A 135,613-nucleotide genomic window follows, 5' to 3' on the forward strand; every position below is an offset into this window, starting at 1 on the left:
ATTTCTCAATTTATTAAATAGAGGAATATTAGATATTAAATATATATAGAATAGAGGAACATTATTAAAATAGAGGAATATTATTAAAATAGAGGAATAAATAGAAATCGCGGCACTCTGGAAATTTGCGCAGTTATCACGTGATGAAAGAAAAGACCAATTGCACCTGAACGATTTGCATATACATTCCGCACAGTCATGGCTATACCAAATTAATGGAAAGGGGTGAACCATCCATCAATACAAAAATAAGGGAACTCGGTTCACAATAAAAAAAAAATCTAAGCAAACTATTGAAGACAATCTTTTCTTACACATCTCCAACATGTTTTACAAAAATTGTGAGAATTTAAAAAGATGATAAACAAAAATTGTGAATTAGAAAGGAAAAAAAACGACTTTTACCCCCAAGCTCAAAGAAACTGAAAACTAACCCACAAAAACAATGCCGGGTAATCTTCATTGATAAATAAGGCGCGGCACAAATAACTGGTTTGCGTCTCCCAATGCCTTTGAAATCATTGCAATAGTACAGGGACCATGGGATTTGTTCACCAACTAATCTCACGTGGTTCGTTGCGCGTTCGTAAATGGCGGGGCACGTATGGTGGAGGACTTTCGAGAAAACGTCACAACAGTTAAAGTAAGTTTGCCAATTTTGGCCTGAAAAGTGAACCATTTGGCCTTTGAAAGTTAGGTGGAAGTGACTGAACTACTGTAGATTCTTCTGAAGTTGATGCAGTGGAAAACACGGTTCGAAATCCTAAGTTTTTAAAGAAAGAATTCCGGCAGCTATTTTCTGCATTTTCTGAGAATCTGGACATGGGCGTGGTTTCAGATATTGTGCGGGGGGGGGGACACTTTACATGGACGGAGGGCAGGAGGGGCAAAAGGATAAAATAAACATTTTTGTGACAGTTTGTAATGCATGCTGGGCATGGATAAAAACAGGAATTTTAATGCACAAACTTGTCATATATTCAAGTTCAAATTTGGCAGTGTATATTTAGCCGGCGCCGGCCCAGACTGGGACCGTGAGTGCATAAAAACGTGCAAAATTACTACTGACGTTTTTTTACTCACCATTTGGCTAATTAATTCCCACACAACACATACATCAAAATGCTATAGTTGCAAGCATGTCACTTGCGAAATTTGAGACCTTAAATCCAATTTTAAGGCAAGTTTTTGGCAGTTCAAAAACTAGCCCCATAAATGTGGCCTATTTACGGAAAAAATTCCGTACTCGGACGTCACTTTTTTCAATTAATTTTCTAGCGCCAAAATCTGTTATGGTTATTCCTCCACTTTCCCTCCTCTACTCTCACCCTCTCCTTTCCTTAATTTCTATTTATTAATCAGTCAGTTACTTCATCGGGATTTGAACCTCTGACGCTTGCTTGATACACGAGACTCTTAACCGCTAGGCCGCGCACGAAGTATCCATTAAAATAAACAAAATATTCATGAGAAAATAAATATTCATAATGACGTATTGCACTATCATTGGCAGGCTCATGCGACGTCATGGTTGTTGATGTCACGTGTATAACGTACCGCTGTCCTTCAGCCACTACAATCAGTTTTGACCGGCTGCTTCAAGTTAGTTCTGCACGACGTATGCATCCAAAATGTGCTCTAAAAACACATTTTGAGTAAATTTTTTTCACCTTAACACAGCTTCCTTGATTTCTCTTGGTTCGAATGACAAGGTGAGGAGTAGGGGAGAAGGGCGGATACCAGACTTTGCCATAGGTCTGGGGGTAGTACAGGGCCAATGGGGAGAAGGGCAGGTACCAGACTTTACCCCTCTCCCTTTCCCCCACCCACTGGCCACGCCCCCACCCCCTTATCCCTCCCAATAATCTCCCTCTCCCAATGATCTCCCTCCCAAATATCTCTCTCAATATCTCAGTCTCGAAATAAGGCCAGGCCCTCTATATTTATATTTTTCATTTTTGAGCTTGTGTTAAATACGACTCGTACAAGTCTACTCCAACCCTGACTTGCAAAATATGAAGTGACTCAGGGTGACCATAGAGCTAGGACCCAGCTCTATGGGGTGACACACTTTTGCAGTTGGGGGTAAACATCTATTGAAATTCAATGGACCGTGATGAATTGCTTTTGTTAGTTGGGGCAGCCAGGATATGACTCATCGCAACGTCAGAAGCAAACAATGGTTGCTATTTTTAGTTCCTATATAAGCCAGATACCCTCACAGCGGATGGCCAGTCGGATTTATAAGGCAGAGTTCAGTGGTATCTAATCATATCCAGACTCGACAGCACTGTACAACTGTATAGCTTCATTTCCGAATACGAGCAGCTTAACTACCAACAGACCAACTTTCAAAGGTAATTATAATACGCTTATAACGTGTATTTTTTATACATCAGGTGTCCAATATGTCAGGGTGATTTGTGTGTAAAAGGCGAAAACCATAGGCGTCTTTACTTGTCAGCGGCCCCGAACACGTTGTAGTTGCGTCTTTTGCAATTTAGCATGCCAGATGCGAGTAAGGATGATTAGGCCCCAAATTATTATTACTGTATGTTTGTGTGTAACAAAATTTACTTATTAAGGCCTATTTCTCCTTTTTTTCAGATGAACTGTCCATCTAGTGTTGTAGATGTTACATACGGGCAAGATTTCGTCACATTGGCAAACAGCATGGTCAACACGGTGGGTGAATGGATCGTGGTCAAAATAGGAGATTTGACTCAGCAGTTAAAGAATGCAAAAACCTTTTGATATATGACAAACCAAAAAGCTATTTAAATGAGCTAATTTGAATGACAACGAAAAAGCCACTCGGAGTGGCTTTTTACTGTATATATTAAGATGTCAAAAAAGCTATTTAAATGAGCTTATTTGAATAACAACGAAAAAGCCACTCCGAGTGGCTTTTTACTGTATATATTAAGATGTCAGAAAAGCTATTTAAATGAGCTAATTTGAATGACAACGAAAAAGCCACTCGGAGTGGCCTTTTACTGTATATCTTAAGATGTCAGAAAAGCTATTTAAATGAGCTAATTTGAATGACAACAAAAAAGCCACTCGGAGTGGCTTTTTACTGTATATATTAAGATGTAATAAAAGTTATTTAAATGAGCTAATTTGAATGACAACGAAAAAGCCACTCCGAGTGGCTTTTTACTGTATATATTAAGATGTAATAAAAGCTATTTAAATGAGCTAATTTGAATGACAACAAAAAAGCCACTCAGAGTGGCTTTTTACTGTATAAATTATAATATATGAATATCAAATAAAGAGAACGTATGAATGATAGTTTTATCGAGTCCAAGTTCAATTATAATACAAAATCAATAGAGGGCGCTATTTCTGTGTGGTGATGGATATCAAAATAATATAAACAGATGGCGGTATAATAAATGATCGATTTATCGAGTCCAAGTGCAATTATAATAAAAGAAATCAACAGAGGGCGCCATTCATTGGTGGTGAGGTATTATAAACAGAGGGCGGTATTTAATTTTATGATAAGGGTTATTGTACCGATAAAAAACAGAGGGCGCTATTAACGGGCACTAAGAGATCTGATTTCAATTATATAAAGAAACAGAGGGCGATATTTAATTCATTATTTAAAAATGCAATCATTTTTATTTAAAGTTTATTAAATAGATGGAACCGCAACTTGGGGACAAGTGCGATCATCATATAATCATCGAGAATGGTTTTTTAATTTGTGAAACGTGTGGTGAAATAGTTTCACGTTATTTTGATTTTTCGGCAGAAAATGCGCAAGAAGATCGTATCAATTGGTCAATTTTAAAAAGAAACAAAAGAAAAACTGTGGAGAAACTTATTTTGTCGGTGTGTCCAGAGCAAGACTCAGAAGATGTCCAAGAAACAATCAATAAATATAACGAGCTCGTTAATTACAAAACATTGAGGGGAAACGGATGTGTCAAACGCTCGTTAATAGCCGCGAGTTTTCATAACGTCATTGGATTAGACAAAGAACGAGTTAGAGATTTATTTAAAGTGACTCAAAATCAATTTAATAAGGCACTAAAAAGATACGATGACCACTACAATAAAGGCGGGGCCGAGGGTGTAACCCTAAGAGGTAAAATAGAGGTATAACTCGGCGGATCGCTTTCATAATGTTTATTTACCGAGAATTTGAACTTGTAAGTTTTTCGATAAGAGATTTTTTTTCTTTTGCCAGCCGTTCGTCTACCCGTTTTTTAACTTCTTTTTCAAAGTCTGTATCGTTTTTAATTTTTTGAAGCTTTGTGCTGGTCTTTGCTCTAATTTTTTGCTTCAGCTCGTTAAATTTTGCGAGCTCTCTTGTAATCAATATAAACTCTTCGTGCGATATATCTCCGTCGTTGATGGCTTGAGACACGTATTCTTCAATCGTGTTAAGTTTGGAGTCTGCTAATATCTTAATCTGGTCGTGCTTTTTTAGCTTGGCGGATAATCGCTTAGACGCGATTCTAAGCAGAATATCTACACCAAAAGCGCCTATAAACGTTCCTTCTAGCACCAATCCAACGGGGGCTGATATAACACCCAAGAGAGCGGGAATACTGACAGCCCCCGCTATAGCCCCCAATCCTTCTAATCCTATCTCTACGTAATTAATAGTGTCGATCATTCTCTTTATTTTTTTATAAGTGCGCTCTCGGTGGTCTCTCTCTTTCAAGATTAAAGATCGAATCTCTTCAATCTTTTTAAGTCTGTACACTTTTGTTTCTTCGTTAACGTTACTATTTAATTGGATTACATCTCCAGAAATATCGGGGTATAGCGCCTTACCATCTAAACTCATGTTTTTAATATAAAAAGATTTTAAAATTAAACGATCTCCAACTCTATAATGATACCCTCACCCTTGTTGTTGATGATCTGTCCTTTTTCACCACTGATTGAAAATGTCAGTTTGTCGATTATACCGTTTTTAAGTTTTTTGTAATCCTCGACTCTATCAGGCTCGGGTTTGCGCGTTCCCACGGGTACGATTTTTAAGATGTCAGACGGTCGACCATCAAAAAAGTTTTCACTGGTACTTAATTGCGGGCAGTGAATAAACAAAAATTTAAACGGATTAACGTCGTAAGACCCCGTATACACCACTTTGGGTACCAGTCTTCCTTTGGGTAAATTGAGTAATCGAGATACTTCTCTGTTCAAGCGCAATTTGAGATTTACGTCGGTTATCACCAATGTCACCTTTTTAGATTCTCTAAATATTCGAAAACTTACCCCGGGTATAGAATTTAAAATGAAATCGAACCAATCGACGTCGTACCACCCCGGTGCTATGATGACCGAACCGGTGACTCCGAGTGGCAACGGCTCTAAATGACTCGGAGGAATAAAATCTAAATCATCACCCGTCACGATAAGACTTCCCCTTATAATTACCCCTGCTTCTCTACTATCTCTCAACTCGCTCAACTCGCTCGCACCCATTTCTCCTTCAATAAACTTTGAAGCCAATTCGTCACCTTCAAAGATTTTTCTTTCTCTAACATATAATAATCTTACTAAAGATTGAAGCGTATTAAGTTCTAATTCAGTTTTTGGTATTTCTGAATTCATGGCGGCTAAAATCAACCCTCGCCGTTCAGTTATAATAGCTCTTTTTCTTTTGTTTGATTCTAAAACGGATTCTAGTCTATCGTCTTCGTACGCTTTTATAAGATCGTTTATAGTTTTTTGTAAAACATTTTCATCGTTAATTAAAAAGTGGTATGGTATATCGGGTAACAATCGCTCTATAAAATCTCTATCCGGCGTTGTTATGTGTACATCTGAAAGAAACTCCGCGGGTATGGGGGGAGGTTTATCTGTGGTAAACGCGGGTCTCCCATCTATTTGCGTAAACCAATCAATCTCCGTGGCGCTGGAAATATTAAAATATCCGGCGTTAAACAACACCCTTTTTACGCGTATAGATTTTTGACCGTTTAAATTATCTACGACGTCTTCTAATTTAAACGTCTGCTCATTTTGAAACAAGTGAAACGAATGCATTTATTTTAAAGTCTTTTTATATTAAAACTGAAACTAAAATAATGAGTGATTTTAAGTCGTTAAAAAAGCAGATACAATCGATAGCCGATCAGGTAACGAAACAAGTAAATCAAAATGTAGCCAAGGCAACCGAGCTAAAGCATCAAGTTGCATCCCAAACAAAGTTTTTAAACAGCACTAAACCCAGTGAACTGGAAGTTATAGTTAATAATACCAACGGGTTTTTAACCTTGTTTCCCGACTTAACCTCAGACTATAAATTGCCTCGCATCACAACGGATGAGGATGTAGATCGTTGGAAATCACACCCCATGTCTTATGTTTTATCAAAATCAGTTAAATTTTGCGATCTACTGCGCTACTACGGGCTGCGGTGTTGGATTCGATCTTTTAAACGAGAGCAACCGTTACGTTTGGGCCATCTTTAACTTTCATTTATATTTTACGGTTAGAAAGATCCTGTACGACTTTGCCGCTCCTTTACCGGGAGATGACGCATTTAAAGCTCTAGACAACAGTTATAATCTCAGAGCTTTTACCGATACCTGTTTGTTGTTTGGCATAGATCAAAACAAGTCTTTTAAACAGACGAGAGACACAAACTCTAACGGTTTAGGTATAGCTTATTACTGGGACACGTCTTACGTACCCGTACCCGGAAACGATTATGATACAACCGACCTTAATCTCGAGTATAGTCAATATCGTAAAGATATGATGAGTGGAACTAAAATGGGGTTTGGTTTGGACGATCCACCCAAGGGTTCGGGGCGTTACAGCGATTATACCGTAGCCTTTATCGAACAAAATGAATCGGTACAAAAGGCTTGGTTAGATTTTATACCCGACACGAGTTTGTTTACCCCCACGGGAATCATAAAGATCAACGAATCGATCAGATCTTACGTGTACGCTTTACTCGGTGCGCAGGCTCAAACAAAAACGAGCGTATTATCACCGGGCACCGGATTAGACGCTCAGAGACAATTTAACGTCATCGTTGAAGATATCATCAATGCAGTCGACGACATGGAAACGAGTATCGATCAATTTCAAGACTCTTTGCAGTATGCCAGAACGCCTTTAAATTTTGTCGTGAAACCGGGGTTGTATTTAATTCCATCGGATATGAACTTGAGGGTTGGAACGCACGACGGCTATAACAACAATCTTCAAATCGCTACCCAGAGTATGAAAACTGGTTTGGTGTTAGATTTAAACTCACAACCTCAGCCGGACGACTCTTTTGATGACACCGATGATGTCGCGCCACCAACACCCCTAGAGCCTATGACGAACGATGTTGTTGCACCAGCACCAACACCAGCACCTACACCCTCACCAACACCAGCACCTACACCCTCACCTACACCAACACCAACAGTTTTAACCCAAGAACCCACGAAACTACAAACTCACCAAGACGAAAAATTATCGTTGACGGTAGGAATATTAGCTATCGTTGGCATGGGTATTTTAGCTTACGAGGCAACGCGATAAGTCACACTCTAATCTCACAAAAAAATAAGCCTTACCAACTTTGTGCTGGTAAGGCTTATTTTTTGTGTTTAAACTTGATTACAACTATTACTACCATCGTTTTTGCAGGTACGCAAACACCAAGGCTCCCACACCCAAAAACAAAGCCCACACGTGTTCGGCCAACCACGATACGGACTTACTCAGCGCGTTAAATATCCAACTTAGTACGCTGCCTATGATACCCGGCAGAGCACCCAACGCGCTCACTCCGAGTTTTTGAAGAGCAGATGCAAAATTAGCGAGTTGTTTTGAAATCCACTCTTTGATACCGCCTTTTGGTGTTGGTGTTGGTGTTGGTGCAGGTGTTGGCGATGGCGCGGGTGGGGCACCCGCGCCTCTCACGCTAGCGACGATACTACTCACTATGGTGCTGATGGCTAAACTCAAAGCGGCTAAAATACTCACTACGGTCACACCTTGTTCTCTAAACAGAGTTCTAATCTTTTCCGCCAGAGTCGTGTCGCCGCCTAATATTTTATTAATGGTTTCTTTGATTCTAGCGATCTGACTTTTGAGCCCTCGTTCGTTGGCTTTTGCGGCTTCTAATCTGGCGGATCTTTCAACGTTCAAGTCGCTCAATTTATCGTTTAACTCTCGTCGTCCCTCTTCGCTGTGAGATTCGTCGAGTTCTTGCCTCGTGGCTGCAATCTCTCTGTCTAGTTCTGTGAGACGCGATAAATTAAGTTCTAGGTTACCTCTCAACGTCTGAAGAGTTTTGTCTAAACCCTGGAGTTCTCTGTAATTCAGTCCTTCTGTTTGAGCGCCGGTGTCGCGTTCTAAATCGTCTATAATCTCGATTACCTCATCGGTGACTCTGGGTAGTTCTGTCATGGGGATACTCTCGGGTTGTATCGATCGCAGTTGTTGGCTTTGATCGTCACTGAGTGTCTTACGTTCGTAATGCGTAAAGCCTAATTCCTTTCTAATAAAATCTCTACCGTTTAAACTCATCTTTCTAACATTTAACTCTATAGTCCTCAGAGTCAAGAATCTGTCTGGTTTTCTTTGATCCGTTAACCTTAGTAAGACTTTACCAGTGTCATAAAATAAACCGTCTTTTTTGAGAATAAATTTTTCGTATCTCGGAGATATTGGTTTTTCGTATATGTTATAGGTATCGTAAAACTCATCAACGCGCCCATTAGTGACCATGCTTCTTCCTTGATCTAAAACGTCATCTATGTCGGTAGTGAGGATTGGTGGTGCAGGAGTATCAAAGTTGTCGTCCAGATTGGTCTCTGCTACATCATCATCGTTATCATCTTCATCGTAATCGTAATCATCAACGGGGTCAAAGTCAAATCCTCCCTCGGCCATTTATTTAATAAACCTATTTAAATTATACCGTTTTCATTATACTGCCCGGTAGTATACCCTGGGCCACCAACCAATTTTGCGTGGCCAGAGCTCCACTTATAATACCCGTCAATTTACCCGCATCTTCTACGCTTAGTTTGCTTATATCCGGCGCTTTCATTTTGAGTAGTTTATTTCCTACCATGGCGTATCCCATCGAAAGACCCGATATGACGGCTCCGTGATAAATCGTATTAGCTATTCCGTTGGTGTCAAAGTTACTCATCGTTTTTAATATAACAATTTTTAAATTGCTGGTTTATTCCATGTCTAGCGTTTTGGGGGCGCTGGGTGTAGTGGGTTGCGTGACTACCGGCACTGGCTGTACTACCTGCGCAGTTGCCTTACTTTTTAGAACCAGCAGCCCCACTCCTATTATAGACGCTATAGCTCCCCACATCGCCCAAGAGTTGTAGTCTGGTGAGCTCGTAGCTTCGTCCGATGTTACATCCATTTTTGCTAATTTTAATTTCATCTGTCTATTGTGCTCGGCTAAAGCTTTACCCTGCTGAATTCGTTTAGGATTTTTAGTCTTGGTCACTCTCGTTACCGTCGGTGATGACGTTGTTTTTATCGGTTGGGGCGTCTCTGTTTCTGCTGGTTGAGCTGCAGGCGTTGCTGTCGCTGCTTTCTGATCTTCCATTTATTATATTAGGTTTATTAAATTTTAAATGTTTTGTTGTGATTATCGTAGCAACTAGGGGTGATATAAAAGTTCCGTACTTGTAACAAACGTCGCTCAACATACCAGCCATACTCGCGCTTATAATAGGATCGGAACTCAAGTCGTTGGTGAGTTCTTCTTCAGAATCTATAGTGACGTTATATCCTAAAACTTGTACGGGTGTAACCACAGCTAACACTCTCGAAAATAGACTTAAAGTGTATTTACCAACAGTTTGAACAATTTCATTTCCAAATTTAGTTTCGTACAGATGATACAGCTTTTCGAGTTCTTTACTGTCAAGAGCTTCGATATGTTTAACGGTGTATTCCTTTCCCAAGTACTTTCTAGAGTTTCCGGCTGCTACGACACCGCACAAACGATCTTTATGTTCTGCGTTGTGATCTTGTTCGTTCGTTAAAGTCAGTTTTAGGTCCTCCATTTAATTAGAAACGAATTTAATTTTGTTGTAGCTTTTGCAACTTTGTTACAAAGGCAAAGATATTCGTAGGTGTAAAACGATAGATTAAGCGATATGACGATAATAGCCAAAAACTGCAAATACTCAAATATTGCTATCATTTATTAACAACAAAATATAATTTTGTTGACGTTTGTTGATTAACAAATTGTAATGCTTGTGTAGTTTGTTGAATAGGTTGCTACTCACCTAGTTATTAATTGTTACTCACCTAGTTATTAATTGTTACTCACCTAGTTATTAATTGTTACTCACCTAGTTATTAATTGTTACCCACCTAGTTATTAATTGTTACCCACCTAGCTATTAATTGCTACTCACCTAGCTACTCAAGTAGCTCGTAACTAACTGGAGGTTCGGTGTATACGACCAATTTACTATATTTCACATCTCTCAAACGTCGTTTTATATAATCTCGTTCTTCAATGGGTACGACGTCATTTTCGTCTAACGCTTGATCAAACGATGTTTTATCTTTGCAGTAAAATAAAGCCAACCAGGCCGTGTTTTCTCTATAATCTTTTAAAACGCCGTTGTACTTTTGGGTCAGTAACCAACAGCTGTGATTGACGTGTCTTCCGCTAAACGCCATCTTGCTTAGCGCGCACGTCTTTTTACGATATTTAATCTCTTGATCCGAAGAGCAATCGTCCACGATAAACAGCGTGGCAACACCTTCGAATATTTTACTGTAAAAATCGATCGCTTCGTTGAGCGTCATCTTGTACAATTCCGGATCGCAGAGGTATACCTCGAGATCTGCTTGAATCCACTTTCTTTCGATGTACGTTTTGTTTTTAAATATGGTAGGGCAAATGATGACTATCGCTTCAAATGTATTTTTATAGTCTGACTCTAACAGATCCAAAATCCATTTGGTTTTACCCGAATTTGTTTTGCCGACGATTAAAGCGCAATGCGGTTGTGTCATTTTAACTTAACAGAGATTTAAAATTTCCGTCTTCCAAGTTCAATTGAGCATCCATGACCAAAAATACGTACATCGTGAGGTCACCTTGACTTTCGGCTTCTCTGTTAAATTGAATGTTGATGCCTCCTCCGTCTCCGAGTTTCCTACCGGATCCGTGAGCGGAATTGTCGTCATTACTTCTAAAATCGAGCCACAGACCGTACTTGTCTTTTAGGTAGTCTCCGAGGTCAAAACCCGTCAAATTTAAGTCTTTAGCTACTCCGCGCCCGCTTTCGGTATCGCTGTCTCCAAAGAACTTGTTGATTTCATTCCAGTGTTGATACTGAAACATGCCTTGACTGTAGAGTTGATTGGGTTTACCTTCTACGGTCACCGATGTTTTGGTTATTTTTGGATTGTAAAATCGCTGCGGATTTTTGACCGCGGGATCTTTAAACAAAAACAAAATACCCTTGAGACTCCTGATGGGTTGATTGACGCTGACGTTCCAAAGCGTGTCCGATTTGTTGACGGATCTAACTTCTAGCGAGTGGATTTTATCAAACAGATATTGCATTAACCCCTTGTGTTTATTCCTGATGGTGATAGCTAGGTCTCTGTTGGTCACCACTTCGTATTCGAGAGACAAGTCTGAGATAGAATACATCGCCGCCGTATCTGAACTGTTGACTACTTTTTCGTGATCGTTAAACTTTATCTCGTACGTCAGAGGTTGGTTTAAACCATTGGGGTAAAAAGGGTGATGCGAAGTCAGTATGTCAATGTCTAGGGGAATACAATATCTGTTACCATAGGCATCCGCGATAGCCTGATCTTTACCGCTGTTGGCACCCGCGTTAGCATCTCCAGCCCCCGTTCTTATTTTAGACACGTTTTCTTTTTCTATGCCCGAGTACGCCATGTTTCGAGTTGCCGAGCTGTTGAGCCAATTGTCTTTAAAGTTGTGATACACGTCGGCGTGACGATAACTCACGATTTCGTGACCTTGAAGCCTGACGCTGATTTCGCTGACTAAATTTCTGGCCAAATTGCTAAAAATGGTTCTATTGTCGTCGCTTCCACCTTCGAGTTCTAAACTAAAAGCTAGTTTACAAGTGCCGGGTACGATCACGTCGTCTACGCCCAATTGAGGAAACTTAACTCTCAGCGTTTGCCCCGCCGATATACTACTGGGATTGTGGGTAATGACCACCTCTTTTCTCTCACCCTTGATAGATCTGGGTATTTTTAATAGCCTACTGGGATTGAGCTTTTTTCCATACGCATTCATTTTATTTATACGAGTTTTAAATTTAAAGGTATCTGTAAGCCAAGAAGCCCACCAAAAGCGTTCCTCCCGCGATAAACACCAGTTCTCTTTCAAATTAGGTCGCTAGGCTCGTAAAAATCTTCGAGTTTGGGTTCGCGTTGCAGTCCTACGGGTAGTTCGGTAGATTGTCCACTCACCTCGTTGTAGTAACGCAACGCTCGGTCTATGTTGGAAAATGTTTCTTTAGAGGCATTTTGTTTTCTGATACGTTCGTTGAGAAAATCTAGATATTTCGTTCGTTCTCGTTGCCATTTATCTTTGGCGGCCGAGAGTTGTTCTATCGCTAAATCGTGTCTCTTACGCTCCTCGTCGACATCCCTCTGTTTCAGATTTGAAAAGAAAAAGTTTGAACCCGTAAAAGCTAAAGCGTTGACGATCGCGCCTCCTAACATCATAGCAACGCTAGCCATATTATTATAAACGTCTTTTATATTAAATAATATGCAAACATTAGCTAAACTGTATTATAGCCCGAGTGGTTATTGGAGAGGTGAAAGCGCCGTCGACCATTTACACGATAAAACCAAATTCGATAAAAAGGTAATCAGAGATTGGCTTAAAAAACAAGCGATCTGGCAAATTTATCTACCGGGTCCCGCGTATGTACCCAGACCTACGAGTACATCGCAAGAGTTTGAAACACCAAACGATTTTCACCAAATGGATGTGCTATACCTACCCTGGGATAAAGTAAAACGCAAGACTTATAAATACGCTTTGACGGTTGTCGACGTAGCGAGTCGATACCACGAAGCAGAACCTTTGGTTTCTAAAACGGCAGATTCCACCCAAGATGCTATCGTCAAGATTTACGCGAGATCTCCTTTGAGTTACCCTAAAACGTTGAGAGTAGACGCCGGTACCGAATTTAAAGGCGCATTTAAAAAATGGATGACCTCAAAAAACGTCGAGATTATCGTAGGTGAACCAGGAAACCACCGATCGCAGGGTATCGTAGAAAGATTTAATCGAACGCTAGCCGAGAGACTGTTTGGTCATCAGTACGCTCAAGAAATGTTAAATCCCGAGAGTAGAAACACGCAATGGGTCGAGCGACTACCCAGCGTGATCAAAGCTATAAACGATGAAACGACGAGATTAATAGCTAAAGCACCGTCAGAGGCGGTTAAACTAGAACAGGTCCGGCAATCGCCGGCTAACCCCGTTAAAACAAAGGAGCAACAATTACCGCAAGATGCCATGGTTAGATATTTATATTACCCGGGCGAGCAAGAGGGTGGAACCTCGAGAAGAGCTACGGACCCCATTTGGAGCGTAGATATCTTCAACGTGGAAAAAAGAACGAGTCAATTTAAAATGATTAACGGTAAAAAAGTCACGACGGGTCCTACTCTTTATTACCTTCAAAACGGCCCAAAAAGGAGTTTTGTGAGACAAGAGCTTCAAGTCGTACCCGAGGACACGCAATTACCGCCTAATTAATATCTAGATTACGGTGACCATAAGCGAGCGTGTGTATTCCATCCGGTAAAATGTACCTCTTTGTGTCCAACGGACTCAACGATAGTTTATTTAGCGATACGGTGTAAAGGATGTGTTTTTCCGATCTAATGTGAGTCATGGTTTCATAATGAGATTTCTTGTTTAAGATGCAGTCGTAATAGTGTCGGTGTTTTAATTTCTTAGAGGTGACCGATTTTGTGACACCCTTGGCTTTTTTCAAGTTGATGTCAGCGGTTAAAATCGAGTACATTTTAGGTCTTATACAAACGACTTCTTTGATTATTTTACCTCCAAACTCGTCTTTAAATTTACCGATCACTTTCTTATTGGTTGGATCGTACAAAGGATGATCCGTCGGATAATTCGAAAGGTCGTAGTGTTGCCCGTTTTGCTGCATATCTTTGTATACGTCGTCAGTGTGCACTACGAGTACCAAACTGTCTGTATCTGTGTACATCAACCTGATTTTATCTTTGTACTTGTCTTTCAAATGGTTGTAATAAAAATCGTACATTAGCGTCTTTGAGAGATCCAAGATACTCACTCCGCAATAGATCGGTTTGTTTAACACGGTTTTAGTCTTGTACATTTCGACAAATGACAATTTGCATTCTGAAAATGACGTCGTCGTTTTGTAGCTCGGTTTCTGTATAATTTTTTCGTATTTATCTCGATCGTCATCGTTATTGTCTCTGAGCAGGTAACCGTCAATCCTGTTTCTGACGTTTTCCATCGTCTTACCAAACACGCTGTTATTCATCAGTTTAAAAAAGTCTTTCTCAAAATCAGAGGTCGCGTTTGTTCGGAGTTGCGTGTTTTTGTCTATGTAAGATGCCATCCAAGGCGCTTGTTTAAATTGCAGCACTCGATGTACCTTTTTAAGTTTCAAGCCGAGTTTGAGATACAACTGCAACGTGACGTAGTGCAAAACATATTTTTGTTTAGGATTAAGGGTACACGTTAATTTTTGCACGTTGCTACTAGGTTCGGTATCTAATAACTCGTTTTGATAATCAGACATCCATTCTTTTGGTATGACGATATTTTCTGGCGCTAGGGGATAATCGTTGTGCAGGTCGTGGAGATTGTCCGGGTAATCGAGGTCTACTTCAAAGCAGTAACCGGTGTTTGACGTTTTCCTGAGAGATAATATCTTGGGCTCAGTAAACGTTTTTGTAGACGCCCATTTAAAGTCTTTGTACGGCAGGTATTGACTCATGGCCCAGCCGTACAGATTGTTTGCATCGAGGTAGGTGATGTAACTCGACGGCTCGTTTGGATTATGGTCGGGTAGGTATTTGTTATTGGCTTTGTGGTATCTCATACCACCCACGCTCGAGATACCACCTCTTTTTGCCTTTTCAAAAAATAAATGTTTATCTACGTCTTGCAATAGTTCGAGTTTAATTTCCGAGTGTTTTAACAAGGCATCCCACGACAATCCTGGTGCTGTATAGTAATTAGCCGGATCTAACGCGTAGTTTGTAATGCACGTTTTCCTAAAGTTTTCAAATACGCATGCCAGTAATAACGTATCGGTAGTGACGTACAAATCGTGATATTCCCCCATGTTTTTAACTTTAAACTCGTTCCACGTCAGTTTAGCTCTGTCGTAGTCTTCTCGCGATATATTTTCGTCTTTTAGGCTGCTGTAAAATTGTTCGATGGGGGGTAGGCTGGTCTCTTGAAATCTATCAAACGAGTCCATGTATTCATACGGATAAACTCCTTTTTGTAACAACGAGTCGATGTTTTGACGATTAAAATGTTCTTTGAGTAGTTTAAACGACTCTCTCGGACAAGCTTTAGATAATCTATCCAACGAAGACGCCATAAAATTAAACGAGTCTATAAATCGCATATTTCCGATCGAAAATGAAATATACTTTTCTGAATTTCTAGCGATAACTTGTATTTCCTTTTCATCGTACTCTGAAATACTCTGCATGATCAAGTGAGCGTCGTAATTTTGCAGATTGTGAAAGACGACCGGTATGGGGGTAAAACCTGGTTTAACTTGTAATTTTAGATTGCAGTAGGCGTGCGCGGCACCTCTATATCTACCCGTGACGTGGCAGTGATCTCTCACCTTTCTAAATTTGTTGATTTTCTTTTTGCAGTCGAGACATTTAGACTCGGTAAATCCATTTTTGTTTTCGTACTGATGTTCTTTTATTTGTTTTTCTGTTTTTGGTTTTTTGGGTTTCTGGCACTGACAGTTGCTCGAGTAATTGGGATAAATTGGTTTCTCGCAAATCCAACACGTGTTTGTTTGATCATGATGTTCCTTAGCTCGCTCGTTAAATTTCATGGGTTGGGGTTTTTTAAATATGCAATTTATGTCGCTTTGTATTTTTAACATTTTATGTACAAACGTTGATGCGGCATCTTTACCTCTATAAGTCTCTTGATACGCATTGGTGCCGTCGCATCTAACTACTACCAACGAGTAACCGCTAGCTTTGTGAATGTTTGTCTTTTGCGTGTTGTTTTTATCGTCCGAGTTTTTTTCTAATATTGATTCAAAGTCGGCGTAAACTACAAACGGTGCTTTTTGTTTAAACCTGTAGTTTTTAAATTCTAATATTGGCACATCTTTTTCGTCGACTATCCACTCGTTATTCACATATTTTCGCTTAGCGGTAGGAAATACAATCTTTGACGGATGTGTATCTATACCGTTACAATCGATCATGTGTCTATCTAATTTTACTTGCGTTCTATAATGACACAGGCACCTTCGACAAAAATATTTCTTACTTTTATCTTTTGTAACGTTGTGAATCAATCTCGAAAAGTTATTTATCCAGCAGTAGTGATGCTTGTCGCCCTCAGAAAACAAAAACAGATTGATAGGTCGTGACTCTGGTTTGTAGTTTTTAGACACGTATAACGGATATATTTCCCCCTCATAACCGTATACGTTTATCGTTAAATTATTTTGTCTTTCTATCTTTGGTATCTGGTCGATCGGTGTTGGAAAGTCTACGCCTTTAAATTTGAGTCCGTCGTCTTTGGTGTATACAACAGGTTCTTCTTTATGAATTTTATATTTAGGATCGTTTTTTATGTTATTTTTTACTTTATCCGTATACAACCCAAGAGCAGCTCTCAAACACCATCTCAAACACTCGTCGTCTTTGTTTTTAATGTTAATCATCGCCGTTTTCTGTTTGATACATTTTGGTAGGTCAATATAAGAACTACCTCTCACAGGGTTAAACCTGTTGATGTTGATATACAACGCCATTATCTTTTTTAAAACCCAACCCGATCCTTGATTCGTATACCTTTCATCCTTTCTAAATATCTGGTCGATGTCTTCTTTTAAAACCTGTTTTATTTGACTTTGATTTAAAACGACTCTCTGATCGGTAAAATGTGTAGCTTCGATCGTTTCGATCGTACCATCCGGTTTGGTTTTTTCGTATTTTATTTTGATTGTGAGCTCCATTTTTAAACCTCTCAGCTCTCTCAATTCTGACTTGATTTTATTTACAATTTGATCTTTGTGCGTATCAAAAAACTTGACTAAATCGTCGTTAAAAAGTCTAGGAATCAGTTCCCAGTTTCTAAAGTTGTTTCTAAATCTCCTCGTCGCTCTAAACTCAGCCTCTTGAAAATACTCGGGTTGCCTAGAGTTTTGAATCGCCGAGAGTAAATCTTTTTTCAAAAATCGACCTTTATAACCCGACGGGTTATATTCTAGATCATAATCGTCTACAATCTGTTTGAGCTCATGTAGCTTCTTTTTCCTCAAGTTTCTAAATTGAGCTTCGTATTTTTTTATCCCGTTGATGTAGACTTTACGCGTAAGAGCAACATTTTGATCGTACGGTACATTATATCGCTGGACGTAATCGCGCAGCGTGGCTTTATTCCATCTAGAAAATCCCTTAACAATTGGCTTAATCATATCCATCATTTATATATATCAATATAATTTTTTAAAAATTTTTTAAGAGGTCAGACTTTTATATTTATAAGCAATCAGACTCACCGGCTGGTGAGAGAGATCTTCAAGACGAGAGATATTAGTCCCCGGTTTTGGTTTGGGGCTGAGACTGAGACATTGGGAGGGGCGGGTGGGGGTAAAGTCTGGTACCTGCCCTTCTCCCCATTGGCCCTGTACTACCCCAAGACCTATGGCAAAGTCTGGTATCCGCCCTTCTCCCCTACTTGAGGTGACAATTAATATGTTTGGCAGCAGATAAATTGACGTCCGAGTATGGATCTTTTCCCCTATTTACTGGACTGCCTCCGTAAACATAGGCCACACATCCACATGTACAAAAACGTGTTGACTTTGCCAAATTTTGATTTTCACATTTAGGCTTACTTTGTAGGTTTTTTTTGCTTTAGAAGCATACTCACCCTCTTTATAGGCTAATCAGAAAGTGCTGCCTTTTTCAGATGTATATTTTTCGTGAAATTTCCAGATTCATTTTTACACGTTTGCGTATCAAAATTTCAACATGAAATTTCACAAAAATTAGACATTTGTGTACAATGAATGGCGGTCGATTATCAGGCACAGAGCGCTGTCAACTACTCGTTTTTGCCGGCTGCACTGGCTGTTAGCGCATGACGTCACGCGGAAGCGTAACACCCAATGACTGTTTCATGCACAATCGGTTGCGGTTCCAGTACCAAAGCTGTGATGCGAGTGGTAAACCTCATATTAGTGCATGAAACAGTCATTGGGTGTTACGCTTCCGCGTGACGTCATGCGCCAACAGCCAGCGCAGCCGGCAAAAACGAGTAGTTGACAGCGATCGCTCTCTGTGCCTGTTAATCGACCGCCATTCATTGTACACAATTTTTTTTTGTGCACAAACCAATTGCGGTCCTGGCCATGCCAGCAAGGTTGTCAGGTTAGCGGTTATTCCTCCTGTTTTCACTGCAATTGTAGGCTGAATCTTCATCGTGGATCATTTTTTACTTCAAGGACCTGTGTAATGGTTATTCCAGGCAAGTTTGGGGTGAGTTGCAGTTGCAATTAGCTGATTAGTGTGTAACGGGGACAAAATTGAACATTTTCCAAATTTTTTTGCCTATACTATCGTTTACGAGAAAAACTAGCTCCAGCCCTAATAGACAACCCAATGATAAAACTCAGGGCTGGGTAACTCCAGCTAGTCATTCTCCATGCTCTAGAAATGTATGTCTGATTACCAAGGTATTCTGGGTAGGTGTAGGAAGAGCCTTGCAGCTTACTTGTTTTTTAATCGATGGCCAAATGAACATAGCGCCCTCTGTTAAAATATGAAACATTTTGCATTCACTCAGACCAACAAGAGGGCGCTGTTTTACTTACACGATGAAAATGTTATAGCTGAGGAGTCTTTTTGCACAATGCATTGCAGTACACATCAACGTGATGTCTCACGTTTGGATTTCGATATCTCTGCAAAATTAGAATTAAAAGCTGAATTTTTGGTGATGCAATGCTCACAACAGCAACTTTGCTAAGCAGAAGTTTCAGGGATTATTGAAGAAACTGTAGTGAGTAAGAAGCTTGCAAATTTGATTCACACTGGTTTTATCATGCAGCACAAACTTTTGCATGATATGGATACCTTAAGTTTTGGGACTCTCATACACAGTATTGAGAGTCCCAAATTTTCGGGACTAGCGCCGGCCATGATATTTTGCAGGATAGGCATTGAACATGCGCAATGATATTTTTCGGGATGAGCTATTTTTACGCTCATTAACCCTTACTCTCTGAGGGTAGTTTACTGCATGTCAGTTGGTTATGCCAATGCCCTCCAGCTGCAGTTTTTTGGCAGATAAACTATCTTGACAGTGAAGGCTCCAATTGGCAGGAGTTGGAGGCCCTGGAGGGTGCCTGATACTGACCAGCTGGGGGCACTCACTTTGTTATCAGAGGACTCTCATTGTTCTCTGTGGCATGTATTGGAGTGCCTGTCCAGTTACCCTTGACATGACATGGCAGATATTGGAGGGCCATGCAAAAAACATAGGAGATTTTCTTGAGGCACACATTGGCATGCGTTGGAGGGTCTAGTAGGGTAAGGGTTAAAGTTTGTCACCTCGCCTTTACGTACTTGTTGTAATGAGTCTGCCATTGAAAACTGATATTAAGTTGCACTCTTGTTATTTACAGGTGGTTATCATGACAGTCAGACTCAGAGCCAATGAAGTGGATGCTGTCAAGAATGCTTATGTGAACCACACAAAGCTGATCTTCAACTGAAGGAATGCCCAACTTTCAAAGTCCTTGCCATTCGGTTTGTCATGGTTCAACTCTGTTCATTGAACTAATATGCTCTAGAACAAAGCTCCAGTAAAGTCTATAGGGCCAACCTCTTAGGGCATGGAAATAATCGGCTATCCGATCACCACTTTTTTCAATTAATTTTCTAGCGCCAAAAGTTACCTCTTTTATGGTTATTCCCTCCACTTTCCCTCCTCTACTCTCACCCCCTCCCCTCCTTAATTTCTATTTATCAATCAGTCACTCACTTCATCGAGATTCGAACCTCGGACGCTTGCTTGATACACGAGTCTCTTAACCGCTAGGCCGCGCACGATCGCTGTTGCAATGATCAATCTTTGGACATATTTGAAGTATCCATTGAAATAAAATAAATATTCATGAGAAAATAAATATTCATAATGACGTATTGCACTATCATTGGCCGGCTCATGCGACGTCTCATGCGACGTCATGGTTATCGATGTCATGCGTATAACGTACTGCTGTTCCAGACACTTCAATCAGTTTTAACCGGCTGCTTCAACCTCAGATCTGCACTACATGTGCATGCAAAATGTGCTCCAAAAACACATTTTTACCAATTTGTTTTCACATGTCCACTCTTTCCTGGATTCCTCTTGGTTGAAATCACAAGGTGAGGTGAAAATTTTTATGTTTGGCGGCAGGTAAGTGGTGATTGGTTGGCCGAATTTTCCCAAATAATCTTATGAGTTTCGTAGTTAAACTGAAATCTGAAATGAGTGATTTAAATCCAAATACATTAACAAATGGACTTAATCTTCATGATGTTTAGACCTTGAGCACATAGATGCTTAGAACTAAGTCCAGTTTTAAAATAACTTGAAAATAAGTTGCACAGTAAACCTAACCTAAACATTAGGTCAGTGCTCATAAAAGTAAATTTAAACTTCAAATAAGTTTAACAATTCACTTTTAATGAAATTAATATTTGGTTAGACTTCAGAATATTCAGTGCCTACAACTAAGTTTTCCACTTGATTTAATGAAATTAGAAAGCATCAGCAGAACCGTAAATGTAACAAAACCTAAGGACAAAGCTCATAAAAGTCAAATTTAGCTTTAGATGTGAGGCAGCTCACTTGGGATGGCAATCCAGTTTTGACTACAATGTGGTAGCATTCAAGTATGCCAAAGTCATTTTTGTTTCCACTGTTCTGTGTAAAACTGTGGACCCTTGCAGCATTTGTTAGGCCATTCAATCATCTGCATGCATCCATTGACAGACAGTCATATTAACCACTTGCACTGACGACATAAACCACCTAATTAAACACTAACCAGACCTGTCAAAATGTTGCAAGGACTGGGGAAATATTCCACGCTTCTTGGGAACTTGAGTTCACTTGCGCATTTTCTTCTCAGTTTTTCAAAGCTGTATTGCTAGTAAAAACAGTTCTTGGCATTTGCAAAATTTATTGAAAACAAACAATTCGAGTCAACTTTTACATTTGGCTGAAATAATGAGCACAAGCAAGAAAGGAAATGAAATGCTTTCAACAAATTCTTTCAGAGCATAATCCAAAAAAGGACAATCTTTCAAAAACAATCTTAAAGTTAAAAATGGACAAAAATCAAATGAAATAAATTATATTCTATATGAAAATGATATAAATGATAAATAGCCAAACATGATGTGTTTAATCTAAAAATACAATTTAAATACTACCTTCATAAAAAGAAATGTTTGAAAGGATTAGTTATGGCTGAAAGAATTTTATTTTGAAACTATAATTACAAACAAGGTAGCTCTTGTGTGCCATAACCACATGATTTAAAAATTGAGGTATGACATTTATTCAAGTTGGCCCTTGACATACTTGGGACAATGTTCAGTACGGAGCAGTAAAATGTTAGTCATGATGAAGAAACTCTGAAAATCGCCTCCAATTATAAGTTGCCTCTGGATAACTTTGAACATTAACAGTACAGGCAATACTACTGCACATCTGACCAGTTTGGAACAAAGGATGGACATGACTGTTCTGTTAAGTATTGCAATTCTCCAGTGCGGACTCGGTGCAAACTGCAACATAACTTGATACAATCGTCTTGGAAGCACAACTGAAGAACATGCCTACCTTGAACTCCATGCAATATTGGAAGTTTGTTTGGACACTTGTTTGGAAGGACGATGCTTGTTTGGAAGGACGATGCTTGTTTGGAAGGACGATGCTTGTTTGGAAGGACGATGCTTGTTTGGAAGGACGATGCGTGTTTGGAAGGACGATGCGTGTTTGGAAGGAGGATGCTTGTTTGGAGGGACGATGCGTGTTTGGAAGGACGATGCTTGTTTGGAAGGACCAACTGGAACTTTGAGGAACACTGCCTATTCTGATGTGGGAGACGTGGAATTCTGGTGACTTTCTGCTGTTGGGACAAGTGGAATGATTCTGGTGACTTTCTGGTGACTTTCTGATGTTGGGAGAAGTGGAATTCGCCATCCTCGCTACCTGTGGATGCCTGTATCACTCGGAAACCTCGGAGGTAACCCCCCCCCCCCAAAAAAAATCATTGTCAATTGTCAGACACTTAAAAAGGATTTTGCTGATGCTATAGCAATGCATCATTTAACTGGGTTTGGGTTTGTTTCACAAATTGACACATTTGTTATGGGGCATGACACTATAGGTCATTCTAAAAACAGATTGGTTAAATAACCAATGTTGGTTAAAATGTATCCAACCAACCCGATTAGGTCCACACATATTAAAAAATTGTTGGTTAATTCAACCAATGATTGGTTATGTTACCAATCTGTTTTTAGAGTGTAAAAATGGCAGATATAATGAATCTGGTATTTAATAATTTCAGATTTTCATTATTTGACCAAAGGCAATTCAAGGAAAATACTTCAAATTAAATGAACATTAATTTATTTGCATGGATTTTCTGCAGACGTGAACATGCACAAGAGACCCCCTGATTGTGAAAGTGTACAGTTTACAAGTGGAGTCGTTCTGTAGATTGCTCGGAATCGTCGGCATAGGGGGACAAGTTTGCATGTTAACTGAGGTCGGGTAACCATTTTTTTTGCAGGGCCACATGCATTTGTCCCCCCCCCCCCCTGGATTGTGACAGTTTGCAAGTGGAGTCGTTCGTTGGATTGTTCGGAATCATCGGCGTAGGGGGAACAAGGTTGCATGTTAACTGAGGTGAGGTAACCATTTCCTTTGCAGCTCAAGGCCACATGCACTTGTTCCCCCGGATTGTGACAGTGGAGTCGTTCGTTTTGTTCAGAGTAAGTCAAACCATGATTCTTGTATTTTTCATGTGCAAGCAAATTTGAATCTATCCTGATTCTATAAGTCGAAGCAACTGCTAATTATTATATTATGTTAACCAATTTGCACAGCAGTTTTGAGCAATTCTGTAATAAAATTTCTCTCAGGAAAAAAACGTTAAATTTGCTTGTACATATATATGTAACTTGAACCATCCTGGAAAAATTTCAGTGAAAACAAAGTTTTAGAAATAAGCACAAAAGTCAATTTGTTTGTCAGGATTTTGTTGAAATAAAGGAAAATTGGGAGAAAAACATTCCCAACAGCCCAAATTCTTTTTAATTTTTTTTGTTTTTTTTTGTTAAGATTACATTTTGATTATGTTTTACTTAAACAATAAGAATGTCCAGGGTGGTTGAAATATGTGTTTGTTATGTACTGGTTGGTGGTGGGTGTGTGCTTGTTATTGTGTGGGGTGTAGGTGGTGGCTTGTGTGGGGTGTAGGTGGTGATTTCTCCACAGGTCATCGGAGTTGGACTGGTGCCCCGTTTGCGGTGCGGGGTAAACCCAGTTAATCGGAGTTGGACTGGTTCTTCAGTTGAGGTGCGGGGTAAACCCAGTTAATCGGAGTTGGACTGGTTCTTCGGTTGAGGTGCGGGGTAAACCCAGTTAATCGGGGTTGGACTGGTGCCTCGGTTGGTGCGAGGCAAACCCAGTTTCAAGGGACGGGTTGCGTCCGCGGGAATGCTCCGGCATCCACGTGGGGCGTGGGTCCTACGCAGCGGCCTGGAAACCCTAGGATGCCGTGCCATAAAGGAGCAGGTAGTGCGTCCCTCTTTATAGGGGCGTGGCCCTGTATTCACAGCCGACAAACGCTGCTACTTCCTCAGAACGCATGAACCTGTAATGGGGGATGAACTGAGGGGGGCACGCATATAGGTTAGGGTACTCTCCTGGTCCTTCGGGGTTGGGGGGGCGTACCGGACAGTCGGCAACTGTGCATGGCCCTCCGGGGCCGGCCTTTTGCCCAGCAATGGACCTGACGATACTGAAAGCGTGTTTGGGGCTGGTATCCTGGGACCTTCACGTGGTGGCCCTGTTTAAACCAATCTTACCAGGATGTGCTTCCAGAAGGGTTACATCTAAAAACAAGGTAAGATTTTAAGAAGGAATGACTTTTTGAAGAAATTTGAAATTTAATTAGCAACTTTTGAAAAATAAATTCTCAACAAACATCATAATTATTGCCGATCAGTCAAAATGGACTTCAATTTTAGACCCCAAAGAGCATTCCATTTGTTTCTTGGATTATTATTTTTTTCCATCAAGTAAACCAAAGCATTCCGTTGGAGAAAGATTTTAAAACCTTTTCTTACAATGGTAAACAATCTTCAGAGTGGGTCAACAAAGGCCTTTTTCTTTTAATTGAAATTGATTCCACCTCAAAATTTCAATCCAGTTTTAACTCGGCATTCTGATTCTATAGCTTAAAAATTCTGGGCGCGCTAAATAAAGAGAACAAATAAGTAAAACAACACAAATAAAATTGTTTTTGTGTTTATAATTGGAAATACAAAATTTGTGGACAAGATTTGTGTGCAAAATATACTTTGAAAACTTGACCATTGGAATGATTACTTTGTTTTGTTTTTGATAACACAGCAAGGTACAAGCTACCACGGATGAGAAGCTTACTGAAGAGAAGAGGGAAAGTAGCGATGAACCAACGACTTCAGGGGAATCCGATCATCCAATCCAAGGTGAGCATCTGATTGCAACTGATCCATTATAGACAGCAAAAGGAATGGAGAAACATCTTCAAAACGGCTGAAATTACGATTGGACATTTGTCTGTGAACAAATCAAATTCTGTACTTTGAAGTGCATTCTAAATTAATGGCTTTTGATGCTCTGCATGAGACGATTTAAAATATATTTTGTCGGGTCAGTTTGATTCAAAATGCATCAGTAAATTAAACAGTTTCAAAACTGCACACTTTCCAGTTTAATTGATTAATTTAAAGAAGAAATTCCACAATTTGCCGCTGGATAATGTTGTTTTGCAAGTTATTTTGTTATTGCAGTTTAACCCTCCCCCTCCCCACTGGAGATGAGAGGCTGTAGAGGAATTTGTTGTGTTGACAATGAATCATTCTAATCAAAGGTGAGCAAAACATCTGATTGAAGATGATCAATTCAAGACAGCAAAGGGAACGGATAAACCTAAGAAAAGGCTGAAATTATGATTGCACATTTGCCAATTCAGAGGTCCTTGTCAGAGCAAAAAATACATGCTCAAGTCAGATTGTGTATTTTTGATATGCTTGTCAATTCGACATGATTGCTGGCTCGAAATTGGTTTTCGCAGTGCATTTTGGCAAATTTATTTCAATTTCACAGTTTGTCAAGAATTATGCTTTCTAATCATTCTCAGCCCTGATCATTTATTTCCTTCAGATATCAAACATTAATTTCTTGTTTTTCTTTCCTTCCTTTCCTGATAGTCAGTATGGGCTCTGAGAAACACGCAGGAGACAAGATCTGCCGCAGTCATTGTTAGCAAGAACTACCAGTTTAATAAGGTCTCTGATTTTGCACTTGTGCTTGGAAATCAAGGAGCAATTGTAGTTGACTTCCAAGGTAGAGAGTAGACTCCTGCTGTTGACACAAAGATTTACACATGTGTATTTGAAGGACAGTTTTGCAAGTTGTAAACATATTTTTCAAACTACGAATGGTTCGCTAATTGTGCATATGCCCTGAAAGTGCCCACTGGTTCCACCTCAGAAATTGCTTTCAAATGTGGTCATCCGATTATAGTCTCCATAATCTCTTGAGATCAATTCAAGTCTGCATGTCCTCTTGATAGTTACTACAACATTGATGTCTTATTTTTGATGAATGCAAAATCTTCTTTGTAGTTGAGATGTTCTCAAATTCTGAAATTGTCTGATGATCCACTATGTGCCCTGTCTGGTAAACACTATTCTAAGACCCCACTGTTCTCAATCCAATTCAAGTTGACTTGACTCTGATATGCCTTTTTGTTTCTATCTCGCATCTTCCTCTGCAGGTGGACCACACAGACAGTACGATAGCCTTGCAGAGGAGAGCGTTTCTCATGAGTGGATTTACAACTGACTGACCAATCAACCTTCATTGGAACTTTTTGAAGTAGTGGTGGTGGGAAAGCTAGGTTTTCAGGTTTGAAATGGAATGTTTTTCTAGGTTATGACTGGTTAAATATTTGGTATTTTGTAAATATTTTAATTTTTTTAACTGTATGCAAACACATAAAATTGTGACATTTTCTCCAAGATGTTTGATACTTGTGTAATGGCAAAAAATGGCTCGCTAAGAAAAAATCCTGGTTGAAATTATTATGTCACGATATATTTTTAGAAACTGGGAGAAAGAAGAAAAGGAATCAAGGAAACCAAATATACTTCTCAAATTTTGAATTTAGTCTGATAAAAAAGAAGATCTTTCACACAAAAACAATTTGTATCCTTAAATAAAAAAAATCTTCCTAAATACATGAAAGCAATCTCAATCTGGATCAAACAACGAATTAAAAAGTTAAAATGAATTTGCCAAAGAGAAAAATAAAACTTTCAAGGATAAAAATAATAAACAATTGGATACAATTTTTGGAGAATATTGAGAAAAACTAAGGTTTAGATAAATGGACAGCAAGAAAAAAGTAAAAAGCCACACGGCATTATTGGAAAATGACTGTAAAAAGCACAGCAATGATCTACAAACCAATGACTCCACAAGCAGACAAACCCAAGCAGGAAACAACTCCAGTTAGGAGCAACTTATAATGAAATACTGTGAACTATAAACTGCTGGTCTGCTGGCTACAACTAAAGTGTGGCTTGTAGGGCTGTCCATTTTCAAATAATTAAGTATTCGATTATTTCAAAACTGCACTTAACCGAATGTTTGAATATTAGAAACTTGCCGATCAAGTGTGACACACGCAAGCTGCAGCTGCCTTCCTAGCTGGTCAACAATTGCATATAAAGCATGCTGGTTACAAATGACATGCGTTGATGGTATTGTCTCCTTTTCTTTGTCTGTGGCATCCATAGGGAGGTTGCTGACAGCCAGGTGATGACCAGCATCTTTCACCAGTAGTCTCCTGGTCTTCCACTGCATCTCAAATTTCTTGCCACCACAGACGGATGTTTCAGTGAAGTAGTTTTGCTCCAACCTCTCTGCCATCTGCCATGCGATGGGCGCTAGAGCACATCCCGTTGAGGAAGTCGGTAGCTAGGGGTGGAGGAGCACAGTTCAAGTTAACAACGCTGATGTTTGATGGTAGCTACTAGAGATCCTGGATGCTGACTCTGCCTTGGTAGGTGATGTTGAATACGGTAGAAATCACTAGGGAAAAGTTCTATATGAACAGCATGTGAAGTGACAGTCTCTAAAAAGAGAAGTGGTTCTGAAGATTTGAAGATTTAGTCCGTGATCTGTGACTGTCATCAGGAGAATGCCTGAACCTAAAGACAGGTGGTCATTTAACAGGTGTGGGACAGATCCAGTGTGGATCAATAAAACATGATGCGATAATACAGCCAGCTTAGGGTTGAATTATATTAGGAATAAATGACCCACAAGTCTTGGAACTATTGATAATCAATAACATGTGGAAATCACCCTGTAATACCTTTTGATCAGCACAAACCAGAAGAGCGATCACGCAGCAAATTGGAAAAAAAATTCACTGTTGCGTGACTGCTGCACAGATCGATGCGTGCCGGTTTTTGTACGGTCCCTACATACCTTGATGTTTAATTTCAATTTTGCTTTTTATTTTCAATTCAAGGTTTTCACAATGCCTGGACCTCAAAGTGCTGAAATGCCCTGAAACTGCACATCAAACATCAGGTAGGTCAACACCATTGTCACAAACTCACAGCCACGTGCTGTGTTGTGTCAATTCCTGAAAAACTACATAGTCAATAATTTCGGTTTCATGAGCGCACTTCGTACACTGACGCGTAATACAATAATTTTGGTTTTCACTAACTGAAGTGCAACCATGTACATGTAGCAGAAATACAATTAGGACAAAAATGCTTTGAAAGGTTTGACATGAATTTACTCCATCCGTATATTTTTGGGCTTAAACAAAAATTTATTTAAAAACCATTTTACTTGTGAAATTAAAATACACTCGCGTGCTGGGCACTCACGCACAACTGAATGTCGATTCATGGTGTCTGTGACAACATTTTTGTAAGATATGGAGGTTCAATGTTTTCAGAGCTTAATTACTAGTAAATTAACAGAATAAAATCAATGGTTGATTTTTACATCCCTGCCTGCATCAGTGATCAATTGCATAAACTTTATTCAAAGTGGTTGTTACATCAACTATTTACTTGAAATGGATCAGTAGAGGTTTTACGCACCATTTTTGGATCAGATCCTTGCTTGAACATTGTAGTAACCAAGTTCTTGTTAGTGCACCTTCTTCAGACAGCTCTGTGAACAAGTTCACTCATTATGTAACTTTCCATTCTGTGCATGTGTGCAATTATCTTGTTTGTTTACAATTTCACTTGCTTCATAAAGTCAGGTATTTGTTCCGGATAATAAAACTAAAAACTCAGTGTATACTCAGTGACTTGCAACCAACCCAGTTACTGGAGATCGCTTGAAGTAGATTGCATGCAAGTTGTTTCTTCAGTCAAAATGTCCTACTGGTGATAGCATCAAAATTGAACAGTTGGCTGAACTTGCAGACAGAATAATGGATGTTGCTGCTCCACAGCAGCCAGCCAAGGTCAACTCAGTCACATCTACATGCACCCCTGCATCACTGACAGAAGTGCAACTTCTTCACACAGAAAAGCCAGCTGTCACTGCAAATACAAACATTGTCTGCAGGACGTCATCGTTCTTGCAGTCATTCAAGCAATTGACCACGCTCCCTGTGATGCTAAAACATCCGAGGGTCTTGGACCTGGATGACAGAAACAACTCTGGAGACAAGCTGCTGGAGAAGAATCACTACATGGCCAATCTCCAACACTCTGCGAAGGAACACTCATCAGATGCCCCTTTGGGCAGCAGTAAGGTGGATAAGGGGAGGATTCTGGCTCTGGCCCAACACTCTGTGGATGCATGCTTGAGAACCCCTCAGGGTAACCGTATCACAGATGAGGGTTCGGGGAAGTGACCGGGAAAGTGCCCGGGAAAGTGCCCAACACTCCGTGTAGGAATGCTCAGGAACCCAAGGGCGACCATAACATGGACAAGGGCCAGGCCAACGCCTGTACGTGGTACTGGAGATCATTCCCACAGCTTTTGAACCCCATCGTTACAGGCACGGGTCCATTTCAAATCCACAGCCTTCAAGATCTTCAGACAATGAGACCAATCTTTTCCTATCCTGTCACTGGAATTGTGTCATGTGTCGGGAGAGCTACACTTGCAGCAGACGCTGACACAACACCAGCAGTACATTCTCTAGTTTCCTTTCACCTTGTACGTTTATCAGTGGGAGTTTGACTCAGACAGGCTAGCTGTTTCCAACCACTACCAAACTCACAAGTGCAGTGGGTCCGTTTCACCGATTGTCCGAGCTCTCCTGCGGCCTCATGACACACCTTCCAAGCCTGTGGATATAACGCTCCCAGCCCATGGCTTGGTTGGTCAATTAATAACGAGTGTACTGACATCAGCCTAACACTCTGTCTCCCAGGAGCACGAATCAGGGACTTCCCAGCCGGGACTGGGATCAAGTGAGATCTGGCCATATCCCAACACTCCACGGATGAATGCTGGAGTTCCCTGCGGGGTTCTTCTAGCGTGGATGAGAGAGTTGTTCTGGTGCTCCAACACTCTGTTTGGGGCCCTTTGGTGTTTCATAACACAGATGAGGGTCTGTACATGTATGTGCTGGGGGAGCAGCCGAATCCATGTGACTGATGTGCGGCGCTGGAATTCCATCACAGCTAGGTGAGGGAGCAGGCCGGGTTGCTTTTGGACATGGCCAGCAAGCTGCGGCTTACCTTCGGACCAATGAAGTGTGTCACTCTGTCCCTGGAGTGTCGCAGAGGTCGGTGAGTGCTTCCCTCAGACTACAAAGTGCAAGGCAGCGATATTCCAGCACTGACTGAGGAATTATATCGTTACTGTCACGTCCGTATCGGGTCGTAGAAGTAACAAGAACCTTGAGGCAGTGGTGGCCAAGATGACAGAAGATCTGGGCAAGGTGGAATCCTCTCTCCTGGCCCCCTGGCAAACGCTGGACGCACTACAAACTGCCATTGAATAGTGCACCTTGTATGTGTTGCTTGCCAGCAATTGCCAGAAGAAAAGTCTAAAGTGGCTTTGGGATGAGGTGGTGAGGTTGGTGCGGAAAGTTTGCATCCTTCCGACGAGGACCGCCACCTATGACATCTTTGCAGACAGAATGGTGAGCGGTCTGGGTCTGACGGATCCCATCCAGGATGCTGCAGTCAAACAGTCACGCAAGCTGTATGAATTTCCTCTTCACCTGGCAATACCGGTTGCAGTGTCTCCACCATGCAGCTGACTTCTGTCGTCTGCCGCACCATTCAGTTCATGAGCGAGTCTAGGGAGGGGGACCTGGCCAACTTCAGCTTGAGCGGGCAGATCTGTACCCTCTGGTCCCAGGCTATTATGGTGGTTGGCCTTTTGCGTATCTCTTGCAGTGGCTGCTGTTAGCTCAGTAGTCGCACGTACGAACAAGGGGAAGGAGATACTCTCCAAGACCATTACCACGGTTCTGCAGGCCGCCGCCCGAGAGTTTTACTCTGGTAAATTTCTCTTGTTGACAACCGACCGCAGCTGGTAATTTGAATCAGCCCTCTTTGGCATCCTCACTTACTTAGCAGCAAACATGTACACACCACTACCTGTCATTCAGAGCATGGTCCAACGATTACAATGCCAACTCAAGCTCTGTGATGAACACTCAAATTGCTCTGTAACTTTCCATTCTGTGTGCTCACGTGTATGAAATGTGTATCGTTTTGCTTGCATCTAAAAGTCAATTATTTGTTTTGGATAATAATAACCCATGTCTACAGCCTCGCAAGTAATTTACTCTATCAAGTAATCTATATTTCATTTTTTGCACAGTCTTTGATTAGACAGGACCTGAGTAACCTGAGTAAGTCCTCAGACGCCTGTTATCAGAACCACAAGAAGAGGAATGCATGTGTTTCAGGTAAGCTAAGAACTTGTTCAATATACTTGAGTACTTGCTTTTGCAACAATGTTTATGTGAATTATGGGTTGATGAAAAATTCATGCTAAAATATTGCTGTAGATGTGAACGCAAAGGAAGCTAAAATTTTAAATTCTATCTTGAAAACACCTCCCTACATATAGTTGTTCTCCCAAATTAGTGGAGTCTCAAAAGCTACAAAAGCCTGCAAAAAAGTACGTTATTTATATTCAATTTCCTTTTATTTTTTTCAACTTGAATTTCAGGTTTTCCTGCTCTTACCAAGAAGACGTTGCTCTTGATGCTGGAATGCCCTGAAACTGCCCCACTTTGTGATGACATCAAACATCAGAGAAACTACATCCAAGGTGCCTTGGGCCTATTTAGAATGTACTAGGCTGTTAAATGAGAAAAAAAGGTTATATGGGCAATTCCATGCTGGTGGAGACACAAGACCAAACAATTATTTTACGGTTTGCTCAAGTTTGATTTGCTGAAGTGACACAATATATCTTGACGTTTTAAAACTGAAATAGTTTCGTCCCATGCGCGCACTATTTTGTGAGTAACGGTACACCATCACATCAAAGTCTGCAATGACGTCATGATGACTTATGGATGCACTGGTAAGGAATTTTGAATGAGTCTTTTGCTATCTATTCAGTAATATTTTCTCTCCATTTGTTATGTCACCATTTTGAGGGCATTTCTGTGAAAATGGATATTTCTTTTAAGCTGTCAATTTTTAGTCAGATTGTGCTTGTAAGATGAGATGCAAATATTATTATTTATAAGTCACCAAAACATTTTTTTTCTTTGTAAATACATGTACCTTTATTTTCTGACCAATGAATTATTCTGTTAAAAGTTATTTAGCTTGAGTTCTGAGAAGTATATTTAAAAAATAGAATGTTGTTTACATTTTTGTTTTATGCTCAGGCCAGCCATGGAATATTGTAATGTCGGCACATGTAATGTCATGCAGTCACAATCTCTTAGCGTAACGTAATGCCAGTCACATTATTGCACAGTCCGTAGTTGAGTAAAAATGCAAGTACACATGTTATTTAAGTCCATACACATACAAGTAGTCAACTCTTTGAACCAAAATGCAACTGAGTGCCAAGCCACTGTCTGAGCAACTTATATATTTTTCACAAACCAAGTATTTTTAAAATTTAATTTGGACATCTGTAACCCTTTGATAAAATGAAAAATATATATTTGTTTTGTTTTTGGGCACAAGTAGTCTATCATTGTCCATTCTGATGGGGTGGGGTGGGGGGAAGTCTTCCCTGTGAGAACTGAATTATTGTTTGGCACCAAATAGTTTGGTATTCATAATTCCCTTTTACTAAACATCGGCTGATCTAAATTCTTCATTTTGTTGTTGGTTCATTGGATAACTTTGGTATTGCTGCAAAAATAGCAATTAAAATTGTGTCAATATAAACATGTACAAAATATGAATAAGTCTGTTGAATATTTTATATTTTTCAGGAAAGATGTACAGCCAAGTTGCAACTGACAGCAGCAGAGAGAAAGACACAGCAGAAACAAAACTTGGAAGAAAAGGATTGTATGAAGACCACAAGAGGAACAAATGAAAGAGGAATAGACAGAAAAGAACAGAACATGAGGAGTTTCATAAGTGAGCAAGAATAAAACTATGAGAAAAGTAGTTAGAATTGAGCATGGAATTTGTTAAACATGTTGAGACCTCAAAATTGTTAGTAACACAGAAAATATGATGCAAGTCTATTTACACAGTTTTGATTGGAGACAACTGTAATATTATTAGGGTCGCTTTGCAAAGTTTCTTACTTAATTAGCTTTATGATCAGTTACTTTTTGGTGTTGACGGTATATACATGTAGGTTTTTTATTATGTTTTTGTTTTTCATAAATTTTAAAACTCTGAGTTTGGATATTGAAAAAATATTTTGTTCTTGCATACAGTCACTGTTGGAAATTATAAAGACAATAAAACCTGAATCTGAACAGAAACTATTCAATACACAGTGTCTCATTTCTCAATTATCATGATTATAAAAACTTTCATTTTACATCTTTGTACATGTATAAAGTGTTACACTGGCTATAAATTATATGAAAAATAAAATATGACATCCATTGGCCTTAAACATGAAGAGAAATTTCAAATTTGCTCTATCATTTGTTTCCTGTGTTGCTTTTTATGTAATGCCAGTCACAATAAAGAAAGAATTCTGTAAGCGAAGGACAGAAAAGATCAATGCGTCTACAGGTTGAAAATGTAAAGACACTTCATCCCGAAAAAAATGATGCGTATTGGAATTTATATGATACGGCTGATCAGTGTATGCAAACATAATAGCGTGTCCAAATTTCAGTTTTCGGCATAGCATCTCTGCGTATACCTATTGAGAAAATGGCGTTACAATTTCTTGTCACAAAAATGCTCCAAATTCACCATACACCTTCAAAAGTTCACTCTTTAACTCCAAACCGACATATGTCTTATATGTCATAAAATTAAGAATGAGAGGTGGTTATCATTTCACTTTATCGATTCTTGTACGAGAAGAATTGAAGTGATGGTGTCACACGTAAAATTGTTCTGAATCGTGATAATGATGCGAATTTGAAACCTGCCGAAACTCTCTAATGTCTGTCACCATGGAATTGCTCATATTCTTGCTCAAACTGTAGATTTTCTGCTTTTGCCCAATACTTGGCATTATTGTTTTTCTGTTCATTTGCATTTTGAGATGTCCTTGAATTTATGGAAAGAAAAGGGAAATGGAAAGTGTTTTTGAAATAATTTGAGCATTCTAAAATGAATTGGCATAAAAATCTAGCCAGATAGACACAGTTAAAATATTTGGTCTATAGAGGGCAGTATGCATATATTATCTGTAACATGTTTGTAAATCAATGTTTAACTTATTTAAATTTAGTTGTACAAGCAATTATTCCTGAAATAAGGCGTTACTGTATTGGAACTGGTATTGTTTTTCTTTTTGAAGTGGTTAAAACATTTCAGAATTTGAAAAAAATAGTTGTATAAGATTTGAGGCAAAAATCACTGACAATTTTAAGTAAAATCGAGATTACCAAATTTAAAAACTCCATTTCCACATTCAAACAAAAGTTTGGCCTTTTATAGTTAAAAACAACTTTGTGCCCCCCCCCCCCCGAAGAATAAAATTAGTGAACAAATTTAACGTAGGACTTGCTTTTAAAATATTGAGCATTGACAAATTTAGAATCTTGTAAAGGGAAGTAAATTAACGTCTACATTTATTAAAACAGAATTGTGTTTCTTGTTAAATACATGTATGTGAAGTTTAAAAAACTGTAATATTAACTTTAAAAAAAGTGTGAGATAGGTTTGTAAAAAGTGTAAATAAAGGGCAACAATAGAAAGAATATGGAAATAAATGTCTTAATTGAGAACCAGAATTTTGGGTCTCTTGTGGTCTTCTGAATATTCATTTTTCTGCTTTTTATTATTCAATTATTGAAATTAGCCCAGGCGGCCATTTTTTTTCTTTTTTTATATTGCGCAATCTAACCTTTAAATATAAGTTCCGAGAACAAATTTTCGAAGAGGCCAGTGGCCTGGGGGTCCAGCTCGCTGACCGCCAGGCGCTGGGTCCCTGGTTCAAAACCAAGCCGGGGACCCGGGAGGAGAATTTTTCCTCACAGCAGTAATAAATTTTAAAAATAAATAAAATAGTAGCATGGAGCAGGGTTGAACCGTGTACCTTCTGCATGCCAGCTCTACTCTTTTCCGCTCTGCCATGGCAATTTCTTGAAAAAATCTCCGGTTATCGTAATTAAAACCCTTAGGTTGTTGGACTTGGACAATTTTTCAGCTTTGGCCAGAATTTCAGAAATCAAGGGGTACCCCTTGATTTTTTTTCAGATCTGAGGGTCTGAGGCTGGGAGGTTGAGAAGTTGGGAGCTGGAGGGTAGGCTTTGGGACTTTGGGCTGACTGGTTGATGGTTGAGAGGGAAATAGAATATTAGTTGAAGGGCTTCCTGACTGATAGGTCTGCAAGTTGATAGGACTAGGGAGGGTCTTGGGGATTTTTGGACTTAGAGTTTATTTGGCTGGACTTAGATTTGGGAACATAATTTCCTCATATTAGTTGGCCTAAATTTTTGACTGAATTTTCAGACTTCTTTTTTGAAGCCCTACCCTGTCTTGTAAGTTCAGATCTGTCTTCGCAGCCAATCATCAGTCAGACTGGTAGTTAGCCTTTTCCTTTTTTTGAGATTGCTGAACTTGTTGAAGCCTGCTAGAGACCACATAAGACTGCTGGAATGCTGGTTACCAGTGGTGTGTGAGGTGGAGGTAGACTTCTTAGCCTGAGGGTCTCGATGCAACCTGGTTGAAGGGCCTTCCTCACTTGACCATGTAGTGCGCCGTCAAAATGGGTTTTCATGCTTCAATGATTTTGTATGGCTTATCGCCCTCTCCTGTCAAGGTGTTTAGAGGTCACATGATAGTCTGGTGCCGGTGAAAATTTCAAGATTTTTAAACAGGAGTAATTTTTACACTTAATTTTTAGAGGTATGCCTAAATGTTTGCAAATCTTAGATTTGTTTCTCAGTGCAACAGTATAATGCAAAGTTTCTACGGCTTTGATTATATTTTACATTAGTACTTTTCTAAATGTTTAATCATTTTTTAATTGTTACACGATTCCTCTTGAAATTTTATGGAGTTCTTAATTGAAGACTTTACTTTATGAACAATCGATGGACACATTTTTAATTAAGCTCAGCATATATTTCCAGAATTGTTGTCCAGACAAATTTGTTGTTCTTGTTGCGTATTACGAATATTTTTCATTCCGATTTAAACTTTCACGCAGAACACACTTCGTTGTTTTTGTTATATTAATTGAATTAATTTGCTGTTGAAATTAAATAGACATCGTCTCAAAAACCAGTGTGTGGGTTTTTTTGGACTTTTTTTTGCATTATTTTGCATTGCCATTTTCTCGCTAAAAACAGTTTGTTTTAGTTACATTAACTGTATTGTTTGATATTCCTGTTAAAATTTTTCAGGCTTCACAAAAACGTCATGATCAGTTTATAGCGGAGGAAATTTCACTTTAATACAATGGGTATTTCTCATGATATCCTCCAGACAACGAGTATGTTCTGTTTCATTAGGTCGAGTAAAAAAAAAACATGTTCCTCGTCCGGGTTTTTGAAAAAAAAGAGGAAGCGGGGCTTTTTATTTTTTTATTTGTTTCAAGATGGCCGCCATATTAAAATTTCCTGAACTGTTGGTGTTTCCACTGTTCAAAAACACTTTTAAAATGAAAGATAAGTTGGACAAGAGAAATGTACATATTTACAGTGTCATTTAGACTTGTATTGTCTACAATTTATTTTCCGATGAATTTGTGGATTTTTTCGGTGTTTTTTTACTGCACTTTTCTTTTCATAATAAAAAAAATTATAAAAAAATCCAGGCGGCCTCCAAAAAGGAAGCAGGCGGGAACAAGATTTATTTTTTTAATTTGCCTTAATGGTTGATTTAATTCGCATTGTACTTGTTTTCCTGCTGAATTAACACAATCTACAATATTAAATTTGACAATTCCTCTTCAAATTTGGGTTGTTTAAGACGTCAAATTTTCGTGACGCGCATCGGCTGCGCCGTATTTTGGAAACATTCCAAGCAACAGGAGCGCATGTTTAGAACATTTTGCACACTACGTGTACATGGTGTTGAACACGCAGTCTTAATTTTCCTAAAAAGATGGCGTCCTATGAGAGAGATCTATTGGAGAATCCGGGCCTCGTCATCACAACCAACCAACAAACACAATTTCAATTGACTTGCATTCTGATTGTACTTCTTCCACTGAACACACTCCATTGTGTTTTGTTTTATTGTTGCAAGAAAAACTATTGCAATAAATTGTTACGCACTTCCTGTTATTCTAGATTTGTATCTGCACATGTGCACTTAATCAGGCCATAGAGCTATAGTAAATTATTAAAGAGCTTATTCATATATGAATAGGATGAAGCTTGCTGGGCGCATGCATCCATGTTTGTGCTTAAGTCATCAGAAATTAGCTCAAATGTTGTAAGTTTATACATTTCAAAGCTGTTATTACAACTTTCATTTAATTCTGTGCTTTCACACTAATGCGCTGCATAGATTTTTGCATTTTTTTCATTGTAGATCACGTGCCTGCTCAGCCATATATCTGTTATATTTTGGCAACACATTAAGCGCACAAAACTCACAAAAATTGATGTCATATTGGCGATGTGACTTGCACATTGATCTCGCTACATGTACATTCTTCAAGCACTGTGTTGAGCTCAGACAACTTTGAAGTGTGCAAGGGAATGAGGAGTAAATGCTCTCATAATTTACTACAGCTCTATGGAATGGACATTTTAACTGATAAACTACTATTGAGACAACAGAGGTCAAAGGTCACCCAGGTTCACAGACCTTTAATGTTGTAATGTACATGTCAACAAAACATATCTTCAACTGACAGTTTCCAAGATTGGTTTCAATAAACTTCAAATTTAACATTAGTAGCCTATCATCTTTTTACATACAAAATTAAGCCAACAAAGAAGCAAAGGATTTTTCAATTGTTTTACAGTAAGGCCAAAAAAAATACTCGGTCTCTGGTCAGACCAAAGTTTCGGAATTGATGTGGCGACGCGGCTTTTTTTTTTTTTTGCTTTTTTTTCAAGCTTTGATTGTACAGACAAGGTGGGGTACTATTTTGCTTTTTTTTTTGTGTCCTCATGTACATTGGTGTCCTCCATAATTTGCCTTGGTGCCCTCGATCATTTGCCTTGTTGCAATTTCCCATTCCTTGGTGCTCTTTGGTAAAAAAATCTGAGGTGCGGCAATAGAGGGCACTGTTGGAGCTACCGCAGAACATTTTGGAAAAAAAAAATTGACGTGCATGATTAAAATCGACCAGAGACCCTTTTTTTGGCCCAACATAAATAAAGTTAAAAACAAACTACTCGCAGTTTACAATCATGTTCAATTTCACAGAATTGATACAATTTTTTTATTCCAAGGCCTAATTATTTTGTTTTCATTCTTTTCTCTGAATTATGCCATCAGCAAATTTTTTGGTAGGTAAGGCAACAAACCAACAGACATATAAGTGCATAGACCGCCAGGTCCTATTCAAACTAAATGAGGATTTCGTGATTTGCCTAGCGCCCGACTAAAATCAAAACTATGGGCAAATTCACCTCTCGGTATATAGGGTTTTTACACACAGTTGACGAATTCCAGTCAAACAATGTAAAAAAAAAATTGTGAAGTTAGTTTTTGATTGTAAACCAATCCCTTGTGAACTAAATATGATTTCCGTAGATTAAAAACAATACGGTACCCAAAAGTTTCTTGCAAAGTTTGAGTAATACAGCCTTTACCAAAATAATTTATGAACTGTATTTCAATGTATGTACTGAGTGGCATTGCAGTTATGCACGCTGTCAACAAACATTTTGCCCAATTATCAAATCACGGTTTCAAGCGCACGACTATGTGTTTATATGTCTGTGATCAAACCAGAAAGCATTATGGCGCCCTCTATGGCTGATGGACATCTAAGAAAAATTAATTAACTTAACTATTGCTTGTGAATGCTGGGGCTGTGACGAACAGCGCCCTCTAAAGGAATGGATGGATAGGTGTTCTCATGTCACATGACTGACTGGCTCCGTGATGCTCCCCACACCTGGGAAAATAGAAGACAAAATAGCAAATGTAATACATTTATCAAATTTAAATTTGAAAAAAAAAAACCATTAAAAGTCAAAAAATGAGGATTGCTTTGTTGGGTGACTGAGGGTTGTTGATCCCAACTACACGCAATGTTGTTGTGCATATTTTATTTTAGAATGTGTAGTTCATATCAACAAACTTTTTAGGGCCCCTCCCTGCAAAATAAAGAAAGTGGTATTTATGGGAATATTTAATTCTTTCGTTTCTGAATCAACGCGCCTTAACACTTCTGTTTCTCTGGGAATATTTGAGTTTTCTGAACAGCCACTTTAGACCTTTAACGTTTAACAACTTCAAAGATTGGGCATTCACTACATCAGGAATACATTGAACTTGGCCTGAAGAAGGATTGTGCAGTAAATATTCAAGGAAATTATATTCATAAATAATGACAGATTTTAAAACTGTCTCCCAATTGCTGCAGCTAGCAATAATGCGCCGATATGAAAGCGGCTGATAGACACGTGTTACTGACGACCATATATGTGAGGCGTTCTGGCAAAACGAGACAGAACTGGGCAGAGGTTGAAATGAGGGTTTGCAGGTATTAGGAAAGAGAATAATATTCTCCTTACAATACTGTTTGTTGCACTGTTTACTGTTGAAATTATACCTTGCCGTTCGTTGTTTTAACTCGATTGCCCCGAGAACCGCCATAGGCCCTAGTTCCCATAAAAAAAAAACAATAAAAAACAAGTCAGGTGTGTTTACAAACACAAATGCCCCGCAACCGTGGCTGTTTCCATGACATAACACCACTCTAACATCAAATTACATGTACCTTGGTCAAATGGAACGTTCATTGACAGCATTAGTGTCTTCTGTAGGTTTTATATGAATTAATCCCTAATCCCTATGATCTCAGAATAAATACAAGATTTCTATTGTTTTAGCCACTGTGACCTTGACCCTTGACCTTTCGACCCCCAATGCGATAGGCTCCTTAGGATTGCCAAGGACAATCCACAAACCAAATTTGAAGTTCATATGTAAAGTATATCTCAAGTTATCGCGCTGACAAAATTTCTTTTGTTTTTGCCACTGTGACCTTGACCCTTGACCTTTTGGCCCCAAATGCAAAAGGCTTCTTAGGATTGCCAAGGACAATCCACAAACCAAATTTGAAGTTCATATGTAGAGTATATCTCAAGTTATCGCGCTGACAAAATTTCTATTGTTTCAGCCACTGTGACCTTGACCCTTGACCTTTCGGCCCCAAATGCAATAGGCTTCTTAGGATTACCAAGAACAATACACAAACCAAATTTGAAGTTCATATGTAAAGTATTTCTCAAGTTATCGCGCTGACAAAATTTCTTTTGTTTTAGTCACTGTGACCTTGACCCTTGACCTTTTGGCCCGTAATGTAAAAGGCTTCTTAGAATTGCCAAGGACAATCCACAAACCAAATTTGAAGTTCATATGTAAAGTATTTCTCAAGTTATCGCGCTGACAAAATTTCTATTGTTTCAGCCACTGTGACCTTGACCCTTGACCTTTCCGCCCCAATTGCAAAAGGCTTCTAAGGATTACCAAGGACAATCCACAAACCAAATTTGAAGTTCATATGTTAAGTATTTCTCAAGTTATCGCGCTGACAAAATTTCTATTGTTTCAGCCACTGTGACCTTGACCCTTGACCTTTCGGCCCCAAATGCAAAAGGCTTCTTAGGATTACCAAGGACAATCCACAAACTAAATTTGAAGTTCATATGTTAAGTATTTCTCAAGTTATCGCGCTGACAAGATTTGTCCGGACACACACACCCACACACCCACCCACCCACACACACACCCACACACCCACCCACCCACCCACCCACGGAAGGACAAGGCGGAAACAGTATGCCCCTTCGGCTTCGCCGCGGGGCATAAAAATTAAAAAAATTCCTCCTAGCCAAGATGGTCCGTACCCCCGTAATTCCCTTCTAAAAATATCCACCTAGGCAAGGTAGTTAGTCTCCTCCATATTTCCCTTCTCAAAATATCCTCCAAGTCAAGATGGTTAGTCACCTCCATAATTCCCTTCTAAAAATATCCTCCAAGCCAAGATGGTTAGTCTCCTCTATAATTCCCTTCTAAAAATATCCTCCTAGCCAAGATAGTTAGTCTACTCCGTAATTCCCTTCTAAAAAATATCCTCCTTTCTAAATACTAACAAATTCTTGTCTAATTCTTGCCGAGAAAGACAAAGACTGAATCTCAAATCGGTCGTCTTTCTCAATTTGGGATGTCTTTCTTTTAACGGTTTAAATCTCTTTCATTCCGCGTCAATAGATTGTAACGTTTGGCATATCGTGAGGTATGTCTTAGGCTGAGTAAGACCTTATGTCTACTCTTAATTAAACATGTGTTACTGACGACCATTATGTGAGGCGTTCTGGCAAAATGAGACAGAACTGGGCAGAGATTGAAATAAGGGTTTACAGGTATTAGGAAAGAGAATAACATTCTCCTTACAATACTGTTTGTTGCACTTCAATCTGATATTCCATTGACAAGTTATGGCTGCTGTCTAAAGTATGCTTTTATCGACTTGTCAAAAAAGCAAAATATTAAGAAAAAGGCCTGTAAAGTTTCCAGTTTTGTATTCGAGAAAATGAAAGATGCCAATTATATTTCCCTAAAACTCTTGTATTCCATGATTTTTAGACTACATGTTTTACGTTCTTATAAGAATATCAATAAATCTTAAAATCAAAAAAAAAAATTTCACCTTTGGATTGGTGCCATGAAGTTGCATGGTGGCTACAGGGTTCCAGACCGTTCCTGCCATTCCATGAGCTGTCATCCCTTCCCAATCTCCCATGGCCATGTTATGATGCATGCCAGACATTGGCTCATGTTGCTCACCAAACCGGCTGACAGGTGTCTGTAGGAAATAACCAAGGGAATAAAGTTAGAGCTCGCAAGCAATTGATGACATTTCAGTAATGTCTTGAGATACACAAGGTACATCTTGATGAGGTTTTGATTTCTCTATTTGATTTTCTCAATGATCACTGTTCAGTTTGTGCTGGTCCCAGAGGGCCAGCCTACAGTCCTCTTTGTACCTCACGGATCGACTCACTGTCACTTGTGAGCTGGGCAGTGCTGTTGTATAGGATTACCCTGTAACACCAATGAATGGGATCAATCAATTGAATAGGACTGTGTGTACTCTGTAACCAACTTGAATTGCCTTGTGTTGTTGTAAACTGTTATCAAGTCCTGAACTCATGCTGATTGAGTGTAGTGGGGGTGGTGGAGGGGTGAGATGCTTACTTGTTCATTTGGAAGCCATCCTCTCTTGACAGTGTCTTGATGGGGGAAGTTAAGCATCCTGTTAGCTGCTGTGCCTGGTATGTCCTTTAAGTTGCTACTTGGGATCCAGTCACCGCTGCTGCCTGGGGGAAAAATTCAGAAAAAAAACATGAACTTTATTAAAAATCTGCCATTTATAGGAAAATATTGTCTTGAATGGATGACGACTAATATTTTGCTAATCAGCATGTCCTGTATGTCCATTGGGTTTAGAAATCACAGTTGTCTATTTGTAAATTATATTTTCATGGACTAAACTCAAATGTTATCGTATCCTCCTGATTTTTTTTTTACAGCATTTTTTAATCAACAAGGATCTTTTAGCTAAGTTCTTCAATTAGGATCTTAAAGTACCGAGCCAAGAAAAAATGAGACTATTTCACACTCCTATTATCTTGATGCTCCAGATATAGTCAGTTTTCATGCATCTAATGAAAGTGTGTGGTAAATGAAAACTGAGCTTACCTGGTGTCTCGTTGCATGGAAGTGGAAAACCTCGAACAATTTGTAAAAAAATGTCTTTCAGTGACTTGACTCCTCAATTCCTTCAAGGATAACTGAGGTCACACCTGGGAATAAACAGGAATCGAACCAGGGTCAATAGAAAAGTAAACATTAGTAGGAGCTGAACCAAAGACTCCTCGATCCCTTCAAGGATAACTGAGGTTAAACCTGGGAATAAACAGGAATCGAACCAGGGGTCAATAGACAAGAAAACAAGCAGTAGGATCTGAACCAAAGACTCATCAATTCCTTCAAGGATAACTGAGGTTAAACCTGGGAATAAACAGGAATCGAACCAGGGGCCAATAGAAAAGAAAACAAGCAGTAGGATCTGAACCAAAGATTCACCAAACTCAAAACAGACAGCCCTAACATAAAGCTTCCAAGACATTAAGTACATGTAGGATCACTAGTCATCAAATCTAGCTGATGCAGTGATTATTTCCAGACAACTTTCATTCTTACTTGACTTGCGACGTTTACCAGCCGTCATCTACTTGACTCCTCATCGTCTCTCAGCCAACATTCTCTCAAGATCTTCCTTCAATCTCTTCCTGATGTCATAGAACTCAGGATGAATCCAGCCAAGAACCTGACCATGTTCCTTGAGTTGTCTCATCTTGTTGTCAAGGGAGTTTGAGGTGATGCCCTTCACACCCTGGAAACAAGCATGACAGGATGACAGTTTTATGTTATCATGGTTACAGCATTCTAAAACATATGCATTAATAGATACACTGTTTAAACATTATGTTGGTTCCCCTCCTCTAAAACTCTGCACCTTTCACACTCCCACAAAGGTTTGTGTAGATTGAGGACTTCCCACTGTCCTTCTGATGGCTTTTGTTTGGGTAACTTTTGGCAACTCCTCTCATTTGATTTGTGATGGTTTCCAACTGAGGACATAGTGTCCTCTTTATGTACAGTCAATTCTGTTGTTCATTGTCCTCAGTGTACACCATTACACCCAAATGTATTTCCCCCAGTAGCACGTATATGTTTTATTTGCATGAACAATTTTAACACAAAGTTGAAACTTTTTGGTTGGTCAAAATGATAACTTCAAATTGACTGAAAATTCTTTATTAGTATTTAACGGTATAGCACAAGATAAAAGAAACTTTTCGTGTGTGAAATATATGAAAGATTTGAGGAAAATATTTTTACAGCGTATTTTATTTGATGGTTGAAAAATTAAATGTATGGTGAGGTGCCTGCGATTGAATTTTAACAAAGTGCATCATGTACATGAAGATAGAATGCATGAACCTATCTAGAGTCCAAAACTCAAGTGTCAAGTCAATATGTACACAGATAAGCAGATACAGATTGTACGTGTGTGACGTACATGTACATGTTTGCAGCAAAACAAAAATACCAAGCTCTATATATAAACCATGTCACGCGACTTGATGACGATGCAGTGTTTGTCCAGCGCCATCTTTACCAGATCCGCCCCATCAAAAGCCTCAACTGCTGGTGCTCTTACATCAAAGTGAAAAAAACTTTGTCTTTCAGTGATTTGACTGGGAATTTAAAAGAGGTAAGGAAATATTGTCAGTTCTGTTGAATGGGGTTAAAAGCTAGCTTATAGGAATTGCAGCTTGCTTTAGACTTCAAAACGTGAAGTGTACGCACGAGTAACTGTATGGTGAGGTGTATGCAATAGAAATTTAACAGAGTGCAGCATGTACATGTAGATAGAATGCATGAACCTATCTATGGTCCAAAACTCAAGTGGCAAGTAAATATGTACACAGATAAGCAGATATACTGGCTGTACGTTTGTGACGTACATGTACATGTATGCAGCAAAACAAAAATCCCAAGCTCTATATATAAATCATGTCACGCAACTTGATGACGATGCTGTGTTTGCCCAGCGCCATCTTTACCAGATCCGCCCCATGATCAAAAGCCTCAACTGTTTGTGCTCTCAAATTGGAAAGCTTTGTCTTTAGGTGATTTGACTGGGAATTTAAAAGAGGTAAGGAAATATTGTCAGTTATTTTGAATGAGGTTTAAGCCTAGCTTACGAACTAGGAGTAACAGTTTGCCTTAGACTTCAAAACGTGAAGTGTACGGACAAGTAATGTTCCAACAAAACCTATCAGTAACAAAAATTGAAAAACACTATGGTGATCATGACTTGCATACAGTTTTGTCCATTTCAATATCTGAAATCATTTCAGAAGAGAATTAAAGATGTACTCTCAGCGCTCCTCAAAACTTGAACAAGAATTCCAAAAGAAAATAAAAGAGAGATTTGTTTATTTGATATCTTGCTTAAAAGTGGATATCTTTTGTCCGGCTACAAAATAGCAATTCACAAGAGACTTTATACATGTACATGTACTTTTTATCCAGATGAGACTTGGACGGACATGTACATCTTTAATGTACAGAGAAGGCACATGTTTTGCTCAAGTTTTTTTCATTGCCCTTATAGTAACTGTTCCATTTTCTTTTTGAATACTATTTGAATACAGATAAAAATGGCTGCAGCTCTACAGAACATCAGCTCCCATCTTAACTGTGGCATCTGCCGAGATAGGTACACACAGCCCAAGATACTGGATTGCGTCCACAGCTTCTGCCAGAAATGTCTGGAGCAATACTACACCAGCAGGTATGCAGGTCAGCCTAAGATTCCTTGCCCTGTATGTCGGCGGGAAACAGTACTTCCAGAGACACGCATTCAAGGCCTGAAAGCAAATTTCCATTTGATGGGAATAGTTGAGGAGGTCTCACTCCAAGAAAAGGTGGCTTGTTCAGAAAACACAAAGGCCATCTGTGAGATTTGTGATGAGGGAAATGAGGCCATGCATCGTTGTCTGGACTGTGCACAGAATATCTGCCCAAACTGTCGCAAGACACACTTGCGATGTACTGCTACATCAAACCACACAGTGGCTACTTTGGAGGACATTCGTCAGGGGAAGGTGACAGTGAAAAAAGCACCAGAAGAAGACGAGTCTAAATGCCACAAACACAAGGGGGAAGTGAAACGCTTTTACTGTGAGACATGTGAAGAGTTAATCTGCCGAGATTGTACTGTAGTAAATCACAGTAAACCGAAACATCACTACATTGAGTCTGGAGAGGCTTCTCTCAAATACAAACAGTCACTGAAAGATATGTTTCAAAATTTTACCAAAGGTATCAAGATACTTCAAAAGGCTTTGGCCACTTCATCACAAGCTAAGCAGCAGTTTACACAGAACGTCACAAAGACTGTGAAAGCTGTGAAAGACAAAGCGGATAAAATGAGAGCTGAGATATCAACTCAAGAGACAAAGATGATTGCAGAAATCAAACAACTCCAGCCGGATCGCAACAGAACATATGATGAGCATCAGTCAACACTGACAATGATGCTAGAAAGTAAACAACATTCGCTAGGGACATCCCAGGATATCATTAACACTGCATCTGACAATGACTTTTTGTCCCTATACCCTATCATCAGCAAAGACTTGAAATCACTCAAGAGTCAAAATCCTCCCCAGATTGATCCCAAGCTTTCATATCTGAGCTTCACCCCGGGTCAGAGGATTGGTGACATCAATCTGGGCAAGCTTGAGGTTGAAGCAGTCAAGTGGGAGATGTGTCGTGAGTTTGGTAAAAAGGGAAGTGGTCCAGGAGAGTTCGGGTTTGCTCGAGGTATTACTGCTACTCAACCTGGTGAGATTGCTGTGGCAGACCGGATTAACAACCGAGTGGTCATCTGCAGCAATGAGGGACAACACAAGGGAACCATTCCCCTACAAGGTAAGTTTCTTTCATGCACATGTTCATCAACACAAACTTTCATAATTGTGTGGAAATCATAAATAAGTCTTCCATGAGCACATGCAGATCTGACAACTGAGAATGAAAACCAATAAAATACTGGCAAGGAATTGATGTGCTCGCAGTGCTCTCTAACAAATTTGATTTTGTTCTCCCGACAAAACTTCATTTTTTTTTTCTTTACGTGTAAGCCTATGTTTACAAAAAAATAACACTGACACACACACATACACAAAGAAAACCTACAAAAAAACTTCTATTTATTGCATTACTGATTTCAGTTTGTTTGGAAGAAAAACTGTTTTTATTTTTGGGTCTGTAACCTTTAGAAAAGTGTGAAGTTGCTTTGCAAACAAACCAATCTGCCGTGTGAGTAGAATGTTCTACCCAGTAAACAAAACACCGGAAAAGAACCTGTTTTGGGGAGAGAGTTTTTAGTGATTTTTTGGTTTGGTAGTTTTTAAACCAAATTTTCACGTTTTTATAACGTGACTTTTATTAATTATAAACGGAACTATGTTTTCTCGTTCCAATGGCACTTGGAAATTACCTACTAATCACGTGAATAAAGAAATGTGATTCCGGAAGGTTTTTAAAAACTAGTGCGAATCGCATTATGATCACTATATATTCACTTGACCAAATGACATGTTTTTAAACCGTCTTTATATGGTGGTGACAAAAGGAGATCAACTAAAACTAACTAAAACACCAATAGATTTGGTTCTTTAGTTGCCAGTAATTCATTAGTGATCTTCACGTTACTGTATCTTACTGCTCTACATAACGTCAGTATTTAGCGTGGGTAAAAGGTTATTATATCGTTTTTTTTAAAGTACAGTTACCAGTAATTCATTAGTGATCTTAACGTTAGGCCCCTCCCCCCCCCCAAAAAAAAATAATCGGTCTCTGGTCAGACCGAAGTTCCGGAATTGATGCAGCGACACGTTTAATATTTGGGTGGCTTTTTTTTTAAGCTTGAATTGTACAGACAAGGTGGGTACTATTTTTTGTTTTGTGTCCTCCTTATACATTGGTGTCCTCCATAATTTGCCTTGGTGCCCTGCATCATTTCCCTAGGTGCAATATCCCCATTCCTTGGTGCTCCTTGGAACACAAATTTGAGGAGGTGCGGCAATAGAGGGCACTGTTGTAGCTTCCGTGTAAATTTGAAGAAAAAAAAAGTTGACGCGCATGTTTAAAATCGACGCGCGCGCTGACCAGAGAACGATATTTTTTTGTTTTGGCCTTACTAAGCATGTTACTGCCCCACATAAATTAAGTATTTAGTGCGTGTAAAAGGTTGTTATGTCGTTTTTTAAAGACCAATAGATTAGGTTGTACAGTTACCAGTGATTCATTAGTGATCTTTACATTATTGTGTCTTGTTATTTACAATGTACCTAGGCATCTTACTGCCCTACATAACGTAATCATCTACAGCCTGTCTAAATAAAAAATGGTACAATCAGAAAAAAATTAGTTAAATATGAAATTTCAAAATAAGTCATTCGTACTTGGCATAATATTAAAGAACAAAGACTGGGCTTTCCAATAGTGTTTGTTTGAACTTATTTGCTTTGTCAATTCAGAGATATAATCAATTTAGTGCGATACACCAAAATCGATTTTGTGCCACTTTTATGCATGGGCAGAGTTGTTTCGAGTACTGTGCCATGATGTCTTGAAGCTCACAAAAGATTGCAACTTGGCAAAAGAAACAAACTCGATTTTTGTGTTCCGCAGTAAACTGGAGTTATCTCTGGATTGACAAAAGCAAATGGGATGAAACAAAAGTATTGGAAAGCCTGGTCTTTTTTCTTTAATGTGGTGCTCAAAACGACTTACATGTACTTACCGGTATGTTGAGATTTAATATTGAAAAAAAAAATCGTTTTCGATTGTACCATTTTTTTTGACAGGCTGTAGTGTGTTGTGCAAAAGGTTATTTTTTCGTGTTTTAAAGACCAATGGATTGTTTCACTTAATTTACATGTTGCCTCGAGGTGGGCGTTGCAAACCTTGGTGAAGCAACTGTGCCACTTTTTGGCCATGAACGATATGTTTTGCGTAATAGCGGTATGTTTTTGGATTTTTTATGTAGAGAATGTTATAATATTTAGCTATTCAAAGTCTCAATGAAACAAGTTTGCCAAAAAAAACCAAAGCAAATAAAATATCCAATGAAAACCAATATTAATTGAATTTCAGGAACCGTATCGCCGAACCTTGGAAATCGCTAACATACATATAACTAAACTTAATTCACACCACATTGGTAACGTGTCATGATGACATCAGCAGGTATCATATTACAAGAAATTGTATTTCAAAAAGTGACCGTTTTGTTTCATTCATAACTCCTGAACAAAGCCAAAAATCTTGTTCACATTTTGTGATCTGATGGAGCATCCGTTGATGAACCATGTTTTTTCCCCCTGTGTATACGTGAAGTTGCCTGACCTTCTGGGGTTGACAGTTAAATTAAAGTTAGGTGAATTCAAAATACTAAAAGCAGCATGAGTTTAAAAAATGGATTCACTCTGTGTCAAGGTATGAAGAAAAAACTTTGTACAAACATGCACTGTTGTACGAAGACGTGACAAAAATTGTGACATCATACACACCACCATATCAAATCAAAAGTGATTTTCAGGGACACTATCCTGGAAAGCACCCAATTGGGCTTCAAAAAGCATTTTAAAATAGGATATAAACGTCTACACAACCATCCTTAACAAATTGGTAGTTTTGTTATCTTGCAAAAACAATTTTGACTCTCAAAAATGTGTCATTCTGTGTCAATTCAACACGATTTTGGACCTGACCCTCACAGATTGAAACGATATTTGGTGTGATGTTTGGCCTGTATGAGAAACCCTCAAAACTGATTTTTTTTTGTTTTGTAGTTTGGCTTGCTAGATTCTTAGATACAGGTCAACAAACGTTTGACAAATAAGCATGACCTCTGAACTTTCAATACTATGTACGGGTATCTCCAAAACTACAGCACCTACAAAGCCAAGTTGTTCATCATATTTAATGCTTTTTAAATGGCCTTTATTTCATAAAATAAAACCAGAATTGTACCATGAAGCGCAGAGAAAATGCATAATGAAATTACCTTTGACCTTGAATTACGAAAAACAAATATGCTTTAAATTTCATATTTTCTTTAGTTGTTAGTTTATGATGTACATGTAAGCAACAATCTTGGAATTTGTTGTGATGGGTCCTCTTAAAGTTTACAAGAACTGAGTTGTTATTATACAGTTTTCAATCATTTGTTGTCTAAAAATGGGGTCTACTTGTATGTTGTTCAATGCTTCATTTGAAAATTGAGCAACCTTTTTATTGCTAAAGAAATAGCAACATGGTTAAATATAAGACTAATATATTTGATGTTTGAACAATTAGAATAGCACAGAGAGTGCATTAACTTTATAAAAGACTTTGCAAAACTGTATCTCCAAGACGTTGCAGTTATTCACAATTATACATGTATGGTGGTTTAAGAATGCACAATGTTCATGTAGGCCTATTCATTCTACATGACCAGGCTTTAAGGCACGCCATGTATTCATTGTTATAGGTAGGTTATCATAATAGGTATTATATTTCATGAGGACTCAGAATAGTGACAGTGCATTTATATACTGTGCATACATGTATGTTACATTTGAGTTCTTCTTTACCTACAGGTCCAGTGGCAGTTGCAGCCATCCGCAATCCTGAGCAACGCTTGCTTGTGTTGGAAGAGGGAAGCAAGTATGTCAAGGTGTTCAACATGAAGGACAACACTCTTGTAAAGCAGTTCCCAACGGTACCCAAGCATCAGGTAGACAAGACAGAAATTGAACTAATGAGTCTAGCAGTAACAAAGAATAGCATCTTAGTAGGCGACACCGACAATATGGTGTGGACTGAACACAAACCCACTGATGGTGAGATCCTACACACCATACCAGTGCAGACTCCACCTTGCTACCTGGCTGTTGATGACAACACAGATAGAGTTGTGGTCAGTGGATATAACACAGGGAAAGTGGTTGTTGGTGATAGCAAAGGTAGAAAAATCTGCACCATTAATCCAACCATTAATGGTGAGCCAGTGGGGTACTGCCAGGGTGTATGCTGTGACAGCTCAGGCATCTACCTTGCAGTGCGCCAAGGTGTGATTGGCACTGGTCATATTCACCACTATGACCTAGATGGCAGGTTCCTTGATTGCCTGGCTCAGGGTCTGTATAGCCCACGTGGAATCACATTCACATCGCAGGGCCAGCTGGCAGTGGCTGATGACAACTCAATCAAGATGTATCACAAGGTGTGATGTCATCCAACATGACATTGACTAGCAATCACCACCATCCCAACAGCAAATGTTGAGGATGAAATTGTCCAGTCATTACATCACCACAAGCAACATTCATGTCCCACTTATTCCAAATCTCTCCTCAAAAATCAGAAATCTAAACTGCCAGATCCCTCTGATGTGAACCATTTTACCATACAAATTCTTAAATAAACAGTGCATCAATTAAATTATGTTACTTTTCAAAGTCTTATATAAACAGTGTATTGACTACAGTTACATTTGATTTGATTGGGGGACAATTTGTTTACATGTATGATGACTGGAATCTATTATCTTTGTCTAAATTAAATGGTAAATTTGAAAGGCGAGGGGAGTTTAGTGGGTGTTGAGGTGTTTGAATGTAATGACCCCCGCCTCCTCAACCCAACACCCCTCCCTCACCCAGTACATGGATTGCCATAAATCTATCCAATGCTTACCAACTGTTTGTGGTGTTTATGAAACCCCGGCCTCGTTGTGGCTTCCGCTTCATCTCTGGCCATAGATTCCTAAGAATCCTACCACATTTAAACTCAGTGAAAATGCACCAACCATCCATTGGCCTTGTGTGACAGGATTTGGTGTCTCTAAAGAAAAAAATGGACCAATATTGTACTGATGTTATATCAGGGGACAAAAATCATGAAGCCAGTTCTAAGCCAAAGCCAGGGATTAAGCAAAGATTTCATAAACACAATTAAGATTCTTAAATTGTTGATGATGGAAGTAAGCCTTTATTCACTCAGTTGATTTTGTGTTACTTTTTGCAGTTTCACGTACAGATTTAATTAATAAAACGCTGCTTTTCAAGTCAATTGACTTGTCCAAATGTATCCTAAAGATGAGTGACAAAGCTCATTCTATTAATGTGGTTTCAGATCTTCATTCACAGAATGGAGAATTGTGTTGACAGTGTTCATGAGGTTTATATCTTGACCTCATCAGAGGCAGAGTTTTAATAGTAGAAGCCAAAGCTGGAGACAAAGCCAAGAATTCGTAAACTCCCTGAGATTCTGAAATGTGTTCCTAATGAAATCTACATGTACATGTTGTCCATTATATATAGTACTTTTGATAACAGAAATTTTGAGACAGTTTTACAACCACTTCATCCTTGAGATGTAACCACAAGTATTTTGTGAAACAGTATTGTTTGAATTCATTTTAAGCATACGCATCACCATGATAGTTAGTACTCGATTACTGTTCAATATAGCCTTTATTTACTTAGTTGTTATATTACATTTTGCAGTTTCTGTTTACACATCTGAATTAACGATGCACTTGCAAGTATATTGAAGATAATTCACACATTGAAATGTTTGCTAAAGATGAGTGAAAATTAATTTGGTTTCCTGTCCTAATTCACAGAATTAAGACTCATGTTTACAAGAATGTTTTTATCTTGATTTGAAATTTTGTTGACATTTTTCTCAGACTGTCAAATATCCCTTCAGTTTGAATGATTAGAAATCAATTCAATTGAAGCTTAATTTCAGAAAGCTATACAGCCTCAGTTGCCTTGATTTTGGCCGGACTGCCACCTTGAAAAGGTTCCACACAAATAGCAAATTTCTAATCAAAGTTTTTTCCTAAACAAACCAAACAGATTTCCTCATCATTTCAATAATTTAATTGCACACCTCTGTTTTCATTGTTTTGCATTTTGGTTGCCATTTCAGAAAACTGGACAATAAAAAAAAATCATCACTTCAGTTTGGGTTTTAGAGAAAAAATTATAATTTGTTTGCAAAGTATCAATCTTATTGTAAAAATTAAATGTTCAAGTAGACTTTTAAGTGTTTAACAGTTCACCACTGTATGTAGATCTTAGTAGTCACAACAAGACTTTGTAAACTCCCTTTATGTATATTCTTCAATTGGTTCCTAATAGAACATACATCTACTCATTGTATACTGTGCAATCTCTACATTACATTTTCTGATAATAGAAATTACAGCTTGTACAATTTTAATTATTAAGTTTTTCTGTTAATTTCTGTTAATTTCACAGAAATCATGTTTTTTGTTATTATTTACAAGCTTTGTACATTTGCGTTTATATCAATGAAACACTAATGTGGATGATCATTTAATCATCAAAATGTCTGCTAAAGATGAGCACAAATACTTATCCTATTCATTTGGTTTCCTGTCTGAATTCACAGAATAAAGACTTGTGTAAACTTTACTCTCAAGGCATTACCTTGATGGAAATTTTTATTATTTCTCTTCGAAGGTTACAAATTCTTCAAGTGTAAAAGGTTGCCAATCATTTTAACAAATGTTCAAATCAATGGTATTGAATTTCAGGAAGCTATGGCCTCCGTTGCCTTGATTTTGGACTGACTGCCTCCTTGAAATGTCCTTGCCTTTTCGAGAATTCAATTCCATACCTCTGTTTTCATTGTTTTACTTATTTGGTTGCAATTTCAGCAAACTTCAAAACAATGAAAGAATCACGCCCTCATACAGTTAGAGTTTCAGCAAACAATTAGTCAATTTTGATGACACTTTTCAAACTCTGTTGTTACAATTAAATATTCAAATTGACTTGTAAAATCAGATGTTTGGAAATGAAATGAACAGAAATAAAGTCATTCATTTATTCAGAATAAGAATTCACTTACCACTCTGTAGTTCTTTGTAGTTCTTTGTAGTAGCTCTTTTCTTCATCTAAAAATTAAAAAGAACAATCATGCCTTGAAATTGTTACATTGTTATTCCACATGGAAACCTCGACCTCCAAAGAAACCCACAAAGTGAAGTCTCCTGAATCCAACAGAATCCCACAACTCAGATGAACCATACAACAGAAACTGTGGAATTGGGTTCAAACTTTCACATGTGTTTAACTATTAATGACTGTGTGACGAACGTTTTTCTACAAGTTTTGGCAATTACATATTCATCAACTTATTATTTTTGGATTACTTTGTTTGACACATAAAATAGGCAGACACTTTTATGTGTGGATTCCAGCTGGTCAAATAAATTTCAGATTTCTTGGACCAGTCTGCAAGTCTTCAGAGCCGCTGACAATGTCAGTTGTTTCACCTTTTCATCAGATCCCCAACAAATAAATATGCCACAGCGCCCTCTATTTGCGATGACTCTCCCTTCCTTCATTCCTGAGTGTAAACAGTTTTCAAGTCCTGAACGCATGCTGATTGAGTGTAGTGGGGGTGGTGGAGGGGTGAGATGCTTACTTGTTCATTTGAAAGCCATCCTCTCTTGACAGTGTCTTGATGGGGGAAGTTAGGCATCCTGTTAGCTGCTGTGCCTGGTATGTCCTCTAAGTTGCTACTTGGGATCCAGTCACTGCTGCTCCCTGTGGAAAATATTTAGAAGAAAACCGAGACGATTTATTGAGGAAAATATTCTCTGGACTGGATGACAACTAAAATTTTACTAATCTGCATGTCATGGATGTCCATTGGGTTTAGAAATCACAGGAGTCTATTTTTACATTATTTTTTTCATTGATTGGACTTGACAGTTTTCATATCCTTCTGAGTTGGTTTATATAGCATTTTATAATCAACAATGGTCTTTATAGCTACATTCTTCAATTAGAATCTTTAAGTACAGAGCCAAGAAAATTCGAAACTTTTCACAGTCCTGTTATTTATTTTTTAAAAGCCACCCCCTCTCCATTGGGTGTACCACTGTTTGTTTGGGTAACTTTTGGCAACTCCTCTCATTTGATTTGTTTTGGTTTCCAACTGATCAGGACATAGTCGCCCCTTATAAATTTATGTACAGTCAATTCTGTCGTACTTCATTACACTCAACTTCCCCCAGTAGCACGGATATGCACGGACAAATTTCAAATAGACTGAAAATTCTTGATCAGTATTGTTACAAGATAAAAGAAACTTTTGTGTGTGAGAAATACATGTATGAAGGACTTGATCAAAATATTTTGACAGCTTATTTTATTTGATGGTTGAAAAAAAAACTGAGTGGAATTAAATGTATGTGAGGTGTATGCGATTGAAATTTAACAAAGTGCAGCATGTACATATAAATAGAATGCATGCACCCATCTAAGGTCCAAAACTCAAGTGTCAAGTAAATATGTACACAGATAAACCGATATATACAGATTGTACATGTATACGTATGCAGCACAACAAAAATCCAAAGCTCTATATATATAAACCATGTCACACGACTTGATGACGATACTGTGTTTGTCCAGCGCCATCTTTACCAGATCTGCCCCATCAAAAGCCTCAACTGTTTGTGCTCTTTACGTGATAAACATCATCTTTAATAGATTAGACTGGGGAATTAAAAAAAGGATTAGAAAATATTTTGAATGAGATTAAATGCTAGCTTACTGATACAAGTTTAGGAAATCACAGTTTGCCTGAAACAACAAAATGCGAAGAGTACACACAGTAGTAATGTTCCAACAAAACCTACTAGTATTGAGTAATAACAAGAGTGGAAACAAACCATCAGAGCACTTCAAAATGTCAGAGCTCTTCAAAATTTGACAGGATTTATTTGATGTCCTGTTTCAAAAAGGATAACTTTTGTCTGACTGCTAAAAAGCAATTGAAAAGAAATACTGGTCTTTCTTGCCCAAACTCACACGGACAGTACAGTATTGATGAATTAATTTTATCAACTGAACGATAAATTATCTTACACTCTGCACAAACTGGTTTCCTGCCTAAGGAATGGGTTGGGGCTTATGAAAATGTATTAACAAGTTTGATTGGCTAGTCCAGGAGTAACGTGATTGGATAGAGGCAATGCTTGGGCTGTTGCCGTGTGGTGAGGCCTACTTCGTTGCAGCAAATGAATGTGGAAACATTATTCACGTTCTCAGCTTTCAATTTTGATTTTCTCATCTTTAGATTTTCTTTTGAAGTGTACGCCATCCATGTTTTCTCAGCTTTCATTTTCCCATTAAACGTGTTTTAGTTTCCTTGTCCTTTGAAGATGCCTAAAGCCAATCGGTCAGCCTCAGCTCAAGCATCCGGGAAAGGGAAGGATGCCAGGAAGCTGCGCCGGTCACCTCGTTTGTGTGCTATCCAGTCAGGAGTGCGTGGACGGCAGTCACAGCTGGAGGATGTAACGACTCCGGAAGTGGGATGCCAGCAGCAAGGTTGGGACCGAGCAGAGGAGCCGAAGCTTGACCAAGTTCCTGGACCGAGTAGGGGAAGTGGACCACGCCAACGACGAATCCAGGGTGAGTCTAAGGCTCTAGCATTGCCTACCATGAACACTGAACATTTCTAACTTACTGACTCAGACACGGCTGATCAGGTTAGTGTATTTGGTAGTAATACGAGGCATGACACTTCTGTCACTCACCTTCGCAATAGCCAGCCTGTACCGGCCTCGGCACTGAGTTCCCATTCTTTATACTTAGACCAGACCAGAACTTGTCGGGTCAGGGCAAAGCACCCTCATTTATCAAGTCCCGATTAATGTTTAGGAAACAAATATGAAGCGACAGGTACGTTGATCTGCTGCTTTTATTTAATGACACAGCCGCGACTTCTCTAGTCATCATCCATGAGAGAATCCCGAAGTTGGCACTTGAGAATGGCTCGATCGTCTGCAAACCAGATTTCCCCGTGAAAAACAAAATTGATATCGATAAATGGCTGACAGCATTCCACACTTTTATGGCCATTTATGTGGTGCGTTACCCTCTCCGCGTAGGTGAGCAGATCAAATATGTGGAGACAATGAGGATGGCTGCCTGCCTTTTTAGGGGCTTGGGATGGCACGTGGAGGAGGAACAGTTTTGTCTGCGCGAAGAGGCTAACCCGAGATGTTCCTGGGGGCCACAGGACATGGAGTTGTGGGTCCCGGTGGCGGCCACTACTGTGTCTGCCAGTTCTGCTCAATTTGCACCAACTGACACCGTCAATATTGCGCATCACAACAGAAGTGCAGGCTTCTGCTTTGCTTTAAGCCAGGCCAAAAGTTGCCATTGGGCGATTTGTAAATCTGGTGTACACTGGATCCATCCCATCAAACACCTCAACTATTTGTGCTCTTTGCGTCAAATTGGAAAAATTTGTTTTTAAGTGATTTGGTGGGAATGTAAAAGATGTAAGCAAATGTTGTCAGTTACATTCGTGTATTTTGAATGTGGTTAAATGCTAGCTTACCGATACAAGAGTAGGAAATCACAGTTTGCCTGAAACAACAAAATGTAGAGTATGTACAGTGGTAATGTTCCAACAAAACCTATTTAGTAATAACATGAGTGGTCACAAAACAACCACCATTTTTTTAAAATCCATGTCTTGATTAACTTTTCTCTGGTTACGAAATAGCAATTGAAAGAAATACCGGTACTGGTCTGTTATGCCCGGGTGAAACTCACATAGACAGTGCAGTATTAATTTAAAATAAAATAAGTTATCTCTGTATTATAACCTTTCCAATTTTTTAAAAATACCCTTTGGATACACATAAAATGGCTACAGCTCTAAAGAACATCGAGTGTGACATCTGTCATGGCAGATATACATGTATAAACAGCATAAGAATTGCCAGCACAGCTGTTGTGCAGAATGTCTGGAGAAATACTACACCAGCAGGTATATGGAGGTCAACCAAAGATTCCTTGGCCTGTGTGTTGACTGGAGACAGTACTCTCATCAGAGACACACATTCAAGGCCTCAAAACAAATTTCCATTTGATGGGGATATATTTGAGGAGGTCTCACAATAAAGGTGGTTAGTTCAGTGAATAAGACACCAGAAAAAGATGAGTCTAAATGCAAGAAACACAAGGGTGGCATGTGAGAGATACTCTGCTGAGCTTGTAACTGTAGTAAACCACTGTACACCAAAACATCACTACACTGACTCTGGACAGGCTTCTGTCTCACCACAGACATCCAAGGTCGTCAATTGCTTCTCAAAAGAGGGGGGTGGGGGACATACTTTGACCAGAACAAATGCGAGCGCAAAGAGCAAAACCTAATGGCGTGGGGGCCCAAAAAAATGTATGGATTCTAGATGCTCTGTGGTCTGATGTGAGGCAAATGCTGAATACTTTAACCAATGTTTGAGCACAAGATCATCATTTTAACATAATTAATGGCGTGGCCCCCCCAAAAAAAAATTTATGCATTCTAGATGCTCTGTGATCTGATCTGAGGCATATGCTGAATACTTTAACTATTTTTTGAGCACAAGATCATCATTTTAACATAATTGTTGAGTTTGAAATCATTGACTCAGATATTCTGAGCTATATGTATTTTACAATGTTTATTTGCAGACAGGAAAGGGGTGGTGGTGGGGGAGGGGAAAATGACATCCCCACCACTTTAAAAAGTGGGGACCCCCCACCAATTGATGCCCATGCAGACATCAAAAGATTTGAACACTCTTTGTCCACTTCACCACAAGCTTAATTAGCGGAGGTTTACACAGAACGTCACAAAGACTGTGAAAGCTGTAACAGACAAAGCGGATAAAATAAGAGCTTAGATTACAACTCAAGAAACAAAGATGATTGACAAAACAAACAACTCCAGCAGGATCGCAACAGAACATATGATAAGTATCAGTCAATACTGACATTGATGCTACAAAGTAAACAACATTCGCTGGGGACATCCCAGGATATCATTATAACTGCATCTGACACTGATTTGCTTTCCCTCTTTCCTATCATCAGCAAAGAGCCAAACTCCTCCCCAGATTGATCCCAAGCTTTCATATCTGAGCTTCACCCCGGGTCAGAGGATTGGTGACATCAATCTGGGCAAGCTGGCAGTCAAAGGCAAGTGGGAGATGCTACGTGAGTTTGGTAAAAGAGGAAGTGGTCCAGGAAAGTTTGATGGGGCTCTAGATATTACTGCTACTCAACCTGGTGAGATTGCTGTGGCAGACTATAGGAACAAACGAGTGGTCATCTGCAGCAATGAGGGACAACACAAGGGAACCATTCCCCTACAACGTAAGTTTCTTTCATGCACATGTCCATCAACACAAACTTTCATAATTGTGTGGAAATTAAGTCTTCCATGTGCACATGCAGATCTGACAACTGAGAATGAAAACCAATAAAAAAACTTGCAAGGAATTAATGCGCTGGCAGTGCAAATTTGATTTTGTTCTCCTAGCAACTTAACTCTTCATGTCACCAAAAAAATTCTTATTTAGGGGGTCTGTAACCTTTAGAAAAGAGCGAAGTTACCTTTAGGTTGTTTCACAAAGAAACCAATCTGCCCTGTGAGTAGAGTGTTCTAGGCCTGATCCCTTTATTAAGGGCCCATCAAGATCAGCCTTTGGTTTTCTCTTTGTTCTTCTGTAGTGTTCGTGTTGGTGCTTTGCTTTTGTATGGACAATAATGCAGGCCCAGATAACCCAATAGGCACAGTAAGCACTGTGCCTACATGTACAAGTAGGTCTTACGAACAATTTGGGGGCCTACATTGTTTTTTTTGTACACAAAATTTTGGGGCCTACGAAAATACCGCAGTGTGCCATTAAACACAAAAATAGGCCTACCCACACACACCCAAGTGTGTATTTGCTTACAATTGGGGACCCCTTATTGTCCCTATTTTGCTTGGTCTTTTTAAGACCAAGCAAAATAGGGGTTAACCTTCTGGGGTTAACTGTCAAAGTTTTTTGGTGAATTCAAAATACTGCGAAAGCAGCATGAGTTTTAAAACCAATGGAATTTCTCCCTTACGGTTCAAAGTACATTGTATGAAGACAAAACATTGTAAAACATGCACTGTTGTACAAAGATGTGACAAAAATGGTGATATACATGTACAATGACGTCACAGATTATCAAATAAGAGTGATTTAAAGAGATACTGCATCCTGGAAAGCACCCCATTGGGCTACAAAGAGCATATTAACGTCCACACAAACATCCTTCCTAAACCCTCCTGGATGATTGAGGATGACTGGTGTTTGAAGAAGAAGAGGATTTTGGAGGATTGAGGATGGATGTATTTTTGAGGCAGGACTGTCTGACAATTTTGAAGGATTCAGGTGCTGGGTATCCTTCATTTGAACATGAAGTGCAATTTTTTTGAGGATTTTGAAAGAGGATGCATGCTTCCTGAGGGTTAGGGTTAAAAGTTGGCAGTGTGTGTGTTATTCTTGCAAGAATGAATTTCTGGGGTCATAAATTTTGACTCTCAAAATTGAGCTGTTTAGGTGCAGCGTGAATCCTGTCGCACACGTACACATAGTCTCACACACAGGATACCATATATTTGTGTACATTGAATCGTCTGACATCATGGACACATATACAGTATAAAGCTTGTTTAAACTTGTTTGAACAGTTTTAAACCAAATTTTGTTATTTCAGGACAATGTGCCCCTTCAATGTCAAATCTTGACAACATTAACGTTCAGTATTATAAGGTTCTTTTGATGTGAGGTGGTAGACATTGAAATTGCCTTGAGCATCGTATTTGACTCCCAGGCACAAATCTGTTTGACCTTTGCTTCCAGGGTTATCGGATATGCAATGATCGGGGAGTCAGGTTGGCGTAGCAGTACTTTCCTCGCCTTCCACCGCTGTGACCCGGGTTTGAATCCCGCCTGGGACAATATGTGGATTGGGTTTTCAGTCCCTGTCCGATTCCGTGGGTTTTCCCCAGAATATTCTTCTGGGCTTTTCCTCCCACTTTTAAAACTGTAACTTCTTCTCATTGTCTACTCTCCATTTATCCATCCTGTTATTGGCGCTTGCGCTGTTGGATGTGGCTGAAATAAAATTTAAAAAAATTTAAACAAATAATGAATGTAACTTGAAAACACAAGCAGTTTACTACAATAAAACTTATTCAGGAAATGTTCAATGACAAATAACACTAGACTTATGTGTGGGCAAACACAGGGCTGTTTCGGTAAATTTTGTTCGACATATGTGACATACATGTATTTTCAAGACCATCCAGGAAGGATGTATGTATAATAAATATGTGATGACAGTCTCATAGGGCTTTAAATTATTACATCCCATGTTACGTGATGACATCCTGATGACGTCACATTAATTTTCATCTAAAATTAACTATAACAACCTGCTGCTAGAGGGCGCTCTAACATTTCATGACGTCACCGTTAATTTAGAATAAACGTAGCCACAACATACATCATTGAAAGCAATTCACATCTTTAACCAATTTCAAATTACAAGTCACTTCCAGTTTTAACCGGAAGGAAGGGTCATGTGATTTTGCACGTAATATCAAAAATGAAGACCCTGGATTATTCTATCAATTCCCGCAAAACTCTAGTTTAGGTCTCTCATGGTTGATTTTATATTGATTTTCAAGATTAGATCTACATACATTGATCTATAACGTAACGTCACGTTTATGTCATCGTGACGTCACTTAAATTTTCATCTATAACACATCCCTTTCTAAAACGTACATGCCAGGTTTCAACCAAATCGGACCTGCACTTTTGGAGATATAGGCTTTCAAAATATGAACCTATATTGTGAAGTCACGTGACTGGTGATGTCATAATGACACAGCAGCAGGTGCTGGTCTAAGCGTGTGCCAAAGGCAATCGGGTTGATTTTAGTGCCCAAAGTGCTGGGCACGATGAAAACGTGTACAAATGCTATGGACAAAAGTCTGAAAAAGAAAAAAACAAGAACAAAAAAATAACTTTAAAGAAAACTAGACTTATGTTTGTGGACAAAAACACAGGGCTGTTTTGGAATTTTGTTGTGGCAAGTGACCATGTAAAGTTTCAAGTATAAGTTCCATCCAGGAACTAGTGAATATAATATGTGATTACATTCCCATAGGGCTTTGATTTTTGACATCACATGTGACGTCATAATGTCATGATGACGTCACATTAATTTTCATCTATAACTATATTTTTGTTTGTAAATAACAACTAAGCCATAGCATTCATCATTGAAAGCAAGTTCACATCTTTCACCAATTTTAAATTTCAAGGCACTTCCGGTTCAACTGGAAGGAAGGGTTACGTGATTTTGCACATAATATAAAAAAAAAGGCTGTTTCGGCCAGTTGCCGAAACAGCTAACAAAGGCTGTTTTTTATTGGCCATTGGCCGAAACAGCCAATAAAAACCATGATGGCACCAGTGTAGCTTAAGTAAGCTCTAGCGGCATGTTTCAATAAGTTATATTTTTTTTCTTGGTATTTAAAGATCATTTGTCAACAATTTTTTCAAATTGCTCATAAATATTCTTTGGACAATAAAAATACTTTCTCAAATTTCATAATGCTGACCTCATCAGACTAGAAGTCAATGTCGGGAAACTTTGGAAAAGATGCATTTTGCCAGAAGTAACTTGACAAGTAAATAATAGTTTTTGAAAACTATCAATCCCTAATAAAAGGATGAATTTTTGTTCAAATTCTTAAACGCTTGGACTAAAAATGCTTAAGTTCATTTCTTCCTTTTTTTTCTCTAAAACATACAACTGACGAATATACTGTACCAATGTTTCATGCCCAACCACCCATTTTTTATAGACAAACGCAAACCTCAAGTAAATTCTGACATACGGCAGGCATTAGTGTACTTTTTAAGAACTGAGTTATTAATTCAAAGTTTTAAACTTTTGATAACTAAAAATTGCTCTATATTTTGTTCAATGCTTCATTTGAAAATCTAATAACTTTTTCAGCTAAAAAATAAACATGAAATTAGCACTGAAATTAGCACAGAGGGTACATGAACATCGAGGTACAGGTACAGGTACATGTTCATGTATTTGCAATCAGAGTCTCCAAGACGTTTCAGTTATTCACAACATGTATGGTGGTTGGAGACCACACAATGTTGATGTACTATTTGTACATTACCGGGCTTTGAGGCAGGCCATGTATTCATTAGGTATTTTGTATTTCATGGGGACTGAGAATAGTGACAGTGCATTTACATACTGTGCATATGTTACATTTGAGTTCTTATTTACCCACAGGTCCACAGGCAGTTGCAGCCATCCACAATCCTGAGCAACGCTTGTTTGTGTTGGAAGATGGAAGCAAGTATGTCAAGGCACTCAACATGAAGGACAACACTCTTGACTTCAAATTCCCAACGGTAGCACCGAGTGAGGTTGAGGAGACACAAGTGAACCTAAAGAGCACAACAGTCAGGACAAATGGTATTATTTTAGTAGGAGACATAGAAAGAATGGTGTGGACTGAACACAGACCCACTGATGGTGAGATCCTACACACCATACCAGTGCAGACTCCACCTCAATACCTGGCTGTTGATGACGACACTGATAGAGTTGTGGTCTGTGGATTCCATACAAAGAAAGTGGATATTGCTGACTGTAAAGGTTCTATACACACCACCATCAAACCAACTATCAATGGTGAGCCAGTGTGGTGTGGTGGTGTATGCTGTGACAGCTCAGGCATCTACCTTGCAGTGGACCAAGGTGTGGCTGGCACTGGTCATATTCACCACTATGACCAAGATGGCAGGTTTCTTGATTGCCTGGCTCAGGGTCTGTGTTTCCCACGTGGAATCACATTCACATCCAATGGCCAGCTGGTAGTGGCTGACCTCCACTCAATCAAGATATATCACAAGGTGTGATGTCATCCAACATGACATTGACTAGCAATCATCATCATCCCAAAAGCAAATGTTGAGGATGAAATTGTCCAGTCATTACAGCACCAATCAACATTCATGTCCCACTCATATCACATCTCTCCTCAAAAATCCAAACTGCCAGATCCCTCTGATGTGAACCGTGTTACCATACAAATTCTTAATAAACAGTGCATCAATTACATTATGTTACTATACAAAGTCTTATATAAACAGTGTATTGACTACAGTTACATTTGATTTGATTGGGGGACAATTTGTTTTAATCTTACATGTACATATGTGTGATGACTGGAATCTATTATCTTTGTCTAAATGGTAAATTTGAAAGGAGAGGGGAGTTCAGTGGGTGTTGAGGTGTTTGAATGTAATGACCCCGCCTCCTCAACCCAACACCCCTCCCTCACCCAGTACATGGATTGCCATAAATCTATCCAATACTTACCAATACTTAATCTAAACATTACATTTTCTGATAATATAAATTACAGCCTGTACAATATTAATTATTCTGCATTTCTGTTAACTTCACTTTTTAAAGCCACGTAGGATCATTTGCAGTTACCCAGATAAGTACCTACTGTTTTAATGACAGAAACCTCAAAGTGAAGATAGGACTGGTAACAAATACCCTGTGAAATAATTCCACCTGAAATGGTATTGTCAGAAAACAAACATTGAAGGTGATTTCAAAATGGGGTGCCTACAGAATCCAGTTACGAGATCCAAAGACTTGTGCATTTTATATGTTTTCTCTGTTTTCTCCAAAATGTATAATAGCCACTCAGCTAAGACTTGAACAGAATGCTTGTTATGCACCCTACTTAAAATATTGAGCACTTTTGTTGCTTTGGGAAAAGAAACCTGCAAAAATTAAAGATTACTTAAAAAAATAGTCCTTTTTTGATATTCACTCAGTTTCTTGTCTCATGTTGAACTCGAATACAGAAAATACAGGCAAACTCTTGAAACACTGAAAACACAGACTATCAAAAACAGAATGTGACATTGGTGGCATTGCTACAGCTCTTTGGGTATGGACTCCTTGCACAAGTACCCCCTCAACGGTTACAAAGAGAGAGTTGGGAGACCACTTGAATGCATTGCCAACAGCGCCTGGCACTCATGTGAAGATGTTACAGGTTGGATAGGATTCAGAATAAAATAAGTCATGCGTACTTTGCGCAGTCCGCACATGAACCAGTACGAGCATGTCCCTCCCACTGGGGCTCTCAAAAGTGCTGCAAAGATCTTGAGAAAATGAGGCATCAGATCAAATCATATGCAATGATCACTGTCAGGCAAAGTCACTTACATGTACTGGCTAACAGTCAGGCATTGACTGGCTTGTTCATCAGGCTATAGTTCCAAACCACTCAGTTGGGTTTCACATTCAGTTGGCTTGTAGGACTGCACGGGCTGGCCAACTGACTGGCAGACTGACAGACAGGTAGTCATCAATGGTCAGAAGAGATGAAAGTCTGATGTTGCTCAACTGACATCTATTCAATTCTGAAAAACAAAAATCAACCCAACAAAATTATCATTGGCAGTTTGGAAGTTTATCCTGAACAGGTTGGAAATGATGATTTGGCTGGTACTTTGGCACATTGCTGGCTGTGACTTAGCCTGTACATGTACATGTAAGCCATGGACCATTTGCACAGTTCTGACTATTTCTCTGTAATATGGCTGGAGTTACATACAACCTTCTTGACAGAAATCAACATGAATGGGCATTTTGAGATGGAATAGAAATTATCTGATTTTCAGCCTCACTTCTGCTAAGAACTGCTTGTTCATCTGACCTCAAATTTCCAAACAATTAAAATATAAAAATTCTGGGTTGTCTGGCCTGTAAAATCTAAATCACACTGAATTTACATCCAAGATAAAATTATTTTATGCTAAATTGTCTCTGCTTGGAAGTAACATTGTTAAAGAATTTAGTTGGGTTTGTTGACCTACCGAAGTACAGACAGCAAAACAATTATGACACAGGATCGTAATGAGAATGAAAGACTAGGCTTATCCAGTCAAGGGACAAAATGGGATGAGTGAAGGAACAGAAAGCATTATAATTTACAACCTATTGAAAATATTGCCAATTGATGACTATTGCCAAAATCTGACCTCAACTTCTGTTTAATCGATGGTACATTTAACTATTGAGTCAATTCTAACACAGGAGTCTGTGACTCCAGTATTTGGTGCCCTGAACGTGAACTAGGGATACCTATGGATACCGTTGAATTGGCACTCCACAGAACCAAATTGTTTGCTCAGTCAGGCGGAAATCACTAGAGCAGGAAACAAACTCTCTTTTTTCAACCTAACTTTTCACTCTCAAGGAGTGATTAAAATCAAAGGTGTTATGTGCAAAGTTTGTTCCTCAGAATTTATTCTTTCATGTGATACCAAAATCAAAACTGTATGCGCAAAAACAAGAAAGTTTTAATCTCTGTTTTTATCTGGGGCCTTTTTATCAAACTGCAAGCCATTTCACCGCACGAGCAAAGGCACTCCATACCTCAAATTGAACTCTGAAGCAGGTCACTCAAGTTTTGTAAAGGGACCAATTTGAATACACCACAATGGATTGAAAAACTCTTTTTCAGTTGGTTGATGAGGTATGCATGGGTGCGGCAAACATACCAGCAATGCCAGCTTGGTGTAAAGCAGTGAATATCTGTGTTGAGGGTGTTTAGTGTGTTATTTCCTCGTCCACTACATAGTCGCCTATGGTAAGGAAGGGTGAAATCAGAGTGAACAACTTGACTTGGAGGAATTTGTTGGAATTTTAAAGGAAATATCTGCAGTTGTGAGGTGAGGTGAGCTGATTATATTAACTGATATTTATTGAATGAGTAGCCTCAAGACCAGAGGAATTGCAGTTTGCTTTAGACTGCTGACTGTGCAGTAGTTGTTTCTACAAAGTAATTTGATTCATGGGGAAACTTACTGATCTCAAATATTTGAGTTCCAATCCATATGTGCAAAAATCAAGTTGAAAGGCAAGTATGATCTGTTCGTTCAAAAATTAAATACCATCCATTTTTCAAAGTTTTTTACACTATTATATAATCAATTTTCGTTTAAAAATTAAATCAGCCCCCATCTTGAGTGTGACATCTGCCTGGACAGATACACTCAGCCAATGGTGCTGGATAACCAGCACAGTATGCCTGGAGAAATTACTAAAAATATATGCATTAGTAAACAATTGTAGTTTCAATGCACTGTTTGAGTGTTTCAACATTATGTTGGTCCCCTCCTCTAAAACTCTGCACTTTCACACTCCCACAAAGGTTTGTCTAGATTGAGGACTTCCCGTTGTCTTTCTACGAAAGCCCATTAGCGCCACTGCAAGTATATATGTTGCGGATTATTTAATTTGTTATTACGGATTATTAATTTGTTATTACGGATTACTAATTCGTTATAACAGATTATTAATTTGTTATTACGGATTACTAATTCGTAATAACGGATTGTTAATTCGTTATTACGGATTATTAATTCGTTATTACGGATTACTAATTCGTTATAATGGATTATTTAATTCGTATTTACGGATTATTAATTCGTTATTACGGATTATTAATTTGTTATTACGGATTACTAATTCGTTATTACGGATAATTTAATTCGTTATTACGGATTATTTAATTCGTTATTACGGATTATAAATTCGTTATTACGAATTATTAATTCGTTATTACGGATTACTAATTCGTAATAACGGATTATTTAATAATAATCGTAATAACGAAATAATAATCCGTAATAACGAATTAGTAATCCGTTATAACGAATTAGTTATCCGTAGAAACGAATTAAATAATCCGTAATAACGAAATAATAATCCGTAATAACGAATTAGTAATCCGTTATAACGAATTAGTTATCCGTAGAAACGAATTAAATAATCCGTAATAACGAATTAATAATCCGTAATAACGAATAAATAATCCGTAATAACGAATTAATAATCCGTAATAACGAATTAATAATCCGTAATAACGAATTACATAATCTGTAACATATATACTTGCAGTGGCGCTAATGGGCTTTCGTATCTTTCTGATGGCTTTTGTTTGGGTAACTTTTGGCAACTTCTCTCATTGAGTGGTCGGGCACAATCCGACCAGTCTCTGTTTTTGTTCTGATAAATCTTTCTTTTTTATTCCGGACAATACTTCTCCGCGGCTTTTCTCCTAAACGGTTCATGATATGAACTTATAACTTTCAATATATATCGACCCTCATCCCAAGTGGTGCATATTACTCTGACGTCATGATGACGTCATCGGGTGTCAAATTACAAGGGATTTCAGCTGCAAAAGTGATCAATTACTTTCACCTATTACTCTTGAACAAAATAATCGATGAGGTTTGTATTCCATAATCGGATAGACCATGAATTGATCAGCATTTTTTTGTCGTAAACTCGCTTGACCTTTACTTCTGGTTCTACCGGAAGGTCAAAGTTATGTGAATTTAAAATGAAAACTTTAGTCTGAAATCAAAACAAAGCAGAATTTCTTCCAAACGGTTTACGGTATGACCCAGAAACCTATTGTGAACTTGTACCATGCTACGAAGATGTTTTAAATTTTGTTACGTCACCATGACGTCATCAGGGATCAAATTACAAGCGATTTCAGGGCAAATTTTGACAAAATAGTTTGCGCTATATCTTTTGAACTAAATAGAGTATCGTGTTCGTTTTTTCGTGAGGTTGTAGACTATGCCGTGAGAAACATTTCTTGTTCCCAAACACAAAACCGCCTGACCTTCACTTCCGGTATTACCGGAAGTGCAATGAAAACTGAATGTAATTCAAAAGCGGAAGCATTTTACAACACACATATACATGTAAATTATGAAATTGTTTAGTGAGGAATGCCAGACAAAAAAAACTCAATTAACTATTGAGTCAATTCTAACACAGGAGTCTGTGACTCCAGTATTTGGTGCCCTGAACGTGAACTAGGGATACCTATAGATACCGTTGAATTGGCACTCCACAGAACCAAATTGTTTGCTCAGTCAGGCGGAAATCACTAGAGCAGGAAACAAACTCTCTTTTTTCAACCTAACTTTTCACTCTCAAGGAGTGATTAAAATCAAAGGTGTTATGTGCAAAGTTTGTTCCTCAGAATTTATTCTTTCATGTGATACCAAAATCAAAACTGTATGCGCAAAAACAAGAAAGTTTTAATCTCTGTTTTTATCTGGGGCCTTTTTATCAAACTGCAAGCCATTTCACCGCACGAGCAAAGGCACTCCATACCTCAAATTGAACTCTGAAGCAGGTCACTCAAGTTTTGTAAAGGGACCAATTTGAATACACCACAATGGATTGAAAAACTCTTTTTCAGTTGGTTGATGAGGTATGCATGGGTGCGGCAAACATACCAGCAATGCCAGCTTGGTGTAAAGCAGTGAATATCTGTGTTGAGGGTGTTTAGTGTGTTATTTCCTCGTCCACTACATAGTCGCCTATGGTAAGGAAGGGTGAAATCAGAGTGAACAACTTGACTTGGAGGAATTTGTTGGAATTTTAAAGGAAATATCTGCAGTTGTGAGGTGAGGTGAGCTGATTATATTAACTGATATTTATTGAATGAGTAGCCTCAAGACCAGAGGAATTGCAGTTTGCTTTAGACTGCTGACTGTGCAGTAGTTGTTTCTACAAAGTAATTTGATTCATGGGGAAACTTACTGATCTCAAATATTTGAGTTCCAATCCATATGTGCAAAAATCAAGTTGAAAGGCAAGTATGATCTGTTCGTTCAAAAATTAAATACCATCCATTTTTCAAAGTTTTTTACACTATTATATAATCAATTTTCGTTTAAAAATTAAATCAGCCCCCATCTTGAGTGTGACATCTGCCTGGACAGATACACTCAGCCAATGGTGCTGGATAACCAGCACAGTATGCCTGGAGAAATTACTAAAAATATATGCATTAGTAAACAATTGTAGTTTCAATGCACTGTTTGAGTGTTTCAACATTATGTTGGTCCCCTCCTCTAAAACTCTGCACTTTCACACTCCCACAAAGGTTTGTCTAGATTGAGGACTTCCCGTTGTCTTTCTACGAAAGCCCATTAGCGCCACTGCAAGTATATATGTTGCGGATTATTTAATTTGTTATTACGGATTATTAATTTGTTATTACGGATTACTAATTCGTTATAACAGATTATTAATTTGTTATTACGGATTACTAATTCGTAATAACGGATTGTTAATTCGTTATTACGGATTATTAATTCGTTATTACGGATTACTAATTCGTTATAATGGATTATTTAATTCGTTATTACGGATTATTAATTCGTTATTACGGATTATTAATTTGTTATTACGGATTACTAATTCGTTATTACGGATAATTTAATTCGTTATTACGGATTATTTAATTCGTTATTACAGATTATAAATTCGTTATTACGAATTATTAATTCGTTATTACGGATTACTAATTCGTAATAATGGATTATTTAATAATAATCGTAATAACGAAATAATAATCCGTAATAACGAATTAGTAATCCGTTATAACGAATTAGTTATCCGTAGAAACGAATTAAATAATCCGTAATAACGAAATAATAATCCGTAATAACGAATTAGTAATCCGTTATAACGAATTAGTTATCCGTAGAAACGAATTAAATAATCCGTAATAACGAATTAATAATCCGTAATAACGAATAAATAATCCGTAATAACGAATTAATAATCCGTAATAACGAATTAATAATCCGTAATAACGAATTACATAATCTGTAACATATATACTTGCAGTGGCGCTAATGGGCTTTCGTATCTTTCTGATGGCTTTTGTTTGGGTAACTTTTGGCAACTTCTCTCATTGAGTGGTCGGGCACAATCCGACCAGTCTCTGTTTTTGTTCTGATAAATCTTTCTTTTTTATTCCGGACAATACTTCTCCGCGGCTTTTCTCCTAAACGGTTCATGATATGAACTTATAACTTTCAATATATATCGACCCTCATCCCAAGTGGTGCATATTACTCTGACGTCATGATGACGTCATCGGGTGTCAAATTACAAGGGATTTCAGCTGCAAAAGTGATCAATTACTTTCACCTATTACTCTTGAACAAAATAATCGATGAGGTTTGTATTCCATAATCGGATAGACCATGAATTGATCAGCATTTTTTTGTCGTAAACTCGCTTGACCTTTACTTCTGGTTCTACCGGAAGGTCAAAGTTATGTGAATTTAAAATGAAAACTTTAGTCTGAAATCAAAACAAAGCAGAATTTCTTCCAAACGGTTTACGGTATGACCCAGAAACCTAATGTGAACTTGTACCATGCTACGAAGATGTTTTAAATTTTGTTACGTCACCATGACGTCATCAGGGATCAAATTACAAGCGATTTCAGGGCAAATTTTGACAAAATAGTTTGCGCTATATCTTTTGAACTAAATAGAGTATCGTGTTCGTTTTTTCGTGAGGTTGTAGACTATGCCGTGAGAAACATTTCTTGTTCCCAAACACAAAACCGCCTGACCTTCACTTCCGGTATTACCGGAAGTGCAATGAAAACTGAATGTAATTCAAAAGCGGAAGCATTTTACAACACACATATACATGTAAATTATGAAATTGTTTAGTGAGGAATGCCAGACAAAAAAAAATGTGATGACGTCATCTTTTGAAAGGGCGCCCCCTAGCGACACATAATACAGTGTTTGCTCTTTCTAATTTAAAAACCATCCGTTCAAATCTTACCAAATCGCGCCTTGATATTCTTTGATTAACCAAAAATAACTTGGCAAGGTTTCAAATTCATGACGTCATCAGAACGAAAGTTACTTCTGTGAGAATTTGAAAACGACCATAAGTTCTAAAATCCGATTCATGTTGTATATCTTCGTAGCCCAAGTTACGATATCCTTTACAATGTTCAGTTTTTGCTGCCAAATACTGTGACGTCATCAAACCGGAAGTTAGTTGTTATGAATAAATACACGTATATTTTCCATACTTTCATACGTCATCAAACTTCACAATGAACATTTATCCACTCCGAACTAAATCAGTATTCACTTCCTGTTTTTGAATAATGACGTCATCAAGCCAGAAATAACTTGTGTACATTGAATGTTTACTGAATTTTACCACAAAATAATTGATTGTACCTGACAGGATTTAATTTCGTGATCCTTTGTTCTTACATAAACATATTCATAACTTAACACGGCAGTGTTTATTGAAAAAAAATGTCTGCCCGACCACTCCAGTGCATTTGTAACAACAAACGCGAACCACTTTGTCTTCAATTGATTTGGTTGAAATTAAAAAAAAGGTAAAAAAGAGTGTCAGTTATTTTGAATGAGGTTAAATGCTAGCTTACCGGTACAAGTGTAGGAATCACAATTTGCCTTAAACAATGTTCCAACAAAACCTATATTTAATAACAAAACTTGCATGTATATTTAGTAATGACCAGATCAGGGCACAAGCTACCGTACACGTACCAGAGCTCTTCAAAACATCAGAGCTCTTCAAAATTTGACAGGAATTTAAAAAAAAATGATGTCTTGTTCAGAAGTGGATACATGTAAATACAAAATAACAGATGAAAATAAAATTTTGGGGTTTTTTTGCCCGGATGAACTCACACAGACAGTACAGTATTAAAGAAGTTACATCTCTGTATTATAACCATTTCAATTTCTTTTTAAATACTCTTTGTATACAGATAAAATGGCTACAGCTCTAAAAAACATCGGTCCCCATCTTGAATGCGACATATGCGCAGACAAATATAAACAGCCCAAGGTGCTGGATTGCATGCATAGCTTCTGCCAGAAATGTCTGGAGAAATACTACACCAGCAGGTATGCAGGTCAACAAACAATTCCTTGCCCTGTTTGTCGACGGGAGACAGCACTTCCAGAGACACACATTCAAGGCCTGAAAACAAATTTCCATTTGATGGGAATAGTTGAGGAGGTCTCACTCCAAGAAAAGGTGGTTAGTTCAGTGAAAAAAACGCCCGAAGAAGATGAGTCTAAATGCCAGAAACACATGGGGGAAGTGAAATGGTTTTATTGTGAGACATGTGAAGAGTTAATCTGCCGAGTTTGTACTGTAGTAAGCCACTGTAAACCAAAGCATCACTACATTGAGTCTGGAGAGGCTTCTCGCAAATACAAACAGTCACTGAAAGATATGTTTCCAGATTTCACGAAAGACATCAAAAGACTTGAACAATCTGTGGCCACTTCATCACAAGCTAAGCAGAAGTTTACACAGAACGTCACAAAGACTGTGAAAGCTGTGCAAGACAAAGCGGATAAAAAGAGAGCTGAGATAACAACTCAAGAGACTAAGATGATTGCAGAAATCAAACAACTCCAGCAGGATCGCAACAGAACATATGATGAGCATCAGTCAACACTGACAATGATGCTAGAAAGTAAAAAACATTTGCTAGGGAGATCCCAGGATATCATTAACACTGCATCAGACAGTGACTTTCTGTCCCTATACCCTATCGTCAGCAAAGACTTGAAATCACTCAAGAGTCAAAATCCTCCCCAGATTGATCCCAAGCTTTCATATCTGAGCTTCACCCCGGGTCAGAGGATTTGTGACATCAATCTGGGCAAGCTGGAGTTAAGACAGTGGGAGATGTGTCGTGAGTTTGGTACAGAGGGACGTGGTCCAGGAGAGTTCAATTGGGCTCAAAGTGTTACTGCTACTCAACCTGGTGAGATTGCTGTGGCAGACTGTTTCAACAACCGAGTGGTCATCTGCAGCAATGAGGGACAACACAAGGGAACCATTCGCGTACAAGGTAAGTTTCTTTCATGTACATGTTCATCAACACAAACGTTCATAATTGTGTGGAAATTATAAGTCAGTCTTCCATGTGCACATGCAGATCTGACAACTGAGAATGAAAAAACAATAAACTACTGGCAAGGAATTGATGTGCTGACAGTGCTCTCTGACAAATTTGATTTTATTCTCCCGACAAAACTTCAATATTTTTTCTTTACGTGTAGGCCTATGTTTAAAAAAAATCACACTCTGACACACACACATACACAAAAAACTACAACAAACCTTCTATTTATTTCATTACTGATTTCAGTTTATTTGGAAGAAAAACTGTTTTTATTTTGGGGTCTGTAACCTTTAGAAAAGTGTGAAGTTGCTTTGCAAACAAACTTATATGCCGTGTGAGTAGAATGTTCTACCCAGTAAACAAAACACCGGAAAAGAACCTTGTTACGTGCGGGGAATGCACGGCAGAAAGAAATAAGTACCGGTAATAAAAACGGGAATCATGACTTTTGAATCAAAGGCAAAAATGAGACCACTATATGATTAACAAAATTTAATTAATTCTCCCAAATTAATTAACAGGACAGTGGGTGATACAAACATTCTCAGTTAGTCTTCAACTTTAAAACGTCATGCAAGAACCTCCAAGCATTAGACACAGGCAAAGCAAAAATAAATTACAAAGAAATTAGCAAAGCAGCAATTTATACAAACAAGCAAAATACAGTAAAGAACAAGCCGGCAAAATAGAGTTAATAAGCAAAACACACAAAAAAGGCAAATTGTACTCGGCCGAATACAATTACCAAAGGAACCAGTAGCAGGAACAGGCCCCGCCAAGCCAGTGCCCACAACGGTATTAGGGCAGCCGTCGAACCAAGCATCTTCGCACCCAGCCGTAGATCAGCCAAACCACAGGTAAGTCAGCGTTGAGCACCGAGAATTCAGCCACATCAAGCAGGCCACGACAGTCCAGGTCTCCGTCCGGTAGTACCGTCAGCCTCGGCCACGATCCAGCGATGAGGGGTACGTAGATCGGAAGGACGGCGGGAGATGCTGGCTCAACGACGCGCTAATGAAAATCGCACATGGTTGTACATGGGCACCAACTGAGACCGAATAAAAGCCAGTCAGTGCTTATATAGGGTATTTACCCGCGCGTAGCCACCATAAGAAACATTCATTAAATACCGAAAATTTTAGTGCGGGAGCAACCGTACTAAAGGGTTACAGATTAAGTGGGTTCGTAACAACCTGTTTTGGGGAGAGAGTTTTTGGTGAATTTTTGGTTTGGTAGTTTTTAAACCAAATGTTCGCGTTTTTATAACGTGATTTTTATTAATCATAAACGGAAGTAATTCATTAGTGATCTACACGTTATTGTATCTTGTTATTTACCTAAGCATCTTACTGCTCTACATAACGTCAGTATTTAGCGTGTGTAAAAGGTTATTATATCGTTTTTTTAAAGACCAATAGATTTAGTTGTACAGTTACCAGATATAATTCATAAGTGATCTTAACGTTAGGCCAAATGGTCAGACCGAAGTTCCGGAATTGATGCTGCGACGCGTTTTTTGGGGGTTTTTGGTGGCTTTTTTTTTTTAAGCTTGAATTGTACAGACAAGGTGGGTACTATTTTGCTTTTTTGTGTCCTTATTATACATTGGTGTCCTCCATAATTTGCCTAAGTGCCCTTCATCATTTGCCTTGGTGCAATTTTCCCATTCCTTGGTGCTCCTTGTAACAAAAATTTGAGGAGGTGTGGCAATAGAGGGCACTGTTGTAGCTTCCGTGTTAATTTGAAAAAAAAAAAAGGTTGACGTGCATGATTAAAATCGACGCGCGCGCTGACCAGAGACCGAGTATTTTTTTTGTCCTTACTAAGCATCTTACTGCCCCACATAACGTAAGTATTTAGTGTGTGTAAAAGGTTGTTATGTCGTTTTTTAACTGAAGACCAATATATTAGGTTGTACAGTTACCAGTGATTCATTAGTGATCTTTACATTATTGTGTCTTGTTATTTACAATGTAGGCATCTTACTGCCCTACATAACGTAATCATCTAAGGCCTGTCTCAAAAAAAATGGTACAATCGGAAAAAAAATTAGTTAAATATGAAATTTCAAAATCCTAAGGCATAAGTCATTCTTACTTGGCATAATATTAAAGAACAAAGACTGGGCTTTCCAATAGTGTTTGTTTGATCTTATTTGTTTTGTCAATTCAGAGATATAATCAATTTAGTGCGATACACCAAAATCGATTTCAATGTGCCACTTTTATGCATGGGCAGAGTTGTTTCGAGTACTGTGCCATGCTGTCTTGAAGCTCACAAAAGATTGCAACTTGGCAAAAGAAACAAACTCGATTTTGTGATCCGCAGTAAACTGGAGTTATCTCTGGATTCACAATTTAAGCAAATGAAATGAAACAAAAAGTATTGGAAAGCCTGGTCTTTCTTTTTTCTTGAATGTGATGCTCAAAACGACTTACTTATGTTGAGATTTAATATTGAACAAAAAATTGTTTTCGATTGTACCATTTTTTTTAGACAGGCTGTAGTGTGTGTAAAAGGTTATTTTTTCGTTTTTTAAAGACCAATGGATTGTTTCACTTAAAGATATAGTCCATCATTTGTATTTTGTGCATTTTGTTTGTTTGAAGCAACAAAAGTGTTCAAAATCTGATGAAGGATACTGAACAACTAGCCTGATGAAGTTTCAGCTCAGCTTCAGCGGTATATTCCGAGAAAAACAGCATTCTAGGATCTCAATTCAAATCAAAAGTTGCTGAATCATGGTTTGGATTGGGCCTGAATTCAGCGTCCGAGACGCATTCTCACTGAGCCGAATGCAGCTATACGCGATGTCGTGCACTGATCCGACGAATTATAGCAACCGCGCGCACCTGTGCGTCGTGCCAATGCTTGCGCGCGCTTCGCCGAATAACAAAACGAACTACTAATTTAAATTTTCCTACGGTGCGTCTTAAGACGCACCGTTGGAAAGGCCTTCTTTCGTTGATTACTTCAAAATGACAGCTTGCCAGAAAGAATAATTTCACAGGGAGTTTAGTCCCCTTACTATCTTTCAACCAAGTACGTTTTTCAACAATAATTACGCCAGTTACTTTTCGGATGGCTGCAAATGATGGACTATAGCTTTAATTTACATGTTGACTCGAGGTGGGCGTTGTAAACCTTGGTGAAGCAATTGTGCCACTTTTTGGCCATGAACGATATGTTTTGCGAAATAGCGGTATGTTTTAGGATGTTTTTATGTAGAGAATGTTATAAAATTTAGCTATTCAATGTCTCAATGAAACAAATTTGCCAAAAAAAAAAACAAAGCAAATAAAAAAATGTTTACGTGCAAACTGTGAGTTTAACAATTATTTTAATAATAACCAATATTAATTGAGTTTCAGGAACCGTATCGCTGAACCTTGGTAATTGCTAACATACATGTAACTACATACAAGAACTGAGTTGTTATTAAACAGTTTTCAATTATTTGTTGTCTAAAAATGGGGTCTTTGTTGTTCAATGGTTCATTTGAAAATTGAGCAACCTTTTTATTGCGAAAGAAATGGCAACACGGTTAAATATAAGACTAATATATTTTGATGTTTGAACAATTAGAATAGCACAGAGAGCGCATTAACTTTATAAAAGACTTTGCAAAACTGTATCTCCAAGACGTTGCAGTTATTCACAATTATACATGTATGGTGGTTGAAGACTGCACAATGTTCATGTAGGCCTATTTATTCTACATGACCGGGTTTTAAGGCACACCATGTATTCATTGTTATAGGTAGGTTATCATAATAGGTATTTATATTTCATGAGGACTCAGAATAGTGACAGTGCATTTATATTCTGTGCATATGTTACATTTGAGTTATTCTTTACCCACAGGTCCACTGGCAGTTGCAGCCATCCACAATCCTGAGCAACGCTTGCTTGTGTTGGATGGAAGCAAGTATGTCAAGGTGTTCAACATGAAAGACAACACTCTTGTTATGCAGTTCCCAACGGTGCCCAAGCATCAGGTAGACAAGACAGAAATGGACCTACAGAGTCTAGCCATAAAAAATAGTACATGTACAATCGTAGTGGGTGATATCAAGAGAATGGTGTGGACTGAACACAGACCCACTGATGGTGAGATCCTACACACCATACCAGTGCAGACTCCACCTTACTACCTGGCTGTGGATGACGACACTGAAAGAGTTGTGGTCAGTGGATATAACACAGGGAAAGTAGACGTTAGTGATAGCAAAGGTAAAACAAATGCCACCATCCGGCCAACCATTAATGGTGAGCCAGTGGAGTACTGCCGTGGTGTATGCTGTGACAGCTCAGGCATCTACCTTGTAGTGTACCAAGGTGGTGATGATGACACTGGTCATATTCACCACTATGACCTAGATGGCAGGTTTCTTGATTGCCTAGCTCAGGGTCTGTATAACCAATGTGGAATCACGTTCACATCAGGTGGCCAGCTGGCAGTGGCTAACGGACACTCAATCCAGATGTATCACAAGGTGTGATGTAATCCAACATGACATTGACTAGCAATCATCATCATCCCAACAGCAAATGTTGAGGATGAAATTGCCCAGTCATTACATCACCATCACCACAAGCAACATTCCAAACTGCCAGATCCCTCTGATGTGAACCATTTTACCATACAAATTCTTAAATAAACAATGCATCAATTACATTATGTTACTATACAAAGTCTTATATAAACAGTGTATTGACTACAGTTACATTTGATTTGATTGGGGGACAATTTGTTTTAATTTTGATTAATTTGAAAGGAGAGGGGAGTTTAGTGGGTGTTGAGGTGTTTGAATGTAATGACCCCCGCCTCCTCAACCCAACACCCCTCCCTCACCCAGTACATGGATCACCATAAATCTATCTAATACTTACCAACTCTTTGTGATGTTTATGAAACCCCGGCTTCGTTGTGGCTTCAGCTTCATCTCTGGCACTAGATTCCTAAGAATCCTACCACATTCAAACTCAGTGAAAATACACCAACCATCCATTGGCCTTGTGTGACAGGATACGGTGTCTCTAAAGAAGAAAATGGACCAATAGTGTACTGGAGTTACATCAGGGGACAAAAATCATGCAGCCTGGGGCCAAAGCCAGGGACGAAGCCAAGATTTCATAAACACAATTGAGATTGTTAAATTGTTCCTGGTGGAACTTGCTGTATATATATTCTGCTATCTTTCATAACAAAGACTTGAGAAATGTTTAGGATCATTTCGTTCTTGAGATGCAACATTCTTAAAATTTATTTTGAGTAATTACAACTTTACAAATGCATTACTCAGTTCAATTTGGTGTTAGGATTAGTGTTCAAGATAAGCCTTTATTCACTCAGTTAAATTTTTGTTCCTTTTCTTTGCTGTTGGCATCTGCCTATTTAATAAATAACACACTACTCTTCCAAGTAAATTGACTTGTCCAAATGTATCCTAAAGATTAGTGACAAAGCTCATTCTATTAATGTGGTTTCAGATCTTCATTCACAGAATGGAGAATTGTGTTGACATTGTTAATGAGGTTTATATCTTGACCTCATCATGGGCTCTGCAATCTGCATAGTAGAAGCCAAAGCTGGAGACAAAGCCAAGATTACGTAAACTCCCTGAGATTCTGAAATGTTTTCCTAATGAAATCTACATGTACGTGTAGTCCATTATATATTGTACTTTTGACAATAGAAATTTTGAGACAGTTTTACAACCACTTCATCCTTGAGATGTAACCATACTACAAGTATTTTGTGAAATAGTATTGTTTGAATTCATTTTAAGCATACGCATCACCATGATAGTTAGTACTCAGATTACTCTTCAATGTAAGCCTTTATTTACTCAGTTTTGACATTACTTTTTGCAGTTTCTGTTTACGCATTTGAATTAACGATACGCTTACATGTAAATTGAAGATAATTTACTTATTGAAATGTTTGCTAAAGATGAGTGAAAATTAAGTTGCTTTCCTGTCTCAATTCACAGAATTAAGACTCATTTTTATAAGAATTTTTTTATCTTGATTTGAAATTTTGTTGACATTTTTTCTCAGACTGTCAAATATCCCTTCAGTTTGAATGCTTAAAAATCAATTCGACTCATGCTGAATTTCAGAAAGCTATACGGCCTCAGTTGCCTTGATTTTGGCCTGACTGCCACCTTAAAAAGGTCCCCACAAATAGCGAAATTCTATTCCCGGTTTTTTCCTTACAAACCAAAAAGATTTCCTCGTCTTTTCAAGAATTTAATTTCAAACCTCTGTTTTCATTGTTTATTTGGTTGCAGTTTCAAAATGAAAAAAAAATCATCACTTCAGTTTGCGTTTCAGCCAAAAATTATGAATTTTTTTTGCAAACTATCAATCTTATTGTAAAAATTAAATGTTCAAGAAGACTTTTAAGTGTTTAACAATTCACCACTGTATAGATCTTAGTAGTCCCAACAAGACTTTGTAAACTCCCTTTATGTATATTCTTCAATTTGTTCCTAATAGAACATACATCTGCTCACTGTATACTGTGCGATCTCTACATGACATTTTCTGATAATGGAAATTACAGCCTGTAGAATATCAATTATTCTGTATTTCTGTTAACTTCACTTTAAAAGCCAGGTGAGATCATTTGCAATTACTCAGATAAACACATAAAGATTTAATGACGGAAACCTCAAAGTGAAGATTGGACTGGTAACAAATACCCTGTGAAATAATTGCACCTGAAATGGTATTGTCAGAAAACAACATTGAAGGTGGTTTCAAAATGGGGTGCTTACAGAATCCAGTTACGAGATGCAAAGACTTGTGCATTATGTTTTCTCTGTTTTCTCCAAAATGTATAGTAGCCACTCAGCTAAGACTTGAACAGAATGCTTATTATGCAACCTACTAAAAATATTGGGCACTTTTGTTGCTTTGGAAAAAAATCTTGCAAAAAGCAAATGATCCTATGCACAATGTACCTTTAAGCATACACATGACTATGAAAGTTGATTATTTCTTTGAAGGTTAAACATTCTTTAAGTGTGAAGGTTGCCAATCATTTTAACAAATGTTCAAATAAATGGTATGGAATTTCAGGATGCTATGGCCTCCGTTGCCTTGCTTTTTGCCTGACTGCCTCCTTGAAATTTCCTTGCATTTTCAAGAATTAAATTCCAGACCTCTGTTTTCATTGTTGTACCTATTTGGTTGCCATTTCAACTTGAAATTAATGAAAACAATTATCCCCGTCACTGCAGTTTCGAGTTTCAACAAAGAATTATTAATTTTCATGAGACTTTTCAAACTCTACTGTAATAAATCTATTCAAATTTACTGGTAAATTATGAGGTTTTGAAATGAGCAGAAATAAATGCATTCATCCTTTTTAGTCACTGGGATAAGGACATTTATTAGCAACATTTTGTGACTAATCTTTTAAATATTACTTTGTTGAACTTAACCTTAGGACATCTGAAACTTTGACTTGCACAGCTGGTATTTGTGCCTTCCAGCTCAAACAACTGTAATTTCTGATGCTAAATTTGTGGAAACAGATAAAATAATGTTTTGGGCCACTGCTCTCACCAAAAATGGCTTCATCGTGACCTGTTTTCTCTTTTTACCATCTTGATAGGATGGGTGAACAAGGACAAACATGATGTCCTAATTGTATCCACATTCGTAGCTTCTGAAGGCATATTGCTAAGTTTAAGGACACCCACAAAACTCTGTGACTTTACCCTATTTGGGGACACTTGTAATGAGTTCAAAACACATACACGTGTAGTTATTCTTTATTCTAAACATGCCAGCTAGCTTGGTGAACAAAGTGGATTTTCATGAGTCTTGCGGGAAAGGGGTCCAGAAGTAGGCTTGCGACGATGGCTTCTCTCTATTAAAGTGAAGCCCTTTTCACACTATACATATCTCGGGGTTGACGTACATAGGGTTGAAAACATGTATCGTTTCACTCTTAAAGAATTTCAACCATGTGTCAACCCCGAGATTGATTTCGCCCCGGGTTGAACTCAACTCTGCTCCAGACCAGGGTTGAGATTTTCAACCCAGGTTGAAATTCTGGCCAGGGTTCAAAACAGTAGTACCTGAGCATGACAAGCTTGATTTGCATGAAACAAGTGTGAAATGATGTGGGGTTGAACACGGGGTTGAAATAAAAAACTCAACCCAGGGCGGCACTGGGTTCACCCAGGGTTGAGTTCAACCCAGGTTGAGAGGCTCTAGTGTGAAAAGGGCTGAAAAGTTGGTTCTAGTTGCCCCATCTCCCCTCCCTCTAAGAAAGTCTACCCCCCCCCTCCCCATGAATGGGGCAACTTAATAAATGATCACGTTGGGCTTACCGAGAAGTGACTGCTTGTAGTGACGGCCATCCCACACGGTTGCATCCTTTCCACACGACCGCCATACAGGACTGCTTTGGCTGATTCCCAATTTTCAGGGGTCAAATAACATCATTCAAAGTCTGTTGGTAACAAAATCAGAGTCTATAATACTTCGGCATGAAATAGTGCAAGGATGGATGATCAAGTCAAATGGAAAATTTGTCAGTGAAATAAATGTTTTTACTCTTTTTTTTTCAGTTTGAAGTCGATTATTAGCTTCATGAATGACTGCTGCATGGTATTTGGTATGGATTATGGAATTTGAGTTGGGATAATCAGCCTGAAACATTACTGGAAAAACTGAAACTACCCTTACCCCCTTTCAAAAATGTGTTTTCTAGATGTTTCAGACCAAATTCAACATTTTTAAATTTGTCTCATTTAAAAAAAAAAAACTCTGAATTCAGGTTAAAACCTAAAAAGTGGCATCTCTAGATTAATAGAGGGAAAATGGAATATTTTGGAATACACTGGAATACAATATACGGTCCTGGATTTTCGGCCTCTTACAATCTAGATTTTTTAACGTACATGTAGTTGTGCCTCCAGCTCTAATTGCAATAAGCATTGGAGCTGGAGTTACTAACAGTGAAACGCCGCTATAACAAACATGGTGGAGTCAACAGACAGTATTCGTTATAGTGGTTGTTCGTTATAGCATGGTTATATTGACTTTGCATTAACTATAATAAAATTTACTATTTTGGGAGCCCATGGGGATTATTTGTTATAGTCAAATAATGTTTGTTATGGTGGTGTTCGTTATACAATGCCACGTTCAAGGCTAATACTATACATTTGTTTATAGTGGCGTTTCACTGCATGAGATATGGATTAAATAATCTTGGTTGGGATAATAAAGGGAAAATAGACCATTTTTGCAACACTGGGGATACACGGTCCCGGATTTTGGGGCTTCTTACGATCTAGTTTTTTTTTTACGTAGTTCTGCCTCCAGCTCTAATTTAATGCGATAAATAAGCATTGGAGCTGGAGTTACTCAAGTTAACTCGAGCTATATGCAACCAAATAAAAACAAGTCAGGTGTGTTTACAAACACAAATGCCCCGCAACCGTGACTGTTCCCATGACATAACACCACTCTTTTAACATCAACTTACATGTACCTTGGTCACATGGAATGTTCATTGACAGCATTAGTGTCTTCTGTAGGTTTTATATGAATTAATCCCTAATCCCTATGATCTCAGAATAAATACAAGATTTCGATTGTTTTAGCCACTGTGACCTTGACCCTTGACCTTTTGGCCCCAAATGCAAAAGGCTTCTTAGGATTACCAAGGACAATCCACAAACCAAATTTGAAGTTCATATGTAAAGTATTTCTCAAGTTATCGCGCTGACAAGATTTCTATTGTTTCAGCCACTGTGACCTTGACCCTTGACCTTTCGGCCCCAAATGCAATAGGCTTCTTAGGATTACCAAGAACAATACACAAACCAAATTTGAAATTCATATGTAAAGTATTTCTCAAGTTATCGCGCTGACAAAATTTCTTTTGTTTTAGCCACTGTGACCTTGACCCTTGACCTTTCGGCCCCAAATGCAATAGGCTTCTTAGGATTGCCAAGGACAATCCACAAACCAAATTTGAAGTTCATATGTAAAGTATATCTCAAGTTATCACGCTGACAAAATTTCTTTTGTTTTAGCCACTGTGACCTTGACCCTTGACCTTTCGGCCCCAAATGCAAAAGGCTTCTCAGGATTGCCAAGGACAATCCACAAACCAAATTTGAAGTTCATATGTAAAGTATATCTCAAGTTATCACGCTGACAAAATTTCTATTGTTTCAGCCACTGTGACCTTGACCCTTGACCTTTCGGCCCCAAATGCAATAGGCCTCTTAGGATTACCAAGAACAATACACAGACCAAATTTGAAGTTCATATGTTAAGTATTTCTCAAGTTATCGTGCTGACAAGATTTGTCCGGACACACACACCCACACACCCATACTTGTAATGACCTGCAAACGTGGACTTTCATGTTTTACCATACAAACGAGGACTGCAGTATTTTAAGGGCTACTTACGCTGTGTTGGCAGAAAATTAAAGTTTTAACCGCGGACGTCTTAAAAATGGGCGGTAACAGGTTACTGAAGCTTTCTGGCTTCACGAAGTTTTCACATTCAAACCGTGGACGTACACAAGACGTCCACGCTGGTATAGTCAATTAATAGGTCCACGCTTGCATGTCCATTACAGGAGTATAATGAACACAAGACGTCCACGGTGGTATTGTCGATTAATAGGTCCACGCTTGCATGTCCATTACTCACATGAGTATAACGAACACAAGACGTCCACGGTGGTATAGTCGATTATTAACACCCTTCGGTTTTACGGTCCCCGTTGATGGAATGCCATCCCTGTTGACGTAAGAACGAAGTCGTCTGTGGGTCGATTTAAGACTTCTTACAAAAGAGTCCTCCTCTCCCATTATGTAACATAGCTTTAGTCCTCTCCTTATTTATTTACGTTTTTATTCGTCATCAGTTATTAAATTCTTTCTTTTTATTATTTTGCCTTCAGCTCTTCTCCTGTCTTTTTTTGGTGTAGTCTGTCCCGTCCTTGTTTCGTTTTGTAGCTGTTGATGTTGTTGTCTGAATGGGCTGTTTATTACAAGCCTCGGCTTATTAACAGCCCCATGCTCTTTCTTTTCTCTTGTACATATATCCTTTTCTTTCATTTGATTATTAGTTCCAAGCGTTCACTTTTTTGTTTATTATTTAGTATAATACATGTATAGTTACTTTGTTATTTTCCTGTGTACACATTTTCTTTAATTATCGATTCGTTTTCCAAAAAGAGTATGGAATAAATGTCTTATTGAATTGAATTGAATTGAATAAGTCCACGCTTGCATGTCCATTACATGAGTATAGCGAACACAAGACGTCCACGGTGGTATAGTCGATTATTAACACCCTTCGGTTTTACTGTCACCGTTGATGGAATGCCATCCCTGTTCACTAAGAACGAAGTCGTCTGTGGGTCGATTTAAGACTTCTTACAAAAGAGTCCTCCTCTCCCATTATGTAACATAGCTTTAGTCCTCTCCTTATTTATTTACGTTTTTATTCGTCATCAGTTATTAAATTCTTTCTTTTTATTATTTTGCCTTCAGCTCTTCTCCTGTCTTTTTTTGTGTAGTCTGTCCCGTCCTTGTTTCGTTTTGTAGCTGTTGATGTTGTTGCTGTTGTTGTCTGAATGGGCTGTTTATTACAAGCCTCGGCTTATTAACAGCCCCATGCTCGTTCTTTTCTCTTGTACATATATCCTTTTCTTTAATTTGATTATTAGTTCCAAGCGTTCACTTTTTTGGTTTATTATTTAATATAATACATGTATAGTTACTTTGTTATTTTCCTGTGTACAGATTTTCTTAAATTATCAATGCGTTTTCCAAAAAGAGTATGGAATAAATGTCTTATTGAATTGAATTGAATAAGTCCACGCTTGCATGTCCATTACATGAGTATAACGAACACAAGACGTCCACAGTGATATAGTCGATTAATAGTAGGTCCACGCTTGCATGTCCATTACATGAGTATAACTAACACAAGACGTCCACGGTGGTATAGTCGATTAATAGTAGGTCCACGCTTGCATGTCCATTACATGAGTATAACGAACACAAGACGTCCACGGTGGTATAGTCGATTAATAAGTCCACGCTTGCATGTCCATTACAGCATAGAGCACGGAACAGACAGGAGTATAACGAACACAAGACGTCCACGGTGGTATAGTCGATTAATAAGTCCACGCTTGCATGTCCATTACAGCATAGAGCAAGGAACAGACAGGAGTATAACGAACACAAGACGTCCACGGTGGTATAATCAATTAATAGCCCCACGCTTGCATGTCCATTACAGGAGACATCTAGTATAAGGTATACAAGATGTAAATAAGATTTGTAATTAAGATTTGAAATTTTCCAAATGTCATTTGTTGGTGTTTTCTAAGGTCATTCACAGCCATAAAAGAAACGGAAAAGAAAAGAGAAAAAGTATATACAAAGTCACATATATAGATTGAACTCAACAAATTAACTGAAACATTTATTTCTGCAAACAATGTTAATTATCAAAGATAGATGCCAACTTGGAACAAGATAATTATTAAAAACCAACGACAAAAATACAGAGTTCCAACTCTAGTCTTCTGTTCTAGGGGTCACAATGAGCACTCTCTGGGCTTTGAAAAACTTGCCATACACAAGTCTTGTACATTCTAATCTCTTGTGAAGTGTTGATTTTTTTTAAATGTATGTAAGAGGACATAACAATTTCAAATACCACATTTGCAGTTTGTATTTGTGTTCACCTCTGCCAAAACTATTTATTTTACTGTTCCGGGAGTTGTTCTATCATGTGCGCATAACGATTATCATTACATGTATTCTATGCAATAAGTGTACACTAGAAAAATAATAGATGAAAATACTTTACTTAAGTTAAGTCAACAATATTAGTGATACGGTTATCTGTGTTCAGTCATAAGGTGGCAAAATGACCAAGACAAGACCTACTGTATGTGGGTTTTTTTCCTCAAACTATTTGAAACCCCCCCCACCAGTTGCAAACATGAACTGTGAAAATTGGGACCAATCTACACTTTCTGAATGTATTTCATCTCTTGCGAACTGCCTATCAACCTCTATAAGATTATATAACTTGTTTGAATAAACAACTCAAAGGAACAATTGAGCTTTATTATAAAACTGGAAACTCTGTAGGCCTCAGAAATTGAAAAAAAAATTCCTTTCAACTTCTACATGTATATGATCACTGATATTGTTAAAGTGAATAAATGAAATGGAAATTAAAATTTTAATTTCAACGAGAAATTAAATTTCAGATTTTAACTAAATGACAAGCAAATTGCTATAATTGTATAGTGCACGAGTCTTAAGTATACACTTCTTATAAACCATGTGTTCTATTGATTACACAATGCAAATATTATAGGTAATGAGTGAACACTAGAAAATAAGTCAAAAATACTTTACTTATTAGAAGTAGTTTTCTGTGATAAGTTATTATGTGGCAAAATGCCCAAGACAAGAACTACTAGATATGTGCTTTGGCAAGCTGTGCCCCCCCCCACCAACTACAAATTAAATTTCAGATTTCAACTTAATGGCAAGCAAGTCGCTATAATGGACCGATCCGGCCTATCAATCAAACTTTGCGCGTTCACTCCATTTGACAAATCACAGCCATGATTGCGCAATGAAAAGTTGGACATGCATGTGCGTATATTTGGCACGCGCGGCAAAATTGTGCAGAATGGCATTGGAAAGGCTAGTACGCGTGTTATCCTCACAAACCTGTACGCAGTGGGCGTAGCTTAGTGGAAAGCTGGAATGGTCCATTGTATAGTACACAAGTCTTAAGTATACACTTCTTATAAACCATGTGTTCTATTGATTACACAATGCAAATATTATATGTAATGAGTGAACATTAGAAAATAACAGTCAAAAATACTTTACTTAAGTACATGTACAGTTTTCTGTGGCTTGTCTATGGCTGGGTGTAACACACTTGTCTATGTGAAGTGGCTGTAGCCGCTTCCATGGACACCTGTACTTACAAGCCGTAGCCATGTCCAACATGGATGCGGTATCACCTGAACGCAGTGCTGAACCATAAAGCAATATATAAAGATTTCTATCATAATTTACACAGAGTTATAATGCTCGTTTTATATATTTTAATCTGTTTGGAGAGTAAACAATATATATTATTAAATATATAAAGTGTTGGATTTAAAGTTTTATGTACATGTACGCTGTTAAATAATATATGTTTAATAATGTTTAAATAACAGTAGAAAAATACTTTACTTAAGTACATGTACAGTTTTCTGTGATAAGTTATTATGTGGCAAAATGCCCAAGACAAGAACTACTAGATATGTGCTTTGGCAAGCTGTGCCGTGCCCCCCCCCCCCCCCCCCACCAGTTACAAAATTGTACTGTGACGATTGGGACCAATCTACACTCTATCTGAATGTATGTCATCTCTTAAAAATTGACTATGAATTTCGAAAAGATTAATCATTTTGTTTGAATAAACAAATACAAGAAAACTCTAAGCTTTACGTGTCAAACATTCTTCTTTCGTACTTTTTTTTTCTTTAGATGTCAGAAATTGAAGTTAACTTCCTTTCAACTTCTTTATGATCACTACTTTTGTTAAAATAAATAAATAAAATGAAAATTTAAACTTAAGTATCAACTACAAATTAAATTTGTGTACGCAGTGTCAAACATTCTTCTTTCGTACTTTTTGTTGTTGTAGATGTCAGAAATTGATGTTAACTTCCTTTCAACTTCTACATGTATATATAAACCACTACTTTTGGTAAAAAAAAAAGAATAAAATGAAAATTTAAACTTAAGTTTCAACTACAAATTAAATTTCAGATTTCAACTTAATGGCAAGCAAGTCGCTATAATGGACCGATCCGGCCTATCAATCAAACTCTGCGCCTTCACTCCATTTGACAAATCACAGCCATGATTGCGCAATCAAAAGTTGGACAAAAGTCGGACATGCATTTGCGTATATTTGGCACGCGCGGCAAAATTGTGCAGAATGGCATTGGAAAGGCTAGTACGCGTGTTATCCTCACAAACCTGTACGCAGTGGGCGTAGCTTGGTGGAAAGCTGGAATGGTCCATTGTATAGTACACGAGTCTTAAGTATACACTTCTTATAAACCATGTGTTCTATTGATTACACAATGCAAATATTATATGTAATGAGTGAACATTAGAAAATAAGTCAAAAATACTTTACTTAAGTACATGTACAGTTTTCTGTGATAAGTTATTATGTGGCAAAATGCCCAAGACAAGAACTACTAGATATGTGCTTTGGCAAGCTGTGCCCCCCCCCCCCCCACCAGTTACAAAATTGTACTGTGACGATTGGGACCAATCTACACTCTTCCTGAAATTATGTCATCTCTTAAGAATTGACTATGAATTTCTAAAAGATTACTCATTTTGTTTGAATAAACAAATAAAAGAAAACTCTAAGCTTTACGTGTCAAACATTCTTCTTTCGTACCTTTTTTTCTTTAGATGTCAGAAATTGAAGTTAACTTCCTTTCAACTTCTTTATGATCACTACTTTTGTTAAAATAAATAAATAAAATGAAACTTTAAACTTAAGTATCAACTACAAATTAAATTTGTGTACGCAGTGTCAAACATTCTTCTTTCGTACTTTTTGTTGTTGTAGATGTCAGAAATTGATGTTAACTTCCTTTCAACTTCTACATGTATATATAAACCACTACTTTTGGTAAAAAAAAAGAAGAAAATGAAAATTTAAACTTAAGTTTCAACTACAAATTAAATTTCAGATTTCAACTTAATGGCAAGCAAGTCGCTATAATGGACCGATCCGGCCTATCAATCAAACTTTGCGCCTTCACTCCATTTGACAAATCACAGCCATGATTGCGCAATCAAAAGTTGGACAAAAGTCGGACATGCATTTGCATATATTTGGCACGCCCGGCAAAATTGTGCAGAATGGCATTGGAAAGGCTAGTACGCGTGTTATCCTCACAAACCTGTACGCAGTGGGCGTAGCTTAGTGGAAAGCTGGAATGGTCCATTGTATAGTACACGAGTCTTAAGTATACACTTCTTATAAACCATGTGTTCTATTGATTACACAATGCAAATATTATATGTAATGAGTGAACACTAGAAAATAACAGTCAAAAATACTTTACTTAAGTACATGTACAGTTTTCTGTGATAAGTTATTATGTGGCAAAATGCCCAAGACAAGAACTACTAGATATGTGCTTTGGCAAGCTGTGCCCCCCCCCCCCCCCCCCACCAGTTACAAAATTGTACTGTGACGATTGGGACCAATCTACACTCTTCCTGAATGTATGTCATCTCTTAAGAATTGACTATGAATTTCGAAAAGATTACTCATTTTGTTTGAATAAACAAATAAAAGAAAAATCTAAGCTTTACGTGTCAAACATTCTTCTTTCGTACCTTTTTTTCTTTAGATGTCAGAAATTGAAGTTAACTTCCTTTCAACTTCTTTATGATCACTACTTTTGTTAAAATAAATAAATAAAATGAAAATTTAAACTTAAGTATCAACTACAAATTAAATTTGTGTACGCAGTGTCAAACATTCTTCTTTCGTACTTTTTGTTGTTGTAGATGTCAGAAATTGATGTTAACTTCCTTTCAACTTCTACATGTATATATAAACCATTACTTTTGTTTACAAAAGAAAACAACATATGGAAATTAAACTTCAGTTTCAACAACAAATTAAATTTCAGATTTCTACTTAATGGCAAGCAAGTCGCTATAATGGACCGATCCGGCCTATCAATCAAACTTTGCGCGTTCACCCATTTGACAAATCACAGCCATGATTGCGCAATCAAGTCAGACATGCGTGTGCGTATGATTGGCATGTGCGGCAAAATTGTGCAGAATGGCATTGGAAAGACTAGTACGCGTGTTAATGCTAACGAACATGTAAGCTTTACATGTCAAAACATTCTTCTTTTGTACTTTTTCTGTAGATGTCAGAAATTGATGTGAGGAGCCAGGTCCGAAGAAGACGTCAGAAATTGATGTTAACTTCCTTTCAACTTCTATATGATCACTACTTTTGTTAAAATAAACAAATAAATAAATCTTTTACAACTTTTGTTTGCTTAAAAAAAATTACATGCAAAGAAAATGTGTAATCTCTTGTTGACAAATCTGTGCAATTTTAGAACAAAGGGCCTTCTGTCTTTAAGTCTTTGTATTTTTCTTATTTTACCGGATCTGCAGAAAGCTCATTGGATCTTGTTTTCGGACCTGGTTCCTCACAAAGTCTTTTACGTTTCTCCAAGTACGATTCTTGAACAGCTGGGGTTCGGCATTCATCAATGCAGTGATGGGTCCCTTCCCGGGTACCTTCCGCATCCTCAGGAACATGCCCAAGTGTTTCACAACTGCTTTTTTTTCAGCACAAGTCCATGGCCTCTTTGTTTGCTGCTGTACAACAAGCTTTGTCCCATCTGCATCTGTAATGAAGTTGAAAAAAGTTTTTAAAAGTTTTTTCTTTCTCTACCCTCACCCATCAAGATGTTTGCATAAGACATTTGCTGCACTGACAAACCATGTCTCAGGTACTTGTTGGTTGTACCAATGACTTTGGTGTGGTCAAATACTACATTACTTGACTACATTATGCATTATACATTATCTTCAATATTTAGTGTCCCATACTTGACAGCTTGTTAAATACAGGTTTTGCAAAGCAGCTGTAAAAGTGTCATACATTATGGCGGCTCCAACTAGTGAGAAACTCTTTCCGATTTATTCTAAATTCAAATGTACAAACCTTTTGCTTCCTCATTCAGACTCATGGGTTCCTCAGGCTCATCATCTCCCTCATCACCTGACGATTCTGACATCGCATCTGTATCGTATTCTAAGAAAAACAAACACATAAACAAAAAACCTTAAATATGTATGTATAATAACATGTATATATTGTACCTTGGTCTTGATAACCTTCACATTCCATACAATTTCCTTTATTGTGTTTCCTTTATATTTCATTCATTTTTGTGCTGACCAATTTTGTAATTTAATCATTTAAACATAATGCAAACATTAAAATCTATACACACAAATTTTTAGAGGTAAGTTTGAGGTGCAATCCAGCTTGGTTTGTGTTCAGTTAAAGCAGGCATGGTATAAAACAAATTGAAAATGTTATGGTGTTCAAAGTAATAACTAAACACTGAAAGCTGCCAACATTTCAATTAGTAATAAAACAGCATTGTTAATAGAAAAATTGAAAAATGTTATGGTGTTCAAAGTACTAACTAATTGGTATGACTTTCTATGGTGTGGGCCCTCTTTTTTATTTATTTAAATTTTTTCTGATTTGAATACAAATACACATGTACTAACAAAAAATTATTACAATAAAAATAAATGTGTATTTTTTAATTTTACACACATTTATAATTTTTATTTTGTTTCCACCATCGGAACTGTTTTCTCTCAGCAAAAATTTGACATATAACTTAAGTTGGAAGAATGTCATACCTACTAGTGGATCGAATCAACTCTTGTAATTTTTTAGTACATGTAGTGATATAAAAATCATACCTTCACTAGGGTCCAGTTCAACATCCTTCAGTCTTTTTCCAGCTAGTCCCTGCACATCACCTTTGTCCATCTTGAGAAGGACCTTTGACAGTTTGGCAACTTGAAGTGTTGACTCTGGCATGCGGTAGAACTCACGATGGGTTCTGACATCATGACCTAAGAAGCTCGCCAGCAGGTCGAGCTCGTTTTCCTGAAGATTCATTACTTGTGATACTGTAGCAATGTGTTTGCGAAGTCTCGTTGCACGAAGGAACTCAGGATTCTTAGCTTTGCACTTTGAAGCATGTTCTCTAAGAGTGTCAGTTCCCCTTATGTGTCCCAGTCCTCGCTGATTACTGAACAGGTACGCATTGCTGTCATCTATTCCTGCTTCATGTCTTCGGTTCATCAGTGTGTCAAGGGCTGTCTTAATCTTGGCAGTGAACAGCACTACAACGGTACGCAAACGCTTTCCAACAATCTCAACTCTCCAGAGCGCTTTACACAATGCCTTCTCAAGTGCTGATAAGGCCCCATCAACAACACATGTTGTGCCACTGGCACACTTGCTGTAATCACTCAAAGTCATTTTTGACACCTCTCCAGGGCGTTTCCGGTTGAAAACGATGATCTGAGTCAGAAGAAGTTCTGCTAATTCTGTCCAAGCTTTAGGAACATCTTTGTTTACAGCCTTCTGCAGCTCTCTATGTCTCACTGCAACATGATTCTTGATGTATTTTGATAACTGAACAACATCCTCAGTTAAGGGCAGTAACTTTGGGTTGTTTCTCCTGGCTTCTTGCAAGGTTCTCAGCGCATGATGGCTAACTTCACCTTCCCAATTCAAGTTATACAACTGTACTACAGCTTTGCAATTCTTCTCAAGAGCTTTGTCCCCGGACAACAGGGCATCTCCTCGCAGAATTTCTGCACAAGACTTAAGGCTATGCCCTATTTTAAGAGCCAGGCTTGGAGTTGTATAAAGATTTGTATCTTCTTGGAATCCTGCTGTTCGTCTCGTTGCCTCTAGGACTTTGGTAAACTTCTCCGGACAAATAAGATCCGCTAACTGGGCTTGCGAATGTTCGGTTAATATTCGGTACTCTAACACCATTCTTGCCACCTCACGCAGCCGCTGTCTGATGTATCCTTCTTGATCTTTTGAATGGCCATGTTTTTTGGTCAGTTTCTCTGCAAACTTTCCAATCAGTTGGTCTGATCGCACAAGTCTTCCTATTGCATCACTTTTCATGCTGGACAAGATCTCATGAGTACGCTTACTAACCCCAGGTATGCTTGGCAACAACATTCTACTAGCTGTTCGTAGTCCAGTTTTTCTTTTCTTTTTAGTTGGTTCTTCGTCATCTGCTGCCTGGCTGCATTTATGTTTCCATAAGTCACTTTGCGCAAAATAGCCAAAGCAGTTGGTACACGGCAAATAGTCCATAGAACTAACTGTATATGCCGGCCTATATACTACGATAAGACTACCTTTTCCCTCTTCAAGTACTTTGGCGTTATGAAGGAAGTTTCCATAGTTTCTCATCAGCGTCAAGTGCTTAGCACGTTCCTTGGGGTCTTCTGTGGCGAGCCACTGTTGAACTTGTGGTTCGTCTTTGTGCACATCAGTAGCCAAATGGCGCGGCAACTTCTTCTGTGGAGTCATACAAAATGGACAGAACTGGGGCTTATCCCATCTACGTGCACCACCATCATTTGAAGTGGTCAGTACTTCAATGTCTGATGTACATGTATTAGATGAAGATGAGCTCGAGACCACAGAAACTTGATGGTCAGTTGAACCTGAACATGTAGTCTTATCAACTTTGACATTGTTCACCACTCTCCATTTGCCTGAAGCTTCATTTTTAAAGCTACTCTCAGGGAGGTCCTCATTCCCATTCAGCATATCGGATTCCTTTTCATGCAGATGGTTACTCTGATGTTCAGAGTTGTTTGAGCTTATGACTTGTTTCCTTCCCCTAGTGACTGGAATCAGAGGTGAGCAAGCAGAATATGCATTTTCATCAACACTTTCATCAGTGGATTCAGGAAGATAATCCGAGTCAGAGCCGTCAGTGTCATCACAATCAGCATCACTAACATCAGGACCATGGAAAGAATCTTGATGGGGTGTTTGATGATTACCTGGCCAAATATTCTGAGTGTTGCGCTGTACAGCATTCCTTCTTTTCCCTGCAAGCGGAATAGGGTCATCTTCATGTTCTTCATCTGATGATTCTGGAACATAGCTGTCAGAATCTAAAAGGTAAGTATCTTTGTGGGGTTGGACAAAACCACTGCTCTTTTGTGTAGACATAGGATGATCATCTGACTTTGAGCTACTGACACAATTCCAAGTAGCCCAAACTGAATTTTCAAATCTGCCTGAAGATTGTGCCACAAAGCCACCAGCAGTATCATTCGAATTAACGACTCTGGGAGAATCATAGAAATTGCTGGCATCTATATGGGGACTTAAATATTCAGCTGACTTTGACAAGTTCCAGAGACTTCGGTTGCTACATACAGGGACTGAAGTGGAAAAAACTGTGTTGTCTGATCCGTCTGGTGATTCGGCAATAAAGCCTCCACCAAGATCACACATTTGGATATTCATCGTTGATTGGTAGGTGGTGCTGGGATTTACCTTGAGACTTGAGTCATCATCCAATGTATGCAAGCTCTGACAACATATGATTTGGTCTTGGATTATAGATGGGCCTACAGCACTGTCTGCTCTGCTTGGTGATTCTGTAATACAGCTTGTAGCAGGATCACAAAGTGTAGCATCTGATGGAGTTTGGCAGGTGTTGCTGGCATCTACATGGGGACTGGAATGATCTGAGTAAGGCAAGCTCTGAAGACTTGTGCTTTGGTCTTGGATTAAAGTTGGGCCTACAGCACTGTCTGCTCTGCTTGGTGATTCTGTAATACAGCTTGTAGCAGAATCACAAAGTGTAACATCTGATGGAGTTTGGCAGGTGTTGCTGGCATCTACATGGGGACTGGAATGATCTGAGTAAGGCAAGCTCTGAAGACTTGTGCTTTGGTCTTGGAATAAAGTTGGGCCTACAGCACTGTCTGCTCTGCTTGGTGATTCTGTAATACAGCTTGTAGCAGGATCACAAAGTGTAACATCTGACAGAGTTTGGCAGGTGTTGCTGGCATCTACATGGGGCATGGAATGATCTGAGTAAGGCAAGCTCTGAAGACTTGTGCTTTGGTCTTGGATTAAAGTTGGGCCTACAGCACTGTCTGCTCTGCTTGGTGATTCTGTAATACAGCTTGTAGCAGAATCACAAAGTGTAACATCTGATGGAGTTTGGCAGGTGTTGCTGGCATCTACATGGGGACTGGAATGATCTGAGTAAGGCAAGCTCTGAAGACTTGTGCTTTGGTCTTGGATTAAAGTTGGGCCTACAGCACTGTCTGCTCTGCTTGGTGATTCTGTAATACAGCTTGTAGCAGGATCACAAAGTGTAACATCTGATGGAGTTGGGCACGTGTTGCTGGCATCTACATGGGGACTGGAATGATCTGAGTAAGGCAGGCTCTGAAGACTTGTGCTTTGGTCTGGGATTAAAGTTGGGCCTACAGCACTGTCTGCTCTGCTTGGTGATTCTGTAATACAGCTTGTAGCAGGATCACAAAGTGTAACATCTGATGGAGTTTGGCAGGTGTTGCTGGCATCTACATGGGGACTGGAATGATCTGAGTAAGGCAAGCTCTGAAGACTTGTGCTTTGGTCTTGGATTAAAGTTGGGCCTACAGCACTGTCTGCTCTGCTTGGTGATTCTGTAATACAGCTTGTAGCAGGATCACAAAGTGTAACATCTGATGGAGTTTGGCAGGTGTTGCTGGCATCTACATGGGGACTGGAATGATCTGAGTAAGGCAAGCTCTGAAGACTTGTGCTTTGGTCTTGGATTAAAGTTGGGCCTACAGCACTGTCTGCTCTGCTTGGTGATTCTGTAATACAGCTTGTAGCAGGATCACAAAGTGTAACATCTGATGGAGTTTGGCAGGTGTTGCTGGCATCTACATGGGGACTGGAATGATCTGAGTAAGGCAAGCTCTGAAGACTTGTGCTTTGGTTTTGGACTAAAGTTGGGCCTACAGCACTGTCTGCTCTGCTTGGTGATTCTGTAATACAGCTTGTAGCAGGATCACAAAGTGTAACATCTGATGGAGTTGGGCAGGTGTTGCTGGCAACTGCATGGACATTTAATTGAGTAGTCTGGAAACCTTGGTTGCACTTCAAAGGGATCAGAGTGGCGCTTGATGCATTGTCTTCTCCATTTGTTGAATCTGCAGTGAAGCTATCCTTAGTGCAAAGTTTCTTTGAATCCAAACCATGGTTGGCCTAAAAAATAAAGAATGAAGAAAAACATGACAATTGATATATTTGAACATTTTGAAATGTGTGAAATGGGCTTGTGTACACATTCAAATAACCTAGCCAAGTATTAAAGGCTAATGATAGGGTTACTTTTGGTATTTAATTGGATTCAACTCGTTAGTATTTTTTCATGAGGTTTCAAAGTACTAATTACTCCATAATCAAAAGAACATGTACTTTGAAGCAATAAAAGGGGAACTTATTAAGAGGATGGGCTTGGGCCAGTGTACATGATCTATCAAGTTTCTTTCTTTTTTCTCCTTTGTTTTAACTGCCACAAGAATAAAACAAAATAACAGCGTTGCTATTGAAACCCCTCAGCTGGAGTTTGTTATTGTAGCCCATTGAATTACCAAAATTACCGCAAACTGACATTCCAAACCCAAATATCATATCTAACTGAAGTTACAATGCAGAAACCATTAACTCACCACGGTGACCTTGACCTTTGACCTTTTCACCCCAAAACCAATCCCAACTTGCCTGTACCCAAGGGCAAGCCCCTAGCTAAGTTAGACATTAAAATCTGATTTCTATCTGAACTTTCATCCGGAAACCATTTACCTTTAACTTACCACACTGACCTTGACCTTTGACCTTTGGACCCCAAAACCAATCCCAACTTGCCTACTCCCAAGGGCAACCCACTACCAAAGTTAGACACCAATATCTCATTTTTAACTGAAGTTTTCATTCAGAAACCATTTACCTTTAACTCACCAGGCTGACCTTGACCTTTGACCCCAAAACTAACCCCAACTTGCCTACTCCCAAGGGCAACCCCCTACCAAAGTTTGACACCAAAATCTGATTTCTAACTGAAGCTATCATCCTGAAACAATTTACCTTTAACTCACCAGGCTGACCTTGACCTTTGACCCCAAAACTAACCCCAACTTGCCTACTCCCAAGGGCAATCCCCTACCAAAGTTTGACACCAAAATCTGAGTTCTAACTGAAGCTATCATCCTGAAACCATTTGCCTTTAACTCACCAGGCTGACCTTGACCTTTGACCTTTTGACCCCAAAACAAATCCCAACTTGCCTACTTCCAAGGGCAACCCCCTACCTACGTTAGACATTAAAATCTGATTTCTAACTGAAGTTATCATCCGGAAACCATTTACCTTTTAATCACTACACTGACCTTGACCTTGGACTTTTTGACCTCAAAACCAATCCCAACTTGTCTACTCCCAAGGGCAACCCCCTACCGAAGTTACAATCCCAAACAACATTTCTAACTCAAGTTATCATCCGGAAACTAAGCTACCCGGACGGACGGACGGACAGACGGACGTTCCAGCCAGACGGAATTGTGGGGTGATAGCATTGTGTTCCCATTATCCCTTTTTCTAAAGATTCCCTTCTGGGGTGAAAAAAGTGGGGTGATGTGTCCTGAAAGGAACATCACCCCACAAGGGTGGTATGGTCAGAATGCACTTACATACGGATGGACGGACGCCCTAGGCGATGACAATACCCCTCGCGCCGAAAAACTGCTTCAGTGATCTGCATTGACTAACACCCCCCCCCCCCCCAAATGGTTGAAAACAAATTGGTTCATACCTCTCGCCATGGAAAATCATCTGGTCCGTAATCATACCGAAGCTCTTGGCCGGCATCGATATGATGAAGCGCAAATAGGCAGAGATGCGGGCTATTGTCAATCACAATCTTTTTCATTTTACAGTTCGGTTGCTTTGGCTCATCATTGATGTAACGGGCTTGACAAGAATCTGGATGTGATGCATCAACCCTGTTAGAGGGAAAAAAAATTAAAATTTGATTTGCAGTGAAAGGGAAATCATCATTTATTTAAGAGGAACTGCATATGTGCAAGATGGTTTGATTTTCTGTTTTTATTGGGGAGAGGGAGGGGATTGACCATTAGTGATACTTTATTTAATCATTCTAAACCAATGAATCCGACATTCTGGCTAACTGACTTTTTCAGTTCAGTAGAGATAAGTTATCAAAGTTCTGGCACGAAAAAGCTACTAATATGACTCCTACACATTCCCAGTATTCATGGAAACCAGGCTTTTCCCTACAATATCAAACAAATTTGTGGCACCTTTTAAAAGGGAATAAACAAAGGGAGAAAACTAAACAAATTGGGAATGGTCATCAAATACTGAACAACATCTTAACTGTAAGTAAAGAGTGCCCAGCACTAATTTCCAGACCTTGTAATTAAATGTGCCCCCCAAAAAACCTGAAAAATTGACCTGCCCACATGAGAGAATGTGAGGCCTTATGATAAAGTCATGTGAAGTTAGGGGTGAAGCTGCTGTACGGAGAATTCGTGCCAAAGTCAATTTTAACGATATAGCTACACTAGTGATAAAAAATAACAGTACTCTGAACCTGAATGACATTGAAATCTACATGTCTGCATGGTGGGTATAAGTAAAGTGAAACACATATGATGGTACATAGCACAAAATGCAAATTCACCAGGAGTATGGCAAAGAATTGTCTGGAGGGTCATTCCATGCCAACTCAACAAATGGTGCACACCATCACCTCTTGGATTTTTTTCTTTTTGGTGTACTGAAAGATACTTAGAAGAAAAGCAAATTCTGAAAATTTGGGGTCTCTACGACTTTTCATTCTTGCGCAACAGCATTTTGAAATTTGAGGTGGGCGGGGCCGGGCAAGGGTGAAAAGTGCATCGCGTCACGAATTTCAATGTTTAAAGGGCCATATATTTTAAACTACATTGTATACCCCCCAGACATTTCAAACTTGGTAATCTGGGCTATGTTTTGCAGTAGATTTAAAATATTTAAACAGAAAGAAAGTAGCTTGTTTCATTTTTAAGTTAGAGGGGCCCCAAAATGGCCCAAAACTCATCTTGACCAATGTTCAGGGGGGGGGGGGGGGGGGGGGGGGGGGGTAAGTCAAAAATTGAAAATATTTTTTTCACCAAATGTTTTTCCTGTAATAGCCCCCAATTAAAACTACTTTCATGTAAAATCTTACGGGGCCCCTCCAACTTAAAAATGAAACAAGCTACATTGTACTTTCTTTCTGTTTAAATATTTTAAATCTACAGCAAAACATAGCCCAGATTACCAAGTTTGAATTGTCTGGGGGTATAGCTTTAAATATATGGCCCTTTAAACATTGAATTTCGTGACGCGACGCACTTTTTGCCCTGGCCCGGCCCCGCCCACCTCAAATTTCAAAATGCTGTTGTGCAAGAACGAAAAGTCGTAGAGACCCCAAATTTTCAGAATTTGCATTTCTCTAAGTATCTTTCAGTACACCAAAAAAGAAAAAACTCCAAGAGGTGATGGTGTGCACCATTTGTTGAGTTGGCATGGAATGACCCTGGAACAACATGCATAAATGCACTTACCTGTAGTCCACACCATTGTGTTGATATATAAACTCATACATGTTGCTCGCCTCATCGTTGTCAACAACCTGACTGACTTGTCCCCTATATTCCAATAGGAAATCCCCTTGTTGAAATGGGGTTGTTGTGAAAAGCCCATACCCTGAAAAAACAATTACAAGTCAGAAGAAATGTATTGTTATTATTATTTACTGGGCAATTTCACATCAAAAATACTTACGTACCGTCAGCTACAAAACCTACATCAGTATGTAGCGGCAAGCCCAAAATAGATTTTCTTTTTAATATAATCTTTTCTGAGGTACATGTAGTGACTCTCTTTAGCTTACCTATAATGTCATTGATGTATCGTTGTTGGAAACTCCTTTTATCAGTACCTGAACCACAGAACTGTTTTGCTTCAGCGAGCGGCGATATTCTTTTCCTCAGAAAAGGCATATTATTCTGTAATAGAGAATAGCGTAAGTTTTAAACCACCAAATTTCTTCGGAGCAGGAATCAACGCCTTAAGTCGGGGTTCTCCCCAGAACTTTGCAAACCTGTGGAACATTCTAAACCCAAACTTTGCAAGTTAAGGTGAAGCACACTTAATTTAAACAACAGCATCTGATATTCTTTACTTGATGTTTATGTTTGGATTTCAAAGCTCTTTTGCAATCCAGAGCATTTTAATTTGTTTTAATGCATGATTTTAAAGAAATTCTTGACTTTTCTTTTTTCCGGCCCCAAATTTGTGCATTTTAGCCTAAATTTGCATGCCAACAAATCATGCGCATCGGTCTGATATGCTAGCTTGTGCACGGGGAGAACCCTACATGTACATGATGAAGTAAGCCTTGGATAAACAAAGTCGTAATCATAAGTGCTTAGTCAAATCTCAAAAGTTAGCAAATTATAGTTATACATTATCATTAAAAAATAGTCAGGTTGCAGTAATTACTTAAAACGGTCCCCGTTCCATAACGAAGCTACAGCTTGAGTTTTAACGAACGAATCGTTGTTTACACGGGACGTCAGAATAGTCAGTGTCTTTTGGTCTGGGAACCACAGTCTGGGAACCACAGTCTGCAGTGCATATCGAGGGCGGCGTCAGACTCCGACTATTCTGACGGCACATGTAAACAACGATTCGTTTGTTAAAACTCAAACTGTTGCTTCGGTACGGATCGGAACGGGGACCGTTTTCATCATTTTTGGCACCATCGGGATCGATTCAACCCTTATACTTGTTAGCGATTTGAACGCGAGTATGTCAAGAAGAACTGGGCATAGGTCTTGGGGTAGCCCCACTAGTGTGGCCGTCGGTATGCTGCGCTGAACCCAAGGCCACACACCGTGGTCCGCGCACTACTGAGGACGTTTTCATAAAATTTGCAGGGAATTTCTTACATATGGTTGTATTCTACGATGTCCCATCTATCACTTCTGGGATGCTTAGGTGTAATGATGTTCAGTTTTCCGAGATATTCTTGAATCTTTCTGGAGCCCATATGCACTCGTGAAAAGTCCGGTGATGGCAGCCATTTTGAATGTGACAAGAGATGACCTCAAGCTGTGACGTCTCGTTTATGCAAATTGCTTGTTGAGCGCGCGAGGGCCCGAGTTGCAAATGCGACGGCTGTTTCCTGTACCATGCATTTATCGTCTGGGGGCCACGTGCACTGATCTCTATTCAGGATCTACGGCACAGGAAACAGCCGTCGCATTTGCAACTCGCGCCCTCGCTCGACAAGCAATTTGCATCGATTATGATAATGAGTCACGTTTGTAAACACATACATGTGCATTTCGAACTGTAAAAGGGAATCGGGAACCAGCTTGAACTGGTATCCGCCATAAAAGCTGTGCTAGTTCCTGACCCCCTATTATCGTTTGAAATGCACATGTGTTTACAAACGTGATCCAGTCTACTCATTATCATAATCGATGCATCGCGTGCGCTCGGTACTATCGCCAGACCATGTCCAAATGTTAAAAAAAGGCGATAAGTTGGGTCCAAGTTACTCGGACTAAGGCTCAAGAGTAATAATATGAACAGAAAGAATTCACTGAAAACTCACCGCAATTACTGTCAGGATCACTGAATGACTGACGTTTACAATTTTACATGAATGCGGCCAGAATTGTAAACACAATAAGAAACGCCACCAAAATAAAAAGGACAATAACAGCAATAACTAATTTCCGTATGGATTTTTCAAGCGCGAGTATCTTCTCCCGATAGTTGGGATAACAATACATTACAGTGTCAGCCATTTCAAACTAGTTTTAACAGAAATAGAAAGGAGACAGCAGATAAGCACGTGCTAAGTATAAACATGGAGGCATGGTACAAGTAGTAGGCCTACATGTATGATGTACATGTACATGTGCAACGTTAACGTTATGGCGTGAACGGACAACATGAGCGTTTTTTACATTCGGTTTAACATGTCATTGTCTGGCAGAGGTTATTAAATTGTCTCGATGGTACAGGTCATTATCAAAAAATGGTTTGCAATTACATAAACACAAAATGGATAGTTTCATACCTGGAAAAAATGAAAACTAGGATGCCACACCGATGTTTTCGATGTTTTCCATCAGAATTCAGTCGACCAAACGCGGACGGCGGTGGTCCGTTCCATGGCAGCCATGCAGTTTACGCGCGCTTAGTGGCAATTCGCTGCCACGAGAGGGCGTGCTTGAATTGTGCTTCATTCCCCGTATACAAATTTGTCACACGGAGGATACGGGGTGTATTGTTACACAAATAAATTCCGGTCAGTACTATCAAATCGTGGACGACGGCCGGATATTCAAGAGATTGATAGAGCGCCCTCTTGTGACTGTATATTTGCCAAAAATCCATCATTTACAACCGTGGACGTCCACGATAGCGATGCGTCCACGGTAGACGGTGTGAATTCCGGTGAGGGTCCACAGTTGAAGGCTGTTACACACGCACCCAACCACCCACACACACACCCACACACACATACTTGTTTCACATGACTAGTGTGGACTTTCCATTGCTTTCGTGTAGTTAAGAAAAACCAGTGAAAAAACTCATTTTTCTCAAACTGTGAAAACTCTTTCAACCCAATTTTTTTCTATGATTCCCTTTAGTGTTTCTCTTCATTCTGCTACAGATAAACCTAACCCCAAATGCCTCTAAACCTGTTTTCCAGAAATGGGGAAACACTGTGTGGACGTGGGGTAAGTCCACACAACGTCGGTGCTACCTACATTATGTGGACGTCTTTTGTTCGGAAGTCCACACTGCGTATGTAAGACAAACTCACTCACCCACCCACCCACCCACCCAGGGAAGGACAAGGCGGAAAACAGTATGCCCCTTCGGCTTCGCCGCGGGGCATAAAAAAGATAGTGGATATTTTGCCGGAGGTAATGCCGGCGAACTAACGTTTACTAAAGGTTTGCCGACGGCAATCATCATATCAACAAAGGGCGCAGTACTCTTTAGATAGGGCTGAATTATGAAATGTATTAAATTCCAACCAAAAGTTGTGTGGCACACTTGGTGTAGTGGTTAAGCAACGGCCCTTGTGAGAGGGATGACCTGGATTCGATCCCGATCCCTGCCACATTTCTCAGGGTTTTTTTTTTGGGGGGGGGGGGATGGCCCCAAATAAATAAGAATATCCTTCTTTTGTTATTTTAACATGTCTCAAACATTTTATTGCAGAGTATTACATTTTCTTTTTCAGCTTTGTGGCTCTGGAGGATTTTTTTTTAAAGTGAAATAAAGTCTGATATTATAAAATGGTCTGATTCCTATTTTGTGAATACGAAGTTACAACGATAATATTGGTCGGATTCCTATCTTGTGAATACGAAGTTACAACGATAATATTGGCATGGAGCCAGACTAAAATTTGTCACCAGAAAATGTTTAAGTACCAAAAAACAGTAGGCCTATAACTGCACATGTTCAGTGCATATTCCGCAAACTAACGTTTGGCTGTCTCCGGCAAAATATCCACTGCCATAAAAAAATAATTTTCTGACAAAGTTTTAGTCCAAGTAACTTGGACCCAACTTATCGCCTTTACATACGTGCATTGTCTAGCGATAGTGGGGTCCAAGCTAATGGTTTATGCAGAGCAACACAATTCTGTCACTGACCCCCCAAAAAACAACATTGCCCAACAAAAACATCAGATTTCACCCTCAAAATGGCCTCCAAATTACTAAATACGCCACCTGAGGTACAAGTAGACATCGATAATTAAGATGGTTGTACTGAAGTTTACTTACGATCCAGATGAAAAGTGAAATTTTCCGTTCAATTCCAAGAGCTCCCCTCACGATCGTGAACACGTTAATTTTCCGATTTGTGTTAATGTTTGAATGACGCGATGTCATCTTCATGCCCACGTACATTCAATGGTTCCTGTATCCCGAGTACAATTCCGTTACCGAGCGCGCGCCATGCATCGATTATGATGAGTAGAAAATTGATCTTGAGGGGAGCTCTCGGAATTGAATGGGAATTTTCACTTTTCACCCGGATTGTAAGTAAACTTCAGTACAACTACAAGCATCTTAATTATCGATGTCTACTTGTACCTCAGGTGGTGTATCTAGTAATTTGGAGGCCGTTTTGAGGTAAAATCTTGTGTTTTTATTGGGCTATGTTGGGTTTTTGGGGTCAGTGACAGAATTGTGTTGCTGGGCATACAGCATTAGCTTGGACCCCACCAAACATGCCAGACGTGCCAGACCATGTTAAAAAGGCGATAAGTTGGGTCTAGTCCGAGTAACTTGGACCCAACTTATCGCCTTTTTAAACATTTTGGACATGGTCTGGCGATAGTGGGGTCCAAGCTAATGCCGCAACCTGGACAACATCATCCTGTCACTGTCCCAAACCAACATTTTCCAACAAAAAACATCAGATTTCACCTTCAAAACGGCCTCCAAATTACTAGATATGCCACCTGAAGTACAAGTAGACATCGATGATTAAGATGGTTGTACTAAAGTTTACTTACGATCCGGAAGAAAAGTGACCTCGACCTCATGCAAAGGTCGTGACGGCGCGCTTGCGCACAATGCACTGCATGCACGGCAGATTCTCCTGCGCCGCGCCGACGACTGTTTCCTGATGAAGAGTGCTGTGTAAGTTCGCTGGCTAGCCAGTCATGCGCCTAGCCAGCGCGACTCCTAGGCGTACCGCGAACTTACACAGCACTCTTCATCAGGAAACAGTCGTCGGCGCGGCGCAGGGGAATCTGCCGTGCATTGTGCGCAAGCGCGCCGTCACGACCTTTGCATGAGGTCGAGGTCAGACACCATTACCCAATTGGGAATGCGTACACACAGCATATCATGCAGTTTTGAACATGAGCACAACAACGACAACCTAGGCAGAGGGGGTCTTCAGAATTGAACGGAAAATTTCACTTTTCTTCCGGATCGTAAGTAAACTTACATGTACATGTGTAAGTACAACCATCTTAATCATCGATGTCTACTTGTACTTCAGGTGGCATATCTAGTAATTTGGAGGCCGTTTTGAAGGTGAAATCTGATGTTTTTTGTTGGAAAATGTTGGTTTGGCACAGTGACAGGATGATGTTGTCCAGGTCGCGGCATTAGCTTGGACCCCACTATCGCCAGACCATGTCCAAAATGTTAAAAAAGGCGATAAGTTGGGTCCAAGTTACTCGGACTAACAAACTTTGAAGTATTGTGTAAGTAAAGATAATGATGGTTTATCAGAATTTATCAACCAAAGATTCTGAGACATTGACTTTGGAGTTTTTTTAGTTTTGTTTTATTCAAGCACGCCACATTGGTATCGGGACAACTCGTACCCGGACAACTCGTACCCGGGACGACTCGTACCCCAAATTTGTGACCCGGGACAACTCGTACCCGAGACGACTCGTACCCGGGACAACTCGTACCCTGGACAACTCGTACCCGGGACGACTCGTACCTTGTACTTTTCTTACCATTTACTTTTCTGTTCCTTTTTAGTTGGATGTAATTGACAAATCCGAAGATGTGGAAAACCAAAAGCCGTTGAGTTTTGGGGAATTGCCAGTGGTGACAAGCAAGAGATTGTTCTGGAGAGATTCTGGCAGCTGGCCGATGATCGCAGAGTTCGCCGAATTCGCGGAAGGAGCTATAGCAATCATGAGCTTCGTAACTTATTTGATCTTCATTTATTGCGAAAACTTATTTCTAAAATAAGTGGACCGATTCATTAAAATTATAAAAACGCTACATATGTCACCTTCTACACTTTTTATGACATTAATTTTGATAACCATCAACAATCCCAGTAGCGTGTCAGTCTTTTGCATAATTATGTGAAATAATTCAAAAGTCACTTAATTAGAATTGTTAGCTTAGTGAGTAGCGTGAGATGCCATGTTTCACGCGTCATTGTGTTCCCGTTTGCAGGGCTATATAAACGCCAGCTACTAGGGCGGAGTTTGCTCGTAACTTATTTGATCTTCAGTTATTGCATTACTAAATAAGTATTGCATCCCAAAAAGAGATTGCATCAGAGTTTCTGAAACGGAATGAAAATAAAACAGTATTAAAAAAAAAAAAAAATCTTCAGGCCAACAACAGAGAGACCTATTTAAATGAAAAACTTCTTCTCTATTTAAAAATGAAAAAACGGAAATAAAATAATTGAATAATAATTGGTTGAAAATAAGTATGATAACAGTCGGCACAAGTAAGGCACAGATACGAGAACGCTGCACAGTGTTTTATTTTCAGACGGGTACGAGTTGTCTCGGGTACGAGTTGTCCCGGGTACGAGTTGTCCCGGGTACGAGTTGTCCCGGGTACGAATGGTCCTGGGTACGAGTTGTCTCGGGTACGAGTTGTCTCGGGTACGAGTTGTCCAACATTCGCCACATTTACTGAGCCGATTTTGTGCCCAATTTCCGGACGCCACCGTTTTCAAAGTTGTATTCGGACTCAATTTAAAGACACTGAAATTGTTCACAATGGTTCAACAAAAAGCATAATTAAAGTAACTAATAGTACCTGCATTTTTACGAATGAAGTTGAAGTTCGTCAACGAAGAAATTTGGCAACCCTGTATGAAGAAATCGGGGAAACGTAGGATTTCGTTGTGCCTTACGTTAACTCCAGCATACAGATAACACGTGCTGTCCACCACAGGCATGTTTAACAAATGGTGGCGCTCTTCACAATTAAAGGCGTCAAGTCTATCCTCGTTCTCTTCTAGTCAAGCGGTACGCCCTCGCTGCTATAGTACTATTGGAAACAAATTGAAAGTAAAGTTCGCCCTGAGGACTATGGCCTGTGTCGTACAATGGTAAAATCCTTATTAACGGTTGTTGTGAACTCTTTTGAAATAAGTTAACATTTTAGTCGGCAAAATTAAAAGTGTGCCCACGGAAAACGTCTTTTTTCGCACCACTCTACTGCTTGAATTGTTTTTAAATATAGTGTTTGATGTTCCCTTTCGCAATTTAATGTGGACTTCCTCATGATGACATCACGACCAAACATTGAGCCAAATTTGAGTTCATAACACTGGCACTTTTGAAAATGTACCTCTTTAAGCCAGTGTGTTGTGTTTTCAACCAAATGAAATGACTTTAATTCGGATGAATTTTTCGCGCTGTCACCACTCTACTGCTCTAAGAGCATTAAATATAGTGTTTGATGTTCCCTGTTGAAATGTAATGCCCTTGTGACACAATCAAGCCTATTGAAATTAGAGGGTAGCTGTCTAAATTGAATTTAATATGATTAAAATAAATAGTGTGGTCATGAGAAAGCGTTGAACAACACAAATTATATCTGACTGAAACAATATAGTGTTTAAACGCAAAAAATACAATCCGAATCAATTTTCGTGGAAAATGGCAACATGATCCTCTTGAAAGCTCAGAAAATGATGGCCGGTTTACTTTATTGAAAGTCGTTGTTTCACTAGTCTACGGCATAACCCCATACATTTTACCTTCACACTTTTGTCAACTTAAGATTTCTGTTGAAAAGGGACGCGCCTGACAAAATAGTCTAGCACCAAGACAAATTTATGTGCCTAACTTTAATCTTAGGCTGCATCCGAATCAACTGTCTAGAGCTAGGTCTAGGTCTGCGCCCATTGAAAACACACAGGGACGCGCTGACAATAGACGTAGCCGTAGCTCTGGAAGCCCGTTTCGGACACAGCCTTACTTTAATCCATCCCCCACCGTTAATTGAGAAGGGCGCCCTCAGAATGTAAGATGTCTACGTCCAACTAGAACTAGAGAGGGCGCCTGTCAAACTGGTCGATCGTAAACAAAAGTCATGCATGTCATGAAAGTTGTGGACGAAACTCCTGAAGTTCAGCAAGAGAGGGAACGTTTTGAGAAAGAACGTTGCAACGTTGACGCACATTTTCTTCATATATCATGTCAATAAAGGTCAGTCATTGTAAAAATATGTAAAATATATGAATCTGGGACTGAGAATCATTTCCAATTTGGTTAAAACTTAAATTGAGAATCTTCTTGAATTTCCGTAATCTTTGTACACAAACGCTGAATACTGCATTCTTTCCTTCCTTTTGTGTAGTATTTTGTGGAAAGAAGGGAATGTTTTTGATTTATGAGGGAAATATCGGGGTAAAAGAGGAAGACAACCAGAAAATGGGTTCAAAAATACAAGATGTAATTTGTTACTTAGCCAATCTGCATCAGACTTTCATTCTGTCTGGCTTGCACGTGTGTTGTTAGCCCCACTAGTGTGGCCGTCGGTATGCTGCGCTGAACCCAAGGCCACACACCGTGGTCTGCGCACTACTGAGGACGTTTTCATAATTTCAACAGCGAATTTCTTACATATGGTTGTATTCTACGATGTCCCAACTTTCACTTCTGGGATGCTTGGGTGTAATGATGTTCAATTTTCCAAGACATTCTTGAATCTTTCTGGAGCCCATATGCACTCGTGAAACGTCTGGTGATGGCGCGAGTTGCAAATGCGACGGCTGTTTCCTGTACCATGCATTTATCGTCTGGGGGCCACGTGCACTGATCTCTATTCAGGATCTACGGCACAGGAAACAGCCGTCGCATTTGCAACTCGCGCCCTCGCTCGACAAGCAATTTGCATAAACGCGACGTCACAGCTTGAGGTCATCTCTTGTCACATTCAAAATGGCTGCCATCACCAGACGTTTCACGAGTGCATATGGGCTCCAGAAAGATTCAAGAATATCTTGGAAAATTGAACATCATTACACCCAAGCATCCCAGAAGTGAAAGTTGGGACATCGTAGAATACAACCATATGTAAGAAATTCGCTGTTGAAATTATGAAAACGTCCTCAGTAGTGCGCAGACCACGGTGTGTGGCCTTGGGTTCAGCGCAGCATACCGACGGCCACACTAGTGGGGCTAGTGTGTTGTGAGAAGTACAACATGCACGTTGTCTCTGATTGCAAAAATAAAAGATAGGAAAGTCACATTTTCCTTTGAAAGTGCGTTTCAAAAATTACAACATACATGAGTTAGTATGAAGAAAAAAGACTGGCCTGCAAAAGTCACTTTGGTACTGAACAGTCATGTAAAAGTCATTTTTGAATGGAACTTGTAAAAAATAGAGGTGTCCTGAAGGTAACGATAACCCAAGTCTCAGTACACAATGTACATGTAAGCCCCATCGGTGTTACAACTGCGCGTGTGCACATCACATGACAACAATGGTCTGTGGATAAACAAAGCAGAAAGACTTCCATACCCCACCTGGATATCACTTGACGCCCTTTGCAAAAAAAAAAATCCTATGAGACTCGGGTCTGAAAATTGCAAATGTGGCCAATTTACTGGACTACCTTCGTAAATAAAGCCCACACTTGGAACATGTACACCCAGTAAATGCTTCCATATTTCCCGGCAAAATTGGACTTTTTAGGACATGACATTATCAGAAAAACTAGTGATGTCCATACATACATGTACAATATAATTCTTTCCTATGGCAAAAAAGAAGATGGAACTTTTGTTGCCACAAAAGTTGCAGCATAGACATCATGATCAATACAAAACATCTTAAACCATGGTGCACAAGCAACATTTTGCATCTGCTTCAAAACAAGAAATTTCTTTGATTTTGTTGGTACCCTGCTTTGATTTTGCTTGCGTGTGGCGAACTGTCCATCCACAGACCCTAATCGTTGTCATGTGATGTGCGCACATGCAGTTGTACGAAGGACATTTACTATTAAGTCAGGAAGCCAGACGATGCTGTAACGATAGCGATTCCTGCAACAGCAGCCCCTGCATTGTTTTTAACATTTAGACATGATCTGGCGATAGTACATTTCAAATAATTAACAACCAACCATTTGCCAACAAAAACATCAGATTTCACTGTCAAAACGGCCACAGAATTACGACTTATGACACCTGAGATACAATTACAGATTTATGATTTGAAGATCAAAACCTTTACTTACAATCTGGATGAAAAGTGAAATTTACCGTTTATTGGTGAGGGCTGTGTTGTGGATACCGTGCGGACGCCATTTTCAAAATGTTCCTCCTTTCACAAATTTCAGCAAACTATGGCGACAGGCGTCCAACATGACCTGATGAAGCATGCAGGCACAGTGCTTTTGGTCAATGCTGGATGAGCTTGCAGAGACCGATGAAGATGCATGCAGGAAGTTCATGGCCACAGAACTCCAAAGAGGACAGCAAGAATTGACACCGGCCAAGCCATGGATGTGTGTCAAGACCCGTATCAAGGTAGGTTCAATTAGGCCCAAATATGTGTGTGTTTATGCCATAAACTTTCTGGTGTAAATCGAGGACACACGTGCAACATCATCGATGAATTGAGGACAGGAACCTAAATCGAGGACGACCACAATTAGAAAACATGTACAAAACCAGTGAGAGCTGTTCCAAAAAAGTTAGGGGAAGAAACAACGGAAAAGGGAAGAGGAACAATAGAAAATCCTTGATTTACACCATAAACACCAAAAAGTTCAGTGTTCTTTCAGGAAAATGAAAAAAAATCACCTGTATTTAATAATTGTTTTTGTTAAATTACTGAAAGAACGCACACCTCTTTTGTGATCCATGGACAGAACTTTAAAACGGTGGTTGTGTCTAAAATTCTGTTTCTTGAAACGTATGAGTGATTTGAATGATCCTTCTACTAAAAGAAAGCTTATGAATTGGGCATTCGTATCCTAGATTTTGAAAGTGCTACATGCAAAACCTCACTAAAACAATAGTCCTGACATTTGGGTTTCCTTTTATTGTACTCACCCTGCATGGAAAATCATTTGAACAATGATAAAATCATGATACAAGTATAGCCCAGAATACAAAAAGGGGGGGGGGGGGGAGAATGAGGTGTCTGTAAAGGGTTGCCTAACCTGGGGGACTTCCACAAGTTCAAAGAAACCTCCATTTACCTGCATGAACCTTTGACGTTTGCATAACCAACCATAACCATAAAATCAGAATCAACCATAATCTTGTATACATATTGGGGATTCATTTGAAGTTGTTCTAGTCTCCCATGTTAGACAAGGATTCTCCTAATTTTTAGCCCAATTTACGGACACATCTTTTTTGTTCCCGTTTTTTTGGTGTTTTCTGAGCTAAATATAATGATGTTATCATTGTTACTACACGGACCTTTGTCAGTGTACCAGAGTGATGAGGACTCTCAGGATGTCATGATCAAGTCTGAAAGTCATGATGATGCGTCAAGTTCAGTAAGAACTAGAACTTTAGAATTCAAGTTCACGAATGCTTGAATGATAATGATTCTACATGATCCTACATAGATGTTGGTTTCTTCTACATACATGGCATGGATAAGTTTCTTTCTGAAGGGCAGGCAAAGTAATTTATTGCTAGAGATCGTCAATTGCTAGAGATTGCCTTCACAATAATAAAAAAGCCATTTGCTCTCGGGGACGAAAACCCCAGGCACTTTGCCCAGAACTGGTGACCTGCTAATCCACTGGGTGAAAACAACTCCACAGTAGCGACCACAAAAAAGAAAACAGGGCGTACATACAGGGGAAGACCTTAGTTTCCCTGAAGTTTTGTTCCCCTTTGTACCTATTGAAATCTCAAAGTCCATAGTGTTTCCCTTATGGGGCAGATAGATTTCTACAGACTTCCTTATAGGTCTATTGTTCTATTGTGTTTACTGCCCCATTTGCATGAACTTCAACACGCACACACACGGCACACACTTGTTAAGTCAAAATGGTGGTGATTTTTGTTTTCATCCACTGTTACGTATAGGCGTACGACGTTACTCAGTGACTGGAAGTGATATCATGAAAAGATCACCTCGTTGATCACCTTCAGTCTATTGTACACGTATGTACTTGTACTGATGGATTGCTTGCACCTGAAAATGCTGGTTTAGTCTTTGAAATCAAGATTGTGCCAGATATTGAAAAGCACAATTTTATAGCGGCCTTTTTGAAAAATCCAAAATGGCCGCCATACATGGTTTGGGGAAAATGTAAACATGGCTAGGTACTGGTACATACAGGCCTACAACACAGTTTCCAAAAATGTGTACTTTTGCTAATCCCTGCAAAATGTGAAGGAAATTACATTTGGACCTTTGCTTTGAATGCCGCTCATATTTCCGTGCAATGCAAAATAACATGTTGTCATGGTACATGTACATGTTGTAGGAATTGCAAAAGCCAACTGTTAACACTATCTGGCTATTGAAAATATATGTTGCAACTCCCAATAACCAAACTTGAAAGAAAGCACATGCATTCATTTTAAACTGTGGCTGCAAAAATAAAGACCAGACAGTTTGGTGTGGGATGTGGGCAACTGAAGTGGTCTTCATCACCTGTGATGGACAATGGACAAACACATATGGAGGGTTCGTTCTTATTCCTCCATGAATAGGTGAACACACACATGATGCTGGGAACATACATGTAAGTTGAGAATGCATGACCATGGAATGACCACAATGACCCACTGAAAACAAGGCTTGGTCCACATTCTTGTGATGTCCCCTATGAACTTATGGACTGGGCAAACAGTGAGTATACAAATAGGTCACATGTCACAGTGAATAATTTATAATTTTCCCCCATTAACCCACCTAAAGGGGAAACAAATTTGCGGGCCGTGCGCAATTTTTTTCAAACGACATCTGCATAGGGTGAACTCTGTGGCGTTTTTGATAAAAAAAAAACATGAGAAGAAAATATAAAATTAGAAAACAAAAAATGAATTCGAGCGTAATGAAATTCAGACTTTATTTGCCTTTTAAAAAAAAACCTCCAAAGCCTCAGATTTAGAAGAAAAAAAATGGGTACAAAATGGTGTCACGGACCCATAAGGCAAGGAATCCTCGTGGTTCAAAATCACGACCCTACCACTGGTCATGACCACAAGAGCTATCGCACTGCTCGCAAATCTTCAAAAAATTTTAAATATATACCTGCGTACGTATCATAAAAGTATCGTAGAGGGTGCTAAACAACCATAGTGGATAAAGTTTAGGAAAAGAAATTTCACAGGCCGTGCAAGAATTCTGAGAGCTCTCTGGGTGAGCTTTGACTGTCAGGCTGTATACGTGGGGGAATTTTATGGTAGCAGAAAAACTGTGACTGATGCTATACACGATGGTATTTTGTCTTTAATTGGATTAGGAACTTATCCCATGGCTGCCCTGGAAATGTTTCACCCTATTTCTTTACGGAAACAACACAATAGACTGTTTAAGTTGTAGTTTTGAGGCTTCATGCCGTTTTGCATGCGCGCTTTTTGCAAGAGTGTCCAGGAATAATTTGAAGTGTCTTGTTTGTTTACTTTTGTCTGGCTGGGTCAAAGTATGATTTTTAGGGGTTGTTTGTTATGTGTGTTTATTTTCGGTTTCAATAGTTTGTAAACACTGCCCTTTTCCATTCAAATGTTCCTTTTTCATCAGCGTTTAACCCCCCCCCCCCCAATACTTGTAAATGAGCCTGTTTTGATCGAAGAAGTGCCCTTTTCTGCACAAGTGCCCTGTTTGTCAAAGAAGTCGTGCCCTGTGTATAATCTTTGGTTTTGAACAGCACCCCATCGTCAGATAGTACCAGCCCTCCCCCCCCCTTATTTAATTTTACTGAGGCAAAAAAGAAAATGAAATGCACATTAATTATATAAATGAAGCGTGCTGTTGTTTTTACAATGCGATTCAAAATGTTCTGAATTGCAATGTGATGATATCTTAGGCTGTATCTTAATTGTTGTTCTGACTCTTTTTTTCTCATTCGGCGTCGGAACTTTGTCAAGTTAAATTTTCCTTTTCAAAGACTGCATGTAATGGTTTCTGGATTAAAACTCAAGTACTTTGTTTTGTAAGTACTACATGTATATCCCTGACGCAGGAATGTGGTGGTGGTGTGATGTAGCATTGCAGAATAGGAACCTTTGACCCTGTTAATCAAGCCTTTCATGTATACACCATCAACTTGAACCTAAAACAAAACCAAGTCACGTAATTGTTGACTGACGCAACATCCAGGGAGTGAGGGAATGCGCCGTCCAATCAGAGACCTGGGCCCCTGGGTATCACGCAACTGGCTGGTGATAACCATCATTATTCAACGATGACCTAAAAATATTCGTCATTTTTTCATTGGTGAATATAGAGTGCATATGTAGACAAAGAGCTAATATAATATTCAAATTTTGATACCCAAAGCCGTCATATACATGTGTAAGATTTTGTATGCGAGGGTTTCATCAGAATGACGACGTGGCATTCAGCCTTTGCATGCCTTCATTTATGAAGTCTGCTCGCAAACATTGAGTTGTACTATAACATTGATTTGTACTGGGAGTTTTGCATACTTTAGAGTATAGCCCTCCATTCTGCTCAAGAAGGTAAGAGTTGTAAATTGCTTTAATTATGCAAGTACATGAATGTCTATCAATACCCTGATTGCAAACTGTGAGGAAGACATTCCATATGGTACAAGTTCAAAATCATGTAACTGACAAACCAAGTTACTTTTGAATTTCTGATCGAAGAAATGAAATACATGTATTGTGGTTCATTAGTTACACGATTCTGAACTTGTATTTGAAACGTCTTCTTCGCAGTGTGGCATCAGGGTGACCGTAGATATTCACGTAGGCCCCTACTCGTGTATTAAATAACCAGAGAGACTTGGGTGGTACCCTATTGTTCCCCCTCAACAGCAAAGCTGGAATCTGTACGGGCAGCAGGAATATAACCCTATGCATTACGGCAGAGTACAGTTGTATTCAATGTTTTTTTCCACTAGGATAGGCATGAGTAAACCTTGTGTGCATTCATAAAGGGAATAAATAGGTGCTTGGTCTGTTTTAAACAATATGGTTAAGACTTGTTTGGAGTATGGACAAAAATTGCAGTATACAAAAATACACTGTTTGGATATTACTACTGAACTATTGAAATACAATTACACCATTGTTCAATGTGCCTGGTTTTGGGCGGAGTGTCATTTTCCCCATAAGAGATGTCTCTCTGTATGTAACAAACTATGCAGTATTGAAACGGTAACCCCCCCCCCCCCACCCCTCACAAAAAAAATCATGCTTTACAAAATAAAAATCTGTTACTTCTAGGGTGGAGGCAACGAGCCAATCTTATGGAAAAAATTGTCAGAAATCAGTTGAAGCAATTTTCTGAGTGGGAAAAAATGGAGTAGCCCTCTGAAATCCTGCAATTATTTGCTAACATCCCTACTTTATACTTCAATCTTTTTTTGAAAAACAATTACAGTTTTTCTTTCAAAAAGCAAATGAATTTGGTGTCACTTTATCGAGATCTCTTTTGCAGGTTTCGATTTATATTGACAGACTAGTTCATTTCCGCAATAAAGTAATCGATGCCCCTACAATGTAGCTTACCAAAGTTTGGGAAAAGAAACATACATGGACTAACTATAGTTTAACACAACATCAACTTCTTTGAGTGGAATGGTGTGATTTTGTCTGACTCCATGTTATAATTTTACTTTTAAAAATAGTAAAATTTTGTAAAAAATGGATTTTGTTTTAACACCACACAAATTGTCCACTATTCGTCCTACTTTTCCTGGTTCTCAAATACGTTTGATTTACTGGCTAGTTGTTAAGCTCAGAGAGACAATCTAAATTTGGCAAAAATAAACTTCAAGAAAGATCAACCAATGGTAGTTGTTTTAGGTTAAGGAGAATACACGAGAAAGTGTGGATTCGTAATTTAAGAATTCATGAGGTGCGAAGCGCCGAGTGAGTTTGTAAATTAAGAGTGTATTCTTCGACTTAAACCATTGCGTCAACAGAAGTATTGGAAAGAATGTTGCAACCTGACGCCACTTTTTTCTTCATATTTATCATCTCCATAAAGGTCATTCTTGCAAAAATGATGAAAAGACATGAATCTGGGACTGACAAATGTTTCCAATTTTGTTAGGAAATACTTGAAATGACTTTCCATAGACTTTGTCACAAGCGTAAAAGTGGCGTCAGGTTGCAACATTTTTTTCCTGGCGTGTTTAGCATGTGTATCGCCACACCCGTACAACCCGTACAAAGTCATTTTGTGTGTATAGGCTCCGTCAAAATGGATAGTTCAGACGACGATTTATTTCTGACTAAAAGTAAATTTGCAGTGACAGCGGAGAATCTGACAGTGAAGATGCATGGGTAATTTTTGGAAAGCAAATTTTCACGCAGACGGTCCTATTCATGCTCATTATGGAGAACAATTGTCCGATTTGTTCAAAATGTGGATTCGTTATTCCGAATCCACACTTTACTAAAGATTCGTCATTCCGAATCCACACTTTGTGACCAGTGTAAGAGATTCATAGATCCGAATCCACACTTTTAACAATAGTGTGACGTCATAGCAATGGTTTAAGCTATCATAACAACAGAACCCAGGAATTGAATCCGTAGAGTTATGCATGTACATGTGCATAGAAATAATTTGGGCCTATTAAATTTGGCATGATGTTGGCCTAATAATAGTTTAAGGTCATACTGCTAAAATAAAGAGTGTGTGTAGTGAGGGGGCAGGGCATCACTGCACAGTGCGTTTGACCTATTTCTTTCAATTTGGTTCAAAGATAAAATCTTGAAGTACTTTGTTTATTTCTGTAGTGTATTTATTCTGGGCATCTTTCGATTTTGAAGAAAAAAACCTGACACATTACACTCAAAATTACATATAATGACACTCTACAAAGAATATACAATCAATGAACTAAATTGTCAGGGTTTGTGATTTCTGTGTGAAATCTGTGTGATTTCCTGTAGTTTCCTCATTTTGAGCTTGCGAGACTGAGAGGTACGAGTCACAGAGGCATGCTGCGAGTGGCTACGTGGGGGGGGGGGGAGAAATTAGTTATGGTGAGGCTCTAATATGTATATGGTCACATGCTTGCCTTATATGGACTAGTAACTTATCAAACAACTGCCCTGGAATTGGTCCCTTATTTTTCTTAAAGAGAATATAAAACATGATATTTTTATCAACAGACCCTTAAAGTTGGCTTCCTGCAAGTAATTAAGTGTACACCGTAATTACTCAGGCGTGTATCTGGGGGGGGGGGGGGATTAAGAAAACACCCCGGCTCTGTCCCCCAAAAAAATTATCATACAAATTCCAAAAATTAAAGTTCAACTTGTCGCTAAAATGGCAACTTAAACCCCTCGGAGGGAGGGAGGGCTTATCTCTAAACCAGAACATTTTATTTCCTATTTATTATATGATGATATATTACCTAGGTTATATTTTAATTGTTGTTCTAACTGGGTTTTTTTTCCTATTCAGCTTTGGAACTTTGTCAAGCTAAATTGTCGGTGAATGCTCTATGTTCTGACACCCCAACGTGTTTGTTCCGATACCCTTATGTTCCAACAACGCGCACATAAGATAATGTTACTCCGGTTAGGGATAGGTTCAGGGTTAGGAATTGGAATATGTGCAGTCGGAACATAGGTATGTCAGAACTTAGATATGTCGGAACATACATGTACCGGTAGGTGTGTCGGAACATAGGTGTGTCGGAACATAGGTGTGTAACCAATGGATTAAAAGTTAAACTTGTACTTTGTTGATGGGTACAAATGTACATGTACTATATCCCTGATGATGTAGGAATCTGGTGGTGGCGTGATGTAGCATTGCAGAATAGGAACCTTTGACCCTGTCAATCAAGCCTTTCATGTATACACCATCAACTTGAACCTAAAACGAACCCAAGTCACGTAATTGTTGAACGATGCAACATCCAGGGAGTGAGTGAATGCTCAGTCCAATTGGAGACCTGGGCCCCTGGGTATCACACAACTGGCTGAGGGAATGCGCAGTCCAATTGGAGACCTGGGCCCCTGGGTATCATGCAACTGGCTGAGGGAATGCGCCGTCCAATCAGAGACCTGGACCCCTGGGTATCACGCGACTGGCTGGTGATAAGCATCTTTATTTAACGATGACCTTAACAATTCCATCAGTTTCATTGGTGGATATCGAGTGGGTGCGGCACAAAGAGATCATGTGCACATTCAGCATGCACATTTTGATACCCAAAGCCATCATATATAAGATTTTTCACGCGAGGGTTTCATCAGATTGACGACGTGGCATTCAGCCTTTGCATGCCTTCATTTATGAAGTCTGCTCGCTAACATTGAGTTGTCCTATAACATTGATTTGTACTGGGAGTTTTTGCATACTTGAGAGTGTATAGCCCTCCATTTTGCTCAAGAAGGTAAGAGTTGTAAATTGCCTTAATTATGCAAGTACATGAATGTCTATCAATACCCTGATTGCAAACTGTGAGGAAGACATTCCATATGGTACAAGTTCAAAATCATGTAGTCCCTAAGTGACAAACCACAGTTGATTTTCTGATCGAAGAAATGAAAATATCGTAGTTCATTAGTTACACGATTCTGAACAAGTTTGTATTTGAAACGTCTTCTTCACAGTGTGGCATCAGGGTGACAGTTGATATTCACGTAGGCCCCTACTCGTGTATTAAATAACCAGAGAGACTTTTGTGGTACCCTCTTGTTCCCCCTCAACAGCAAAGCAGGAATCTGTATGGGCAGCAAGAATATAACCCTATGCATTACTGCAGAGTATGCAATGGTTTTGTATCATAGGCATAAGTAAACCTTGTGTGCATTATACGGAATAAATAGGTGCCTTGCCAGTTTTAAACACTGTGTTTAAACTGGTTTGGAGTATGGACAAAAATTGCAGTATACAATAATCCATTGTTTGGATATTACTATCAAAGTCTTTTTTTTGTGGGAGCAGGTTATTACACCATTGTTCAATGTGCCTGGTTTTGGGCGGAGTGTCATTTTCCCCATAAGAGATGTCTCTCTGTATGTAACAAACTATGCAGTATTGAAACGATAACCAACCCCTCCCTCAACCCCTCACAAAAAAATTCATGCTTTACAAAAAAAAGAGGTTATTTCTATGGTGGAGGCAACCAGAAAATCCTATGGGAAAAAATGTCAGAAATCAGTTGAAGCAATTTTCTGAGTGGGAAAAAATGAAGTAGCCCTCTAAAATCCTGCAATTGTTTTTTGGGGTTTTTTTCTTAATTATTTTGCTAAAATCCCTACTTTATACTCCAATCTTTTTTGAAATACAATTACAATTCTTCTTTCAAAAAGCAAATGAATTTGGTGTCACTTTATCAGATCTGTTTTGCAGGTTTCGATTTATATTGACAGACTAGTTCATTTCCGCAATAAAGTAGTCGATGCCCCTGCAATGTACAAATGTAGCTTACCAAAGTTTGGGCAAAAAGAAACATACATGGACTATCTATAGTTTAACACAACATCAATTTCTTTGAGTGGAATGGTGTGATTTTGTCTCACACCATGTTGCAATTTTACTTATAAAAATAGTAAAATTTTGTAAAAAATGTGTTTTGTTTTAACACCACACAAATTGCCCCCTATTCGTCCTAATTTTCCTGGTTCTCAAATACGTTTGATTTACTGGCTAGTTGTTAAGCTCAGAGAGACAATCTAAATCTGGCAAAAATAAACTTCAAGAAAGATAAACCAATGGTAGTTGTTTTAGGTTAAGGGGAATACACGAGAAAGTGTTGATTCGTAATTTAAGAATTCATGAGGCGCCAAGCATGCCAAGCGCCGAGTGAGTTCGTAAATTAAGAGTGTATTCTTCGAATTAAACCATTGCGTCAACAGAAGTAATGGAAAGAATGTTGCAACCTGACGCCACTTTTTTCTTCATATATATATCATCTCAATGAAGGTCATTTGTTGCAAAAATGATGATTAGACATGAATCTGGGACTGAGAAATGTTTCCAATTTTGTTAGGAAATACTTGAAATGACCTCTAAAGACTTTGTACACAAGCGCAAAAGTGGCGTCAGGTTGCAACATTTTTTTTTCTGGCGTGTTAGCATGTGTATCGCCACACCCGTACAACCAAGTCATTTTATGTGTAGGCTCCTTGCGTCAAAATGGATGGTTCAGACGACGATTTCTTTCTGAATAAAAGTATATTTTGCAGTGACGGCAGAGAATCTGACAGTGAAGATGCATTGGTAATTTTCGGAAAGCAAATTTTCACACAGACAGTCCTATTCACGCTCATTATGGAGAACAATTGGTCGACGTGTTCAAAGTGTGGATTCGTAATTCCGAATCCACACTTTACTAAAGATTCGTCGTTCCGAATCCACACTTTGTGACCAGTCTAACAGATTCGTAGATCCGAATCCACACTTTTAACAGTAGTGTGACGTCATAGCAACGATTTAAGCTATCATAACAACAGAACCCAGGAATTGAATCCGTAGAGTTATACATGTACATGTGCATAGAAATAATTTGGGCCTATAAAATTTGGCATGATGTTGGCCTAATAATATAGTTCAGTCGGAAAAGGGGGGTATCGTGCACCCTCGGAAATCAATTTCTAATCAACGTTTCTAGGTTAGAAAAATGCGTAGAAAACGATTTGCTATGTTAAAAAATTCAAAAAATGTCCCACGTATTGTTTTTATGCAAATTAGTGCCGCCATTACCGAAAAATCTATTTGTAACTATATCTCAGCCAATATTGCAGATAACTGAACGAACTAGGTGTCTAAACCCATGTTTTCAAGGTCGGAGATCACAATAAAACTATTCTGGAAGTGACCACATGTGTCTGTGGCATAGGAATATGCAAATTAGTGCCGCAAATACCGGAAAGTCATGTTTTTGGCATATTTCGCCAATATAGCACATAACTACACCAGTAAGGTGTCTAAACCCATGTTTGAGGGTCAAGTATCATTAGAAGACCATTCACGAAGTACCTATGTGTGTCTTTGGCATGAAAATATGTAAATAATAAAGTGTCGGTTTATCCGCTATTTGATTTTTAGCCAATATCTCGGCCAATATTGCACTTAACTACACAAGTAAGGTGTCTAAACCCATGTTTTGATGGTCAGGTATCATTAGAAACCATTCACGAAGTAACTATGTGTGTCTCTGGCAGGTAAATATGTAAATTCTAAAGTGTCGATTTATCAGAAATTTGATTTTTAGCCAATATCTCGGCCAATATTGCAGCTAATGTTGACAGAAGGGTTTTGATAAGCAATAATGATCAAAGTTTATTTTAAGCCATCATATTCAAAATCAACTGTAATATTGGCTGAAATTGAATATAATTTGGCGGAAAATCATTTTTTTGATAAACCGGCAATTTAGAATTTACATATTTTCATACCAAAGACACACATAGTTACTTCGTGAATGGTCTTCTAATGATACCTGACCCTCAAAACATGGGTTTAGACACCTTACTTGTGTAGTTAAGTGCAATATTGGCCGAGATATTGGCTAAAAATCAAAGAGCGGATAAACCGACACTTTATTATTTACATATTTTCATGCCAAAGACACACATAGTTACTTCATGAATAGTCTTCTAATGATACTTGACCCTCAAAACATGGATTTAGACACCTTACTGGTGTAGTTATGTGCTATATTGGCCGAGATATGCCAAAAACATGACTTTCCGGTATTAGCGGCACTAATTTGCATATTCCTATGCCACAGACACATGTGGTCACTTCCAGAATAGTTTTATTGTGATCTCTGACCTTGAAAACATGGGTTTAGACACCTAGTTCGTTCAGTTATCTGCAATATTGGCTGAGATATAATTAAAAATAGATTTTTCGGTAATGGCGGCACTAATTTGCATAAAAAACAATACGTGGGACATTTTTTGAATTTTTAACATAGCAAATCGTTTTCTACGCATTTTTTCTTACCTAGAAACGTTGATTAGAAATTGATTTCCGAGGGTGCACGATACCCCCCTTTTCCGACTAAACTAATAGTTTAAGGTCATACTGCTAAGATAAAGAGTGTGTGTAGTGAGGGGGCGGGGTATCACTGCACAGTGCGTTCGACCTATCTCTTTCGATTTGGTTCAAAGATAAAATCCTGAAGTACTTTGTTTATTTCTGTAGTGTAATTATTCTGGGCGTCTTTCGATTTTGAAGAAAAAAACCTGTCACATTACACACAAAATTACATATAATGACACTCTACAAAAAATATACAATCAAAGACCCAAATTGTCAGGGTTTGTGATTTCTGTGTGAAATCTGTTTGATTTCCTGTAGTTTCCTCAAACATTTTGAGCTTGCGAGACTGAGAGGTATGAGTCACAGAGGCACATTGGGAGTGGCTACGTGGGGGGGGGGGGATTGGTCATGCCTAGGCTCTGTCTAATATCATACGGTCACATGCTTGCCTTATATGGACTAGTAACTTATCAAACAACTGGCCCTTGGAATTGGTCCATTTTATTTCTCATAAAGAGAACATAAAACATGATATTTTTATCAAAGGACTCTTAAAGTTGGCTCCATGCAGGTAATTAAGTGTAATTACTGGATGTGAAGAGTGTCAAAGGGATGGTTTGAAATGTTTTGTTTGTTTACTTTTTGTCTGGCCGGTTCAAATTAAGTATGATTGTTAGTGATAGGCCCTATGATTTTTATGCCCCGCAGCGAAGCCGAAGGGGCATACTGTTTCCGCCTTGTCCTTCCGTGGGTGGGTGTGTGGGTGACTACAAATTTGTATCCTTGTGGAGACACACACACAATAGGGAACAAAACATTGTAAAGGTCTCCACAGGGCAATTTCTATACATGAATAGGTCTCCACAAGGTTTTCACGAAATAGAAATATGGGTTTTACTCAAAAACTAGGAATTTCCAAGGTGGGTTGATCCGTCGCAAATGAAAGAGTTTTAGAAAAGGGATATTAAGTCCAAATTTCAGCCAAGGAAACTAATTCTGGTTAAAATAAGAGCATTTTAAAACTTCACTTTCAAAATTGAACACTTTACTACACGAGAACAAAGGAATGTCTCCACAAGGATACAAATTTGAGAGGGTGTGGGTGTGGGTGCGTTTGTGTGTGTGTGTGTCCGGATAAATCATGTCAGCGCGATAACTTGAGAAATACTTAACATATGAACTTCAACTTTGGTTTGTGGATTGTTCTTGGTAATCCACAAACCAAATCACTTTTTCATGCATCAACTATTCCGTCATTGTATCCAAACAGTAACGGACTTGATCTCCGTTGCTGCCCTGTCTGCTGCAATCATAACTACAAGTAACTGACTGACTGACTGACTGTCACTTGTGACTAAGACTTTGACTGATCCGGACTAGGTTTGCAAGGCTTGCCAATTCTTGCCTATCCAAGGCAGGCATCTCCTAAGCCATACACATGGTGCTTTTCAGCAAATTGTATCTTGGTTTACATTTGATCTGTTTTCTTTCTAATAAAAATAGCACAGGTATTAGGCAATATTGCAAATCTACCATTTAATTTGAATACGGTGGGTACCCTAGTATGGAAGTGCAATAATTAAATGGAGTATAACAAGAGGTCATGGATGTGCAGCAGTTCCAGCACTGACCCTCATGGATACAAAATGGCGGAGACATAATGGCTTCATATTAAAACATACCAATGTGAAATAAACGGATTGCTCACAGACAAATGCTGCATGTATCATGGGCACAGCATCCATGCAAGGGCGGATCCAGAACACATTTTTTGTGCCCCCCCCCCCCAACTTTGGTCCCCCAAAAAAGTGGATCACAAAATAACGGCGTAGGGTTCGAGGCCCCAAATGTTTTTGGATTCTAAATGCTCTGTGGTGCAATCTGAGGCAATTTCTGACCACTTTGACCAATTTTGTTTTTGAGGAAAATATAATGTTGTACGAAGGCCCCCGTTGCCCCCCCCCGATCCGCCCTTGCATCCATTTTGCTACATGTATATTGTCGTCTTTTCTGCATTGATCGTTGTCACTCATTGTCGGTTTTGGTTTTGTTTTTATCTATCTGCAGGAAGTAGTATGCTTGTGTTGGAACATGGTCCTAGTCTGACCAATAATGGGAAATCCTCAGAGTAGATTCGCTCCAAGAGGTTTGTTGAAGATAGACAATCATCAGCACTATACATGTAGTGCAATTTGAGATCTGCTTTACACCTGGTCTATGTATAAATGCTCAGACAAAATCTTGAAACCTCAACTCCCTCACAACATCAGCTATTGTATGTCATCACACAAACCAATTTACTCCCAGGTAGAGCATAAACGCAAAGTATCTCACTTTATAGTTCACCATATATTCAGGGGTGTGATTTGTCCGGATTTTTCCAGATTTCCGGAATTTTGATCTAACGTCTGCGGAATTGTATGCGGATTCTGGATTCTGGATTTCCAGTGTTTTCTGTTTTCGTAATATTGCCCGAAAACTTTTGGCGAAATATGTGACCTGTTCTGTCAAAAGCAGACGCTTCTGGGCAGAGGTTGAAATTGAGATAGGGCCAAAAAACGCTGTGGGGGTGATTTTTATCGATTTTCAAATTTTTGCATATTTGTAATCCTGCACATGTCTAAAATATATTAAAAAAGTTTGAAACCCTAATTTGAACTCTACATATACTATTTTTGATGATTTTGATAAGGTATATCAGTTAAAGAAATAACTGTTTTGTGACGTTCGTGGCCATTTTCTCCGTTTTCTACTTTTCGACACAATGAACTTCAAAATAGCATAACTCTGCCCAGGAATGACCGGCTTCAAAAATTAAACCACCTTTAAAAAGGAAAAAGAACATGTTAACAACATGTAAAAATATCATTTCGACCTTATGCCCAGAAAAGTCTGATTTTGACAGAACGGGTCACATTATAGGCCCTAATTTACAATAATGGATGGACTGGTGACAAGTCTAATAAACAATGCGGTTAAGAACCTGATAGACATCAATGCAGTGTGCGCAGTGGAGTACTTGAGGACCAGACTAAAAATTATTTTCATTAGTATAATGGGTGAGTATTGTGTAGTCCGAGTAATAGGCCTTTACTCTACGAATCGCCTTTTTTACACTTGGAGCTTGTCGGGCGAGTAGGGTCCTAGGATCTTAGAGTACATGTCAATACCAATAACCTATTTTGACCATTTTCACTCGTACCCCCTATCAAAATCTTCAGATTTCACCCCCAAAACTGTCCTCAAACTGCCTGATTCCCCTGTGGGAATTGAAAATACAAATGGTAGTGGTTAGGTTCACATACCTTCGGGAAGAAAAGAGAAATTTCACCTTCAATTCAGGAAACATCCTTGTCACACACGCCTTGTTGTTAATTTGTCACCTGACCTATCACAGGGCACTTTGATTGGTCACCAATCCAGGTGACCAATCAAAGTGCCCTGTGATTGGTCTGTCTAATGCCAGTCAATTTTTCCTGAATTCAAAATGGTAGTGCTCTATTAACTGACCTTTTTAGCCATTACATGTATGTTTGTGCTCTCTTAATTTGTAAATGCCTCTTTTCAGTGTTATTTACAGTGTATAAACAAATGTAATTACATTTTATACAAATGTCTTTTCAGAAACAAACTTGGATGATGAGCATCCCCAAGTTCCAGGTACCGGTAAGTTATAAAGCCTTTACAATAGCGTACCTCATACATGTACATATTCACACATAGGTTCTGGGTAAGTTATAAAGCCTATACTATACCTCATACATATTCACGCCCAAGTTCTGGGTAAGTTGTAGATCCTTATATACATTTACACTGTGTAGTTTTTGGACAAATATCATCAATGAATAATTGATGATCAGCGAGTATCTCACTCACTTTGAACCGGAGCAACCCTCACATTGTTCCGAGGTGTCTCACTGGAATCGGAGCAAACACCGCATTGTATACATGTACATGTATCATTTCTAGCACGATGCTGCTGAGGTAGCCCCCATTGATAGCAAGAGTTTTTTACCTGCTATTTCACAAAGCAAAACCCTTGCCCTGCGTGCCCGCAGCTACCATTACTTTTCTGCAACCAGGTTTAGTCAGCATGCGTCAGTTGGTAACAGAATGATTCTTGGACTTCTTGGAAAACAATGATAATCAAAGTCTGTCTGGGTAACAAACGTTATGTCAGAGAATATTTCAGTATTTCCTCATGTCAGTTCTTCAGACCATTGAACAGTTGAGCAAAAGAAGGATTTGGGTTAACAGGGCCTTTAATTACTATTCTTATTTGTGAGAAAGTATCTTCATCGATTAAAAAAAACTGTTTGAAACTCATTGAAACTGTTTCCTTCTGTCCAGTGACAAACATTATGTTCACCAGGCATCCTCCACCCTATAATTTCTTAAGGGTGTGGAAAGTTTGCTTAAAAGATCACTCAATATTAACATTGATGGTATTAAATAATAATTTGAATAAAATTTACTAAATTTGTTCATCTTGCCTTGAAATTATTAGGAACAAAAATGTCTGTCCACTTGACGAGCGTTACATCTTTACGATGTACATGTACCTTTCATAGCTTCTTGATCGTGAATTTTCTAGATTAAAAGGAATGTACAACATTTTGCTTTTGCTGCAATATTCAGTAATAAATGGATTTGGAGAATAAGTATGTTATAGCAAATATTGTTAAAAATGACTTGTTTCACGTTATGGGATCGTAGATGCTGGAAAAACTAAGAAAACCAATCATGTTCTTGTACTCTGGCTCCCAGATCCCACTGAAGATGAAATGGAGCGATTTATAGACTGGGGGAATTGTAAAGTGAAAGAATCAGTCTAGCTGGCTTGTACCCCTTCACAGATGTGTAATCTATTGCGGAATAACTAAATATGAAAAATTAGGGGCAGTTTTTGAAAAAAGCCAGTTTGTGTTGGAAAAATGGAGTTTTTCTTGAAAATGTCAGCACACCAGGAGCCACGATTGTACAGGATGCTTTAGACTGTCATTCCCTAACAATCCAGTAAGGTATTTTGTGATAATTTGACTATTTCATCTGTTGATGTTTGCAAATGTTGTATCTTCCCTTTAACAAGCATACAGAGCAAAGATATGTGCAAGCAAAAAAATTAAAAAAATTTTGCTGTTGGAAATCGTGCTCAATGATCAAAGTTGTAACATTTAGTGTGGACAGACCGTTTTACAGGTACATTTAATATTTCATTTTCAGAATCAAATGTGGACGATGGGAAGCCCCAAGTTGCAGGTAAGTTATAGAGCCTAAGAGACCCTTTGCATGGTGCGCCATGACAGTGGGCAGGTATTTGTTTCTGGGTGATACACTTGATTAGGTACTTTGTGCTTGTATTGTAACTAAATTTAAATAAAACCTACTCGCTGTCATGGCGCACCTTGCAAACGGTCTATATATTTTTTTTTACAAATATTTTGATGATCAGCCATGCTGATATATTTCATTTCTATCAAAAATCTAACGCTTGTTTATTTTCGTTTATCAATGAACTACTTTTTCTACAACCAGTTTAGTCAATGATCATAGTGCACATTTGTCAATGATTCTTAGACTCCTCTTTGAAAAATAAAGATTGTAAACAGGTTTTTAAAGTGGACAGTGGCTGGATTGGAGACTAATCTGTTTTACTTTTTTCTTCTTCATAATTTTAGAAGAGACATCTTCACCAGCAGTTGAAGACATTCCTTCTACCCATCCCAGCGAGTCAGCATATTTTATATTTTGATCTGAGACAGAGGAATTAATCAGAATCAGAATATTTTCTTTTTTTTTGTTGGCTGCTTGCTGCGAGGCAACACAGACAAGAAAATGTGTATCTCTTTGTCTTTGATTTGTTTTTAAGCAGATAAGTGAAGAATTAGAGTGAGATTTGAACGGTAACCTCTGAATCCCCATTCCAGTGCTCTATTAACTGAGCTATTAAGCCATATTTTGCGTTCTTCTGATTGTATGCCTCTTTTCACAGTGCAGTGCTATTTTTACTGTAAAGGCAAATGCAGTACATTGAATATTATTTTCTTTTCAGAAACAAACTTGGATGATGAGCACCCCATGTTCCGAGTAAGTTATAAAGCCTCTTCTATACCTCATACATATTCACGCCCAAGTTCTGCATAAATTATGAAGCCTAAACTTAACCTTATACATATTCACGCCCAAGTTCTGGGTAAGTTATAGATCCTTACATACATTTACATTGTGTTTAGTATTTTTTGACAAATAAGATCAGTGATGTTAATTTTAATTGATGATCAGCGAGTATCTCCCTCACTTTGAACTGGAGCAACCATCGTATCGCACCGTATATACCATTCCGAGGTATCTTACTTGCTTACTTAATTGGAATCGGAGCAAACACTGCATCGTATGAACATGTACAAGTACATGTATCATTCCGAGCGCAATACTGCTCAGGTAGCCCCCATTGTAGCAAGAGTTTTGTACCAGCTACCAGTATTTTTCTGCAACCAGGTTTAGTCAATGACCATAGTGTGCATGCGTCAGTTGGTAACGGAATGATTCTTGGACTTCCATTAAAAAAAACAATGATAATCAAAGTCTGCCTGTGTAACAAACGTTATGTCAAAGAAGATTTCAGTATTTCCTCATGTCAAGTTCTTCAGACGATTGAACAGTTGAGCAAAAGATGGACTGGAGTTTAGAGCCTTTAATTACTATTGTCATTTGTTAGAAAGGATCTTCATGGATTAAACAAAATTGAAACTGTTTTCTTCTGTCCCAGTGACAGACATTTATGTTTATGGCATCCTCCACCCTATAATTGCTTAACGATGTGGAAAGTTTGCTTGCATGATCACTCAATATTATTACATTGATGCCAGTATTAAATAATAATTTGAATAGAATTTACTTAATTTGTTCATCTTGCCTTGAATTATGGTAAGAAAAAAAGTGTCTGTCTACTTGACAAGCGTTACTTCTTTGCGATTTACCTTTCATAGCTTCTTTGATATTGATCTTGATCTTTTTGGAATAACAAGCATACAGAGCAAAGGTATGTGCAAGCAAAAACTTTAAAAATTTTGCTGTTGGAAAATCCTACTCAATGTCCCAGTGTACTATTTAGTGCGGCCAGACTATAATGCAGGTACATTTAATATTTCATTTTCAGAATCAAATGTGGACGATGGGAAGCCCCAAGTTTCAGGTAAGGTATAAAAGCCTAAGACACCCTTTGCATGGTGTGCCATGACAGTGGGTAAGTCTGGGTAGGCATACACTGCGTTATGCGAAGTTTTTTATTGTTAGGCAAATATTAGGACCGAGTTATGGGGACTTTCTGCTGTCCCCATAGCATTTTCGGTCCCCACAAATACCTTGTGGCGACGAGTGTAAGTCCCCACAACTACGGAATAAGTAAATGTGTGTTTCTGTGTGATACACTCATTGGTCTCCATTAAGAAGACAGGATAGGACACAGCGCCCTCCATCTTGTGCTCGTATGCGTAGTCATCGGTGAGGGTTTGAAAGTTTGGAATGCGTTCGTCACACACAGACCATGCAGCGTGCGCACGTCACGCAAGCGCGGTTGCAAACATTAAACCCGCACTGTACTACCCAGCTGTTTCTGTCCACGTTTTCCTAATCTTCACTGCGTGCAAGTGTACGCGTGTCCTATCCAGTCTTACTAATGGAGATCAATGGATACACTTGATTAGGTACTTTGTGCTTGTATTGTAACTAAATTTAAATAAACCTGCCTGCTGTCATTGCGCAACTTGCAAATGGTCTATATAGTTTTTGGGTTTTTTTTGAAATACAATTAGTAATATTTATTTTGATGATCAGCCATGCTGTTATGTTTCAATTTCATCAGTTCTTTCAATCAACTGCTTTTCTACAACCAGGTTTAGTCAATGATCATAGTGCACATGTGTCAATGATTCTTAGACTCCTCTTTGAAAAATAAAGACTGTAACTGGTTTCCAAAGTTGACAGTGGCTGGATTGGAGACTAATCTGTTTTACTTTTTCTTCTTCATAATTTTAGAAAAGGCATCTTCACCAGCAGTGCAAGACATTCCTGCTACCCATCCCCGTGAGTCACCATATTTCTAAGTTTGATCTGAGACAGAGGAATCAATCAGAATCAGAATTTGTTTTTTGACAGCTTGTTGCCAAGCAACAGTGACGAGAAAAGTCGTATCTCTTTGTCTTAGCGTTTTTAAGCAGATTAGTATAGAAATTCACTAGAGTGAGATTTGATCAGACAACCTCTGAATCACCGTTCAAGTGCTCTATTCGCTGACCTATTTAGCCATATTTTGCATTCTTCTGATTTGTATGCCTCTTCACAGAGCAAAATTCACTATTCTTACTTATTAGTACTCAATATAAGGAAAGAAAGGCATAAAACTCTGTGTGTATTTTCATGTCAAAATATCCGGTAAACTTCCCAACATTTTTATTGGATTTTTTACAATTTTTTTTTCCAGTATGATTACGATTGATCGAGTCATTGGTTGTTGAATGGTACGGTTGGATTTGCTGTGGTTCAAAAGCCACCCAAAAACCCACATTGTTTGCAATTAACCGTATTTTCAGATGAACTGTTGCAATAACATCAGACTTTACAGTCTTTTCAACCCTCTGATGCTCGCCCCGGGGCGAATTCACCCCTTCTCGTTTAACACTAAAGTTTTTGCCCTGGGGAAAGTGTCTCGCCCTGGGGATAAGATTTTTCCACTCTGGTCCTAAGCAGGGGTGAGCTCGCCCCCGGATGAGCAATCTTGGGGGTGGCTGGGGGGTGGCGCAGGGATGAAAATTTCAAGTGAGAAACGTGGTTTATTTTAACCTCCATGTCGCCCAGGCCACCCCCGAGATTTGGTCTAGTGAGAAAAGGCCTATTGTTCCAATGCCAAACCCCTGTGTATATAGTCTTGGCCCAAGATGTCAGTGATCAAGAGAGATAGTTGCATTGTTGTGTAGCGCACTTGCATAATTGATTTTATACTTTCTCTCACCAATATCTTGGTCATTTCGTAGCAATGGGGCGTGGCCATTTTATGTAAATAAGACTGTCTGTATAAATTTGAACAATCATAGTCATTTTTATAGCTCCATGCTTGATCACCGCACGTATAGCGCGAATGTCCACAACCGTCAGGTGAGCCATGAAACATTTTTTTCAATCGCTAATTGGTTCCCTATAAAGTGATGGTGCTCGATCACCGCACATAGGCCAGGGCGTACGTTTACAACCATTGGGCGAGCCATATAACCTTTTCTCAGTCGCTGATTGATTCCTTAGGAAAGCCTGGGAAAAACACTAAAGAAAAAGTTAAAACCACTGAAACAAAATGGCTAAGAATTAGTGCAAGTACATGTATATAGGCCTGCCGGTCTAATTGTTGTGACATTGGAGGGTATATATATGCATCCTCCACTATCGATCAATAGCGTCGTGGGCCAAGACTACTGTGTGTGCTGTTGTACAGTGTACTGATCGTTAATACTTGGCCAAAAATATTAGTTATGACAGAAAGTGTAATTACTAAAGTGGAGTATTCACTGTATTTACTGTACACAGACATGTAAATGCACAGTCGGGACAAAGGTTTTTGGTTTGCTTTAACGGCAATTTCACCATTATGAAAGGTACATATCAGTGACAAAACCAATAAACCATTATACCTAAATAACAATTTAGAAAAATGATCCACAACTCCTAGTCTGTTTAGTCTCCTTGACCATGACCAGGTAATGGCTGTACATGTAAAAGATTCGATAAATACATTGTCAGGTTTATTCACTGAGCTTTTAAAAGCTCTGTATAATACTGACATGACATTCAATTGCCCATAACCAGAATTTGTATTTGCAGTATTTGTATTAATCCTAACTCCCTAGGGGTTTTGCTAGGACTAGTGCAGCGCCCGTCTAAAATGTGCATGTTCGGGAAGGGCAAATTTCTTTGCCGCTGGTATTGGTTGCATGTTTTCACAGGTTGAATGCACTCACGTCAAAGTTTGTGCCAAATTTGAAGTTGTTTAGGCTAGTGGTTTCAAAAAAGCTGCAAAATAATAGCGCAGATATTTACCCCTTCTGGACAATGGTATTGCCCTGCAGTAAGGATGCTCAGTCGACCACCTAATGTGCCCGTGTAGCCACCACGTACGTGTACATACGGAAACATGGTATGCAGTGCCATTCACCCACATTGGACAATATGGTATCGCCCTACAATGCACGTGCGCGTGCCCGTCCTTTTTGCATTGTTTACGTCATATTGAGTACGTGCACTTTAGCCTAAAACATGACGTAAACAATTGAAAAGAACATCAGTGCGTGGTGGTCTAGGCTATAATTTGCCACGTTTGCCTCAGAAAATGTTGCTCTTTTGCAGCTTTTTCGAGAACCGCTCGTCCAAACAACTTCAAAGTTGGCACTACACATTCTGGTGTCCCGTTCAAGACACCCGCCGATTTTCAACTTCATACAATGCCCGGTTCTGGAGATAATCGAAATACAGACAGACAGACACACACAACAGATTCCTGGAATTATAGTATAGATGCAACCTCAGTCCTGCAAAATCCTCCAACTGCCTTCATGTAAAAATCGCATACAGCCTTAATCCTGCAAAATCCTCAATTATTTCTTTATAATGTGGTCCTTGGAGGGGTGACCATGCCTCAATCCTGCAAATCTTCCAGCAATCACTGTCAATTGGTAGAGGCTGAGCCAGTGACATCCTGGAGCAGTGCAGATGATGCACGCATATATTTTGCACTAAATTTAGTTGGGCACCATTTGCACACGGTGTTGTAATTTTGTTATTGTGCATCTGGAAGCCGAGTGAGGGAGCGATGGTCGTGTATCTCGGGGAATCTGAAAATGCATTTCAATTATCGCAGTATGTAAGAGAGCAGACTAATGACCAGCCTGGCAGGTCGAGTCGAGATCGTAAGTGGGTGCAGACTTCCCAAGCCTTATGGCCTTACTGAGGTCACCTCAAGCTCCACTCTAAAGGATATTTTTGAGAGTTTTAAGGGGATCGAAGTGTCATCTGCAACATATCAGCCCACATTTGAAAAAAAAAGTGGGGTAAAAAAAAAAAACTGCGTCGCCACACGACTTTGGGGCAAGCTCCATACCAGAAACCGGAGACTTTTTTTTTACCCTAAGGTTAACCGGGATGACTGTAGTAAACTCTATCCTTTTATGTAACGTGTGATCAACTTTTTTTTCAGATAATGTCATGAAAGCCCTGGAAGCAGACGCCAACAAGCCCGCAGAGAAGCGTAAAGCAGAGGCGACGGCTCTGAAAGATCAGGGGAACCAAGCGTTCAAGAAGAGCAATTACACACGAGCCGTTGAGCTCTACACACAGGGCCTGGAGCGTCTAAAAGACTTTGTGGTGCTGTACACCAACAGGGCACAGGTAAACAAGTCAAGCCGTTACGAGCCAAGATCTCCGTATTCATGAAATGACTGAGAATATTTCTATTCCCCCTGGATGAGTCCATTGTCATGACTGTAGGTTGCTCCCCAAGTAATACCCTTACGCATTTACATGTGTACTCCTGGGTGGAGAGAGGCAAGTGGAGGTGAAGGTTTGTGAGAGATACGCAACATCATGAACGTTGCTGATGGCTTGTGAGAGAGATACGCAACGTTTTAATTTATTTCCTGAAAATTTTTCATATAAAGGGGAAAAAAAGAAAGGAAAACATATCATTTTGGGAGGGGGGCCAACTCATCCTGCATGTTTGTTTTTGTAGTACTGCACATAAGGCAGACGATTAATTCAAGGCGTCACACATGTTATCCTATTGAGACACGCATCACTTCGTTGTTCACTGTGTGGCAAATTTGAATCCCATCTTTTCACTTATTTCCCCCCAAGGCTTACAACAAATTGGGAAAGTTTACAGAGGCAATGGAGGACTGCCGGACTGCCTTGCAGTTGGAACCAAACAACGTCAAGGCATTGGTGCACCTTGGCAAGGCCAACAGGGACTGAAGGATTACGAGGTGGCTGTTACGACTTACAAAGAAATCACCAAGATTGACGAGAAGTACGAAAGTAAAGTCGCAGGTGGTCAGCAGTCTTCAGGCCAAATGCAAAAACATGTGATGCAACTAAATGAGTCATTTGTCGGCCCTTATCAAATGTTGTGGTTTTTTTTTACATTATTGAATAGAGCTGTATCTCAGTTTATATTTGGTGAAAACCCCATGTGAATAGGACCTTCCATTCAGAAGTTATGGGACTTGGAACACAGGCAGATTTGAAACAAGAAAACAGAGACTCAAACGGAGAAATCAACGATTCAAAATTGAAGTGTTTATTACACAACAATAAACATGCTTTATTTCAAGTTATTGACATAAATTTGTTACTCCTTAGCAAAAATGTCACGTTTTGAATACTTTATCGTGATATTTTCTCCGGAAAAAAAATTGACATGAAAGAGGACATATGTAGCCTTCTTATTTTACAAAAAAGTCAATTTTGAAATTTTCACCCTGACTGAACTATTTTGGGCTGTATCTTAAGATCATAATTGCCGACAATTAACGACTCATTTAGTTTGATCGCATCACACATGTGAATGTGAATGCGAACTGAGCTAATGTGAAGTCATTCAGGACACGTATTCAAATGAGTTGAAATGTTTGCAGATCCACAGTGCATTTATTTGCTGATAATTTTTTGTGGATTTTTTCATTTTCCAACAATCTCACCCCTGCACTAGGCTACATTGCAGAAGTGAATCTAGCCGAGTCCGCAGCCAAGTCTGATATGGAGGCTGAGAGGCTGTTGAGTGAGGGCGATGTCAAAGCAACGGGCGTTCATGAGATCGGACTCGGTGACGGTAAGCAAAAACTCTGCCATAATTACCAATGTAGGTAATTACAAATGTAGGTAATTACAAATGTAGGTATGTAAATTGAATGTTTCTTTATCCCAAAATGTTTGTTTTACAGCATTTCATATAATCTTGAATTTTGGTTTAACTATAGACCCTTTGTTGGTTGTGCCATGACAGTGGGCAGCAGTCGATTTCATGAAAAAGTGCGCAGCTTGTGCCATGAGTAAGACTTAGGCAACAATTTGTTGCCCAGCTGCGCAATAAAGTTACGATCGATTTCACAAAGCTTGGCGCAGCTTCACAATGCTTAAAATAATTTTAAGCATCTTGGACGAGGATAAAA

The 135,613-nt window shown here is 38.9% G+C and overlaps 4 protein-coding genes and 3 long non-coding RNA genes across 10 annotated transcripts; 6 read left to right on the forward strand and 1 right to left on the reverse strand.

The window, feature by feature from the left end:
• The first annotated feature begins 2,085 nt into the window (after positions 1 to 2,085).
• LOC119733464 lies at positions 2,086 to 2,797 on the forward strand. The gene is made up of 2 exons (XR_005271835.1): positions 2,086 to 2,357; positions 2,608 to 2,797. It is a non-coding gene; the product is annotated as an uncharacterized LOC119733464 (long non-coding RNA).
• Positions 2,798 to 24,215: 21,418 nt separating this feature from the next.
• Positions 24,216 to 31,949, forward strand: LOC119733297. 4 transcript variants are annotated; one of them, XR_005271757.1, is made up of 9 exons: positions 24,216 to 24,404; positions 24,918 to 25,011; positions 25,319 to 25,415; positions 25,760 to 25,833; positions 26,325 to 26,455; positions 27,349 to 27,614; positions 28,089 to 28,150; positions 31,379 to 31,466; positions 31,733 to 31,949. It is a non-coding gene; the product is annotated as an uncharacterized LOC119733297 (long non-coding RNA). The 4 variants fall into 4 exon arrangements; XR_005271755.1 differs by having other exon boundaries at positions 24,217 to 24,404; positions 25,756 to 25,833; XR_005271756.1 differs by having other exon boundaries at positions 24,217 to 24,404; positions 25,336 to 25,415; positions 25,756 to 25,833.
• Positions 31,950 to 45,456: 13,507 nt separating this feature from the next.
• On the forward strand, positions 45,457 to 51,666 carry LOC119733233 (E3 ubiquitin-protein ligase TRIM56-like). Its single transcript, XM_038206820.1, has 2 exons — positions 45,457 to 46,830; positions 50,553 to 51,666. The coding sequence occupies exons 1-2, from the start codon at positions 45,555 to 45,557 to the stop codon at positions 51,182 to 51,184; spliced, it is 1,908 nt and encodes a 635-aa protein (XP_038062748.1). The 5' UTR covers positions 45,457 to 45,554; the 3' UTR covers positions 51,185 to 51,666.
• A 4,490-nt stretch (positions 51,667 to 56,156) lies between these two features.
• Positions 56,157 to 59,266, forward strand: LOC119732982 (E3 ubiquitin-protein ligase TRIM56-like). The gene is made up of 2 exons (XM_038206565.1): positions 56,157 to 56,414; positions 58,875 to 59,266. Exons 1-2 carry the CDS (start codon positions 56,165 to 56,167, stop codon positions 59,264 to 59,266), a joined length of 642 nt encoding a protein of 213 aa, XP_038062493.1. The 5' UTR covers positions 56,157 to 56,164.
• Positions 59,267 to 72,476: 13,210 nt separating this feature from the next.
• Positions 72,477 to 78,307, forward strand: LOC119733232 (E3 ubiquitin-protein ligase TRIM56-like). Its single transcript, XM_038206819.1, has 2 exons — positions 72,477 to 73,647; positions 77,563 to 78,307. The coding sequence occupies exons 1-2, from the start codon at positions 72,561 to 72,563 to the stop codon at positions 78,210 to 78,212; spliced, it is 1,737 nt and encodes a 578-aa protein (XP_038062747.1). The 5' UTR covers positions 72,477 to 72,560; the 3' UTR covers positions 78,213 to 78,307.
• Positions 78,308 to 89,229: 10,922 nt separating this feature from the next.
• LOC119733155 lies at positions 89,230 to 103,002 on the reverse strand. The gene is made up of 7 exons (XM_038206730.1): positions 102,593 to 103,002; positions 100,391 to 100,505; positions 100,062 to 100,203; positions 98,264 to 98,453; positions 92,313 to 96,657; positions 91,534 to 91,623; positions 89,230 to 91,213 (listed from the first exon to the last, which is right to left on the reverse strand). Exons 2-7 carry the CDS (start codon positions 100,497 to 100,499, stop codon positions 90,963 to 90,965), a joined length of 5,127 nt encoding a protein of 1,708 aa, XP_038062658.1. The 5' UTR covers positions 100,500 to 100,505; positions 102,593 to 103,002; the 3' UTR covers positions 89,230 to 90,962.
• A 21,477-nt stretch (positions 103,003 to 124,479) lies between these two features.
• On the forward strand, positions 124,480 to 128,131 carry LOC119732926. Its single transcript, XR_005271641.1, has 4 exons — positions 124,480 to 124,551; positions 126,030 to 126,071; positions 127,629 to 127,664; positions 128,084 to 128,131. It is a non-coding gene; the product is annotated as an uncharacterized LOC119732926 (long non-coding RNA).
• Positions 128,132 to 135,613: the final 7,482 nt, after the last annotated feature.

Source organism: Patiria miniata, unplaced genomic scaffold (genome assembly GCF_015706575.1).
Source record: "Patiria miniata isolate m_02_andy unplaced genomic scaffold, ASM1570657v1 HiC_scaffold_25, whole genome shotgun sequence".
NCBI lineage: Eukaryota > Metazoa > Echinodermata > Asteroidea > Valvatida > Asterinidae > Patiria > Patiria miniata.

Excerpts from the sequence above, each read along its gene's own strand:
- LOC119732982 (XM_038206565.1), top strand. The coding sequence starts at position 56,165 with ATGCCTAAAGCCAATCGGTCAGCCTCAGCTCAAGCATCCGGGAAAGGG. Across the intron at positions 56,415-58,874 it reads ACGCCAACGACGAATCCAGG|CAAAGAGCCAAACTCCTCCC; the intron begins GTGAGTCTAAGG and ends TCCTATCATCAG.
- LOC119733232 (XM_038206819.1), top strand. The coding sequence starts at position 72,561 with ATGGCTACAGCTCTAAAAAACATCGGTCCCCATCTTGAATGCGACATA. Across the intron at positions 73,648-77,562 it reads ACAACACAAGGGAACCATTC|CTTTACCCACAGGTCCACTG; the intron begins GCGTACAAGGTA and ends ATTTGAGTTATT.
- LOC119733233 (XM_038206820.1), top strand. The coding sequence starts at position 45,555 with ATGGCTGCAGCTCTACAGAACATCAGCTCCCATCTTAACTGTGGCATC. Across the intron at positions 46,831-50,552 it reads GGGAACCATTCCCCTACAAG|GTCCAGTGGCAGTTGCAGCC; the intron begins GTAAGTTTCTTT and ends CTTTACCTACAG.
- LOC119733155 (XM_038206730.1), bottom strand. The coding sequence starts at position 100,499 with ATGCCTTTTCTGAGGAAAAGAATATCGCCGCTCGCTGAAGCAAAACAG. Across the intron at positions 100,204-100,390 it reads ATACATCAATGACATTATAG|GGTATGGGCTTTTCACAACA; the intron begins GTAAGCTAAAGA and ends TTGTTTTTTCAG. Across the intron at positions 96,658-98,263 it reads ATGATTTTCCATGGCGAGAG|GCCAACCATGGTTTGGATTC; the intron begins GTATGAACCAAT and ends TTTATTTTTTAG.